This window comes from Sprattus sprattus (assembly GCF_963457725.1).
Source record: "Sprattus sprattus genome assembly, chromosome: 16".
Lineage (NCBI taxonomy): Eukaryota > Metazoa > Chordata > Actinopteri > Clupeiformes > Clupeidae > Sprattus > Sprattus sprattus.
Window position 1 is genome coordinate 7,300,028 of NC_137914.1, and position 135,000 is coordinate 7,435,027.

The window sequence follows — 135,000 nt, forward strand, 5'->3', positions numbered from 1 at the left end:
CCTCAGTCTCACATCATGGAACTTACACACTAGACAGCACTAGACAGCAGTACACTCAACACAAAAGACACAAAGAATTTAATAGGAGGCTCCCTGATCAAACTTCTAACACAACTTGGGTCAAATCAGTTCTTCTCAGTGATCTCAGTTGTATGTATTATGTTGATGAAGCATCTACTAGAGTGTAAAGTCGACCATGATGGACCCAGTGACAGGGGATACTAGTGTACTACACATACCGTCTTCTTACTGTCAGTGATGCGTTCACCATAACAGCAAACACAGATTTAAATATCTGCATTCACAGCAACACACTTCTTATAGCTCAGCATACATCTCTACACAGCATGCAATAAGGCAACTAACTAACAATGAAGCCTATGCTACCGTCTGAAGCACAATTGTTATCCAAAGGAGGAAAAAGAGAAAAGAAAGTTGTTCTACATAATGCTCACTCCAATAAAAACAGTATACCTTTCGTTTCCCTTTCGAATGACCCAAACCATATTTAAAAAAAATACATCAGTTTGTAAAAGATTTTTTTCATACACAGAATTGGTAGGTAGAAAGTGCAAGCCCACTGAATTCTGAACATGTTTGGCTGAAACACGGCTGATTAGGGCCCTTGCATTGTTCCAGCATCGGGTCTGAGGCTGGCGGACCCAGCAGGGAGTGCCTGCAGTGGGAGTGGAGGGTCTGGGAGCACAGCTGAGCCCGGGGGCCCCCGCCAGGGAGGGTGGAGGTGATGGTGGCACGTGTGGCTGCTGAGCAGGTGGTCCAGCGCCAAGAGAGTGGTGCAGAGAGGGACCCAGGTAGTGACCCCTGAAAGAGGGCCTGTGGGTCTGCCAGCTGAGCTTAGCAACGCCCCCCCCCCCCCCCGCCCGCCCGCACTCAGCATAGATGGGGCTGATGGGGGCCCCCTGAAGCCCCAAGAGGCAGTCAACGGGCAACGCATCCAAAGAACAACAAACAAGCAAGCAAACACCCAGAGAACACACTCAGCCTCAAGTTGTCCCATCCAGTGATTATGCTGATTGTGTTTAAAGTCTGTAGCTGAGCCACCTCTATTATTTCCTATTGGCCGTCAAGTCTGATGAGAAGCGAGAGTGGGGTCTTCACGGTAGACTGATGATGCTGTTGGGGTGGGGGACATGGAGCACTGAGCCAGAGGCCCTTCTTCATTGGAAGATGGCAGGTGTATGCCAGACTTGTAATTACTTCAGTGTCCCATCTGAGACTCTGAAGTACTAGTTAGCTGCAGAAATGTTTGAAGATGAAGAGTGTGTGTGTGTGTGTGTGTATGTGTGTGTGTGCCTGCGTACGTGCGAGCATCTCTTTGTCTTGCTGTCTGTGTTTGTGTGTGTGTGTGTGTGTGTGTGTGTGTGTGTGTGTGCCTGCGTGCATGCATCTCTTTGTCTTGCTGTCTGTGTTGTGTGTGTGTGTGTGTGTGTGTGTGTGTGTGTGTGTGTGTGTGGTGTGCATCTCTCTTGTCTGGCTGTCTGTGTGTGTGTGTGTGTTCCTTTTCGGCTTCCTTGAGCATTCTCAGCGGGATATTCTTAGCCACTCAACTATTCCCTTAATGTCACCCTCCTCTTTTCAGTCCTGTCTCTGCATAATGGAGGGGGCAGACAGGTGCCTCCCAGCTATAACTGCCCCCTCTCCCACCCCTCCAAAAAAGATGCCCTGGACCAGCTATACTTAGAGCACAAAGCATGCCACTGAAATGCCTCCGTGACAAAGTGCACACATTCTCCAAGCATTTCTCGAAAGCATGACGCTTCCTTTGGATTCCTCCTTCTCTAGGGATTTTTATCAGAATAAGAATCAGAAATCAGAAACTGATTTATTGTCACGTAGGTATGAGCCTACCTGAAATTTGTTCTGGTGCATAGGTGCATACAGTAAACATAAAAACACAAACATACACACACAATAAGTAAGTACTACTACATAACATAAAAACATAAAAACATCTAAACAAAATCCTGATCTCAGTGAACCTACGCAGGATAGAACTCTTCTTATATGCAAGTTCACTCAAATCAGTTTACCCCATACATCTTTCCTTTCAAACAGGAACATTATTACCCAAAAAATAATCTGCCAGTTTTAACACCAGTGCATTGCTACCAACAGGTCTGAAGTCCCCTTCCCCATTACTGCTGTCATTTCATGGATGCAAATTGTCCACTTTGAGATATCGTGTTAAAATCCCCACCCCCACGCGACCCCTTTTTAATTTCATCGTCTGCTTCTCAGCATCCTAAAGAGAGGGAAACAGACTGGCAAATATGTACTGATCTCGGTTGCCACAGCAACTGACTAGGAAATGCCCAATCCCTGAAGTACTCTCTCCTTCCACTGAGGCTTGCATGCAGACAATGTGCCCCGTGAAGTGTTGCCTGTCTGACAAAAGGATTCATTCCAAGCTGCGTGCCGTACACTGATGCACGCTGAGCAGTAAGTGCTCAAATTAGAAACAGTTCAGTAAACATAATTAGCAAGTTTTGATTTTAAATAAAATCAGGCAACAGGCTCCTTTTTCATTTGTGTTTTATAATCAGTCCCATTTACATTAGTCATTTAGCAGACGCTTTTATCCAAAGCGACTTACAAGGATGTACTGTATACTATTTTACACTGATGGCACACTGCACATCAGGAGCAATTAGGGGTTCAGTGTCTTGCTCAGGGACACTTTGACAGGGAATCGAAATAGCAACCTTCTGATTACTAACCAACGTCTCTACCTCTACCTGTACCACTGTCGCCCCGACCAGTACCACATATATAAGACCCACTCTAAAGTGACAATGACAGCCTGCTAATCAGACTCCTGTCCACTCACATGCCTAGACGTTGGCCTTGGATTAAACGTTGTGCTCTGTTTTCTGAGGCGTGTATTTGCATCATGCTAATGCTGTTGTTCGGACGAATTGGCTTCTGGTCGAGAGACAGCGACCAAATTATGCAGTCCACTCAACAAACAAAGAGAGGGAGAGACACAAAGCAAGAGAGTGAGAGAGCAATACATAGAGAGAGAGAGAGAGAGAGAGAGAGACAGAGAGAGAGAGAGAGAGAGAGAGAGAGAGAGCGAGGGAGAGAACATTCCATTAGCAGTAGTGCAAGGAGTAGCGCAAACTTCACGGAAGTCACGTCAACAAAAGTAAGTGAGTGAGGGGCCACATGGCTCAATTGGCTGGGTGACACGATGTTGGGGTCCCCTCTGTCTGGTCCATCTGTTGATCCTCATGTGCACAGGCGTGCTACGGAACTGATCATCCATATCCTGCCACGGGAACTACCACCCCAAACATACTTTGACACACAACCTGGAGGGATGGTGGGGGTGCAGGCTGAGGCATGCAGACACGCTCACCCATCCAGTTTGCCAAAGCCTAGTGTGTGTGTGTGTGTGTGTGTGTGTGTGTGTCTGTGTGTGAGTGTGGTTCAGGGTATGTGTGCGACTGTGCGTGTGTGTGTGTGTGTGTGTGTAAGGGTAAGTCTTGTTTTCTCACACATAACTCTCGTGAGCCAGCGGGCCGGCATGTGATTTGGGTCTTGTTTGCATGCCAACGCCAGCTGAGCTCACTTGAGCCTGACAGAAAACTCCAAACACAGACGACTCACCACTTTCCCTGCAGTGGTGGCCTAATGAAAAACAACTACCTTCTCCAAGCTTTCTCTTCCTCCTCCTCCTCTCTCTCTCTCTCTCTCTCTCTCATTCTCTCTGTCTGTCCGTCTGCAGAGTGTCTCTCAGAGCAGAGGGGAACAGGGGAAACAGCGGGAACAGCGCATGAGGAGTGGGGGGATTATAGGAGAGGAGTCTCTTTTGGCTCGCCATGCATTTGCCTCGCCTGACTGCACGCTGACCTCTCCAAAATCAACACACTTCCTTTCCGAGACGTCTAGAGCAGGCCCTTCCACACACTCACACACACACACACACACACACACACACACACACACACACCACACACACACACACATAGACGGCTAGATCAGGCCCTTCCACACACACACACACACACACACACACACATAGACGTCTAGAGAGCAGGCCCTTCCATCAGCCGTCTGCAGTGAATGCTGGCCCGTCCGCCATCTGCCCGGTCTGAACTTTTGCCCGTCTCATTTCAGCATGCCCTCTCCCCATCCTGCCTCCACTGATTTGCCCACACACACACACACACGCACGCGTGCATACACACACACACACACACACACACACACACACACACACACACACACACACACACACACACACACACACACACAGACATACACACACACACACACACACACACACATACACACACACACACACACACACACACACACACACACACACACACACACACACACAGAGACAGACACAAACACACTTCTCATGTCACTGACTCAAGAACTGTTCATAACACCCATCAGATTGGACAAGACCACCCAGCCTTAACCAGGCCAGATGCTTCACTTGAAAAACATACTTCTGTTTTACTTTTTGTCGTTGCTTAGCCTCACAGTCAGTTACAAGCTAAACACAAGTGAGGTTGAGAGTGCACTGTCTATATGAGAAGACTAGGTGTTGGAGAGATGTTTGAATCAATGCTTAATAAGGCTCACAAACTCTAACTGTCTGTGAAGTGATGTATTGACCTGGCCTCTCAGCCAACCGTTAGGAAAGTTCTTCTTTTTTTCCCAGCACAGAATGCTGCCCAAAGCAGATGGATGTCAACAGCTGCAAATGCCTCTGCTGGACTCCCCACTTTCAAATCAAAACAAGGCAGGCTAGCAGAACAGCAGTGTTACAAAAAACCCATTACATCTTTGGTAGTTGGATGAAAGAAGTCTTTAGTGATAGATCTTCCTTTTCTGCCAAAGCGGGGGAAAAAGGATTCATCCGTAGGAGTTGTTCCTTCTTAGTTATTGGAAAACCAGGATATAGGAGTTATCCTGGACTTCAATTCACTTAAAGATAACATACACACTCACAAAAACACACACACACACACACACACACACACACAAAAACACACACACACACACACACACACACACAAACACACAAACACACACACACACACACACACACACGCGCAAACTAATCTGACCACATGCAAAGTATCTGCTCTGCAGGTCCAGGAAGAGAAGAGAACAGAGGCATATTCTTCTCTTGTGACATTCAGACTAAGCCCAACTCTCCCGCAGCCTCCGAGAGCTCTTCTCCCACACCAGACAGGCCCAGACCTACTGGCAGGGCCACGCTAACATCACATCAACTCCTGAACTACAAACAAACATCACTGAGAGCAATAGCAGAAAGTAATCTCTCTCTTATATAAACTCACTGAATTAGTGGAAGTCAGAATTTTGCCCCTGGTTCTTAAGCCTGGGATCCCCTGAGAGGAAACACTGACACTAACGTTAGGTGACACGCTTGCCTGAAACATGCCAGAAAAACATTCTGCAAGCAGTATTCAATAGACAGAACTGAAACTATGGAAGTCGGTCACAATCGGGTAATCATGGACCGGGCTACTCCTACTCCCGTGACCTGATGGGGTGGCCATCACAGCTGACCCTGGAGGAGGGCTCTACCATGAGTCCTGATGGGGTGGCCATCACAGCTAATCCTGGAGGAGGGCTCTACCATGAGTCCTGATGGGGTGGCCATCACAGCTGATCCTGGAGGAGGGCTCTACCATGAGTCCTGATGGGGTGGCCATCACAGCTGATCCTGGAGGAGGGCTCTACCATGAGTCCTGATGGGGTGGCTGTTGTGTGTGCAAACACTACGCGAAACACGGGAGCCTCATAAGTTCAACTGTTTACTGAAACTTATTCCAACTGACACACCGACCGGAAACACATCATCCGATACATTAAAATACAGGCATGCTATCAAAATACGGGCATGCCGTAAACACTGTCATGGATACATAACATTTTCCCCCCTCTCCAGGGGAGATCCAACCCACATCCCTGAGTGAGATATAACACGAATATTATAGTATATAATAACAATAATATAATAATTATAGTAGATAATCAGAATACATTGTTAATGACTTCAGTCCGGCCCAAACATATTATGACAAGGCTATTTAAAAGGTAAAGTGCTTAAGAACACCAGACTAAAGTAACTCGAACAGTCTTGATGAGGTTAAAACCTGCAAGATAAAATGCAATCAATTCAATACATTCAAAGATAGTAATTCAATAAATTCAATACATTTAAACATAGTAATTCAATACATTCAATACATTTAAGCATAGTAATTCAATAAATTCAATACATTTAAACATAGTAATTCAATACATTCAATAAATTTAAGCATAGTAATTCAATACATTCAATACCTTTAAGCAAAGTAATTCAATACATTCGTACATAGTAATTCTATAAATCCAATACATTCAAACATAGTAATTCCTGAGGTAGCCCGGTTTGGCGCGGGCACGGACTGGTCGTGCTGCAGGATTGACTGGGCCTCCAGAGTACGGATCAGGATCTCGGCTGGCCTCCAGGTCTGCCGCGGTAGGTGTGGACACTTTGCGGAGGCGGCGTGCATGCCACCGCGTTCCATCTGAGAGGCGGAAGGTGGCAGGCCCCAGTTGCTCAGTCACCTGGAAAGGCGCTGACCAGAATGACAAGAGCTTATGGCCCCTTGTGGGCCTCCTGACCCTGACCCAGTCCAGAATGGTGAAAGCTGGGTGTTTGGCCCTGTGGGACCGGTCAAAGCGCTGTTTAGTTGCCTGCTGTCGTGCTGAGACTCGGTCACGTAGCTGATCGGTTGTTTCCCGCTGGGCCCCCTGTGATGTCAGGTGAGCAGGAACACGAAGGCGATCCAGGGGTAGTGATAGCTCCCGCCCCAACATCAGAAGTGCTGGCGAGCTGTCTGTTGTAGTGTGTTTAGCAGCTCGGTAGTGCAGTAGGGTCCGCAGGAGTGCTGCTGAGAATTGAAACCCCTCTGCTAGGTGAGCTCTGATTCCATTTTTCAGCGTCTGGTTCATGCGCTCCACACCCCCATTCGCCTGAGGGTTATAGAAGGCCGTGCGTATGTGTCTGATCCCCCGCTCACTCAGAAAAGTCGTGAACTCTGCAGAGATGAATTGCGGCCCGTTGTCTGTGGTGATTGTTGTGGGCATGCCCCAACGAGCAAAAAGCACCTCCAGAAAGTCAATGACTGCCTGTGTGGTGACTGACCCTGTAGAGACTGCCTCAGGCCACTTAGAGTACAGGTCATAGGCCACGATGAGGAACCGTTGGTGATGTGGGACGCCACGGAGCTCACCACAAATGTCCATTTGGATGTGCTCCCAAGGCCCAGCTGGCCACTGCAGTGGCTGAAGGGGAGGAGCTGGTGGGGGGCCGGTCTTTCCACTCACCAGGCAGGCTGTGCAGTCTCTCACCATAGCTTCCACATCGCTATCGATTCCTGGCCACCAGACCACTTCCCTGCAGCGCTGTTTCACTTTGACAATGCCCAGGTGGCCTTCATGGGCCATGGACAAGACACGTGGCTGTAAAGCGGAGGGTATGACTGTGCGATGGCCCCTTGCAACGCAGTGGTCGTTCCAGCAAAAGAGTTCATCTTTAAACCGGCGGAAAGGAGCTAGACTGTCTGGTAGGCCAGAGGCTGGAGGCCACCCGGAGTGGATGAAAGTGCGGAGCTGTGAGAGCACTGGGTCCTGTTCAGAGGCCTGTTGGAGATCTTGAAGTGACACTATTGCCTCGAGAGGGGAGTGGAGGAGCTGAATGAGGTCCAGGTCGCTGTTGTCTGGAGTCGGCTCCACAGCTGGAGGTGGGGTGGAGCGTGACAGTAAGTCCGCCACCACATTCTCTCTTCCTGGTGTGAACTGCAGTGTGAAATTGTACTGGTGAAGTCTCTCATACCAGCGGTGGATGCGCAGAGGCCTGTGCCCAGAACCAGATGTGGCCAGCAGGGCTGTAAGCGCTTGGTGGTCCGTACGTAATGTGAATGACCGGCCATACACGTACATATGCCACCGCTCACAGGCCCAGACACAGGCTAGGGCCTCTCTCTCCCCCACGGAGTACTTCTGCTCTGCTGAATTTAGAGCTCGGGAGGCAAAAGCAATCGGCCGCTCTGTGCCGTTGTGAAGCTGAGACAGCACAGCCCCCACGGCGTAGTTGGAGGCATCACAGGTGACCAGCGTCGGGCTGGGTGGGTCGAAGTGGGCGAGTACTGGTGGTGCGATGAGCTGGGCCTTCAGCTGCATGACCGCATCTTCGCAGGCAGGGGTCCATGCCCAATGGGCGTCTTTTTTAAGGAGCAGCCGTAGAGGGGCAGTGGTGGAAGAATACTGAGGAAGAAAACGCAAGTAATAGGCGGTCATGCCCAGGAAGGAGGCAATTTGGGCAGGGCTGGAGGGCATGGGCAGCCGTTGAATGGCCTCCACGTTAGAGTGCAGTGGGCTGAGGCCTTCTGGGGGCGAAACCCCACAAACTCCACCTCAGAGGCAGAGAAAATACACTTCTCCCCATTCAGTGTGAGGGCATGGGAAACCAGCGTGTCGAGTACCTGTGTGAGTCGTTGATCGTGGATGGCAGTCGTTGATCCGTGTACTACTATGTCGTCCAGGAATATCACCACCCCTGGGATGCCAGCGAAGATGGTGGACATTATTTTCTGGAAGCAGCTAGGGGCGGAGCAAAGACCAAACGGCACCCTGGTGTAGCGGAAAACGCCTGCGTGTGTGACGAAAGCGGTGAGATTACGGCTGTCTGGGTGAAGGGGTACCTGCAGGTAGCCTTGGCGGAGGTCAAGCTTTGAAAAAATCTTGGAGCCGTAAAATTGAGAGGTCAGTTCCTCTGCTGTGGGCAGCGGGTATTTGTCGGGCACCACGGCCTTGTTAACCGCCCTCAGGTCCACACACACACGCAAACCACCTGACTTCTTCTTCGCGATGACCAGGTTAGAGATCCAGGGCGAGGCGTTGACTGCCTCAATGATGCCTAAATCCAACAGCTTTGTCAGCTCTGCTGAGACGTCATCGCGTAGTGCCAGGGGAATGCGGCGGAGAGGCTGTATGACAGGGTGTATGTCTTTGCGAAGCAGAGGTTGATGGGTGAAAGCTGAGATGCAGCCTAAGCCAGAAAAGAGTGCTGGCCATCGCTGTTCCCATGGTGAGCTGACCTGGTGAATTGTTGCTCCACCGCTGTCCATGAACGTGAAGCCCAAGCTGGTGATGAGGTCCAGCCCCATGAGGTTAGCTCCATGGCGTGCCACTTGAAAAGTGAAGGTATCCAAGGATGTGTTGCCATGGCGCACCGGACAGCTGAGGGAGGCCACTAAGTCGATCTTAGAATTGCCATATCCATGGAGAACAGCCGAAGGCGTCTGCAGCGTGATGTGGGGCAGGAAGCGCTTGACTGTGGGCCAGTTGAGAAGGGATAAAGCCGCTCCAGTATCCAGCAGTAAAGGAACACAGACCCCATCTAGTTCCACTGTGCACGTCTTGAAGGATACACGTGCAGAGCTGACAGAGTGTATGGGTGTTGGGGCTGATGAGCTAGCCACAGCCTGTCGTGGGCCTGTCCGTGGGCCGAGCACGGACGGCGCAGAGCGACAGACTTTGGCGAAGTGGTTGTCTCTCCCGCAGGACTGGCAGACTTTTCCCCTGGCTGGGCATGTTGGGGCTCTGCTCATGTGGGAGGAGGATCCACAGTTGCCACAACTGCGACGTGGCTGGCTACGTGTGTGGGATGTGTAGTTAATCCCTGGGTCTGTGTCTGACGATGCAGGGCTAGGTGAGCGCTCAGAATCTTCGACATGTTGCGTCAATGCAGGCTGAGAGAAAGCGCGGGAAGCTAGTTGCGATGTCAGCTCGGTAGCTTTTTCTATTTGCAAGGCTATTTCCAGTGCTTTTTTAAGAGTCAAATCATCTGGTGACATTATCAACTTTTCCCGAATTTTGGGGTGGGCTGCGTGTTCTGCAAGCTGGTCCCTTATCATCTCCTGCTCCATTTCACCGAATTTACAGAAAACCGCTAAGCTGCGGAGGTCGGCTATATAATGCTGTACTGACTCACCCGCTTTTTGCCTGCGCTGCCGGAAGATTATTCGGCGGAGAATTACCGTCTGTGGAGCAGCAAAGTGTGCTTCAAGGAGTTTTGTAGCTTCTCTGTACTTTTTTGCCTGTCCCAGGGTTCTGAAAATGCGCTGTCCCTCAGTACCGAGGCAATGAACAAGGAGTGCTCTTCGTCGCGGGTCGCTAGCATCCTCCAGTCCGAGAGCTGCGAGGTATGTTTCAAACGACTCCAGCCAACGAATCCACGGTACCGGAGGCTCGCCTGGTAGTGTAAGGAAAGGTGTAGGTGGTGGGAGTGAAAACTCCATCCTCGTCGCCAATGTTGTGTGTGCAAACACTACGCGAAACACGGGAGCCTCATAAGTTCAACTGTTTACTGAAACTTATTCCAACTGACACACCGACCGGAAACACATCATCCGATACATTAAAATACAGGCATGCTATCAAAATACGGGCATGCCGTAAACACTGTCATGGATACATAACAGTGGCCATCACAGCTGACCCTGGAGGAGGGCTCTACCATGAGTCCTGAAGGGGTGGCCATCACAGCTGATCCTGGAGGAGGGCTCTACCATGAGTCCTGATGGGGTGGCAATCACAGCTAATCCTGGAGGAGGGCTCTACCATGAGTCCTGATGGGGTGGCCATCACAGCTGATCCTGGAGGAGGGCTCTACCATGAGTCCTGATGGGGTGGCAATCACAGCTAATCCTGGAGGAGGGCTCTACCATGAGTCCTGATGGGCTGGCCATCACAGCTGACCCTGGAGGAGGGCTCTACCATGAGTCCTGATGGGGTGGCCATCACAGCTAATCCTGGAGGAGGGCTCTACCATGAGTCCTGATGGGGTGGCCATCACAGCTAATCCTGGAGGAGGGCTCTATCTCCCCCTGAATACCAGAGAGGTGGGAATCCCAGGGTCAGATCCTGCTGACCTTCAGCATGCCTTCTGTCTGAAATGACCCCAACAGAGGCTTCAGTGTATATCCCTCCAACTTAAAGCTGATCTGACTGTTCTTAGTTGACACTAACACGTCCAGGTGGAGCCCTGATTGCCTAACCTTCTAACTCTTTGATTTAAATGTGTTGTTGAAGGCAGTATTAGTTTGAACATGTTGAACATGATGAACATGAAATCCTTATGGTTATCATTTGATTAAATGTTCTGAGAAAAAAAGGGGATCCTGTAGCTGTACTCTCTGTTATAAGAGAATGAAACGTTTCCTATACCTACTATGACAGCTGAATATACATACACAACAGATTCTCTGGAAATGTAAATGCAGAGTTCTACTTGCATGAAATTCAGAAGCAGATAATTACATAGTAGCGGAGTACAGGATAAGTACAGTATTACTACTGCCATTCAATGAGCAGAAATGCAAAGGGACTCCGATTAGTTACTAGTGATCAACACTGACATACACACTCCAAGGTCATGAATGATGCATGGGTCTATATAATGATGCCTATGCACCCATTAAACCCACATCATAAAGTGCTTCCAGAGCCACACACGCAGCTTGACTGGGTCATCCAGGCTTTAACCCCGGGAGGATGACCTGACCCCTGCGGAGTGAGCAGCTGGCCCTGCCCACCCTCATAGCTCGCAGAGGTCACGCGCCACACACACGAGGGGACTAAAAGAGACACGGTCAGTGGGATGCCACGGTCACCTTAAATGTCCCCTCACACACACCCAAACAAACATACATGGCCATGCGCACACACACACACACACACACACACACACACACACACACACACATACAGTACACGGCCATGCACACACACACACACACATGCACATACAGTACATGGCCATGAGCACACACACACACACACACACACACACACACACACACACACACACACACACACACACACATACAGTACACGGCCATCCGCACACACACACACACACACACACACGCACGCACAGACTGGGGGTGAAAGACTAAGCAGGTTAAAAGAACAGTCAAAATGCAACCAACCTCTAGACCGAACAGAATTCTACTTGATGGCCATGTGCTCATATTGATTGATTGATTAAAATGACATAAAATGCCTCCCCCGAAAAAAGCTTTTGGCCCTCAAGAACCTGCAGGTCTCTTATGCTTTATTCCACATAGAGACTCATTGTAGCCCACTATTTTGCCCTTCCACTTTGTTATTTTGACAACTCTGTGAGTATCTCTCAGTGTTACCATAGCCTGACGGCCAGCCCTTGGGAGGCAGGGTTGGATTGTTAGCACAACCTGCACGTTCTACTGTGGAAGCTAAACACAGGGGATTGGTAGCGGGAGGCAGCACTCGGGAGGCTTATCCCCGCATCCACTGGGATTTGGGCGCATGTGGTAGGAGACCGTCCGCGTTAATCCACGTGCAGAGTGGCGCGGAAGGGGCTGGGGGGGGGGCGGGCAGGGGGGTGGAACTCTTTCACAGTTCCTTTTTATTACATTTTTATTTCACTGGCTGCATGCGTTCCCTGACATTCATTTGACATCCTGACATTCATATGACGAGGACCTCAGACATATATCACTAAAAGTTCCTAAGCCATAACAATGTGTTATACTGTGGAGAAAGAGAAGTCTAATGCAGTTTCAACGCGAGATCATGGACTGGCCACCTGGCTATGCCATCAATCATGTCTCAACTGGATCTTGAACTGGACTGAGTTGGGATTTGTAGGATAAGCTAACGGACATTAATATGTGGTAACAGAGATGGCTAATGATTGACAATTCCAGGACATTTTATGTACATGATGCTTGTCAATGCTACGCTAAGAGTCATATCAATGGTCGCAGACTTCCTGTGTGCCTTGGTTTTGTTTGGCTGCTGAGGTTTCACAGAGCACAGCTCTACACAAACAAATCCAGGGAGCGACGCCAGCGTGTACCTAGATTACACAAGACCATATCTCAGTAAATAACAGCGCCAGTGGTGTTCACTGTAAATAATTGATGACTCTGAGACCATCCCATCTGGTAGAGGTCTGTGTGAGCTGCCATTTCTAATGCATAATAGCAAACGAATGGGATCAAAGTTAGCACAACACAATGGTCTGGCCGAAGACATGACTTAATTTCATATATAACCTAGAAAAGAAACAACCATTTATCAAAAAACCTACCTAGCCTTGCTCAGTTAGTGTTTCGGCCCCACGCTACCCAACAGATGCTCAATTAGTAAGCGTGCTGGCCTCATTAGCCCGAGCCAGTTCCAGTTAATACAGACGTGTGTGTTGTCTGACAGAAGATTAGCAAAGACGTGGCAGATGGCATTATCCCTGGGTTTGGTGTGTGAGCTTCAATAACTTTCCTTTACTCCACAACCTAAGACCTGGTAGTAACCTTATGTTTGGTACTACCATGATCCCGAGTGGAGACAAGCCAATTATGCCGTGAATTACAACTGTCTATAATAATAAAAACCTTACCAGCATTACCAGTATTAGTGTGTTATAAATAACAGAGGCTTATCGATGCATGGATTGAGCAGCTCCGCATGGTCAGTGTTGGCGTCGGATGGGCAGGAGGAAGGGGCTTTGATATGAGCGGCAATTATGGGATGTCTAGCTGGGCGTGTGCACCCAATATCCATTCTCACCCCCCAGTCGCTGGCGAGGGCCTCGCAATTAGGCCAAGGCCCCTGTGGGGAAAATGGCACTTCAGACAGCGCTCACAGCAGAGCAACAAAGGCTTGTCATGAGGGGGAGACGGACACGCGATTAACCCTTTATGGGCACACTTTTACAACAGCCCTTTGATGATCTGTGGCCTGCTCACTGACCTTCTGTTTCTCTTCCTGTCTGCCCATGGTTCTCACGCATTCTGCTTGTTAACAAGACAAAATATAATACTCATTACAGCTGTAATGTTTATTTATAGGCTTTTGTCGAAAGGTTATGACTTGGAACCAATTCAATTTTTTATCAATGTGGTTATGCTGTTATATAGACATAGATACAACTGTTTCTTCTAAACATTATAGCACATATAACCGATAGAGTTGAAACTGACACTACAACTGAGTACTGATAGCTTTTTATCTTGAAAATGTCCTTAAATAACAGGAGTTCAATCAGGAACTCCAAGAGAAGCTGTGAAAATAATGATGCTAACACTAGCATCCCCAGTCCCTCCAGGATCTTGTGAGGGTTGTTTGTGATTGTTGCTGCCCAAAGTGACTGAATTGTTGTGGCAATTCTAAAAAATATTGCTGTGAAATTGCAGTGATTTTGAGTGAAATAAAAGCTGGTTGTTTCTTTTAAACATTAAAGCACATATAGCCTATAGAGTTGCAATTGACACTACAAATGAGTACTGATAGCTTTTTATCTTGAAAATGTCCTTAAATAACAGGAGTTCACACTAGCATCCCCAGTCCCTCCAGGATCTTGTGAAGGTTTGTTGTGATTGTTGCTGCCCAAAGTGACTGAATTTGCTGTGGCAGTTCTAAAAAAATATTGCTGTGATTTGAGTGAAATAAAAGCTGGTTGTGAAGATCATAAAATCCTGGAGGGACTGGATTAGGTTTTTCCTGCTAAATCTGCCTTCAGACACAGATGAGTCAAAGAAGGGGGCCAGGGAGAGGTTAGGATATGAGAGGTCTTGGCTGCTCCGTCAGGTTTATGTTAGCGCAGGGTGGTCTGCCATGATTCAGACGTGCAAAAATGTCAATGAATATGCACCACGGGAGGTGGGAGTTCACAAAATACAAACACACACACACACACACACACACACACACACACACACACACACACACACACACACACACACACTCACTCACTCACTCACCCACCCACTCACTCACACACTCACTCACTCACTCACTCACTCACTCACTCACTCACTCACTCACTCACTCACTCACTCACTCACTCACTCACTTACTCACTCTCTCTCACACACACTCACTTACTCACTCACTATCTCTCTCTCTCTCTCACACACACACACACACACACACACACACACACACACACACACACACACACACACACACACACACACACACACACACACACACACACAATCTGGCAGACAGGGTAGAGAGATCAGGGCAGAAAAAAAGGTTGGCTGTAAGAATGGGCCCACACAATGTTGCATTGTTGGGTGTGAGACAAAGGGACTCAGAGATGAAGCTCAAGCCTGGTTCAGCAGTCCAGGGCAGGAAGAGAGAGGGAGATGGCAGGGAGGGGTGGGGGAGAGAGGGGGGGGGGCAAACCCCTGGTTGCACTCCACAGCCCACCAATATGACATTTCACTTATGGTGGAAAATATGAGCGAAAATAGCAAACCCAAATAAAAGAATTCACTGGTGTCCAGTTCACTGCTGGCCTGGCTGGGCTTTTGGAGAGAGAGAGCACATTTTTGTGGGCAGCACTTGCCGTGCAGAATGCATGACAAAGACATACCAGACGTATAATGTACAGCCTCCACTTCCTTTCCTGTCTATGCCCTTCAAGATGCAGCTGAACTGACACGAGTGAATAAAGCATGCCTCATTTATCGTGTGTATCCTGACAACGTAGAAGGCCGTGCCCTTTATAATTCAAACAACTCCAATTAATTTATGAGCAACTTTGTTAAATACTCAAACTCTGTAACAGACAACTAACAGGACACCGGATACTGTCTAAACAACTATGAATCATAGAAGGCAAAAAACTAAACAGTCAAGGAACAGACATTGAGCGATATAAGCGGGAGGTGATAGGTCATGTTCGTCTCTTTCCTTTTTCCACCGGGTGCTTCCTCTGTGTTGCCTTCACTGATGTTCTCCTGACATCACTGGCCACAGCTCATCCTCATGGCTGTCTCTCAACAGGCTAAACTCTGAGAATCCCAGCCCTGTGTCACAGTCCAGTGGGTACTCCAGCCCTACCTACCAGCTCAGTGCCAGCTCCAAGTTCAATAAGCCCAGGGACAGATTTGTTTGTAAGCGTAGGTCATATCTGAAAAGAGTGAAAAGCCTCGACTAAACACACACACGGCAAATGAACATGTGACACAAATGACACTACACCGAGGTGTCCCACAAGCTACTCAAACTACTCAAAACTACTCAAAACTGTCTACATTATTTGTCCTTCTAAGCCTGCATTGTTTTTCCCAGCCGGTATCTCTTGCCCCATGAATGAGGGTCTTTTCTTTCACCATTACCTTGGATAAAACTGTAGTAACCATTTGTTTAACTGCAACAAAACCTTTACCACTCAGAAACAATGTCTGCCATGATTTCTCTCTCTCTCTCAGTCTCTAGGGATGAGGGTAAGCCAGGGTAATAGCCAGCGCAGAGGGAAGGAAAGAGTCACGCCTCATTGACTCTAAATACAAACCGCAGACTCTCCTGAAGTGACAACAGAAGCAGCATGAGGGCAACCGAAAAAGATCCATAATTTACAAAAATGTCTCCAAAGAAGGTGAGGAGACCTGGCGCTATGCCCAGCAAGGAGACAATGACCTACTTTTTTTTGTCGACAGGTTGTAACCGCTTCTTCTCAAGAGTAAAAGAATGTTCTCTTAAAAGAAGAAGGGTATTTATGAATTTACATGGTTTGGATTTGGGCTGAGTGAACAAACGTTTCGGCACTAATCAAGGTGCACTTTTATCACTGTGTTGATCAGTGGTGTAGTGGTCCCTGGAGAAGTTGGTATACTCTTAGTTTTTTTTTAAGCAGCCGATACAGCACAGGATAAACGCCCTGTTTTGAGAAGTGGGTATACTCAATGCTGACTGAAAAATAAGTGAGTATACTCCGTATACCTGCGTATACCCTGGACTACACCACTGGTGCTGATCCCCTCACTCAGGCAAGCATTAGCCATGTTGAGAATGAAGAGGTCAACCTACTCAAGAGCAACCCACAGCCAACCACATTTCTACAACTGTGAGGCAGAAAAAAAGGATGCTCTGTCTTTGTATTAAGAAGTTGGCCCCCCCAACCCACACCTTCCTGACTGTTTGGCAAGTCTAGTCTCTTAGTCATATTTCAGCGGGCCAACAGTTGGGCTCTGAAACATTCCTGGCTGTTTGGCTGGTCCAATCTGTCCCAGGACACTGGAGAAAAGCCCATTGAGGAGGAGGTGGAGAAACAGCAAATCGGAACCAGATGCCTGGCCAGAACCTTACATGTGATTCAGCAGAACAGAGCAGAAGGACCAAACCATGTCGTTGAATGAAACATATTGGAAGACAAGACAAGAACCAAAGCCTGGGGTAGAGGTAGAGGTAGAGGTGGAGCTGAGACCAAGCCTGGAAACAGCTGACTCCCAAATCCTTCCTGTTTTCATAGATAAATAAGGGAAGAGGAATGAGTTCCAGTGGGGGACAAATCAACATGAAGAGTTCCATATGAGGTCGGCAGAGGCAGGCACATTCCAAGTGATCAGAGAGTGATCTGTTTGACTGGATGTGATTTGTGGACTTTGCACTGGCTGCACACTAAACAGCTAACTTGGCTCGGGCAGCCTCAGATTTAATGTCCCACTGTTAGAAGGCCTTTCTCGGGACTTCTTTCGAGCTTTGAAGTTGAAAAGAATTAGTTCTATCTGCCAACGGTGCTGTAAATCGGTGGGTGTGGGGTTTGTTGTCCAGTCCAGGAGGGAATCCCCCCCCCCCCCCTTTTCCTCAGTCCATGAATCCACTGGGCGATAAATGTAGAGAGAGGGACATCCAGACACTGGTGGGTGGGCCATGTTTATACACCTGGAAAATTCCCATCTCTCCCTCTCTCCCTTTCTCTCTCTTTCCTCCCTAATGGAGAAGCAGTATTCCAAGCGCTATGGTCATCATCAGCAAGGGAGACATTTCATTCCTTTCTGTTAGCCAGCTCAATCTGTTCCTCATAAACTCTCCTCCTCTCTAACCTAACCATGCATCCCCCCGCTTTCTCTGGCCCATCTGCAAATCACAAACCTTCCCAAGGCGCGACCTGACTCACGTACACCCACACGGCTCTCTGTTCAAATGATGCATCCAACGCCTCTTCTGGCGCTCATGTGCCGGCCATGTGACACCACCCTCTTCGGAGCTTGTTTTCCCAGTGACGGAGCAGTGAGAGGCTCAGATGGTGGCGCGCCCACTGCGAGAGCAACTCACCACCACACTCTCCGTGGGACTAATAAACCCCACGCACAGCAGGCCATCTCCAGCGATGTACAGTAACACCCGCTGACAAATGACTCATTCTGAGAGCCCACGGATGCTGGTCCCACAGACCCCCTGGAAGGCAAAGAGCTGGAGGGGGGAAGAAGGGGAGAGGCTGAGAGAGAGAGAGAGAGAGATGGAGAGAGGCCTGACTAAGCCTTGTGCTACTCCTCCACCGCACCAGTGGCAAACAGTCACTGGCACTGTCTCTTCTGATGGCCTAGAAAACATGGATGTGGCTATAAGACAGATGCACCCAGGCACCCCTGATTTGCTGACAGAAATGGGATGCTTATTATTAATTATTTTTTTCTATCTGTTTTATGTGTCTCTTGTCTCGTTGCTTGCTTCTTTTTGTTTGTTTGTTGTTTGTTTGTTTGTTTTTTGCTTGTTTGTGTATGTTGCTTTATGTGCGTGTCTAGTTTGTTGTTGATGTTGTTGTTGTGTTTTTTGTCTCATTGTTTCATGTGTACATTTGAATGTACAGACACGTGGTGATTCTAAAAAATAAAGTATATATAAAAAAAAAAAAAATGGGATGCTGTCCTTTTTCCAAGCATACTCCAGTCACAGCTGAGATGGAGAGAACACAATAGCTACTGGCAAATCTCTATAAAACGGAGGGAAAGGAATGTACGAGTGGAACCACCATATTTCCTACGGTGCAAGAATGACCATGACCATGAATAGAAAAATCAGGCAGCGTGCTATCTAAACCTTTCCATCCATTTTGATAAACCATCATCAATTCATATCCATTCTATGACAGGAGTCACAGGACTATGCCATACAACATAACGAGATAAAGAAAGAGGGAGATTGTCTATGCAAGAGATAAAAAAAAAGAAAATGATACAGAGAGGGATATAAAAGAGATCTGACTGCATTTAACTGACATTTTTCAAGCTTTTTTTGCTGCTCAAAATCCTTGTGTTTGGTTAAGTCCACCGAAGCACAAAGATGTCCATTTATGTGTTCTCTGAATGATGTGCTCATCAGACTGGCTTAAATGACTTGCCGCTTCCTCTGGCATCGTGTGGCAGGGCTGTTAGCTGTTAGCTGTTAGCTGCTCTGTTATAGGTCAGGCAAGCAACAGCATTGATGGTACTCAGACCATCATAATCCCGCTTGAGAGTCAATCTGGCTGACATGTCAGTTGTGCTTCGAAATCACTAATCGCTGCGGCCAGTGTTTGTGAGATTATGATGGGAAAGGCTACTGTGTTGCATAAACTGTGTCAAAGAGGTCAGTCTTTCCACAGGAAGAGGCAAGGATTGCTGAAGTTACCAGAAAAATACCCGCTTTCCTTCAGCTCTTCCTGAACTCCTGTGATCCGGAGGATGTGGCATGAGCTCACAGCCTTTGTTTACTGAAATGTTTCAGGGGAAAAAGGAAAAGTGTGTGTGTGTGTGTGTGTGTGTGTGTGTGTTTAGACATCTGAGGCATGGGCCATGAGGCTTATCACTGAATTTATTTCCACATAGCAGTAACTGCCACAGTACAGAAATACGATGTGTCCAGTCTATACTAAATAAACACCATTCCAGCAAGCCACTCAACAGCATGGAAACATAGTTTCTTCAGCCACCACATAAGCAATGAGCCGTGCGTTTGTTTATTGAAAATCTTCCATGGTTGAAATAGGTCTCTTACAGCAACCTCACCCATCGACCCTTTTGTCAATGAATGGTTTGTGGAACAGGATACTCCTGAGTGAGGAAAGTAGATTTTCTCCAATCGTCAGTGCAAGTAGGTTGATCTATCTAGAGTCAATATTGTATATTTAATGTCAAAACACAAAGGGTAACTAGGTTCAGATGCAGTTTGTCGGAGAGCTAAAAGAGACAGCTAGTTGTGACATCTTTTCACCTTATAACAGGCGGTGATATCAACGGCAACAATTTCAAAGACCTTCTTAGTGTTAATTCTCATGTTAATTTGTACTACGCGAAAAAAGAAACGCATACTTTATCAGTGTAAAAACCAGGAATCCTATAAAGCGCCGACTGGAAGTAATCTCATGTTCTCTCATTCTGAAAAAGAATCCAAAAAAGGTTCCAAGAAGAAACAATAGTACGGCACTGTTCTAAAATTAGATTCCCCAGTCCTCTATAAAATGTTTAGACATACACACACGCACACTCACACTAGTCATCTGCTGATGCTTGTGTTTACGCTGGCCATGTTCCCAGGCTTTTTTTTCATACAGCAGGATGTCCTATAGAAGTAGATTAGAAGTAGGCTGAGATGCAGGGGCCTATGCCTTTTGTGTCACACTGTGTGAAACGTCTTGCTATTCAGCCAGGCGGCCAGGCCTCACGTTGTGCCCCTCACACACACACAAAGGCAGCGATGACATCACTTCTGTCTGTAAGGAACATGCAGTAAGCAGTAGGAGTCCCCCGAATCTCCTCCACCCTTTTAGGATGACTTCACTCAGGAAGCACACATTCCTCAGAACGCCCCAACCTAGCACTGGTAGCAGACATCTTCTTTTTCAGCACCATATTTGACCAGACAAAAGATAATGCTGTTGCTTTTAACAACAGACTGAAAGTCTGAAAGCAAAAACAAAAAAATTCCGAATGGGACATTATCTGACCTTATTTTAATCCATGATCAGGCGGTCTGTAAAACCGAACAAGAAAAGTATCCATGGTGATTGCTTTTGAACCTGACTTCCATTAAACATGCACAACCCCCCCCCCCCCCCCCCCCCCCCTTAGAACACACCCATTTACGTATCGGGGGTTGCTTCCCTGCCTCTGTCTTGTTTTTTTCCAAACAGTCTCATAATTAACTTGAACTGATCCACCAACGGCTGCGCTAAACTACTAAGTCAGCTCCCTAAGTCCTGAAGCTGGCAGTGTTTCTCGTCTCAGTGCAGAGAGAGAGGACTTAGCATAGCATTACACTAATTCAATGAAACGACTTTCATTCACTTCATGTAGACTCAGGCCTAAAATAGTTTCACAACGTTGAATTATGTCTGACAACTATCCTAATTTTATCTTGAATATATAGGCTATTCAAAGGAGAGTAAAAGATGAACACTTTGGGCTGCCATATGAGGCTGCATTAGCTTGGAAGCAGGTCTTGGTGGGGAGTTAATTCCATCAGACTTTAAGAAAAAATAACTAGAATGGGGACATTCATTAACTAACTATCTATTATCTTTTATTCTGGTTCTGATTCATCAGAGTGGAATCACAGTAGTTAAGAAAACATTCCATAAAGAAATGTTACATATCAATATAGAATTGTATCCTGTCTTGGTAGAAATTACAAGAGGAACAGAGGAGGAGGAATACAGTATTATAATGATTATGCTATGATCTCATTTGATCGTCTATTTCAAGGATTGTAATAATGCTAATAATTACAATATTTTGCAATATACTGTGGTTTGCTCTCCAAAGCAAAACTTTTATTTCAAATAAAAGGGAGATTTACGGAGTTATTGACTTAACTGAGTTGACTAATTGTGGACTAAAATGGACTAATTGTAACAGGATAGAAACCCATTTAAAACACTGATGATTTAATAATAAAATATCAATACTTGGCATTTGACCAGCAGTAGACACTCCATCCCTATGAAGTAAAGGATGGCTTTTACACACACACACACACACACACACACACACACACACACACACACACACACACACACACACACACACACACACACACACACACACACACACACACACACACACACACACCACACAGCAGATAAACATACACCACACATCAGACACACACACACACACACACACACACACAAACAATCTCACATACACATACCTTTGCAGTCAGTGATTGGGTACGAAGTGAATGTGGGCTAATCACAGATTAGATGGCACATTCAAAGTGCTGACTTAATCCCCATCATTTTTTCATCACCTGGTGTTCTCAAGCCACGCACTCAAGATCCATGTCACCTTTCAGCAGATGAAGTAAACTGTTTCCCCTGAGCTCCAATGTCATCACTTCCTGAGTTGAGTTGCATGAATTCAAAACAAGATGGACTCCACTGGGAAGGAGAAGGGATCCGAAATTGTACAACACAGCTGTATGTATAAAACCCGTTCCGCATAATGTCAATTGGAGTGTTTTGAGACATAAATACATGTGTTGCATAGACTGCACATTATATTGCTCCTTACGGACCCACACCTAAGGAGATTTTATGACAGCCCTTTTTTTAATACATGTCAACAGGCATCGTAGCAAGGTCCTCAGTTATCTGCTCTCTGCCCAGTGGGTGTGATTGATAGCCCAATTATTGGGGCATGGGGGGAAGGGGTATATGACCCTATAGTAGTAAGCTTGGGATGAGGTTTGTGTACAGCAACAGAGGGGGTAATTGACACAGATTCTGGAAAGAGGTCAGTATGAAATAGAGCAGAAGCAACCAGACCTTGCTGCAGAAATCACTTCCAGCTCAAAGCTGCAGCTACGGCACATCTTCATGAGGAACCTTCCAAAAACACTAACACATTCTCCTCAAGCAGTTCCCTCAGCTAGCTCTTTCTAATAGATCAGTTAGCTAGTTAGTTAGTGTGAATAGGAGGATAATGCATTATCGTATATATATGTATCCACTAAAACTTAACAGCAAAAAAAAATTGGCGCCCAAAGAACTGACAGAACTTTGAATTCTGAAGTTGCCCTCCAGTGGTGCTGTTCTAAGCCACTGTCCTGCAGACCAAGAGCTTGATGCCAGAGTACGCCACAAAGGATTCCAGCCAGGCAGTTTATTGGTAGGTACTGTGAGGACATCTCTCAAGATAGCCGTGGATCTCGCAGAGAAACAATATTTTAACTCTCCTTCAGTGTCCTTCAGCGAGATAAATGAATAAGGGTCCAGTGGGTGAAAACCTTAAAATGGACTGTTCTCATTATACTCCATGGGCATAGAATTGGACAGTGACCCCTATAATTACTACGAGGACATGTCAACATAATTACTCAGTCAACCTCCAACAGGATCTGCTTTTAAAAGTAACTCTGACACCAGTGAGTCACAATGTAGGAATCCACATGGTAATTATGCCTGTTCCACAATGCCATGCCAGGTTTTCAAATTCAAAAGTTGGTGTCTACTTATAACGACATGATGCGTTAAGTTTAGGATTTCTAAGCAAATCAGCCACTGCAAAGAACTGCTGTGTCAGCTGATGCCAAATCAGTGATGAAGGAGAGACTTCTATTCAGGTCTTCCTACCGTGACCAACATAGCCACAAATAATCTGATCCGAGTCCACGCTGAGGTAAAGTGTTCATTCACAAGTTTGCAGCTTACAGAGGGCGACCATTTGACATTCCCTTCCCCACAGCTGGTCAGAAGCCCCTTGGTCTCAGGCCCAGCGGCGAGAGGGGAGAAGGCTGCTGCATCTGCCAGCTGTTGGGTGGGGGGTGGGGGGGTCGAGGGAGTTATGGAAGGATCCTTCGGTTCGCTCGAAGCCAAGGAGATATGATGAAAAGAGGCAGTATGATGGTGGGAGCTTGAGGCTAAATGAAACAATGATGGCATTATAAGCATGGCTGAGGACACTCTCAGGGATGTGAGTCAGACTTTAGGGGGTTGGGGGGGGCACCAACAGGCATGGAGTGGGGGTTCAACAATCCCACGGTATCGTTACTTCTCACACCCATCAACAGAAACATCATTTAGGACTAAAGGCTGAAACAATCATGGCATTCCAAAGTGGATATCTGAGCTGAATACGACTGCACCCCTTGATCTTCCCCTTGACAACCTACACCCAGAACTTTCCCTGAAGGGAATTACTTTTATTTACTCATAACATAAATAAATCACAAATATTATATCATGAAACATGGCTTGAAGGGTCTCTCTGAACATTATATTATGTATTAAATCATTGTTTGTTTTCTCCACCACTAGTGCCAGAGGAAACATGGGACTGGTGACACAGTGCGATAAAGAACAGTTTTTAGATTACCCTGCCCTTCCAAATTGACGTTAGTATCTCTTGAATCTTGACACACCCAAACAACTGACAACTGTTAATATGGTCCCCTAAATTGGAAATTGCTAGGATAGTTTATATCTAGTTTATAGCTAGATTAACGAGGTTCGTACCCCGTGGCATCCTGTAAAGTCCAATCAGGTGGGAAGTCATGGAAGACGAGTGGGAATGAAGATGTGTTCTCTATCCCATTTTGTTTTTACCTGATACCATAACGCGTCTCATAAGTGAAAAGGGGCTTTAGTGTGTTCTTTCAAATGGATGTTTCATCATTGTGTAGACTGTTTCACTTCCGCTGAACCTGGTAGGGATGCCAACATGTTTTAATTGACTAATTCCACCAAATCTGCCATGCAGTTATTTCCCTTCATAGCTGCCAAAGCAGCCAGCTTCCTTTATGGTGGACACTGTAAAACCAGGCTCAGAGAAATATTCCCTCTAATCATGAGATTGGCCTATGTGCTTTACACTCCACTCCATTGATGCCCTTTCAGAGAGACATAAATTGAACGGATACTAACCAACTCTTCTGAGATGAAATCACGTCTCTGAAATTGACAAGAATGTGTTTTTATGATCACAGTGTTGAGTCATGGCTGCAGCAGCCTTCAGTGCAGAGAGAAAATATTAGCTCAGGTGGCTAATCAATGCTTTGAGTGTCGGTATCTTTATGTGAAGTCATGAGCTCAGGTGATGTAGATTTAATGGTTAGCCCCTCTTTGGGGACATGCTAATGGCTACATTTTAAGACGCACAAAGAAGTGACACAGGTCTGTATTGAAACTAAGGTGTTAAACGAAAGTAACCGAAAACTGACAGTCCCTGTGTCTTCAGGAATGAATAGTAGTAGTGATTTTTGTTGAACTTGTTGAGCTGTTTTCTTCGTAACTTGGACATCTTAAGGAGTCTTTTATCACAGCTTGTTACTTGTCTGGGTATTCAGGGCAATCATACGAACAGCAAGCATTCAGCAGACCACATACTGAACGAGACATCATGAGGAATATTCTGAGGAACATCTAAGTTACTGCTGTAAACCACAAACTAACCAAAACACAAGGCTGTGTGTCTTAATGACTGATGATGTGAGGCATCAGGCGTTCTTTTTTAATGTAATCGCCTTTAAATCTGAACACTCCATAAATCTGAATGACTCCTGTGGCTTCCACAACCCAGAGAATGAGTTAAAAACAGCTATGAAGAAAACCTCGGAGGATCATGTAGGGATAAATCAAGTTATGCAATTTGACTAGTTGTTAAGGGGGTGAAGCAAGAAAGAGACAGGAGAGAAAGAGACAGACCAGCATGTGTGAGCAGCCAGACCGAACCCAACGTATTGCGTGTTGAAACACATGCAGGAAGTTAAGCACATTCAACGCGTTAGACACGAAAATTGGATTGATGAACCCCCAAGCTCCAACTCCAGGACTGTTCTTCCCAGCCACAACCAAAGATGTTATGTAACACCTCGGCTGTTTCGACCTGCACAAAAGAAGAACTTTTACACTGCCTTGAGTGAAAACGAACCACTCTCAGGCTGCGAGTAATTCCACATTTTTTTCAAAGAATTTCAAAGAGAAAATTAACAATAAAAAAAGCATTCCATGAAAACAGACTCAGCATCAAAACTGAACACATGATGAAACTACATGTAGTGGCTACATCTCTCTCCCATGACCTAAGCTAATCTGCTTTCCAGACCAGACTAGGCAGAGCAGACACACTGCAGATCTCATTTTCCTTCACAAGACAAGATGGCAATGACTGAGGGACAATCAGAAAGGAAAAAGAGACTGAGGAGGTTAATGGTCCAGAGAAGACTGGGGAATCCCACCTTTTTCCCTCCACATATAATCATGGGGAGAGTGCTTTCACAAAGGGCTTAAGCCTTCGCCTTGATTCACCAGCACAGATGGCAATCATTAAGGTGCTGCCGCCAAATCTGGAAGTCTTTGATTTGGAGCGGAGATCTTATCTGTCAGAGAATAGTGATTGTGTATGCACATACATACACTCTCATATAAAAGCTCATACAGTAGAACCACACACACACACAAACACACACACACACACACACAAACAGTCATGCGTAACTAGCGTGGACAGACATAGTTCAGATACACCTCTCCTCTCCTCGCAACAGAGATCGGAATGGGAGCTGATGCCGAGGAAGGGATGTGGGTGTAAAGGAATGCCTTCTCTGTTTATCTAACCTCTGCTGCTATGCGCACACCACAGCCAGAGAGCAGGCGGCTGTGTGTGGGACATGGAGCAGGCCTGCGCTCCCATGTTCTTCCTCGGCTGTCTGAAGTGCCTCAATGCTCGCTGTGCTTATTGTCAGGAGAGCCTTTTGCATAGGAAGGAGGTTGACTTTTCTTTTCCCCCCCAGTCATTTAAGTAACGCATTCACATCCAGTCACCGGCCAAGTAATAAAATAAGTCCGACGGAGAATGAAAGAATAACACATATGTTACTGTATTTATGTGCTGAGTCGAACTGGATGACTTCAAAGGAGGAATTTAGAGTTCCTTGAGTGGTAATGTATTACCTTGTGAGGTTGTTAACTATAGTATTCATGCCTTTTATATTTTACATTAGCATTAAAAAGGCACATACAAACACACACAAACACATACACACACACACACACACACACACACACACACACACACACACACACACACACACACACACACACACACACACACACACACATACACACACACACACACACACACACACATAGAAACACACACAAACACATACACACACACACACACACACACACATACACACACACACACACACACACACACACACACACACACACACACATAGAAACACACACAAACACATACACACACACACAGGGAGGAAGAGAAAAATAATAAAAGAGAGTGAGAGAGACTACTGTGATGACGAAACCTGCATTGTTCTAGTTCCTTTTCCAATGACACTTCTCTCACCCACACTAGGATGAGCATCCTGCTGTCCACTGTCACCCCTGACCATTTCGTACATCAGCATTTAACATTCTGACCCAGCATGACGTGGAAGGAAATGAGTCCTCAAAATTCTCAAAAAAGATGTGGAAAATCTTTACATTACAACATCCTCACAAATACAGTGTTTTTCAGTCCATAGTTCAAAAGCAGGTATAAGATTATAAGATAAAAGTGGAAGATGCACCTAGTCCCATTCAAATTAGTTATTTGGTTAACCCAACTGGTTATCTCACTGTACAGTACAAAAGTGAGGAGCCAGGCACCAAAAAACACCAAAGAGGCCAGAACCAGAGAACAACAAAGCATATCAGGTATGCAGAGTGCCAGGAACTGGTTGGAAGTTTTCCATCAGTACATTGAAGAGAAAGAGGAACAGAAGTATAAAGCTACAGGATGCCCCTTGTGAGCATGATAGAAGCCATCGTACACCTAAAGAGATTATAAAGCTGTTTATACCATTTCATTGCAGGCTGACATACATATTTTAACCATACAAAAAATAGGTTTGATAGCTTTAGCTGGATTTTCAGGTGTTATCCAGACCATAAATTGGAATGTTTACCAACAGTTGAACGAGAGGTCATCGTCATAAAACGCTTAATTGCTCCTTGATGTCAAGTGATGGGGGTTTCCTATCCCCTTTAACTGCTAGAAGCTGTTGGGTAAAATCCATGTGATGGTTGCCCATGTGTCCGAGGCAAGCAGCGTATAGGACTAATTGCTAAATGTCATGGTGCTATACGAATACTCATTACAAATTAATGTTACCATATATTATGGTTCAAGTGAACAAATCCGGGAGCATCCGTGACAAATATGGTTATTTTTGTATGATGTCATAGATACACATATGAAAAATGTAATATGAAAGTTCCCAGAAAATCGCCGTGCACTGTGTTGAACTAGTGTAGGCCTACTGTAGGATACATAAAAATGCTTACCTCCTCCCTAAATCCATTACAAATTAATGTTACAATATATTACGGTCTCAAGTGAACAAATCCGGGAGCATCACATATCGCATAAAACACTATGCTTGATTTACAGGGAATCAAACAAATCCAACGTGGAAACCAGCACTACACTAACCACATCTCTGCAACAAATGAATGGTAACGTGGGGTTAAAAAAGTGACCACAGAGTGCTGCTATACTTTCGTCCAGAATGTCAGATCAACAAAAAACAGTAGACCCGCTTGAACCACAAATCCACACGAACTGTCAGTAAATCTAGCAACATAATAACTATAATATGGCATGTCTGCTCTACAAGCTGCTACTGAAACGCATTACTTTCAGTGGAGGACTATCCAGTCATGCAGTATTCCCAGCAGCGTCTGTAATGACCGCTAAACACAACTGTCAAACACAATGCTAAATCATAATATTGTATGAAACTGCCATTCATAATGGGCAGACTTGTAAACATTTCAGTCATTTTCAAATAAATTCCATTGACACAGTGAATCCATGAGCTCAACAAGCGTAACTCCAAACCCTTCTCCATAGTTTAATACAAGCTAATTACCTGAATCTGGGTGAATCTTTGACACACTCTTCAAAATCCACCGTCATGTTGGGCTTTATTTGTCTTCACGTTCACTGTATGAATTTCATTGCCCAAAAGAGATGCCTGAAAAATGAATGTATTCCTGCGTGCAGTTCTACACCCGTAGTCCAGAGAGGCAGAGCTACTACTGTAGCGTAATGAGATCCTCAACACGAGAGGTCCGTTTGAAGCGCTCTGCTGCAGGCTGTTAGGGCTCGTTGTTAAAGTGTGATGCATTATCAGTAACGAACATGAGGTACGAGTTAAATTATTTAAATAGTGGATTGTTGTATTGTTTTCAAATGTGATGCTTGGCATAAAAACTGATACATACGATATAGTATGTTGTAATTGTAAGTAGGCTACATTAATTATATTTGCAGTGTTAGCTATAATATTAACTATTAACTATAGCCTACTAAAATGCATCTGATCCCATGATGTCAACACAGCCTGACTCTCGATCTTCGTCGTATCAGACTGTCGATTAGCCTAATAAATAATAAGCAAACACACCGTATTAACAACGTATCACTGTTTTAATGTAGGGTATATATTGTTTGGAGTTCAGACTTAAACCTTCTTGCATAGGAAAGGCATGCAAGCAATGTCCTTTCTGCAAGATTGTTGATAGTGCAAGATGCCACCCAGCCACAGATAATTAAAATAATACAGTTTCACTGTTTTAACATTTTCCCAACTTCAACCTTTTCATGCCTCAGGACCATAAACTGCACCAGTGTCCTGTACAAACAATTGAGATAGTCCCTAAAAGCATTTAAATCCAAGAGCAGTCATCCCTGTCAGTCTTTACTTGTCCAACGGCAGAAGCAGTCAATCATCACAGTGATTATCCAGCATGACATTTTCTTTGTATAAAAAAACTTCTTTCTATTATTTTTTAGTCAGTTCCATTTGGTTCACGGTAAATAAAGACTGAGGGGAAACGCAAACAAAGGAGTTGGGACATTTAATGTTCACCACTCCATCCATTTTGGCTTCTGCAGTGTGCCAAATACCAGTGGATAAAGTTATTAAATGAAAATCTATTTCAAAAGATTTATGTGATTGGCTTGTTGGTTTCGGAACATAGGGTGCAAAAATAGAACATCATAACAGATTAACTGACTGTGTCCTGTGGAATAGAGTTAATTCATTTCCCATACTGCCCATAACCATCCCCTTTTTCTAAATAAATGGTTTCATCATACGACTGTCCACCACTTGAAAGACTTTTGTGGAGCGAATGCTTAGAGAACAAAGAGGGGAAGCCATAAGTAAAGCCCAAGTGATGACTCCATATAAATCAGATTACCAAATTACATGTAAAGCCTGAATATAACCCCAAAATAACAACCTATGCCTCTACTCTCCCTTGCTGTGGAGCTGGTCATTAATATATCATCAGGAACCAAGTGACCATAGATCTCAAATGGAAAAAGGTGGCTTCTCTATACCAACCGAAGCCAAACCTTTCCCTGTGAAGTGAAATAGCAAGGTATGAGGTTGAGGATGAAACATATCTTCTTACAAACATTTTCCTTTGCTAGTGCCAAGAGTCATGCCCTGATAGGAGATTGGCTCAGTTGATGTTTTCTTACTTGCTCTCGGTTATCCTCAGATGACTTCTTGTCTTTGGCAGTCATTGTGTACAGCCCCCCCTTGTGTTACTATGCCTTTTTTTTATCAAACAAGTCAAATGTAAGAAAACTGGAGCTGAAGGGGAAAAAAAACACAGAACATTTCTTAAACAATAGATTAAAAACAGACTGCAAGAGGGCTTGACTATGTTTTTACTTTTGGCTGTAAAAAATCTGAGAGATGTCCTCAGAACAACAACTGACGAAGTCCCTTAAAAAATGCAGCATACATGGAGAAGCATCTCTCTCTTTTTATCTTTCTCTGCTAGAAACTTTGTACATGACTTGCAGATGTGCTGGACTACATTTACTCTGAACAAACCCACCGCCCAACTGCAGATGAGTCCCAGACATGCTAATGATTAGTGATGTCCACGAGAGAACCAATCAGACACTTGTTTTCAGATCTAACGAGATGAAAATTGATTGTTTATTAAATGTTGTTTATGATATATCTTTAAATCATGATTTCAACACAACACAAATTCTTTCCCCCTAAAATTCGTTATTAGATGAATAACTTATTAGATTGAATTGAAATGAGTATCCTCAAGTAAATTGTGAAATACTATTCCTTCTTACATCTCTTAGCTGAATAAAACAGTCCATCATAAGAGGGCACTGAATATACAGTATCTTTCATGTGAGAGATCCGCCTATTACTAAATCTTCGTAAAATCTCAGGAATGTGTGATGTCATGCGATACACAGCTATGAAATCTGAAAGTTCCCACCAAATCAGCTCGCACTGTGTTGAACTCCATGCAAGAGTCTGAGCAGTCATTGTTTAGGCACACACATTCTTTTTAGATCATGGCAGACAGCTCTGCCGCTGTCTGTCATGACTAATGCACCATTTCACTTCTTGTCTTCTCAGCCTAACCGCTGTCGGCAGAAGGAGCATTATTTGAATTTGCCAGCAGACAGTTAATTAGGATTTCATCCCTGCTTGCCCCATGTGTGATGATGTAGCTGCATTGTAAACATCTACGGCCGATGAACTGATGGAGCTAACACCTCTTAATTAGTGCCAGGAGTTAATAGCCATCAACATTTGCAAACTTGTTGAAAACAATTCAAGTGTGCAGTCGGCTTCATAGTTTCAATGAACAGAGCTGACTACTAAATGGCTACTAAACAAAAGCATTCCTAATCACCATACTATGCGTGAAAGTAGCCAGCACATGACCCCTGACCCCTTTTCAACAGTAGATCAGAGGATCAACACTGGTGTTCTTTCAGAGGCTTTCCTTATAGGCTCAAGACACTGACCACAGCATGTTGGCAGCTTAGTCCCTCAAGACACTGACCACTGCATGTTACCATGGCAGCTTTGGAATCCCACAGCATCTGGGCTCATGTCTGCTGGCTAAGTAACCTCTGTGCATGACGTTATCACACTCAAGCATTAATAATCACACATTAATTGCTCAGCTCCAATACAGAAACAGCTGCTTGAAGACTATCCGCTTTGGACGCTCAAGACGTATGCTCTAGTGTCTAAATCCTCGGCCCGAATCTCTCTCTAGCAGGCTCCTTCCCACTGGCAGTGTGACTGATAGCTTTCAGTAGCTATCTGTTACAACCAGAATCTTAACATGGATTAAAGTAATGACTGTGGGTGAACACAGATGAGACGAATATGTGTTTGTTTGACAAACAGTATTAAAAAGGTCTTTTACTGTTTTTCCAAACCACAATGGTTAATTGAACAGACTTTTGATAATCACCGTATAAGTGTGTACCTCTAGTGAAAGGCAGGGGGATTGGAGTGGTAAGAGGCAGGTAAAACTTGATTTGAACATGGGTGTTATTTATTTTCTGAAGCCAGTTTCAAAATTAGCCTGCATTCACTTGCATGCATTTCCTTCAGGACACCAGAAATAGATCCGATTATTAATTCACAGGAAGCGGAAAAGGCTTGGGGGGAGAAAGTGCTGTGTGTGTGTATGTGTGTGTGTGTGTGTGTGTGTGTGTGTGTGTGTGTGTGTCACTGTGGACTCGTACAGAACACTATTGTTCAGCACTCTCCCGCGCTGGACGGGGGTTAGCGACTTTGAATGGGGGATGATCTCACACCCTCAGATCCTGAGTTCAGAGGTCAGATCCTTGTGGCTTGTGGGGGGTAAAGAGCGGGAGGCGAGGTCTGTCTTGGTGAGGGAACCAGACATGCCAGTGTGCTGAGGCTGAAATATCAACCCGAGCGCACAAGCTCAATTCCCATTCATAGGGTTCCGTCTACCATTGTAGTAGGCCAACATATCAGCCACCGTCAACTCCACTTATTGAATGAAAGTAAATACGTCATGTAAGAGCTGTCAGGGTGATATGAATACTAGGGGTTCAATTCCAAATATTTAAAGGGGGAAATCACACTAAAAGCCCTTAAAAAAACATAACCCAGTGAGATGATGTTGATTGAAATTGGGAAGTAAACACAGGGATTATGTGGTTTAAGCCCAAAAACAATCACCCAAAACCTACTAAAAAAGATGACTTTTCATCATTTAACATATTGCGTGTCTTTTTAACCTTTACCCCCTGGTGGGTGGGTTTAAGCCCTACCTAAAATGAAAGTGACTGTACTCAAGTGTAGGATATTCTCCCTTCCTGAAACAGAACCTTTGAGTCTCTCTAGAAGGTTTGTGACTGATGTGTACACGACTCCATTTAACAACATGTACATACAGAATGCATGTGATAATTATATTTTGTCTAACTGCATCCAGCCCAAATGAATGCAAAACTCTTTGAGTGCATGTTACATAAATGTTCTCCACGGCACACAGGGATTGGACGAGATCGGCGCCTGTGCTTAGGCGAGAACCGACTGAGATTTCTCCTCCTCCCACCTCCTCCCATCAGCTCCGTCCCTGGCCCCCTTTCTTCCTTTGAAATCAAAGCCTCTGTTCCTCTCGCTCCAACTTCACAGTTTTTCAGAGGCTGTTGAGTCAGCAGCCGGAGCTGGAAATGATGACAGGTTGAGAGACTCTGAGGAGACGTCTCGCCTGTCAAGTGGAGAGGAGAAAGGAGAGAGGCATGTGATGTCAAATGAGACTCACTCTGATCAAATTTGTCTGTTTTAGAGAATAGAAAACAGGTGATAAAGATTGAAATTACTGGACTTACCTCAATGACCATTTATCTTTTGTCTGTAAGGTGATTTTCCAACTGAAAGGTCAGTTCAGGTCAAGAGCCACTGCTGAGAGCTGCTACCATTGCCACATATCAATCTCCTTTAAAGATAAATCATAACGAATGAAAATGGTAAAAGATAAGCTGACAAAAGTGTGGAAATTAAACTAGTGGGTATTTGGTGAGGGGGTATGTGTTAAGCTACACACGCAGTTTCTGTCAGAATATTATACTGAAGGTGTGTGTGGTGAATTGTGTATTTGTAAGTATGTGCACGTTCATGCATACAGTATGTCTACAGTATGTGTCTGTTGTGTTTGGGCAGAGGGGAGTAGGCTGGGCTGTCAGTTCACATTTTGGGCTGTGGTTCCCCTCAACTCAATCCACCCCCATGGCAGACACATGCCGAGCAGCAGCAACAATCATGGCATCGCAGGGAGGGATGTCGGTCTCGGGGAAGGTGACCTACTTTTGCTCTCCCTCTCCCACGCGGCTCTGGGTCTGCAGCGAGGAGGAGGAGGAGAGATGGAGAGGAGAGAGGAGAGAGAACCGCACTGCTGCACACACACACACACACTCCATGTAGCATTAGTCCATTTCCACTTCAGGTGCAATAAATGACATATAACCACTGGAGTGATGCAGACCTTTTTTAATGCCAACATTTTATAATGTATGCCTTTGTGGGGTATTTGTGTGTGTGTGTGTATGTGTGTGTGTGTGTGTGTGTGTGTGTGTGTGTGTGTGTGTGTGTGTGTGTGTGTGTGTGTGTGTGTGTGTGTGTGTGTGTGTGTGTGTGTGTGTGTGTGTGTGTGTGTGTGTGTGTGTGTAGAGACTGAGTGTTCCTTTTCCACATGTTGGTGCCCCTCTTTTCTATTATTTATCTTTGGTGAGGTTTTCTTGTACCATTTTCTTACAGCTCTGACTGGAGGGGGTGGTGTTCCCTGAAGCCTCGGCGAGCGTCACGTTGTACAAAAGCAGACGGCTCTCAGTGAGAGAGAGAGAAGATCACTGGAAACACACAAGATAACACTCTCACTTAATGAGTTTCGAGCAGTTATTTTCCGGTGGCTGTTGCAATTGGTGTTCAGTTCACTGATTACTGATACAGCTTTAGAACTGTGTGTTGAAATGAATTCGAGAAAAGTAGAATTCCTTGATCTTAGTTTAAGTTCCTGGTAACATTCTGCAGGAAAGACCTGCTAGGAGTCACAGGTAAGAGCCAGACTGTGTTCTCGGCTTTGGTGTCAGGTGGAATACTAAGTCCATTAAGTGCAAGTCCTGCAGGATTGTCAACATGCACTTTACTGAATGTCGTGCGAAGTATAAAAATTGCAGCCTGGCTAGCACAGGAAATTTAGAACAAAAGGCTTCAGTCTTGACTTCAGGAAGACTTTTTTTTTTCTCTCACTACCCTGGTGACCTTTATATTTGAATAAAATCGCATCCCTTATGAAGTGGAAGAGTGCCTTTGATCAGAGGGAAAAGTAAGGAGCCTGAATGTATTACTATTATCCGATAGTCCGATATCCTGTAAGGAGGGTAGAATTATGGGGTCAGACCCCAAATTTCACAGACACAGTGGATGTACTGTGAAATATACAAAAATATCAAGGCATGGCGGACTACCTAAAGGAGTCTAACAGGCCTCGGTCCCTCAAGTGTTAACCCCTTGGGGAAGCAGCCTTCATAAGAGCAGCACTTCACCCATAATTCTGTGTATGGAATCTACGAAAGGCGCTTACCAAACATGCTAATGGCACTATTGATTTATTCACTAGCTCTGTTAGCATTAACTATCAGATGTAGTAAATCTTTCAGTTAACGGCTTGGGGGAACAGCAGCTTGTCAGATGAGTCGGTGTTGACCATTTGGTCCAGACGGTTCATCCTGAGCAATTGCACCTTGCAAACTAGCACCTAGAAAATGACCAAGAACACAATAGCTTGAACACAAATTTGGATTAAACTGGTTCAGAGAAGTCTCGGTTAATGCATATATTACTCACAATGACAATGACTGCAGTAGATTTTCAGTGTTTCCAATACATAAAACAGTGTGAAACAACTTGATTATGAAAAAAGTGTTTCATTACTTTTGCCCCCGCTGACTGTTAAATGAACCAAGTGAGAATGAGCAAAAGCAAGTTCTGGGGGATACATGAAACCACTTCAGAGAGCATCCCGTCAAAGTTCACGCATCGCTCACACCCTTCCCATGCAGGGCACATTTGCCCCTACCCTTGGATTATATATGACACTGTCAAAACAGATCACTGCCGTGTTGGTGAAAAGTATGTTAGAGGAAATCTGATCTCCTCCCATGTTCTGTGACTGCTGCTGCTGCTGCTGCATCTCTCCAGGGCTGGTGTCAGGTGACATCTAGTCAGAAGCGGCCATCTCTCTGGACTCAGGGAGTGTGGAGGCTATCCGCAGTGCATTTACCACCAGCAGCTCCGTGGAAAAAAACACAAACAGCCGTTGACCTCTGTGATCACAGAGTGACACTCAGAGACACTCCTCTCAGCCTTTGAAGATGTAATTTGAAACAGACTGTAAATAAGTGATAGTTTTACTTTAAAAGCAAACATTTCAAGTCTACATGACAGATTGATGATTTTCACGGCCATCACGTCTGATGTGCAGACAGTCCATCTGACTGGGTTCAATTAGTCTGTCACACTTTTTCCACAGTTGAAAGCTGAATGCAGAAAAGCAGACCTTCACAATTATATACATCACATAAAATCTATGTCTATCTCTGTAAAACTTTCAGATTTTTTCTTCAAATGTTGTCATTGGAATTGTCTGCAATGTGTTTGCCTCCAGCAATGTGAAATCATCCCATTGGTTGTCACTTTGATTTAGAGACTCCTTTTCCCATCAGAAAAGTGAACGTTGTATGTCTGGGGGCCCGTTTGGAAGGGGGTAAACTGCACATTCAAAACTCTAACCGCCAACAGACACTGCTGTAGTATTTGAAAATCAAAGAAATGTTGGAATTTGTGCTTGGAATACAAAGCCTGGGATGACCCACGACAGATTATTTTGTGATTTACAGCCCCTCTGTTAGTAACCTTCAAAGAAGCAGAGAAAGCTGAAACAGAGTATTAACTCCCATTCAGCTCATGGTTAGAAAAAAAAGACTTGTAGTAATGAATGTTAACCGGGCAAAGCAGGCCAGCACACTCTGGGTGCTGTCGATAGTCATTAAACAGTATTGACCTTGGCACCATTGCATGGTAATCGTGTTAGTATAAGCCTAATCTGTTTAGGATTCAACTGAGCAACTTTAAAGAGACAAGAGATATGAGGGCTGTCATTCTGAGCTCACGCTGTAGAAACCAGCACGACCAACAGCACAAAAGCATACTGCAGCATCAAGGTCAACATCAGCTCGCTTAGAGAAAAATGAATGAAAAAATGAAAGTAACATTCTCTAAGTGTCTTTCCGGTGTTAGAATTCCTATTTCACAATGATTGAGACGCCGGAAAACAATACTCCCTCTTTGTAGCGCTACTGGAATGTGGGCATCTTGTCGTGGGAAAGAGTCCCAGCTGTGCTAGACCGTAGTCTCCCTCAGTGTCTCAGTGTTTGAGTAAAAAAGTGTAATGAGAATGCTATCGGTATTTACACACCGTCCTATAAAACACTCCTCAAAGAGTGAGAATACACATAATCCATACATAACCTGTATATCTGAATTACTATGACTTCTCTCTTATACACCAATGTCAGGGTCAACAATTGCAATCTCATTTATCTCTTAAAAATCACATCTGTGTTTACAATTGCATGCTGGCATTGTGTTTTATCTTCCTCTTCCACTCTCACAGTTCTTCTATCTTTGGGCTACTTCTGTTATTCTGACAGATAAATGGTTATTTAGCCATTTAACAGTGTTGCATGATCAGGACATAAAAGAGGTAAGAACTGTTACAGTGAGTAGACAGTAAGTACATTTGACTCTATGACTTTGGAAAACAAACAGAGAAGTAAAGGTTGTTGTGTATTTTGTGGACTTTCTCTTCCTGTTTCTCTGTATAAAGTTGAAAAGTAGTAGTCTTATTTAGTTGCTTTCCCTGTCCAAATAGCAGACAGACAGACAGACAGACAGCAATGAGTGATGTCTTAAAATGTTGTGCATTAGTTTTGCTTTCAGAGATCAGAATTTAAATCATAAAATTGTTCACAGCTATTCCTGCCTCCTCGCTCTGATAAAGTGAACAAACTGCTCAACGATATGAATGAGGTTCATTGCTCACCCTCCTGCTATATGCTTGTCATCACCTCCCATGCAGCTTTTTCTCGCTGTTTAATTTCCCCAACCTGAGAACAGGGTGCTGAGTAACAGTGTCAGTGTCGGTAGCCCAAACATTTGGAACTGAACCATTACTCAGATTCACAGAGACATGGATGTGTGGCCATCACAGAGAGCAGCGTTTCTCTCAGGAGAGCTGCAGCATCGCGTCTGGGAGACATAGGCACAGAGAGATGATAGAGCTGTGTTGCTAGGCAATGGCACAGCAGACAAGGGCCAGTGGACCACAGTGGTAGTCAGATGCTCAGGGAGGAGAGAGGTTTCAACATAGTCTGTCACATATTTTTTCATCAACCCTTCAGACCCCAGAGAATTTATTTCACCTCCAAAGATTTCCAGCAATCCACCCTGGATTGGATTCTACTACCAGGTGGTGAGGGGGGAGGAAAGACCATCTGCTCCCATTTATCGTATGGGTCAAATCCCTGACCAGAAATCAGCACAGCACTAACGTATGTCATATACCTCACATTGCTAGATTGGATTTGTGGGCAACAGCCATGCTCATACAGATAACACTCCAATTAGAGACCAGCCTTACCTAGTGGCATGTGGAATGACTGTACAAACCCCCCAATTCTCTAATGTTATTCTACTGCCTGATATAAAAACAAACCTCACACTGAATAGTGCTGGTGAACATTCACTGACATTACTGCACGGCCTGTGATGGATGACTGGCAGGACAAGGTCAATACACTCAAGCCAGAGGGAAAGGTGCGCTGGTAACGCATGCTTCCTGGCTCCCTGTAACGACACATTAGGAAGTAATGCTTCACTTCACTCCCAGGTTGTCATGTCAAATACCACATGGAGCCTCTCCTAAGCCTGCTTGCCGGCACTTTTGCCATAGGCCTGTTTTAATATTGTATATGCTTCCGCTACATCAACTTGGATAAATAAAGGGCAAATGGATTCAGTTCATTAAAAAGTCCCACTAAAAAAAATATTTTATTTGATATAACAGAGCATGAGAGGTATTCTATACTGTACACACCTTGAATTAACCACTTCAAAATATATGTTAGTGCTAATATAAAAATCTAAGTCCACTTTGCTTGTCAATTATTTATTCATTTATTTTAAGACACCTGACGCCCACACCAGTAGCAGCAGTGTGGCAGTGTTATGTTTTATAGCTTTCAAAGCTGATCTGTAATGATTGAAAGCAGCAATTGGTGAAGAAAAGGGTTTAGTTAAAGTAGGGGTTGAGCCATTCCGCAACATATACATGACTTTACCAAAATGAAAATGTAGAAGTTAGTTTGTAGAAACAGTGAGAAGTAAGGGACTTTCCAGCACAAAGGTCAGGAGGTTTTACCATTGCCATCTACAGTCAGTCAGTAAGAAACACATAGGCTCAGAAGGTCCTCTCTTTCTCTTTCTATTTACATATACACTTTATTGTGTATAATATAGCTTTTACTCTGGGACACCAGTGACTTCCAGGAAAGGCTGGATGGCAACCAAGGAAGAATGGTGACGCTGGAAAGACAGATGACCTCCAGGAAAGACTGGCGTGGGTGGGTGAGGCTAGCAACCTTACCCACAGCACTCGCAAGAGGGCACCGACCATTGCTACGACACAAATCAATGAGCAATACCCCCAGAGTCTCCCGAGAGGGGGGGAGGATGAGAGACTCAACAGGACGGATTCAACGGTAACGGCTACGGCAAGCACACGGACAACGAGACGGCTCACCCAGACCACACTAACAGGGGAAGTGTTAGAAGTGAAGTGCCATTGCGGGAAGATCTGCAAAAACGCAAGGGGACTTAAGATACATCAATCTAAGACCACCTGCGGGAAAGGGGAAAAACAGATGCAGCGCATGGTGGAGACACCCAGTGAGACGCAGGAGGACTCTTGTCAGGAAGCACCCCACAGCACAGGAGACCTCTCAGCATCTGCTCCACCCCTAAACCAGAGGGTCCCTCCTAACACTACCCCAGGCACCCAACCTACGAGAGAAAGAGTGAAGTGGCCCCCAGCTAACAACAACATTGCGTGGTACCAACTAGACCAGGACCTCGACAGAGTTCTAGAGGCCGCATTGGCAGGATCAGCTGAAAGGAAAATGGACAGCATGACTGCAATTGTTTACACCATGGCCAAAGAGCGCTTTGGCACTGAGGAGAAGAAAGGAAGCGGCAAGGCACCCAGAAAACAGACCAACAGAAGGGCAAGAGAGATTACGCAGTTGAGAGGAGAAATCAAGACTCTCAACAAGCAATACAAACAGGCTAGTTCCAAAGAGAAGGAGGGCATCAGAGACCTGACCACTGAACTTCGAGGGCAACTGCGCAGACTAAGAAGGGCTGAGAGGTCTCTGAGACTGAGAAAGGAGAAGGAGGTTAAGCGTGCTCAGTTCATCAAGGACCCCTACAGGTTCACAAAAACCTTGTTGGGGGAAGCAAGATCTGGGAGACTGACCAGCCCTAAAGAAGCTGTGGAAGAGTTCCTCAAAGAAAGCCACAGTGACACTCTTAGAGGCCAAGCTTTGGACGTACACCCAATGATTGGAAGGAGTGAAACTCCGGAGGAAGAGCTTGACACAAAAGAGCCAACATGGAGAGAAGTCCACGACATTGTACAGAAAGCCCGGTCATCATCTGCCCCAGGACCTAGCTCTATACCCTACAAGGTTTACAAGAGATGCCCAATGCTTCTGCGCAGGCTATGGAACCTGTTGCGGAGGCTATGGACAAAAGGCATAACTCCATCATCTTGGAAGAGAGCAGAAGGGTGCTTTGTACCAAAGGAAATGGACTCCTCTGAAATAGGCACATTCCGAACCATTTCTCTCCTGAGCGTGGAATGCAAAATATTCTTCTCAGTCCTGGCACGGAGGCTGACCATGTACATGATTAAGAATAAGTATGTCGACACCTCAATCCAAAAAGGAGGCATCCCAGGCTCCCCTGGATGTTTGGAGCACACAAGCATCCTCAGCCAGCTGATCCGTGAGGCCAAGGAGAGCAAAGGAGACCTAACAGTCGTCTGGCTCGACTTGGCCAACGCATATGGTTCAATACCTCACAACCTCATCAACACAGCAATGGAGCATTACCATATCCCCCAACACATCAGGGGAATGATCACCACCTACTTCAGTGGATTCAAATTACGGTTCCAGACCACCCAGTTTACAACACAGTGGCAGGACCTGGAAAAGGGGATCGTAACGGGCTGCACCATCTCCCCCATCTTGTTTGTTATGGGAATGAACCTTCTCATAACAGCGGCAGTGAAGGAATCCAGAGGGCCGATAATGGAGTCTGGCATTCGCCAACCTCCACTTAGAGGCTTTATGGATGACCTTACCATCACAACTGCAACCCATGTGCAAACAAGGTGGATCCTGAAGGCACTCGACGACGTGGCAACGTGGGCTCGAATGAAGTTCAAGCCAAAGAAGTCGAGAAGCTTGGTGATCAGGAATGGTAAGGTAACAAACAGGTTCCAACTTCAAATCCAGGGGGAACTCATACCACCGATTGAGGATAACCCAATAAAATGCCTGGGCAAGTGGTACGACTCATCACTCAAGGACAAAGCCAGTGTTTTAAGGACCGAGAAGCAGGCAGAAGAGTGGCTGCTGAAGATAGAGAGCTCAGGCCTACCAGGCAAGTTCAAGACCTGGCTGTTCCAGCATGGCCTGCTTCCAAGACTTCTGTGGCTCCTGACGATTTACGAGATTCCTATGACAGCGGTTGAAGGAATTGAGAGGAAAGTGAACAAACATCTCCGCAAGTGGCTTGGTATTCCACCAAGCTTCACGTCAGTAGGGCTGTACATCAGGTCAGGACAGCTACAGCTACCCCTATCATCGGTGGTCGAGGAGTTCAAGGTGGCAAAGTGCAGGATAGTGATGATGCTCAGAGATTCCACCGACAAGATGGTTAGAGGCGCAGGTGTCACCACAAGATCTGGGCGCAAATGGGCGGCAGCCACACAAGTGGAACAGGCAGAAAGCCGGCTGAAGTTGAAGGACATCATCGGGAACCCGTGCACTGGGCGGCAGGGACTAGGGTCCACCCATTTCCAACAATGGACGAAAGCCGACCCAAGGCAGAGGAGAGACATGGTCCAAGCCGAGGTCCGGCAGCTAGAGGAGGAGGGGAGATGGTCTAAGGCTGTGGAGCTTGGTGTTCAAGGAGCCTGGACGAAGTGGGAACTTCCAAAGCGCAAGATCACCTGGCCTGAACTCTGGAGACTGGAGCCTTTCCGAATCTCGTTCTTGCTCCGCTCAGTGTACGACACCCTTCCAACTCCAACAAACCTGTACAGGTGGGGAATGAGGGAGGACCCACAGTGCAGGTTATGTGGGGAGAGAGGAACAATGGCGCATATTCTGGCAGGATGTAAGACTGCTCTTAGCCAGGGGAGATACCGTTGGCGCCACGACAAGGTCCTCAGAGCACTGGCCGACATCTTGGAGCAGGAGAGACGGAAAAAGCACCAACCTCAGTCGAGACCAACACCATCCATCCAGTTCATCAGGGAGGGGGAGAAACCATCATCCTCCAAGAAGACCAAGAAGGGCCTACTGCAGACAGCACCATCATGGGAGATGAGGGTAGACCTGGGAAGGAAACTACACTTTCCCCAGGTCGTCCAAACTTCCCTGAGGCCTGACATGGTCATTTGGTCAGAAGTGGCCAAGAAGATCATCCTGATCGAACTAACCGTCCCGTGGGAAGAAGGATGCGGTGAAGCCTACGAGAGGAAAGCCACTAAGTACCAGGACCTGGTCCAACAATGCAGGGACAAGGGATGGCAGGCCTGGCTATTCCCAGTAGAGGTCGGATGCAGGGGCTTCCCGGCACAGTCTGTGTGGAACACGCTCACAGCGCTGGGAATAAAAGGAAGGGATAGGAAGACAGCTGCCCGTAGGTTGGGGGAAGCCGCAGAGAGAGCCTCTTGCTGGCTCTGGAATAGGAGGGAGGAGTTAAGCTGGGGACCAGGAGAAGGTGGGCAGTGACTGGCCATCACTGCCGACCCGCCAACTTGAGGGCGTTGTGGTTCAGGGTCGAAACGTCCAATGAAAGTTGGTCACCACCTGATGACATCTTCTCCTGGTCAAAAGCTACAGTCACTTCCTAAGTGACTTTAGGAGTTAGCACTTTATTGTGTATAATATAGCGGAGTAGCAGTAATTCACTTACAGTGTGTATTGAAAATGTGGGATAATTCTGTGTACATCAACAGAGAGGTTAAATCTCCTTAAGCGGAGGCATTTGGGATTGAGAGGGTCACTGGCAGTGCGTTCAATACATTCCCAAAAAGCTCAAATCTCTGCAACATTCAGATATTCTGCATTGAGCACATAAATGTTGGACAGTCTCCCAAAAAAACGACAGAAATGTACACTAGTGGCTGCTTCAGAGTTTCTAACGATAAACAAAGACGTGAATGCATGACAACAACAGAATTTAAGAGTTAACGTCAACAATTATGTATTTTTAAAGTATTATTTCCTTCAGTTTTTTTTTTTGTCTGGTCAATCGATGGGGGAAGCAGAAAGCGGTACCTCCTGCCCCTGTGTAGGTATTGACTGGTAAATGATTATCATGCTAATTCCCCTAGACTGTGTGACATACTTCCAGAAACATGTGAGCTGACTGCATGCAGCTTCACCAGCCACAGTCACAAGAGCTGGTTGGAATAAGAGGGGAATTACAGTATGCAACGACAAGGCTTTGGGTTCAAATGAAACAACTTTAAACTGTCATTGTTCGGGTCGTGTCCAGATCTCTGAAGAGATGAAAGCATACAGCGAAGCACAGATACCAGGGGTTATGGGAAATATTTGCTTAGTTTATACACCAATAAAACCCTTGTGAATGCCCAGCACCTAGAAATAATACAGAATACAAGTATAAAACAACATGACATAATACAATACATCGTGTTCTGTTTGACTTCTGATTGTCAGTTCCTGTAACTCAATATTAATTTGAAATGCTTAGCTTTTTGGAAGATTGGCCCTACTGTTTTAATCACTGTATTATTATTATTGTCTTGTATCACATTCGGACAGCGAGTTCTGTGCAGCATCAGGTTCACAGTAGCAGGAAGCATTACATGGCTACTATGTTTTGAGTGCCATCTAGTGTTACTACTTAATATGAGTCAGAATCAGAAGGGGCTTTTCTGTTCATTTCTCTGAACTTGCTATCTTTGCTATACTTTGTGATGCACACACACTGATACCTATGTAGACCTATTAAAAGGTATCCTTGTTGTCCTTGATACTCTCCATTACAGCAGGTCAAATGATAAACACCATGAATCAGAAAATGAAAATGACATAGGCTGTCTGAAAAAGTCATAATGAGGCACAAGACTTTGCCACGGGTTGCCATGAAAGCATTTCCACGAAATTACCCAATAGTTGTGTCATACTTGTGGCATACTTGGTGAAGAAGGGCTAACTTGAATGACGTTTCACCCAAGATAAAAAAAAAACTCCTACTTAAGTTGCAGCCACCTGAATATACAATGTGGGATATTTTTTTCATATGATATTCATTTTAATGAGAAACACATTTGGAGATTCATTGATTCATTGAAATAAATTTGATTGTTTTGATCTGACTAGTCTGACAATACTTGTGAAAGTGGTTTGCAGCAGCAACCCAACTACGCCTGGTGACGTTGCTTTCAGGTTGTTATGCACAGTTCCTCTGCTGCTACTCTTCTGGGTGGTCTGAGCTGAGAGGTTGAGGGTGAACAAGTTTGACATTGTTTTCAAACTACACTTTTCCACATTATGTCACTACTGTCTACAGGGAATGTTAAGCACTATGTTCACTTTTACTGGAAACAATAAACAGGATGACAAGTGACAGAAAAATATAAATATCACGACTCGTGATCTCACCCAATCACCCATCCCCCTCCACCCCCTCATCTACCATGGCTAACCACAGCACAGCACGACAATTTCCTACTCAGTGACAAACTCACTTGTAGAGAGGCAGGTGGATGGAAGGTTAGAGACGAAGTTAGGCTCTCCGGTTCTAAGGAAATATACTCAAGAAAACAACCCAGGGAGTAAGTAACTATATTTCTGTTCACCTTAGGTGTTAAAATGACTTGTATTTAACCTGTGGAATAAATGGGTGTATTATCTGACTGATGTTCATGTTTAAGTTCAAGTCTGCTTCCACTTCAAGTTGTGTTTTGTAGTTTCTTAAAGTGAAATTAAATGAATCAGTTCAAAGGATGACTGTGGCAGAGTATGTCTACACAGTATCTAAAGTCAATATCATCACAGTTTGAAAAACCATACTAAAAGAAATGTCGAAGGCTGTAGTATGTAACTTTTTAATGCTTGATATCTTCAAAGAACTCTTCAACCAATTGTCTCTGAGTGATAACCTAAACTATTATCAAGACACTGATCCATTCCTTTCTTCAGGCGTGAATCACCATGAAGAATGTAACGCCAGAAACGCAGCTCCTGTACACATCTGTACAGATGTACTCATCAACGATGATGAACCAGACACACAACTCGGACTGTAATTCCCAAGCGGACTTCCAGTTTTACCTCTTCCCTGTTGTCTACACCTTGGTGATGATCCTGGGCCTGCCAGGCAACCTGGGAGCTCTCTGGTTCTTCCTCTTCAAGAGGAAGCAGAAGAACGCCTCAGACGTCTACTTAATCAACCTGGCCGTGGCAGACACCGCGTTCCTGTGTACTCTGCCCTTCCGCATCCACTACCACTGGAAGCACAACGTTTGGAAGTTGGGGAAACTTGCTTGCGTTCTCAGTGGCATTGGCTTTTACGCAAACATCTACGCCAGCATTGTCTTCATGACCTGCATCTGCGTAGACCGCTACGTGGCTACTGTGTACCCGCTCACCTACCTGCGCCTGCGAAACACCCGTTGCACCATGGTTGTGAGTTCCATCGTCTGGCTTGTGTATGCCGTTGCTTTGCTGGTCTTCCTCTTAAGTGGCCATCCGGATAGCGAGGAGGACAAATGCTTTGAGAACTTCAGTCAGGAGGAGTGGGAGAATCGTCTGGGGCCCTACAGCGTACTCTGCTTGGTGTTTGGCTCTCTACTGCCCTCGGTGGTCATCCTGGTGTGCTACCCCCTGGTAGCGCGCCGCATCACCCACATTCGTTCAGGCACAGCAGGCAAAGCTCGCCGCATCATCTACACCATCCTGGCCATCACCTTGATATGCTTCTTGCCTTACCACACAGTGCACCTTCTGCATCTACTGCGCCGCATGCAACACATACAGAACTGCGCCTGGGCAGATGCCATCTATAAGGCCCGGCGCATCACCATGGCGCTGGTGAGCGTCAACAGTTGTCTGGACCCAGTGGTGTACTACTTCAGCACCAACAACTGCAAGTGGAGCATGCCCAGACTTAGATGGCTGCGGCCCAACAGGACGCGAGGCATCTACTACATATCAACCGATCTCTAGGCTGGAAACTTCCTCTTGGCATCCAGCCAGCCACCTCGATGTCTTTCTACTGCTAGGACAAGTTTAAAAGTCAGAAGGTAGTCAAGAACCTATAGTTAGGTGGTGTTGGATGACTCTGGACTCATGCCTGACTCGTGGTAGAGAAAGAGTGAATGGGTAATGGACTGAAGAATGGCTGTTTTCCAGCATTGGTTTCAGGAGCAGGATGTCTCTGTATAGTATTGTTCAGGTTTCCTTATTTACTTCTGACGTGTTCCAAATTACTCTGGGGCAGACTATGTACCCTATGGACTCAAAGGATAATGCTATACATCTCCATTAAGAGAGCCACATTAATGTTTGCTAAAATGGTCTATTTTGTAATTGAAGCATGTTATGTCTTATGACACCTGCTAAACCTAGAAATGTGGAACTGAAAATCTGTGCCATAATGACAATAACATTATCACATCAAGAATTGTCTATCCGTCTCAGACTGGCTTTGTACTCGTTGGCGAGAGCTAAACGTTACAAAGGGATGGAAGTCAGACGTCGAGCTGGCGTTGTTTCTCAAGGACTAGTCAGTAATAACTGAGAAATAATCTTGTGTTGCACTTGCTTGATGTTTGGCTGTGTTAGGAAATTTGTCGACTAGCTACTTTTTAATCATAAACATCCCTACCAATGTTATATATGAAAGAAGGTGAGATAGGCTGTAACCTTATTGGTGTCATCCCTGTCTCACAGAGATTTGTAGTTTTTCCAGATGCCCAAAGTCATCAATCTGTCCTGTCTCAAGCTAGCATCCAAATAAATGAATCTCACGTCAAAAAGTTTGATCAGTCTTCGTCAATCTCACGCCAACAAGACTTGGAGGTTTACAACTCTAAAAACCTAACTCAGCTAGCTTGTATATAAAGCATGTGGCGAACAACATTTTATTAGATTACACATACTCCACATTCAAATGCTTAGAAAACAATGTATGAAAAATGTTGCTTCTTTTTTTTGTTATTCTTTGGTTGTGTTAGTGTTCACCACCGATGTCAAAATAAATAAAACTACGCAGTCATATTTGTGTAAAATCTTGGGATATTACTCTACCTTGTGAGATTTCTCCTTTTTTGACTTCAGCTTGTCTACAAATGTACGTTTATATTTTTCATTCAGGGGTCTTGAAGAGAGATGTGTATTTACGACAGTGGTATAAAAGTGAACTACCCTCTACAACTTAAGGGGGGAGCCCAGTAGCAAAAAATACCAATTCTCGCATTATGAGCTTTAAGATTAGGTCAGTCATGAGAAGACTTCAGAAGACAGATCAATGTCAAAGGTCAGTCAGACCATAACCTGTTCACAGGTCACTCAGACCCTAACTGAGAGGTATCAGCCATCTGAAGTAGCTTTGCATTGTAAAAAATAACTCAGTATTTTCAGTATAAAAGTATTTAATCTGCTCATCCTACAAAAGTCTACAAACAGGGAAAAATAGTAAAGAAATGTGATCACAGTCCAGCAGGAAGTCCTTTCTTCAGCAGTGTTGACAAAAAACTGCCCAGTTCTTCATCCTAAATGTAATGATCAAATATTAGAACTATGAACAATCTTAAAACATAATTTTAATAATACAAAAAACAAACATACACAATAGATCTGTGTTGTTTGTCAAGTATACTCTTGTGTGAACTAATAATAGCTTGAGTAGAGGTGTAATCTGCTATTTACATCTTGTGCAAACTTTCCATTGTGGGCTGCCCCCTAAGAATAAGCCCTCATGTTTCCAAATGGGGCGAAGTGAGAGTGATGCTGTGCAGCACCTCTTGAGTTGTGGTTTTAGAAAACACACCGGGGTGGCAGCCGAGGGGTTTCATCTTTGTTATATGGTGCAAAGACTGCAGTGCTTACACTATGGCTGTAAAGGATGTTCCACTCATATGCAAACTTTCCGGCGCACAGTTACCACTGCTGAAGGCCAGGTGCTTCTACTATAAGCTCTTGTGTTTTAAACTGACGCTCGGCTGAAACATTGAGTATCTGAACATTTGTGATGAAGATGAAGTGGTTAAATAAAAGGCAAATGAGCATGAGTAGGAGCCCGTCTCTGTTCAGAATCAGAATCAGCTTTTGGCCAAGTTAGTTTGCACAAACCAGGAATTTGTCTTGGTGCAGTGGCACTCACTGTGTTTACACATATTACTCAAATATACAACACAACACAAAACAATACAACAGTGCAATGGTCAACAATTTTTCAGATATGAGAGGTCCTGCCTGGGAGTACCTGGTAGCTCCAGGAGAGCAGGATGACCTTAACGTTGGGCTCCTCAGCAGTGGAGGACACTTTGATAACAATGGACTCCACCATGACCGTGCCGTCCGGGAGGTGTTGGATAGCGTAGGCCTTCAGCACGCTGCAGAGGAGGAGGGAACCACACAATTTAATAAAGCTTTAAATGTGAGCTTAATGAAGCTCGCAGGATGAAACTCAGAGTTGGAAATGTTCACTGGACTGAGGTGGAATACTCTGCTAACTGTGGAGAAATGGGGTATTGATGTGGAGGATGATACTCTGCTAACAGTGGAGTCATGATGTGGAGGATGATACTCTGCTAACAGGGGAGTAATCGGGTAATGATGTGGTGGATGATACTCTGCTAACATTGGAGCCATGATGTGGAGGATGATACTCTGCTAACAGTGGAGTAATGGGGTAATGATGTGGAGGATGATACTCTGCTAACAGGGGAGTAATGGGGTTGATGTGGAGGATGATACTCTGCTAACAGTGGAGTCATAATGTGGAGGATGATACTATGCTAACAGTGGAGTAATGGGGTAATGATGTGGAGGATGTGGGACTCTGACCCCTGACCTTTTGAGGTGTGTGAAGATGCGGGTGAGGGTGTCTGCGTCGCTGTGTGGGTCCTGGAGCTGCACGCGGCAGGTGAACCGCAGCTGGTGCTCACTCAGTCCTAGCTCCTTCAGGGCCTGATCTGGAGACACCAGCCTCAAGCTCTACACACACACATAGACAAGCGCACACATGCACGCACACAAACACACACACACACACATAGACAAGCGCACACACGCGCGAGCACACAAACACACACGCACACACACACACACAAACACACACAGACACACAAACACACACACACACACACAGTAAGCTCCAAAGTTTCTGATTTAGTTAAGTTAAGGAGTTTCATTATTGTGTGTTATGGTGCATTTTAATCAAAGGATTAAAAAATAATCATGTCTTACATTGTCTTTCATGATAAGGGTCCCATGCAGGGTGCGAGGCTTTTTAGGATCTGGCAAGGGTCCTGAGATAAATCAAACAGGAAATCACAAGTGAAAAGGATTACTGACAGCCCAAAATGAGTCAAGTCACACATCTACTGGATACAAATTTCTCTACACTTTTAATATAGTGGTAATGCAGAACATTTTCTTTTTTTGACGATAGCTTTTTATGCTACATATTTACTGATCTTGCATTCATTCAAAACTATTTAATTCCAAGGGACTTTGCTACGGTCCAAGACTTGAGTTGAAATTAAATGACATTTTCCATGTTATGGATCAGTCATCTTACTTGCAGGAGCCACAGGCTTTTTTTTGTTAGCTTTGTTCATTTGTCACTCTTGCTCAACAGAACACCGTCCCTCTTTCAGACAGCATAAACTAGGCAGTGTGTCATACCTCCGACGGCCATCTCCCTCTTGAGCAAGTTGAGTGAGATGTCCACTGGGACACTGGGATTGGTCTCCACTGTTGTGGTCTCCCCATTGGCTGGCATGTAACAGCTGACGTCTGTGAATGACAGAGTCAGTGGAACCATGAAGCAATGGAAAGAATTGTGCAATAATTAAATAAAAATGGTGCATAAATCCATGAGGCAAAGTCAATACTTCAGTGATCTAGGCTATACACAAGTTATTTAAGAAGTACACTTTGTAAACCACCCAAAAAGTTATTTAAACAAAATATACACATATTCTAATACAAATCAGGATAACCTGAATGGGACCATCGATCGTGAACTCACTGAATTCTTGTTCAATCTTGTCTTTGAGGAACTCCATCTTCTTGGCCTCTCCGTGCACCAGCAGTATGTTGCGTGGCTCTGCCATACGGATCAGCTGCATGATGCCCTTAGCGTCTGCGTGAGCGCTGAAGGACATGTACTCCACCTGCAGTTTCACCTCCAGCTGGACAGCAGGGAGAGGAAGTCCTTACGAATATCATCTCAAAACAAAATCGCATCTGGGAATGCTCCGTGTCATATTTATGGAGCTGGACTTCATTGACAAAGAACAGCAAACTAAACCCAACAATGTTAAGCGAATGACAAACACAATATTGGTATGATGCAGAATGCTACCACTGCTTACCGTAGCTCTTCCCTCCAACTCCAGTTTTTTCTGGCCATTCAGGATCTTGTGACCAACAGTTCCTTGGACACAATAACCAGGCATGATGACCTAAATAGAGTTTTTAAAATTGTATTATATTTTCTCTGAGAGGAGTCTTAATTTATACAGAGATACAACACCCAATGGGCTCACCATATTCTTCTCACTGCCAGCCCACTTCTTAAAGATCTGTAGAGACTGACCAGCATGCAACATTCCTGGGGTAGCGAATACCACCTGGAAGTCAAAGATAATACGACACCGTTATATCCTATTTAAAGCTATGCAATGTGAGTTCATGCTTCATGATGCATACAATTGTTAGAGCAAAGGTTAAGTGGACTTTGTGTGCCTACCATCGGTCCAGGATTGTCAGCATAGCTACGATCGAAAGGCTTTATATGTTTGAATTCAAACATGTTCCGTTGCACAAAGGTTTTGCGGATCTTTTGATTGGTCCATGTGATGAAGAGTTTGTAGTAATGGTTTGCCTTCTCTGTTAGGCCAGTTGAAAAGTAGATTGGAGCCTTGAGGTTCATCCTCTCCCTGTAAACAGAAATATACTGTTTCAAAGAATCATCCTTTAGAGGCAATACAGTTTTTCTTGCTGTTCGAGAAGGGGGGGGGGGGGGGGGGGGTGTACAGAGAGGGAGAGAGAAAGAGGTCTATGTTAATACTTACCAAAATGTTTCCAAAAGAATACAGAGTTCCTGGGCTCTTCCGAGAGCAAACACTGGGATAAGGACCTGACAACACAGATACTCAATTAGGACAAAAGACTTTGGCATTTTAAAGAACAGATTACTATTGTTTCTTGCTTTCAGTAGCTTCTGTTTGTCACCTTTCCTCCCCTCTCAACAGCATCATGAACTTTCTTCAAGAAGTCCCTCTCTCTGCAACGCTTTGAGTCACGGATGGTGGTGGCATATGTGGATTCCGTAATCAAAATATCTGGACGACACTTGTCAATCCAGGCAGCCCTTCAGAAAAAGACACCGTCAGCATTAGGGGTTGGGAGAAAAACAGCAAATGGAAGTGTGTATTTTTTTATTCCAGCCATGAAATCAAAAATGATCCTTACCCCAAATGCCTGTCAGGAGTCATATTGTAATCACCCTGAAGTCAAAGAAATTACAAATATTTCGGTTAAAAACATAGGCACTGCTTCATTTCTTTCTGTAGACACTGCATAATTAGTCACATCAAATTTGATCTGTACCCACCGTATACACCACTGACTCAGCTCCAACTTTGATTTGGACCATGGCTGCCCCCAGCACATGGCCTGCATAGTAAGCCTTGATCTCTAGTTCATCATCCACCTTCGCAAATAAGAAGAGAATATTATGTTCAATGTATTGCATAAAGCATTCTCGACAACACAGTATCTCTCATACATCTCTCATACAAGACTAAAATAGTTTTATATTCACTTTTTTTTATGTTACTACAATTTATATAAGCAATAATTACTTAGAGACCATTAGACCATTGTGAACATTTTGATACGCAACACATTCCTAGTTTTTTCTAACACAACAACACCACAGACCAAAGTGGCAGTTACCTGGACTGTTTGATGAAGATTTATTGGAACAACTTTCTTCATGCAATCTTTAATCATCTGAGAGGTGAAGAAGTTGGTCTCTCCCCTCTTGTCCACTGTGATCTTCCTGAAGTCCTCCAGCAAGATGGGACATATGGCCTTGGTGGGGTGAGTCATGTAAATGGGACCATCAAAACCCACCATCTCACTCATGTATGGCAAAGCTCCACAGTGATCAAGGTGGAAGTGGCTATATGCATGGTTTGTGGGTATAGGGGACAGAAGAGTATGTGAGCAAGAAAAAAAAAAAAACATAGGCGGTTAAGTTGGTATCTTTGTTGAAGGTATTCAGTATACAGTCCTATTGTAAATCATGAAGATCCATTCAATTAATCCACTCCAGTCAGTAGGTAAATAAGTAAGCAAACCTAATGATGACACAGTCCAAGAACTCGGTCAAACGCCCATTTTGGGTTATGTAGGAAAAGTCTGGAAAACGTCTCTGTGGAAGTAAACATAACCTCTCAGTGACTGCACCGTTTAGAGAGACAACACTGTGAGAAAAAAAACTCCATACACCTCATGAACAAAAAATAAAAAAGTCACTCCTCAATGACTTACGTCATCGTTGTATCCCATGTGCATCCCACAATCGAGCATGATGTGTTTGCCCCCGATAGAGACAAGGATGCAACTACGACCAACATCCTGCCCAGCTCCTAGCAAAGAAAAGACAAGGCAGGTCAATTGTCTTGGGATATTCATGCATTCCTAGACAGATGGTATTTATGTATTTTTTAACAGCTTTCTTACCAAGAGGTGTTACTTTTATTTCTGGCATCCTGCTGTCTTCAGTATAGACAAGGGTACGCAAAAACCAGTTTGAGACTGCGTGCTTTCTACAGACTCAGACATACATGATTTTAGCTAGTTAGCTTACTGGCTAGGAAGGGAAAACCTCCCTCTATTAAATATGATAATGATTTTGGTTGACAAGCAACTAAAGCTTCTTCTTACAACTGAGCTGTTCTAATTTTCTGCTCGGGCCAGATAGCCTACAAAACATCAGAATTGCCAATAACAACAAAACTATCCCCACTGGCTCAACACCACACTGCCGCACTTTGAACGTACAGCGAGCGCAGAAGCATTGGGAAGAATTTCATTGGTTGAACATTTTACGAAGTCAAAGTTTCCAGCCAGTCGTGTCTTCTCCTTGAGAACATGTGATATAAAATTACAATTTCAATTGGTCAGTTCTAATACTGTGTAGTAATGGAACTAACTCTTCCGTATTAAGGGTTTCTATGCTATGATCTTGTGCAATCGGTTTGGGAGTGTACCATATCTATGTAGAAACAGACTAAAAACATTCAGAATTTTTGGGAGAAACTTGATCAATTGAGCAAGGACATTTATTTCAGTGTAAAGAGCTGTTATGTTTCTTGTTTCAAACCAACTATGATCTCATTGCCTCTTAAACAGATCTAGACATTCACTTATCGTTATATCCTGTCACATTTTCTCGAACATCAGTCGGCACATTTCTGAATCCCGAGGACATGGCAAATACTGTAGAGCAGAAGTTCAGTCTAAAGGAAGTACTGGACACTTTTAGTTTATGCCTCTCAGAAAAGAAGGAGGTATACATCGAACACTACGTGGAAGGATGGCGAGGTCTCGTGAGGTAGGTCACCTTAATGTCCAATCCATCGACTGTATAGCGCGTCACAGTAATTTGTTCAATCTCACTAGCTGATTAACATCTGTGGCTGATATTCAAGTTACCCATGTCAATGAATGCGTTGCAGTATTTGGTTTGCCAACCTACAGAGTAAGTCTATAACGTTACATATGTATCCTAGATAACTAAATCGGTATGATTTAAAGATGTCTAATCCTTATAGCCATTGAATTACAAGACTTGATAAGGCACCCTCAGAGTTGGGTTGAGTTGCTCAAAGAACAGTCATAGACAATTTCTGAACTTTCATTTCATTGTTGAGTCAGTCATTCTCTCTTTCACTTTTACTTGAAGGTTCATGAATAGTCTGGGAAGTGTCTTTTCCTTCATCTCCAAGGATGCTGTCAACAAAATTGAAATTCTTGCAAACCTCCTGAAAGGTGAAAATGGGACACACTACATCACCATCCAGTCCATGGTGAAATACGAGCTAGATAATGGACTGGTTGACCTCACTCTACGTGACAAACACCCAGAATCTGGCTGCCGAACCCTCCTAAGGCTGCACCGTGCTCTCCGCTGGCTTGAACTCTTTTTGGAACGTCTGAGGACCAGTAGTGAGGACAGTAAGACCTCAGTGATGTGTTCAGAAGCGTACAATGAGTCCCTGGCTCAGCATCATGGCTGGATCATTCGCAAGGCTTCTGGCATGGCATTCGGTTACCTCCCTGGACGGCCTACATTTTTTGAAGTGTTGAATGTTGGTACACAAGAAGAAGTGGTTGCCATGTTGGGGGAAGCCCTGCCCATCATTTCTGATGTGTACAACATTACAGAGAACGTTTATGCCCAGCATGAGCTTTTGCAATTGCCATAGAGAGAATTTATGAGATGTATTGGGTACAGTTTGTGAGGACAGTTCCTGTCTGCAGTAGACTCACTCTTATTTATCAGTCTGTCTGTATTCCCATCTTGTCTTGGTGAACATGGGGATTAACATGGGTATCCATTAATTATGATGAAGCTGGGCTTTTTAATATAAAGTAATATTGTCTGACTGCATGTAAATATTATATATAAAGGCAGTTGATGTATTTTAACACTAGATACTTTAAATTGTATGTCTGATAACTGTATGATTCAAAAAGGGACAATAATGATGACTTGAGTAAATGTTCTGTTGCACAAAGGTTTTGCGGATCGTTTGAGTGGTTCATGTGATGAAGAGTTTGTAGTAATGGTTTGCCTTCTCTGTTAGGCCAGTTGAAAAGTAGTTTGAGTTTGAGACTGCTTGCTCTCTACAGACATGATTTTAGCTAGTTAGCTTACTGGCTAGGAAGGGAAAACTTCCCTCTATTGAATATGATAATGTTTTTGGTAACAAGCAGCTGGAGCTACTTGTTAACAAAGCTGCTCTGATTATCCGCTGAGGTAGGATTGCATACAAAACATCAGAATTATTAATAACAATAAAACTATCCCTAATGACTTAACATCACACTGCGGCACTTACAGTGTGCGCAGAAGCATTAGGAAGACTTTCTTTGGTTAAACATTTTACGAACATGTGATATAGAAATACATTTTAATTGGTCAGTTCTAATTCTATGTCATAAGGTAGAACTAATCAAGAATGTTCAGAATTGATAGGTGAAAATTCCCTCAAGTTACCTCAGGACTCCGAGTTGCATATAAGTATATTGATTAGACAACTACAACAAGCTCGTTGGGCTCACCCACGTCCTGGCAGGTCAGAGAGAAGCACAGGCCCTCTCTTAGAGAGAGAGAGGGGGAGCCCGGGCTTACTCGCAGCCTGCAGCAGACGAGAGTGAAGCCATATTAAACACACCGCACAAAGTTGATATAGATAGAAGTTTAGCGTTCTCTGGTGCCAAAACTATTTGTAAGCAGGGATTGCCACGTGGTGGGTCTCTGACGTCTCAGGCTCCCTGTCTTGCAAGGATGGCAGTTCTGCACAAGGTCGGAAGAAGCATAGTTCGACTCTTCTCATCACCTCTGGTCTAAACATGCTCTTGCACATGTGCAGACTAAATGGCACCTAATATTCTAAGTTACACACACACAGAAGCCATGTTCCTGCTTACATAAGCACATGATTCATACAAGGAATAAATAAATACAAGGTTCTTGATTAATATATTCTTAAGTCATTAACAGTGTTTCGAAATTATCTCCATCAAGAATGTTTTTGGTCTGTTTCCTTAAAGAACTGGTGGAACCAGTTTACCTGGAGGTTGGGAGTATACCAACTTGTGTTCGAGAAAAGCTGACAACAGAATATCTGGTACCACTGGTTTGACTTGTGCCATTGGTTTTCAGTGTAAAGAGGTTTTTTTTAAGCAAACAATTATTTATTTGCCTCTTTGATATGAATTTGAAATTGACAGAATTTGATATTCACTTAATGTTATATCCCGTCAGCATGTCGTGTATCCCAAGGACATGGCAAATTCTGTAGAAGACCAGGCGTTCAGTCTAAAGGAGGCACTGGACACTAAGTTTATGCCTCTCAGAAAATAAGGAGGTATACATTGAACACTATTTGGAAGGATGTAGAGGTATCGTGAGGTAGGTGACCTTAGGTGAGCCTCTATATACAGTCATTGGTTCAATCTCACTAGCTGATTATCATCTGAAGTGGCTGGTGTTTGATATTCAAGTAACCCTTGTCAATGCAGCGTAGTATTACGTTTGCGAACCTACAAAATACGTGTATAACGTTACATTTTTTATCAGAGATGACTAAATCGATAAGATGTTTAATCCTTATAGCCACTGTAATACCTTGAAAAGGCACCCTCAAAGTTGCCACTGTGAATGAACAGTCATAGACCATTTCTGAACTTTCATTTCATTGTTGAGTCGGTCATTCTCTCTTTCACTTTTGTCTAAGGGTTCATGAATAGTCTGGGAAGTGTCCCTGTCTTTGACTTTGTCTCCAAGAATGCTGTCAACAAAATTGAAATGTTTTCAAACCTTCTCAATGGTGATACATGGGCATACATTAATTATTAAGATGGGCTTTTTAATATAAGTAAAATTGTCTGACTGCACGTAAACATTGAATATAAAGTCAGTTGGTGACTACAGACCAGTTATATTGAAGTTATATTATCCGGTCCCCTGACTCCATCAAACTGACCACCAGCAGCCTAGGCAATCTGTCTACTCTGGTGAAGCCCCAAGTCCTTGGTGTAATATTCGATTCTGCTTTTAAATTCGACAAACAGGTAAAATCAGTAGTCAAAGCCAGCTTCTACCAGCACCATTGTCAAAATCAAGTCTTTCCTGTCACCCAAAGATAATGAGAAGGTCATCCACGCCTTCATATCCTTCCGGCTAGACTACTGCAATTCCTTTTATACAGGAATTAGCCATCTGTCCCTGACCCGCCTACAGCTAGTACAAAACGCAGCTGCAAGGCTCCTGACCGGTACCCGGAAAAGAGACCATATTACCCCTAACCTTGCCTCTCTCCATTGGCTTCCAGTGCGGTTAAGGGTTGATTTTAAGGTGCTTCTGTTTGTTTCTAAAGCCCTGAATGGGCAGGCCCCTTCTTCTATCACAGACCTCTTAACCCCTTATTCCACTCAGCCCCCTCAGTCGTCAAATTTAGGGATCCTGGCAGTCCCCCAATCTAAGCAAAATCCAGGGGTGACAGCGCTTTTGCTGTTGCAGCCCCTAGACTGTGGAACAGCATCCCCTCTCTATAAGATCAGCCCCCTATAATGACACCTTCAAGTCCAGGCTCAAAACCTACTTTTATTCCTTAGCTTTTGGATATCATCATTTGTATATTGGCCTTCTGTTAGAGGTGTTCTTTTGATGTGTATATAGATGCTTAGTTGAGTGTGTTGCTCCTGTTTTTCTATTCTATTTTTTACTAAATTATTTGTATGAATTGTTTTGTGATCTTATTGTTTTGTTTCTATTTGTTTTGATATTTCATTTTATTGTGATTGACTTGTAAAGCACTTTGGTCAGCGTGAGCTGTTTTTAAATGTGCTATATAAATAAATATGACTTGACTTGACCAAATGTCTTTCTAGATTCTTTAAATTGTATGTCTGAACCTGTATGATTCAAAAAGGGACAATAATGTTTGAGGACTAGTAAATCTTTGTTAAAGCGTTTTAGCGTTGTTTTTTTTTTTTTTTTTTTTTTTTACAATAATGCTTCTTTGTTATGGGTGTGCATAATCACGGGTGAATTCAATGATTGTGAACTCTATGGTATTTAATAAGCCTCCAGTCTAAATAAATTGGTGAATTTCTTGATTTTGTTTTGTTTACTTGCCGCAAGGATGTGAAGGGGCCTTTCATAAAAATGTTTGTGTGCAGGTGCTTATTCTTATTCTGATCGAGTAACGTATTACATGTTCAATGTCTCCATTTTTATGATTCACTATCCATCAGGAAAGTTGTTTTGTGCTGACGTTCAGGAGAGGTTGTCATAGCAGCCCAAATGCGTTGGTAACTGAAGTGACGTTTAAGTTCTGCTAGCTCTTAAAATCTGAAGAAATAGAAAACAAAGGTATGGTCCCTTTGTTTAATTTATTGCTATACATTTTGTTTCATCTATTATATAACTTAATGTATTATTTTTTCTAAGACAAGCAAGCGGTCTAGCTAAATGGTTTCTGCATGTTTGCGTTACTGTATCTACCTGGCGATATCTGACTAGCAGGCGTTGCCAACAGCTAGCAAGGAAGTTTCTTTCTATTTAGTAAAGTGAACTGCTAGCAGCTGTCTGTGTATGGGACGTAGCTAGCGGAGATATTTATGAGATTACGTTATGTTCTTAGCTCTCTTACCTACATTGCCATTCATAGTAGCTCCAGTCTGTGAATAGTTTGTCTTTAATGTTACGACATTGCATTACTAGCTGGTGGTGTGTTGTCCAAGCATGATCAATAACGCTAGCTAGCTATCTAGCTGCCATTGTAAACAGACATACGACATTTACTGTATAGCAAGCGAAGCTAGTTTTGCTGCAAGTTTGCGTTTATTTCTTGCAGTGTTTAAATGCATCTCATTTGCACTGTAAATACAAAAGACCCGAGGTAAAATAAATCAGAATTCACACGAACAGCAATATTACAGTAGTCACCTTTTAATTTTAATAAAAACTAGTTTGATAACTGGACCGATTAACTGTCAGTGCAACAAGCACCCAATTGTTGAGCAGTCACTCATAATTTTAAAACCCACTTACTGGCAGATAGCAGTTGGCATAGCCTAGTACATTATTGTTAAACATATCTGTAGAGTAAATCAGTCGAACAAAGTTAAAGGCACCCTTTGCAACTTTCGAGGCTTAAAAATAAACATTCAATTTCTAGTCTTTTTTACACGTAGTAAGTTTCAATAACTCCATACCATTACATATCGACATTCAAGGAGCAAAAATGAGACGTCGTTGTGTGGTGAGAACTGATAGAAAATCGATAACAACAACAATCGCCGCCATTTTCTTTATTTATTGGTGCCCCCCCCCCCCCCCCCACAATAAATAAAGCAGGATTCCAGTCAATGGAAAAATGGCCTCTCCCCACCGGCGATTGTTGTTGTTTACGATTCCCTATCAGTTCTCACCACACAACGACGTCTCATCTTTGCTCCTTGAATGTCGATATGTAATGGTATGGAGTTATTGAAACTTACTACGTGTAAAAAAGACTAGAAATTGAATGTTTATTTTTCATTGAATGTTTATATAAAGTTGCACTGGGTGCCTTTAACTGTCATGCCATGCCAGTGAACTTTTGTTAAAGAATCAATCAGCTCTGAAATACATTTGTAACTCTAGAGATGATCATTTGAAAAGCCTACCATTTCTTTTTTCATGTCTTATCAGTCTGAACTGTTGTTCTCAACAGAACTTCATCGTATGCTTAGTGATTAAGGTTAACAAACCCAAAATGGCTTTTTCAGTTGTGCTGTAATCAGTCGTCCTCTACGTGGTTACTCTGTTTTTTTTTTAGCAGGAAACATGCATGTCTCAAGGCCAAAGTCCTCTAAAGGTCGCACCAGAAACAAACTGGCTCTTTCCCAAAATGCAGACTCCACAGGCTTCCATCCCTCACCTCTGACCCCGCGACCCCCCTTGCGTGATCGCTGTATGCGTCCACGGGGCTTCCTTGTCAAGCAGAGCAGCCTGAGGAGCACCAATGAGATCCCAGAGTTGGTGGAGGCCATATCAGCCCCGATGCTGACCTTTAACAAATACAGGGTCCTGCCCTCCATTGAGAAAAAGTCTGAACGGGAGCAGAGCCTAATGGGCATGGAGGAGAAGACCTCCAAGCTCAGTCTGTCGGACAACCTCCTGCTCCAGTCGCGGCTCCTTCAGCGCGAACAGCACCTCTCCTCCATCCAGACGTGTGCCATGTCCAAGAGCAACTCTGAGATGGGGGCCGTGTCTGAGGTCCTGTGTAGGCCAGTCTCCCCTTTAGCCTACCTCGAGTCACCTGAATACCCAACAGTGGAGATGCCCCTCCACAATCAGGGCAGCTTAGTGCTAGCCATCCGAACTCCGTGCGGGAGCAGGATCGAGCATCATTTCAACCCCGATAACACCCTGCAATCTGTCATTGCTGCTGCAGAGGCCAGACAAGGGAGACAGTACAGACACAGCCTAGTTGAAACTATGGACATGCCCCGTAGAACCTTCACAGATCTTAACATGACTCTAGCTCAGTGTGGCATTCTCAACAGGTCGGTGCTATGCATTTCACTTGAGGATTTGGGGGATAATTGATTATTTTATTTTTTGAAAACTTTCTGAAGCCATAGACATTATTTTTGTATTATGTTTTGAGAGAAATTGTACATTTAATATAAAATGATTTAATGAATGATATGGTTATATTACATGATGATCTGTGCCTACACTTAGTCTTTGGTTAGAACTAATCCTTAACTCTAGCTCAGTCATCTAAAATTCACCTGTTTTTGCTAAAGCACTTTGAGCCTTTTTTTAAACACATTATGGATCTATTATGTCATAATTAGAAATTACACCATTGTACACTTTCATTAGTTCATCATTAAACATGATGTATCGACCATTCAGTTTGTTAAGATTATTTCGTTTATGAAGAGGGAGGTAATTATTATTATTATTATTTTGACAAGGAGTATCACCATTTCGTTTTTTATTTAAACGATAATGGACATCTTAGACACAAAACTTTAGAGTTAAACCCTGTGTGTGAAGTCCTCAGACATTTCATTCCAACTACAATGGATGGGACTATGGAAAAGTCAAGATGAATAGCACATGTCAACATAGTGTAGGGATTACTAAAATACCAAAATGAAACAAATTAAGTTATGGTAAAAATGATGGTGATATTATTGATATTATTATTTTGACAAGGAGTATCACCATTTCGTTTTTTATTTAAACGATAATGGACATCTTAGACACAAAACTTTAGAGTTAAACCCTGTGTGTGAAGTCCTCAGACATTTCATTCCAACTACAATGGATGGGACTATGGAAAAGTCAAGATGAATAGCACATGTCAACATAGTGTAGGGATTACTAAAATACCAAAATGAAACAAATTAAGTTATGGTAAAAATGATGGTGATATTATTGATATTAACATTGAATTCAAACTCAATACACGGTTTGATAACAAAACAAATGCATTTTAAAGAGAGAAGCCTATAATGATGTGCTTTTAATCATTCTTTATTACAATAATGATAACAAAATTAGCATAACACCATAAATCCAGCCATGGAAGACATTTTAGGAGCTGTGATTTGATGGTTTAATTATTATAATGTATGTATTGCTACATTTTTGAGCATTGCAGTTCAATTGCATTTGCAGCATCTTCAAAACAGTGTATGCATTTTCAATCCAAACATAATATGCATATTAACTGCAGTACAAAAAGTCAAAATGGATTTTAAGGAGTTCTTTTTTCTCTTCAAAGATACAATTGTTTCTTCAAAAAGAAATCTCAGAAAATCTAATCTTTCCTAACAATTTAGGTACATCTGAATAATAACAATACTATTTTTACTTGGTAAAAGTGCCTGACTTCCTGTCTATGAACAGAATATGCTAGCCAATATTGCAAGGAACATAAATTCACAGTCCTAACAGAACTCAAAACACGTCAAACATTTGGTCATTGAACAAGACTGAACATAACGAAGTTATTGTTTCCCAGATTAGCCATGTAATCTTTTCTTCCCTCACCCCGCCAACCCCCCCGCCCCCCCCCCACCACCCAAACCCATATCCCGCTTCGAAATATGAGACCTGCATAACACTTTCCAAATTATGGTTCAAGAGTTCCTTGAAGTATTTCAATCATAAATTATGCCAGAAACAATGTTTACTGTTAGAAAAAAAAAACAATGTCACACTCTTAAAGGAATGTACATATTTTAGATACTGTGCCTCTAAGCCACACCATCATTAATCAGGCAAACAGCAAATAGATGATGAGGTTAGTATGGAATACTTCTATTTGAGTTTGACTTAATACCACTGGTCTGTTGAAGGTACTCACATTTGATTAAGCGTTGTGAGATTATTTCAACATCCTGAAAAAATAAACTTTAAATTAGGCACAGTTTCATTTTCACTCTGTCTGGTTAGAGTGCTTCAGGTTGTCCCACAGGATTACCATTTTACAAACAAGGTAACATACCCACAAAGTGCAAAACAATACAAATAACACTAAACACGTTATTCCAGCAATGTAAATGTTGCCTTCATCATAATGGCTACATATACCTGCTCCCCAGGAGTCTGCCAGACTAGTTTTTGTAAGCGCAGGATCAGCATCTGTAGTCTATAAAAAAACACTTTCAAAGCAAATTAAAACACGAGGAGGGGGGGGGGGGGGGGGGAAGCAGAGAACCAGAACTCTGACACCATTCCAAAACATCCCAAACTGAACTATTTGGCATTATATAGAAGATGACCTGCTCTTTAAAACAAATTCCTCATTCAAGACCTAGACCTAATTCGATTTTATGTAAACATATTTTGCCCCTTTGTCCAATGCAAAAATAAGATATAGCCCTAATATTACTGGAAGTCAAACAGCACAAGTCTGATGTGAGGTAACTGCATACATAGTGTTCAATAAATGCAAGACAGCAGTGTTGAGCTGCACCTCAGTTGCTGTCCTTAGTTGGCGATTTTCTCAATTTCATCAAGATCATCTGTGTTCAGTTTTTCAATCTTCTTATCTGTTGTAGAAAGACAGGTTAGAGGTAGTCTACATAAATATTTCCTTTACAAAAATGTAAATGCATAAGCACAGGGTTAGACATAGAATTCAATACGCACTGAAGTGATCTTGGATTGTTTTGAGAATGCTCATGCTGTGATCGCTGTCAACCATGTTGATTGCAAGGCCCCTCTTGCCAAATCGTCCTGTGCGTCCAATTCTGTGCAAATATGTCTCATTGTCTGGATTGTAATCTTTGTCCACAGGAAGGTCAAAGTTGATCACTACAGACACCTGTTCCACATCAATACCTGTCCATAAAAGAATGTTGTGAGATACACCGCCACACTACCGTCACCATACACACAATACAAACCAAATATTTACATTTTGGACAATTACAACATACCTTTGTCTACATGTTGGAAATCCTACTTTAAAAGTAACACCTATCTCAAAATAATAGACCAACGGTATAGGATTTAATAACTTGTGTCTGCCTTTTCAACTTGTGATTCTAAGAATAAATCTTCTGATGTGAAAAAAAGACCAGAAAGTATTCATGTTTATTCTGCTGCCTCGAAAAACCCACCTCTAGCACACACATTGGTTGTGACAAGGACTTTCTCCTTTCCTTGTCTAAAACGCTCGATGACTGCAGCCCTCTGTTCCACAGTCATCTCTCCGCTTAGGAGCGCCACCTGGTGGCCCTCTTTTGTCAGCTCCCCTGACAGCCAGCTCGCCGTCCTACGGGTCTAGGATATAAAACATAGAACAAGCCACAAGTTCACATTAAAATGGCTCTATGTCAACAAAAGACTTGACAATATGTCAAGGTGTAGACTGTTACAATACTTATTTGTAAGGCAAACAGGGAAAGAATAATCTCATCAGCTGCCGTAAAACTCCATAGAAGAAGAAGAAGAAGAAGAATCTCATAATACATACGGCGCAAAAGATCATGGCCTGTGCGATGGTGATGGCCCCGTAGATGTTGCAGAGGGCAGAGAACTTCTCCTCCTTATTGTTGCACACCACATAGTACTGCTTAATAGTGTCTAAGGTCTCCTCCTCACGCTTGAGCTTTATGATGTTGGGATCTGGGACGATCCTTTCTGCAAACTTCCAGACAGATTCCTCAAAGGTGGCAGAGAACAGCAGCATCTGGCAATCCTTTGGGAGCATTCTAGTGGTTGGAAGAGAAAAATGAATCATGTCACTGCCTCTGAACTACACAGATATTTCCAAAGCTGTAATATGACCATTTCTTCAATAATACAACTGTTTAGTATTAATTCCCTTCAAGTAATTTGTCTAAGTCTCATAATTTCAACCACTCACATCTTTGAACTAGTAGAGGCTTGCAGCAACATTTACTCATAGCTAAGAGCCCAACTTGGCTGAAATAGTAGAGCACTTATGTGGGTTGCAGTTAGGTTCAAAGAACCTCTTTATTGCATTTAAACACATTTCAATATTTACAAAAATAAGCCTTCCTGATGGTTTCTTTATTTACTTTCTTTAAAATAACAAGCAATTTTAAGCTATTTTTATCGGTGTGAAACATTTTAAGGTCTTCAAATTGCTAGGGCGACTCTAAAGAGACAATATTTAAGACCTGCAAGATATTTCAAACCCTTTCTCCCTCTCCCTGCTCTGCCAGCTCATAGCTCATCAACAGCAAATACAGAGAGTGTGCAACACTTACCTAAAAACTGCTGTTGAGGTAATGGATGTATTGCCTCACCTCTCTACTGGTGTTCTCCAGTGTTTGTGACATGAGATACTAGCTAATCCAACCACTGTCAATATCATTTGTATCAATCTTTATTAGCAAAGTCCATACCCTAGTATGTCATAATGGTGTGTAATGTGGGATGATCAGATCCATCAGATTGGCATATTGCACCTTACAATAAAGTTCAAAAGCTATAAATCGCCTACATCTTGGTTCTTTGTATTCCCGCAAAAGCATTCATCACAGCCACCCCCCTCATGGTGGCCAAACCCTAATAATGAGGACCTTCCCAATGAGCACTTTTTCAAACCACCTAGTCATTCATTTATCATTTATCCTGTTGTTCATTTCCATTTCTGATTTATGCATCTGTGCCCAACTTTGCATTTACAACCAGGGCACTGAACAAAATCCTCATGTTAACTAAGGGATAACTTCTGACGAGGTGACCCTTTTGTCCCCAAAAATATTGGACGAGGCAAGGCAAAGAACTCCAAGAAGCCAAGCGGCGTTTCCTCCGTATAAAGGGTTTTGTTTAAGACAGTTATCCCGCTTATACCATGGTTACCACATGTGTTTAGACATTCGTGTTTACCTCACAATGGAAACATTCAGTTCAGTTTAAAAAGAAGTCAACCTGTTTAGTTTGTAATACTACTTTCTTTAGTCATGGACAAGGATAATGTTGGATAGTTTGCTTTGTTGCAATTAATTCCATTGTTGGTAAGCCTGAATCCTTAAGCTTGCGGTTTCTGATTCTATGCCTGCTGGCTTTCTAGTTCTCCAGATAACTTGATATTTAACCACATAATTAATTGTGTTTGCACCACTTGGCAAATTGAGAGAAAACATTGTTTCTTTTGTTCATTCTGTAACCGTTATTTACTATGGGCATAACATTCACAATTCACCAAGTGTCCATAGCATTGATATAAAAAGGTGATTAAACCTTTTTATCGGATTAACTTCATAGGTGTCCTGTTATACAAAAATATCAGGAGACTTGCCAGCCTATCAGAAAAGAGTATTTTTTGCCGGGTTATAATAATAATAAAAAAAATTACCCTTTACAGACAGTGAACATAGTTTACCTCTGGATGCGGATGCTCTGGTCTTGGTGGCCTTGTGTTGCAATCATGACATCTGCTTCATCCAGGACAAATACTTTGATCTTCTTTGGGTCGATAAACTTGAGTTTTAGGCACCAGTCCAGCACAGTACCAGGGGTACCAATGACTATCTGATCCTCGAGCTTCTGCCCTCTTTCTACTGTGGAACGAGTTTCGCAGTACAGTGTAAAAGAACATCATCGGTGCAAAAGCAGACCCTTAATGGTCACACATTAATTTACAACTTGCCAAATAAAACGAATTACAAAGAAGTGACTTGCTTTCACACAGACTCACCTCTATTGCCTCGGATAGCATAAGCAAGTTTCACTTCAGGATAGAACTGTCCCATTTGTTCAATGACTTTGCCAGTCTGCAAGGCTAGTTCATACGTTGGTGAGATACAGAGACACTGAAAGTAGAGAAACATAAAAAGGTTTAAATAGTTATCTATATCAGAACTATATCAGAACTTAAAAGAATGCATCCATGGCTCCAAATGAATGGTAATAGCCCACTGACCTGAGTCCACTTCTTAGCCGGGTCAACATGGCTTAGCATGGCTAGTACAAAGGCTGCTGTTTTACCTGTACCAGACTGGGATTGGGCAATCAGGTTTTGAGGTCTGGAACCAGAGGGAATATACACACTAAAGGGAGAGCAATGAAGCAGCTATCGTGTCGGTATGTAACAGAGTATTATGATGTACACAGCATTCAGTAACGCAGCTCAAGCTCATTTTCAAAACAAGATTTGTGTGTTTACATACAATACGTCATCATGACAAAATGTATATTTATGTGCTTCCCACATCTACGTTCTTCACATCTTTTGATATGGTTACTCATCCTTTCACATAAAAGATTTTATAATTTCTGTGTGAACTCACGGTTCAGCAAGCATCATTGGCAAAGCATTCTCTTGAATTTTGGAAGGTCTGTTGAAGCCCATAGCATAAACCCCCTGAAGCAACTGAGGCTTTCTGCAATGAAGGACAAGAACATATTATGGAGGTTCCTCCTGTTTATATGGATTTGATTTATGTCAAATCTTTCTTACAGGGGTAATTGACAATCTATTCAGGTACTCACAGACGCAGCTCTTCAAATGATTTTACGGAGTACAAAGGAGAGTTGGGATCTCGTTGAAGAACTTCAACTTGGTTGGTGGTATTCACAAGATTGCTCCGAATTAGTTTATTCAGTAATGACTGAGCTGCCCTGTCCTCTGAAGGAAAATATTACAAAGTACACATTATTTTTCGAAAACACTATACTACTTGCATCCAACAGCAGAATGATAACAACTGGCACAGTTTGAAAATCGTAATACTTCCAAATCACCTTTATCCTCTTCATCAGCTTTGTCACCATCTTCCCCTGGTTTCGCTGTTCCTAAAACAGTGATGTCATGTAAGTATTGCAATGGGGGAGAAAATAACTGAATTTTCTAAAAGGTTTCTAAACCTAAAATTTGCCTTACCATTTACGGACTGTCGTTTCTCTTTAATCTGCAAGGATCCAATCTATGTTTAAAAACAAGACACCCCTTCACTTTAGTTATTTCGCCTCAACAACTTTTTCTAAACACATAAAGAAAGTGATTAAAACAGCCTTATACAGCTTCGAGGAAGGCAGTTTTTATATAAACCGACGAGAACTACGACTATTAGCTAGATGACAAACACAACGTGACAAATAAATCTAGCTTCGTCAGCATAAACGGTCATGTCGTTCAGAGTTGATGCTAAAAAGTCATCATACTTTATCCCCGCACCGGGTTGATGCCATAACTTTAGTCGACAAATAGATCCCTTAGGGCTGTTTAATTTTGCAAGCCAAGGTTAATTTGATGAGAACACGCATGCAAGTCAAAGACTTTTGCAAATGAGCAAGCACTGTGTCAACAGCATGCCACTACATGCGACCGGCTAACAACTTTTTCAAAACGTAGCTGGATACACTGGACACGCCGGTTAACCCGCCTTAAACAAGAATAGTATAAAGTAACTCACAAGCTAGCTATGATAGCTAGCTAAATGAGATGCCCACGATATTTCACTGTCATGCAACTCGACCATGACAGTCTGAAGTTCTATATCCCTTGGTTGACAGTTAACGTACTAGTAGTCCCTAGGTGAGCTAGGCATTCAGCTAGACATGCTAATAAAACGTAATATTAAGCTATGCTATCTAGCTAAAAACTTACAGTTTCAACGGCAGCCTCTTGTTCATCAACTGACAAGGCCCATGAATCAGTCGCCATTGTACCTAACTACTCTGCACCTAAACTAATTTACAAACTGTTTGCTGTATTCTGCAATCCTCCAGCACTGTTCCTGGGCGTGTTTCTCTACACTAGCCTCTCACTATATATGTCTATGCTCACTACCATGACCGACCAAAAGGGGCTAACAGCACAGGATTCCCAGTTAGACAGAGGCGTGTTTGAATACAGGTCGGATGGACCAATGGACACGAATAATTGTTCCACCTGCGTACAACATGACAAAATGACGAGTTACCACACAAACTTGTGTTTCTATGTCAGATGCTAACCTATTTCCGACATAAATGTTATGCATTGACTGGGTCTCTCTTCTATGTGTTACTCTTTTCCCTCTCAATGAACATTCATGTATCTCGACCACTAATTTAATATTTGTGGGGTTACACTTTGAGCAGTTTCCCTCAGAGATGAATCTAAATGGTAGAGGTAAGATAAAACTGACGGCAATGCAGACTGTCCTACCATAAAGATGTCATCACCTCAGGTCATTTCTTCTTCTTTGGAAACACCTGTGGATATGCATTCGCCATGGGAAAGCAGTGAAACGTGGCAGTATCAGGCTGAATTGGAAACGAACGTGTTATGAAACATATTTTAGCATGCAGCGGTAGTGTTAATGGTCAGTGTGTGTGACAGTCCATGCCGGGTTCGAATGGAAGAACGAGTGATATAATTCCAGGTGTAGTGATATGGAATGTCTTGTGGCTTTCCCTCCTGTGTTAATGTTAGAGTGTATTTCTGTTTGCTAATTGTCTATGTGTTACGATAATGCCCTAGTGTGATTTTCCTTGGGTTTTAGTGTCTTTATCCAACCCAAGTCAATCTGATGTGTCTGAAAATATAATCCTGCTGCAGATGATGTTCTGCAAGTATTGTACTAACCATATGATAATTTTTCTGTGTGTTAATTAAGAAGGTTAGTTATCAAGCCAATATCTAACCCCCTGCTTATGTACAATAACCTCATTGATATATCATGCTACTTCCATGGCATTATACATTCCAATGGATTAATTGCATGCTCGCATTTACAGGCCTTTGTATTTAATTCAAGAGGGGCTGTGCTCAGCTACCAGATGAAACAGACTGATGTTCTATGTCATGTATCCATGTGGCTTGTCTTGCGGCTGTCGCCAGCCAGTTCTGCACTGTTGTGTATCCTTCCACCCTTGCTATCCTAACTAAAATTCAGATGTGCCACATCAGCCAACCATAACTAAACATAACTCATCAAAACTAAACATGAGCAAAATTCCCATACAACTTGCTGGGCAGCCTCTCCCTATCCCTTTCCTTCTATATCATATTATGTCAATACTGATAATGATAAAGTGGCTATATTGCTGACTGTATTTTTTTTACTCAAATGTATCCCTTAATCTGTTTATCAAATTGATGTTTACTAACAACATTTTCTTTCTCTTATAGCGTGATCTGTGCTTGAAAATGCCGATGGCTGGGATAACATTGTTCCTAATCACCATCTCCATTAAGTACAACTACGTATATTGGCAGCTGAAGTCTACCCACTCACTTTGTCTTTTTCTTTCTTCTCCTCCTAGACTATCTTCGCTGTGAGATGCTGCCTTAGTCGCTCCAGCTGACCTACTTGCAAAACACCCTCGACCTACACCCACCCACCCCCACCACAATGTCGTGCACTTATTCTACCCAATACTCTGTCCTAGCCTCACCTGCAATGTATATAATTGCCACCATCAACATAGTTTTCTGTTCCTTTACCCTACTTGCCCTTGTAAGAGTAACCTAAGAGCACACTGTATACCTACTAAGCAGCACAATATTTGAATGATCTTTCCCCTCCTTATCCACTATCAATGTTGTATCTATGATGTATATACCATGTTATCTTTGTATATATGGTGTACATTTACCACAAGTATGCTAGCATGCTTATCCTAATACATGTATGAATTAATTATGAATAAATGTTTCTAATGGTCTCCCCTCCCCTTCTGCCACATGCACTTGCACGCTCTGTCCCATCGCTTCCTTGTTTCCAACAAGAAGAATGCCCTGTGTTCATTCCACTCTTGCAACAAAATGTGACTTAAACAATGTTAAGTCTGTAACTTTTCCCAGTTCCCTTTGCTCTGTACAATTTGTAATTGGAACTATATTGCATATTTAACACACTTTTATTTTATTTTACAGATAATGGAGTCCCCAGTTTTGTCATGTAGACTAGCACCTTGTGTCTTCCACGAACCTTCTTCTTGGTGCCTTCACTGACCAAATACATTTCAACTCGGTGATTCTGTCCCTATTCATTGTCTGCCTCTTTCTCTGTACACAAAGTGCATTTAGTGTGGAAAAGGACAAGGCCATGTCCAGCTAGCAATGTATTGCATCGAAAAAAAAAGGTGCGTAATTTCGTTTACCCTCCACTACACCCCTGCTCTTAAGTAAACAAACGTGATTCATCTAATGTCTCTTCAAGGATTTGATCTATGTTTGCAGAAAAAAACGTATATTGTCTGAGAGTATTTTTGGGGAAATGAATAGATGTGCCAAAATGTTAATTGATATCTCATTAGTGTTCAACCCATAGACTTGATCACATTCAAACTAATGAACCCCATGTGTGTTTTCGAACCAATTGACAAGCAGCCCTTTGAACCATCATATGGTTATTTCAATTGCAGGGCTCTCTAAAGCTTAGGGTGAATTTGTGTATTTTATGCTCAGCTGAGATGATTGTGACAGTGCAGGGGGAGGTGGTGACTATTTTGGCTGTATCCTATATCAATTTTGTAAAGTGAGAGTTAATAGTCTTAAGGTAGCTCATTCTAAGTGCTTCCATGACAACAACAAGCGTGTAAAGTTGGTGGAGTATTGCATTACAGTATACACCATAGAAAAATAAGCGAGGTGTATGAAATCAATCTGAAAATAGAACGAAAGTACTGAGGCAACAACCAAAACCTAGGACTAATGCAAGTTATAATAAACAGGAATGCCAAAGACACTAATGACAGATTAATGCTTATGATTGTGTGATGCAGCAAACAGTGATTCTAAGACAAATATCTGATAGTGGAGTGCTATGTGATATTCATACTGACAAGGTAATCATCACAGAGTGGTATGTGATACACATAATTACAAAGTAATTGGTAGGGCATCATCAAGCAGCATGTCACCATGGTAGCAGCACAACGCACAACAATATTTACGCGTCATTCTAGTTGGAGTTGTTTATGACAGTAAGCTGATTATTTGTAGCAAGATATTTAATTTTCATAGTCTGAGCCACAAAGAAAATTATTGCCGAATGGGAAACTCTCTTAAAATGTCTCAAGTTTGCCCTATAACATTTCACTAGAAGGACTTATTTCAATAATTTCAAATTATGTTTTGACAGTTACATCTCCCTGTGCTTTGATTGTTTTTAGAGCACTCTATGTAAGCATGTAATGTTAAATATAATGTTTTGCCCCAGAGAAGAAAAAGAAGCTGCAGCGGATAATCTAAAGAGAATGACAGACCTGCAGGGTAACCAAGTGGAGCTGAGAGAGAGAGAGAGAGAGAGAGAGAGAGAGGTAGAGAGAGAGAGAGAGAGAGAGAGGTAGAGAGAGAGAGAGAGAGATGCAAATGGAAATTTAATTTCAAAGCGGAAGCTTACATTTCAGCCAAGGCACCCCCTACCCCCCTTCCACAACAACCTGATGTCTCCTTAGAAGCAGAGAAAGCTCCATATTGATTGTCATGGTTACCTCCTGTTCGAACAGATGGATGAGGCTAAGACTGGCCATAAAATGTAGATACAGCCAAACAAAACAGTGGCATCAAGGGTTTTTACAATCGACCAGAGACTGAAAATTGATGTGACAACGTTGAGGAGAATAGGAACTGGACAGGGGCGAACACAGGTGGGTGTATGTTCAGACGCTTAAGCCAAGACATGCTGTATGTTGTCTCCTTCAATCAACACCTCCCCCTGCAAACTCTCTCCTGTTCCACACACGCAGTTGAATTTAATTTGGTCTGATCCCTTGGCTATCAAAAAAAGAGACATGAATGGGGTCTCGTCATTGATTGTAGGGAGGAGAGAGTGGGTGGTGCTGATGCTGGGTGTACAGAGGGGGGGGGGGGGAGGGAGAGAGGGAGGGGAGGATAAGGGAGGGGATACTAATCTGCCACACAGGACCAGCTCTCCCCCTGTCAGCAAAGCCCTTCAACTCCAGAGCCAGCTGAGAGTGAGAGCTACTTTTTATAACCACATGTTGCTGTGCTGCCTGAGTTAGTGCAGCTGCCGCCACCACAGCAGCCACTACTTCTCTCTGCCTCTGTCTGCCTCTGTCTCTCGCTCTGTCTCCCCCTCGCTCTCTTTTGTTTTGCTCCCTTGAGAGCAAGAGCCATTTAATTTAGTTTCTGACAGCTGACATTTCCTCTACGCCATTCACACGGACGTCACTGGGCAACATTAAGAATTGTCTGGAGTAAAAGAGTTAAAGGAGCAGCCCTATATTTCCACATGAAGCAATAGATGTGAGTGTAATTGCTACAAATGAAAGGTAAGAACGGGTATTTTCACATTTCTAAACAATGCTGTTATGTTAATCGTGAATATGGCTTTCAGTGATTGAATTGGTTTTAATTATTGATGTGGGTGTATAGTATGTCATAATCGAGATACCATTAAGTGCATATCTCTGATACTGTAGGATTTAACAGTTTAAAATCAGAATTTTAGCTGTTAACAGTTTTTCTTGTTTTCAGTCAAAACAGTAGTTACCCAAAAAAACACCATAGCAATTGCAATCGCATCTGGTAGAAAGCAGATTTGGTTGTCTGCAGGAGTCCAGACTATTCTGCACCAACAGGTGGTTGTCTCTCTCTCTCTCGACTTCAACTGATGTGCGCTGTATGAATGGTGCCAGGAGCAACGCTCATAGTGGATTTTTTTCTGGCATTCTCATTAAAGCTGTCTGCAGATGCTGCAGATGATTCACACCAGTGGCTCGTGAGGGGGGGTTGTGTGTGTGAGTGAGTGTGTGTGTGTGTGTGTTTGTGTGTGTGTGGGGGGGGGAAGGTTGTTGCGAGGGGCTCCCTGAGTCTGTCACTTGAATCACTCATTATCACGATCTGTGCCCCAGCCAAATTGGAAAAACACTGTCTGTCACACTGTGAAGCTGCTGGTTACCGTTAAAATGTCACTCGCTATGAGAAAATCGTTTTTTTTTTTTTGTCTCATTGAGTGTGAGGTGTTCCTGGTGAAGGTGAGAGTTGTGGGGAAGATATAATTGAATTGTTTACGATTTACTGATTATGGTCAAAAACCCTCAGGTTTCTCCAGGAGAAAATATGTTTTGAGAAATGAACAGAAAGAGATAAGGTGATGATCAGAAGTACTGATTCACTTTCTGATTCCTCCAATTTGACAGACAGTGTGCCATTTAGGTGGAGAGGCCATTTTTTGTTTTTATTTTATAGCCCATGGAAAAAAAAATAAGTTGTGCTTTTAGTTTATATTCTGATATTTGTTCTACCTTTCTTCATTATGTGTGTGTTTGAATGCATGTGTACATTTGTGTTTGTGTTTATTGAGTTTTGTGTGTTGACAGTGTGTGTGTGTCTGTGTGTATGTGTGTGTCTGTAATGTGGTTCCTCTCTGCCTTTTCTGCATGGCATATTTTGCTTAGGACACATGATGGCAGTGTAGACATTGACAGCAGGGCGAGCTTGCCTGACCTGTCCCTTTTCATTTGGCAGCATGGCAATCTACCAAAGCCCAACATCAATAAAGAGGAGGCAGTTGTCGTCCTGTCCCTGACCCATTGAGCTCTAGCAAGTTTGCATTAATGCCTTGCTGTAGAGTAGTGATAACATCAGCCACTTCCCACTCAGATACTAATACCTCTTCTTGTCCACAGGGAGTTATACGAACAGCCTCACGTAATCTAGATAGAGGTACGTCTGAGTGTGAATCTATCATGAAGGGAATCGAACAAGGGGACTGTTCACAGAGATTTTTTTTGCGGAAGATTTCCGTCAACAGCATCTTTCACTGATTTAGGAAGTCCTTGTGATGTATCTCTGCAGTTGTGGTGTTGGTTTCTTTAGATACCAAGAGTGGATATCCGAGTTGAGTTATGATGCAGGGTAAAAAGCTGCTTTCGATCCCAGGTTAGTGCTTCCATTGTCAGGAAACTGATGAGCATCATGAGAGTGTTCTTCAACATGCTATGATATTCTTCTTCTGGAGCACTGCAGCATACTTCTGGACAACATCTGCATAGCAGTGCAGCCACGTGTAACAAACAGTCTACATGGACCACTCCCCAGTGCTCCTTTGATCTGTCCATTTGCCTTTGATTGTGAAACTGGGGGTGCAATGAAGAAACAGGAGCTGCTTGCACCAGATATTCTGAATCATGACCTCTGGTACACACAGAGTTCTTTGAATCTGTCTCTGGAAAACAGATGGTCCTTTTGAAGTCCACTATGAACCTATCCTGACACCTTTCTTGTTTGCTTTGTACCATACAACTTTACATTCTTCTTTTGTCATCACTTACTGACAATGAAATCCATTGAAGCACCTGAAGGGATTGACTTTCAACGATGCTTCTGATTTCTCACTAATTTAAATAATTTAAAAAAAGCAATTTTAGGGCTTTCTCAGTTCAAGTCCATTTGCCCATTCTTGTATTTCCATGTGTGTGTTGCATGCCATTCATTTATATCCCTGTGTGTGTGTGTGTGTGTGTCTGTGTGTCTGTGTGTCTGTGTGTCTGTGTGTCTGTGTGTCTGTGTGTCTGTGTGTCTGTGTGTGTGTGTGTTTTGTGGAAATGTGTAAAGACGCCCAGGCTTAAAGGTCACAGCATGCCAGGACTAATCAACAAAGAGAAATGGAAGGCCCTGCCCCTCACTGTCTCCGACATCAGCTCCTGCGTCATGGGCTACACTCTGGCTCTGACAGCCTCCTTGACTTATGACAACATGGAGGACCACCCCATTGAGGGTGAGTGTCATCATCATATTCATATGCTTTGGATGTAGCATCTTTTAATGCAAGACAAGAGCCTATTTCCTACAATAGATGTCACTGTCATATCCTTATCCTGTAGAGATAGCCCATTCAACAGGCATTTGTTCTACAGATCTAAACAGTATCTCAAATGGCAGGAATCCCTCTCTCAGGTCTGTCAGCAGCCTTAACAATCAGCTACGGTGGCAGCTTCACAATGTCCTCTGACACCAGATATGAAAGCAATCATGATGACTGAGCCTGTTGTACTGATACGCTCCACCTCTGAGTATTCCCAGCCTTGGCTTAAGCTATTGTCAATCCTGAAGTAATACCAGTGTCTGACTGGTTTAAAACTACACCAAGAAAAGAAATGTGAAATTTGTACACTGTGCTACATATGCCGGTTTCTTTTGAGAAGAACAATGATAAGAGTCCAGATGGGCCTTGCCTTCAAATACGATTTTAGGGACATTAACATATTAGTCAGCTCTCCAAATTCCTGGCTGAGACAGGGCTTCTCATGGAAGGTTGTTCCAGCTGTTTGAAGTACAATGTAAATGTCCTCAGCAGAGTGTATTTTTTGGCTACATTTATCTTTCATAGAACCTAGTGGGAAATGGACTGAATCCCTGAAATAACCTGCCTTCCAAATAGGTTTTTTTCCACACTTCAAATACCTACAGATTTCATGGTCGTGGTTCCACAGTAAGGTTCCATTAATTGATATAAATGAAATGTAGGTGAGACTGTAGCTCAAGGCATTGCCTACAGCACATAATATCACTTTCTACTAATTTCTGATGTTATGGTTAACTAAATGATTTCCTGAATACAAATCATTTATGCTGATTTAACCAACATTTCAGCATTAGACATGGATCTTGGTGTACTGATTAAACATTTGTTTAATGTTATTTAATGGATTCACTAGTGTCAACTTATAAAATCTGAATGCAGTGTAACATGTTCCAAAAGATAATCAAATGTATATTAATTTCTCTGTGCATGTATTCTTTGTGATATTCTTTTAACTTTAACTATTGTCTATGCAGGAATCTTCATATATCCACTCGAGGAATGCTCGACGGTTGTTGGCTTTGAAGCAATGATCTCCTCTCAAATCATAACTGTACAGATCAAAGACAAGGCCAAGATCGATGACTGTTACTTAGATTGTTGTTCTTCAGCCAACGGGACTCTGCAGAGTGGAAGCGGTGAGGCTGTCTCTCTTTCTCTCTCTCTCTCTCTCTCTCTCTCTCTCTCTCTCCTGCCTCTCTCTCCTGTGATCCATCCATCAGACAAAACTTAATTTCTTAGGAGGAAGGGTTCATTTGTAGTGACACCATCCTTCCACAGGACATATTGTTATGGAGGAGGACCTGGAGAGAACTGTGCTGGTGGTGAACCTTGGGGTCATTCCGCCTCTGGAGACAGTGAGTGTTCTGGTCAGCACATCCTCTGAGCTGTCTACGCTGCCAAGCGGGGGCATCAGGATCATCTCTCCGCCCGTGTGCACCCCCAGGGTCGAGCGGTCAGTGAAAGAGGAACAAGCATTCTCCCCTGGCACAAGCAAAAGGTAATCGCAGTAGAGAATATTTGCACTGAGAAATGATTCATTGAATGCCTCTTGTAGAGAGAGACTTCGTCCTGCTACTCAGACCTATAGCCCGACATAAATTAAATATTGATGATAGCCTTACAACAGGGGAAATGGTTTATCTCTGATCACTGGGCTGGTTAATGCTCCCTGTGCAGGAAAGAAAGGCATCACTGTGCCCTGGGACCCCATGACCAGCTACCTGGGAGTGCTCTGCTGTGTCTGGCCTGGCTGCTGGAGGACGAGTCCATCAACTCCATCGACTACGACTTTAACTTCCAGCTGGAGATCAGAAGCCCTTACCTACTTGCAGGTCAGAGGAGATTTTAGAACTCACTGTCTTATTTGGAATGCGTGTAGAGTACAGTAGAGTATTTGGAATGTGTGTAGAGTACAGTAGAGTATTTGGAATGTGTGTAGAGTACAGTAGAGTATTTGGAATGCGTATAGAGTACAGTAGAGTATTTGGAATGCGTGTAGAGTACAGTAGAGTATTTGGAATGCGTGTAGAGTACAGTAGAGTATTTGGAATGCGTGTAGAGTACAGTAGAGTATTTGGAATGCGTGTAGAGTACAGTAGAGTATTTGGAATGTGTTGAGTACAGTAGAGTATTTGGAATGCGTGTAGAGTACAGTAGAGTATTTGGAATGCGTGTAGAGTACAGTAGAGTATTTGGAATAAATGTGGTTATGAATGTGGTTTTTCGAGAGATAATATAAGTGCAAATTTGTTTGCTGTATCATTTGAATGCAGTGTGTACATGTTTATGACATTTTAAACTCCATTCCTCCATTTCTACACATTGACAAAGACACTAGAAGGAAAGGACAACTGATGTGAAGGACTGTTTGTCCTGGAGTGATTGTTTACCTTGTCATATTGAGGCACTTGTATCCGTGTGAGTGGAATAACCCGTGTTGGTGCTATTGTTGGTGTTATTTTAAAATGCTTTACTGCTGTCTTTGTACAGGTGTGGAAAGCCCATCCCATGCCATCCGGGCAGACGCTGACCCATGCGCCCGTTCTGCCACCAACATAATGGTCACTCTGGCTGATAAGTACACTTACGACTGCCCTGTGGAAATACTCATCTATCCTAGTGGTGTGTATTACACACTTATACACAGTCAAAAAGATGCACATACACACACATCCCGCACACACACACACACACACACTTGGCTCTGAGGTTTCTGTATCATGAAAAACATTAGAGACAATCAACAGAGTTTTCTCAAGCCATACTAGTAGAGCCTTGACAGCTTTCATTTACTTCTGCAGAGTGTAGAAAGCTTATTAGATCAGTTGCTATTGAGGCTCCGTTTCCTGGCCATAGTGGCCACTGATGCATTCTACCTCCAGCTGTCTTCCTCTCAGCATGGGCTGATAAGATTTCTGAGTCCGTCTGCCCTCTCGCTCCTTTTCCAACGCAACCAACCCCTCCCCCACTCTCCCCATCTCTCCCTGTCTCTGTTTGTCTTGCACACTATTTCTGTGCCCCTACTTTCTGTTGTTCACAGTCTTTCTCTTTCCCCTTTCTTTATGTTTTTCTCTCCATCGCTCTCTCTCTTCAGCTCTCCATCTATCCCACTTTATCGCTCTTTCTCTTTACTCCCTTACAATGACCTTCGTGTGGACCAGCGGTTCAAAGATATTGAAATGAATCTTGGCATCTTCACTGTGCAGGCGGTGAAGAGCGCCTCATTACTAAAAAAAGACCTCCAGCAACAATGCATCTGAATTCAATTGGATGGAGAGACGTGGAGCGTGGAGGTCCTGGCCTCATCAGGGCTAACAGTGAGCACAGAAAGGGTGCCGGCGCTAGTGTGGTGGAATTGATTGACCGCTCTCAGCCATGGCTCTGCATTTGCGTGTGGTCATATTTCCCCTGGTGAGTGCCGAGGAGTGATTGCCGTGCGCAATGAGACGTTACTTTCACAGGTAAGGGGAGAGGGGGATGGAATGAGAGAAAAGATGGAGGAGAGAAAAGGAGGACAGAGGGAGGGAGAATGGTCGGCACTTGAATTTATCAGAGTGGGGAGAGAGTGAACAGTTTTGGGTTATCTCAGAGGGATAATGAAACACCTTTTCTTTCATTCACAGCACGAGTGAGTCGTTGGACTTAGATTCATGTCCTCACATTTTAAGACAGCTGAGGGCCAACTAATCTCTGTGGAGAGCACATGAACCCATCACAATGTCTTAGACAGATGAAATGAAGCAGGACTAAAGCACCCCCCCTGCCTGTCTGTCTGAAGCTCTGCATGTTGATGCCCCTGTCACCGTTGGTCAGGCAGTGTGACGCCGACACCACCCACAGTGAATTGTCTGAATTGTCATGCCTGTCCCCCCCCCCTGCGTCCTGTCTCCAGAGCCTCACCTGCCCCAAGTGCTCGTGGAGAACGGCGACATGACCTTGGAGGAGTACGACGAGTATCTACACAGCAAAAGCGACTTCATCAAGGGGACCAAGAAGGATGCAAGTGACGAGAAGAAAGTAGGCTGGCGCCTATGCATACAAAAAAACACACTCAGAAACGAATCTCCGCCTCCATATCATATCATACATACATAAGCCCACACACACATAAACACACACACACACACACACACATCCCCCCACACACACATAAACACACACATCCCCCCAAACACACATAAACACACACACACACAAACACACACACACACACACACATCCGCCCCCACACACATAAACATATAAATAGCCCTGGGATTTGATTTCTATGTGAGTAGAGGGATATTCTTAAGCATTCTTCAACTCATAGATATATGAAAGGTGCACAAGTATGTAAATTAATGAGCATCTACTTTAGGTTTTAGTTTTGACAAGATCTTTATGAAATTGATATTTGCTATGTATCTATGATTGCATTGTTTTTTTTTGGTTGGCTGAAATGAAATGTGTTGATTGATTATTTTATTTAAGCCTCGGAAAACACATTGAGGAAAAATACCCTCGTTTACAATGGTGCCGAGGGTAATGAAAAGTTAATACATTGAATACACTTGAATAGACCTACAGTATATACTCCTTGATGAAACTTGCTTTGGTGGTGCAGACTTGCTAATGCTTTTGGTATAGTATTCAATAAGAACCTGGAGGACCAGTGTGCCATATTTTTCCTTTTAAATATACCATGATAGATACAATGAGATTGGTAAGTGACCAACAAATCAACCAACACAGCGGGAAGGCACAGGACTCTCCGCCCCACAATAATTACCGATAAAAAGGGGTTTCTATGGCAACCACCACAGCACCTCAACCCACTGCTAGGTACTTCTATCTTCACTGCAGTTGAACATGGGTTAAGAGCCTTGCCTCAAGTTTACTGATTGACTTGGGAAAATGATTTGATACATCAAGTCTACTGGACAGAGAGTTCCTATAAGGGTGCTTTACAGTGCTGTTTATTACTGTAATCGTCAGGTCCCCTGAGATGTGGGAATGTTTATATGAATGTGAGAGTGAAATTTCGTATTTGGTAATGTATTCAGGTACATGTGATATACGGATGTGGAAATTCCCACTGGCAGATGTGTCGCCTATTTGACAAATGATCTACTTCTTGTTGTCGTAATATTTTATCTACAATTTTATATTTTACGTTGTTCTTAAAATGAGGTATAACAGAATGCTATGCTGTAATGTATTACTTTACGCATGTCTCGTTAGAAATGAGTGTCTGAAACCTGGGCTAAAACAGCACGTGTCAATACTTGCAACTAATGAAGTCTTCTGTATAGATGTGTAGAGAGGAAAAACTGTAATGGAAAGGGTAGCAACAGGAGATGTTTAGAGAGAAAGAATTTTGATGAAAAGGGAAGCAACAGGAGATGTTTAGAGAGAAAGAACTGTGATGAAAAGGTAGCAACAGGACACATTCAGCATGATGAGATCCTTTGCTTGGTTAAAGAGTCATCTAATACGAATTTTAAAATAACCAATTTAAAGTAAAAATCCATGTTATTCAAATGTTATTCAGAATGTTCATCATATGACTCCCTACAGGTGTTGATGTTATTCCACCCACGTACTGTATAACAGGAAGTTTTCCTGAGGACATATATCTCTGCCAGACACTGGCCTCATGATTCAAGGCCAGGCCTGTGGATTTTCGTGATCTGATACCCATAGTGGTTTTCGCTCAGCTCTCCTCACCACTCTGCCTCCCCCTCGTTTCTTTGGTAGGTTGAAATCCTACGTAAGAGGCTCCACAAGGACATCCTCCACAACCCGGTGGTCATGCTGAACTTCTGTCCCAACCTCAAGTCCATGACCTCTGACCCCATGAGCCCCCGGGGCGAGTTCATCTTCCTGATCGACCGCAGCGGGAGCATGAGCGGGGTGAACATCAGCCGTGTGAAAGTGAGTCACTGACACTTTTCAGTTTTGTTTTTTTCAGGTGAAAAGTAGTAATACTTTTCAGTATACTATTGTGTACTACTGTTTATTGTGTGTTTGTATACGTACATGAACTAATTGCTTCTTGCCAGAGCAAGTCATTGGGCCTCATTCTCGACAGCAGTTGGGAAGACTTTCCGAAGGATTTCAGAAGGAACTCCACTTCGGAAACATTTATGAAAACATTTGCATTCTCGTTATTTTTTTCTTCTGTGCTTTCTTCTGAACTTCAGACAACTTTCAGAACTCGAAATAGCAGTCGTAACTCTACCGGAATCTTCTCAAATGGGATTCCACGGGCCATCTTGTGGTTATTTGAGGAATCGCGTTGAGGAATGACATTTGAAAAAACTCCGTATTACAGTAAAAGGGTTAACGGTTGAATTTGTGAGAACCCGTCGGTGATTGCGTTCACGTCAGCTCTACAGACATCCTTGGATTAAAATAATTATTATAATAATAAATACGAGAATATTTGTATCATTAACAATTACGTTTCACATTTATAGTCGTAATTAAACGAGGTAGTGTTTATTGTTACACTAGGTCTATATGGCTCGTAGCTTGACTGTTCTCTCCCTTGTACGTCACTTTGGACAAAGGCCACGTCTGCTAAGAGACTGATTGTGAATGACATGAACACTGCAAATGTAAGTGAATAAATAAATAAACACTAAGCTCAATCTGTAAGAATTTAGGCATTAATTTATTGCAATTTATACTACTACTGGTGGCCAGTCTTCACCCCTATGGTTGCCATTTCGAACGGCAGGACGGACTACAATTTATACTCGTACTTGGGACCGGTCTTCACACCTATGGTGCCTATTTTTCGATTACAAAAAAAAAAAGTGACTACTTAAATGTGTTTTACGGACTTCGGACGTTCAACGTTATACAATATCTCCACCTTATTAATGAACACCTGTTACGAGGTGGATTCGGGAGATTGCGACAGCACACGTTTCTAAAATTGCGTCTCCTAATAAGGAGCTGGCAGGGCGTGTATGTATGCAAATCCACTTTCACGAGAACGCGCATCAATCTAAGAAGCTAATCGGAAGGAACCCAGCTGAGAAGACTTCGGCTGCTTATGAACACATTTTCAAGCGTGCGGGAATGCAGCGGAAGCGTTTCTCTTACGTTGTTTTTGCGAAGTCGTGTAAGAAACATTTCTGAAGAATTACAGAAAAAGGTCGAGAATGAGGCCCATTGTGTTCTGCAGAGATATGAAGGTTGAAACGAGCAGGGTCAGTTAGAACTGCTGCTGTGAGTGCACGTCTTTGAACCAGCACCCTGTGCGCTGATAAGGTCTATATACACTTAATCATTGTGGCATCTACTGCTGATACAAAAAGGACTTTAATAAACACATGTTTGCTGCTCTCCATATTTTAACAAATAATCCAAGCAGTCAAAGCCAGACATACAGAGGAGCAGACCCCGGTTGTATAATTACAGCCGTGTTCTCAAAAGCTCTATTTAGCGGGAGTGTAAACAGAGCCTGAATTCAGCAGCTGGTCTGGAGCCTCTGTGTGAATGCTAAGCACATGCTGATCGGTCTGCTTAGGAGCGTGTGACGCACCGTGCAGCACCGCACCGCACCGCACCGCGCTAGCCGATGACTCACGTCCTCTTCAGATGGAGGATGCTCTGCTCGTGACACCACAGCTCCTGGTTGCTGGGGTCCTGGGTCAGGCTAATGATAATATCAGTCTTCCGGCTCCCTGTCAGCCAAAGGACTTGAACCCTACAGAGTATGTCACACATCAAGATTGAGCTACACACAGGACCTTGAATTTTCTCAGGATCTGCACTTTCTACAGTCGGTCAAATCTGTTGAAATTTCTGTGGCTACAGACTGAAATACCAGCTTTCTGGTGGTTAATAACTGTTGTGTAGCAGGTCTTGGGATGTTGCAACCAATTTACATGATATACAGTATTTACTCTAATTTGACCCTTCTTTGCCATGATAACATAATGGATGGATTTCTACACGAGTCCCCTTTCATTCCCTGGTAGAGAGGTGGAAGAAGAATTTGGTTAGTACAGTCAATTCTGCACGAGCTCAATGAGAATTTACTCTCAAACACATGAGTAAAGGTCATACATGAATATCAGCACTCCAGCATGGATTTCAGTGAGAGCTTTTTTTTTTATAGTTGCTCTGACCTTTGGCGACTGACTGACTTTTTTCACCTCTGTTTCCTGCAGCCATCTCGTTACCTCTTCATCTCACACTTATCTTGTAATTGCATCCACTTTTTATTACCACTCATCACCCACACCCAGATTCACACACACACACACACACACGCACACACACACACACACACACACACACACACACACACACACACACACACACACACAACATTCTGAGCTTCCTCAGCAACATAAAACCTTTTCAATGTCCCCACAGGATGCCATGGTGGTGATTCTGAAAAGTCTTTTCCCAGCCTGCTTGTTCAATATCATCGGCTTCGGCTCCTCATTCAAAACACTCTTCACCACAAGCCAGCCCTACGATGAGGTAGGAGGCCAAAACAGACTTCAGGGCTGCCAGTCACATATGGACGCTTTTCTCACCATAGAGTTTTGATCATACAGTGTCTTGTGGTTTATCGAAGAAAACACATTGCGTAAGAATCAGTCGTAAGTATCAGTGCTTACAATGACTAAGGAAGACAAAATGGAAGTACCTATAATGAAGTACCATGAAATTCACGCTCTCGCACGAATGATTAGGTAGTGTACCCATTAGCAGAAACGAGGAATCCCTAATTGAAAGAAGCACTCTGATTTCAAACACTCCCCTCTTCAGCTATGCACAGATGGACTAAGTGTTTTATTATGGCGCACAGGACAACCTGGCCATGGCCTGTGAGCACATCAGGAAGATCCGAGCTGACATGGGCGGCACCAACCTCTTAGCGCCTCTCAGCTGGATCCTGCGGCAGTCTATGCACCAGGGCCACCCGCGGCTGCTCTTCCTCCTCACCGACGGGGCGGTCAGCAACACGGGCAGGGTCATCGACCTGGTCCGCCGCCATGCACGCTTCACCAGGTAAGGCCACCACTGGCACACTCATGCCTTCAAAGACACTATAGACCAGTGGTTCTTAACCTTATTGGAGATACTGAACCCTGCAAGCTTCATCAGTGCATTCGCCGAACCCTTCGTAATTTGAAAAATAAAATATGATTTCTTCAAAACTTAGGTATGTATAAAAACGGCCCGACATTGCTAGTGTGAACCGGGCTATACTTTGTGTGTCTTGACCCCTGCCGAACCCCTGAGAGTGACCCAACGAACCCCTGGGGTTCGATCGAACCCAGGTTAAGAACCACTGCTATAGACCCAATACAGGGCTACATCTCCGTCAGGCAGTCTGAAATGAATATACGTGGCTCTTAACATTGTGCTATGATGTATGGAACCTATGTGATTGTTCAGAATAATGGGGATACTGCAGCAAGGCAAACATGTGAGGACCTTCCAAAGTTAACCCTAAGTTGGCCCCTTTCCCATGGGTAGCATTTTGTTTTGAAAAGTGCTGGGAACATAGTTGATAGATATACATGATCCTACCTCTGTCACTGACCTTCTGTGTCGTCTGCCTGGGCTTTTACAATGAGTGTAACCCAAATTGCATAGGTTACTGGGATTGTGTAGGGCTTTAAAACTAAACTGTTTAAACATGCTAAAACAAGTGTTGTTTGTCTCTGTCAGTTAGTTGCCAGGGGTTACAGAACTCTGCAGTGAGAAAACATTCTTGCCTCAAACTGGCACATACGTTCTAGAAACAGCTGGTTTATCTAATCCAGGGGTTGTAGTATAAAGCCCAATTTATACTTATGTCTAACTGTAAGCATCCCCACCTCCAGTTTCCATGGGTGCAGGCTCAAGTCGTAGATACTTTGTCAATTTTATGTCCACGAATAACGCCCAAATATCAAGTCCTGCACACTTCACAGCTGAGAATAATTTCACATGTTAGCCTCAGACATCTACGAGCCTATCTATAAAATAACTCAAATGCTGCATCTGTCCAACAAACTTAGCTGTAGCTAGCTTGCTATCCACTATCACACAGTAATATTAATAAACATTATCCACATACAACACAGTTAAGTCCACTGTTATTTCAGTTATGAAGCATATGCTATGAACTAGATCAATAGAAGATGCCTGACCAGAGTTGCTGTCTTTGCTCAAAATCCGACTTTAACGCAGCACCACTTTCTTTTATTTAGACTTGAAATTACTATGGCAGCAACACAACAGCATTTTAAAAACCCACAAAGCCAGGAAGGCATAAGGTTCCTCACATACAATAGAAAACCATGCATTTTAGATGGACAGCTAACGGACAAATGCTAACCCATAGTACTGCATACCAACCTAATAAAGGTAGAGCCTCAGTGTATATGACCCTAGAGTCAGACCCTAGAGTCAGAAAGATTGTTCTAGATTAATTGCTTGTTTGCCTTCACCAAACACGTGAAGACAACCATCACAGTAGCACTGTGATTGCCTGCTGTTCCCTAACGTCCCGGATAAGCCTTCTGAGACAACAAGAGGCAGTGAGGCTGTAGCTGAGACAACAATAAGATATGAACCACTATGAGGTGCCTCAATAAATTGTAATATTGAATGATATTAAACAGTGTGAATCCACACTGTGGAAATTGCGTTATATTAAAAGAGAATGGTCGAAATCGGGTGCATTCCTATTCTAAAGGACTTATTACTGCTTGCTCTGAAACAAGGAATGCATGGTAATCTTGCCTTCACAGGTGCTACACTTTTGGAATTGGCCAGAGTGCCTGCAGGAGACTGGTGCAAGGACTGGCCACAGTATCCAAGGGGATTGCAGAGTTTTTTGCAGAGGGAGAGAGGCTGCAACCCAAGGTTCTCCTTTGCAGTGACATGTTTATTGTTCACTTCCACATTAACTTATTCTGAATGTCGCAGTAAGGCAATTACCAGGCGTTTGTAAATTGTAGCCTGCCAGGGAGAAATGGCAATTAGCGTTCAGTCTTCTTATTCATAAAACATTAACATTTTCAAAGTAATCCATCAATCAATAACAGAATAATGGATACATCTTTTTAAACAAGAGAATATTATGGTTGTGTACAAGTATACATATACACATGTACAAATATACATATACATATATACATACATCTACCCATATACGTACATATACATATAATATACATATACATATACATATACATACACATACACATACACATATACATATACCCATATACATATACACACACACACACACACCTATTATATTTATACGTGTATGTATGAATATATATATATATATATATATATTTATATGTGTGTGTGTGTGTGTGTGTGTAAATATAAACATAACAAATACAAATGTCCCATAGACCACGATTAATTGTTTCCTCCAATGGATCCTTTTGTCAGATGATCAAGATGCTGAAGAAATCCATGACTCCTGTGCTCAGTGACATTTCCATTGAGTGGCTGTTTCCTGAAACCAAGGAGGTGCTTCTCTCCCCCGTGGGCAACACCTACCTCTTTCCAGGAGACCGTCTGATTGGCTACTGCGCTGTCTGTGACACGACCCGTTACCATCCCAACCCCAAGTCTGTGAGTGCCCTCTGAGTGATTGAAGAGAACTCAAAGCAAGAGGGAACACTCTATCCTCACATGCATACTCAGTGACGGCAGTCTGCACATTAATAGCCAACTCTCATACTGCGCTCTTGGGGTACTTGATGTGATTAGAGCCTTTTAAATTGCATAGACATGAACGTTTTGAGTATAGATACTCTCTTAGAGACTTTAAGGAGGCTAGTGAACTAACATTTTTTATTCAAGACACATAATATCCAGACATTCGCTAATGCAGTGACTTTGTCACTGTGTTTGACACTTTTTGAAGCATGTTTTTATAAACTACTACAGGTATCATGTTCAAATTCATTTTCATCGTATATGGCCATGGTCACACATGTTGTTCTAAGTTGCCGCCCAGGCTATGCAGTTCTGTGGTCCGGGTTGGACCACCCTGTGAAAATGTAAAAAAAAAAAAAAAAAAACGTTCACAGCACAACATCGCCATCATCGCCAAAAAGGCATGAGCTAGCGTTCCAGCAAGCCTCATACAGCACCAGCTGTGTTGTTGTTGATGTTTGTAATGTTTCCGTAAGCCTTTTTCAGTTGTTAGATTGGTAGATTTTTTTCGACCAAAACTCCTCACTGCTGCTTTAAAGCCCCATTATGCAACAATTATGCTTCAGGATTAGGGTTAGGATAAGCAGTTTAACCTTAAAAAAAATTGGGGCGCTACAATGACTTTTAATATGGAAAATCGCGTCCGTGCCATTGGCATAGCAGGGTCCATAGGCATATAACTGCGTTCTGTAGTTTTGCCTGCCGCAGCCCACCGACCTGACTTGTTTACTTTCTGCCGATCTAGTAAGTAGCTTATTTGCCGTCTTGCTTAGTCTTGTGTTGCACTTGCTTGATGTTTGACTGTGTAAGGACAGTCGCTGAGTAACTAGTTTGTCATAATGTCAAAGTCAGCACATTTCAAGAGATTTTGTTAGTTTTAGCTGCTAGCATACCTTTAGTGAATAGCTATTGATACGTTGTGCTGCTTTGACTTACCTAAAATGGCTGATGACTCCTGTGACCTCCGCAGGATAAGCGCCGGCGCTACAGCATGATGCGCTCCAACGAGTCCACCAGCTCTGTGTTCTACCACTCCCAAGAGGAGGATCCAGCCAGGAGTGCCACAGATGGTGCAGTGTTACAGAGAGACACGCATGCCGGGGCTCTGCATGATGGTTACCAGGACACCATGTCTGAGAGCAGTCCACTTCCTACTGAGGAAGACTTCATGGGTAACACGCCACTGTCTTATTGAGAGATAAGCCTTTTACACAGTAATTCCACTGCTGTGAGTCAACCGTTTTTAATCTGCAATGATGCACCGTTAAAATGTGATATTTAAAAGCCAATGAGGAATGCAGACTCTGCATAATGAATGCTTGCAGTCATGGATGTTCTGGACATTCTGGATATTGTGTTCAACAGGAATGGACACTAACGGAGCACCACGAAGGCGGGCCTATAGCACCAACCAGATTACGAATTACAACCCTGCAAAGAGGGCGTACACTCCAAGCGATCCGACCTCAGTGGCGGAGAAGAACCCTTTGAGAAGAGCAAAAGTCCAGGAACTGATTAACCAAACCAGTCTTGACCATGGAGCTGAGTGGAAATTAAACTACCAGGTCAGTCAACCCAGTGACTACACTAGTGAATGCCAAAACCTATGATGGGTTAATGGTGGACTGTGGTACAACTCCCTTAGAGAGTATAGATAGATAGATGGATACTTTATTGATCCTGAGGGAAATTAAGGTCATCCAGTAGCTTACACTTACAAACAAACAACAAAAATCGCAATAAATACAAAAACAAAAACAATACACATAGGGAGAACATGTACACATGGGGGTGGGGTGTTTACATATAACATATACATATAACATTGTGCTTTACTTGTGACAAAGCTGCAAGTAGTGGAAAGTAGTGCAAAAGTGTTCATGTGCATGTGTGGATAGTGCAAAGAGTCCTGTGTGTGGGGATAGTGTATATGATATCGTCAAACAAAAATCAGTGGGGGGAAAAACCCCACATGACCACCCTGCTGAGCAGCGCAGCGGTCGGCACTCCCCCTGAGTGAACACAGCTTTTCCCACAAAAATATTGCGAAATTGCCGCATCAATGAAATCACAAACCCAAACACCCATTCCAATTTAGATTGCAATCTGATTTTATAGTGTATCGTGTTGTTTCTGTCTAACCGAATTATGAAACCAATTGTGTCCCTCTCCTTCTTGCTGTGTAAATCCTCATAAAGCTAATCCAAAATGAGACTTCCGAAAGGGGGGACCCTACTCAGATAAGATCGGGTTGCATGTGAGGCTCACCGTGATGAGATCTCTAAATGCAAGGACACGTTTGTCACGATTCAACTGGTCTCTGGTTCGTCAGAAAAAAAAATACATTAAAGCCTGTCAAAAGCTGCACAACCATGGGTATTGCCATGGCAGCAAAACAGACAATGGGGTGGCAGAAATAGGCAACGAGCCGTTTGATGTGCAATCCTTAATGACTGGTACAATCATTTCCTGCTTTGTGCAGATGTATGATTTAAAAACCCAGTGTGCATTGGCTATATAAAAGGGTAGCACATGCAAGTCTCTACCCTTGTCATGGTGTGGTCTCAGTCTTTATTAGCATCATTTTCCGAGGTACCCGTAGAGAAAAATGCTAAGTGCATATTTATAGATTTCTTTCATGTCTCACATAATGAGCCTTGTCACTGACATGTTAGGGAGTCTGAAGTGAATCTCCCACAAAGAGAAAAATCCAATAGCTGCAATCAAACAAGCATTTATCTCAATGCTCCTGCCCATGAGCCACTGAGATTGGGCTGAATTAGAGGCAAATGTCAAATAAATCAGCTTTAGAATTAAGGAAGCCAAGCTGGATAGAAGGAGTACCCTTTATCTCTGGATGTATGTGGTGAAGCTTTTAAGGCTTTAAAATACTAATTGTGCAATTATAGTTTTTGTCAACATCTGACATTATATAACCCAAAAGACATTTCACAAGGCCATCAACAAAATATAATTGTATGTGTGTCTGTGTGTGTCTGTGTGTGTCTGTGTTTTTGTGTGTGTGTGTGTGTGTGTGTGTGTGTGAGTGACCGCCGCGGCCAGCCCACGATTAGGGATGTGGACTTTGGAGATGGTGGAAAACTTGCAGGAGCAGTGGTTTACGTTTTAAATGCAAAAAGATTTATTTTCTTTCCCAATTAGGATTTTAGCAAAAGTAATAACAGCACAAAACAAAGTACTTCAAACAAAACAAAGATTCAATATCCAAAATGTAGCTCCACAGTATTACCTCTGTACACAGCTCCTCTCAGCAGGAAAGCTGTCCTTCTACCTTCACTCCCCGAATGGCACTGAGCTAGCCTCTTAAGAAGGCCTATCTATTGCCACTAATTGGCCTCATAGGGCTGACCCATGAATATGGGGAAACCAAGCCCATCTTGCTCACTCTTAACAATCCTTATTTAACACATGAAATGTCTATTAAATAACACATGTATGGTTATGCTTTGAATCACCACTTAACCCAACAGTAAATAACCCTATAATGCACAGTAATTACGAACGTGAAATGTGAACATGACAAACACCCCTGTGACCTAATGCCCCGCTCCCTCCACTGGTGACACAATGTAACAGTGACATTCCAACGCGAGCGCGCTTTCGCGATGGGACCAGTATGTGCGTGAGCGTGAGAACAAGGAAGTGTGAGTACATGTTAACCAGTTTATGAATTCTATTGCAATGCACATGATAGATGAATGAGATGGTGGGTAAAGAGTATGTATATCAGTGTAATTGAGCAACAGCAGGTGTATGCAAATATCATGTATGAATGTTGTATATCGCGACAGACCAAACAATTCACCCAACTTACGGTAAACACCCGACATCATTACAAACTTACCCAGTGGAACAAACAAACACAACAAACCCACCAAACACCCCCCAACACTCTCAACAATGTTCAGGGTTCACATACTATGTGATGATGCTATGTAATGGTGGCTGCGTGCGTGCGTGTGTGTCAATGAATGAAGTCACCGTCTCTTACTCCCGCCTGTCGCGGTATAAACCCGTACGGAATGTTTGTAACGGTGAGAAGGGAAATGTTTCAGCTTCTCACAGTGTGTGTGTGTGTGTGTGTGTGTGTGTGTGTGTGTGTGTGGTGTGTGTGTGTGTGTGTGTGTGTGTGTGTGTGTGATTGTATTTGTGTGTGTGTGTGTGTGTGTTTGTGTGTGTGCGTGTGTGTGTGTGTGTGTGTCAGGTGTAAATATAGTGTGTGTGAGTGTGTGTGGGTAAATATGCCGTCAAAACTTAACAATCATGTTCTTCCCCAGCCACAGCTGGCTAGTTTGTGTGCCACAGCCTCCAGGGGGCCCCCTGCTGGATGTGACCGCTCCTCATTACTGCAGCAGGAGCAGCAGGAGCAGCAGAAGGAGCAGCAGGAGGAGGTGGCGCTGTCGCCTGCAGAGCAGGTCCTGCCCCAGCCCTGTGCCAGAGCTCAGCCTGTGGGCCACTGCCCAGCCACTGCCCTGGAGAACGGATCCAGGTCTTCCTCTGAGAGCCCCTCAGTGGGAAGCACTGGAGGAGGAGGTCAGTCAGTCAGTCAGGCACAGCAGACAAATGACTGTCCAGCCCTGACAATTTCATACACTACTGTGATTATACTAAACTCATAGGTGTAAATGCCTGTGTTTTTCATTTCTTAATGCTCATTCAGATGGGTACGCGCATCAGCTGTGTGAGTTTGAGACTTCCCAGGACCCTCACGTGCAGCCGGTCAGCACGGCCAGCCTGGCCAGCCCTGGCAAGGGAGACTGCAAGGCGGTGGTGACCGGGTTGCTATGCGGGAAAGCCGTGAAGTGGGAAGTCATCTTTGACATTGAGCCATACCTGAAAGGTCGCGAACGGGAAGAGAAAGTTCATGAGGACCTCTGGAATGAGACGTTCCATCACCTGGCGGCCAACTCCATAATTCAGGACTTTGAGCAAATGGCGGAGAAGGAGTTTGAGATTGAACACGGTTAGGGAAATTATTATGGACTTTGTACAGGTTGCAAACACTATTCTCATTGTTTACCTTGCTAAGATTAAGATCCATTTCTTGCAACATTGTTTATCTTTTGTAGCATTACTGTAAAGTGGTGGTGATGGTGTTATTTGATCTCATAGGGTGTGGCCGCAGATACCAGCTGTATGCAATTCACACAAGCAAAGCCTGCAACATCCTGAGTAAATACACAGCATTTGTGCCCATAGACCTGGACACTAATGAATATTTACAGACCTCCATTGAGTACATGAATGCGGGTGAGTCAGACAATTGTGTTTGTGCTGCACAGCCAATCAGTATCAGTCTTTTGCAGAACATTACAAACACATCAAAGAGACAAGACCACACAAAGATAAAAAGTGACAACCTGTTGTTCCCCACTAATGGTGGTGATGCCTTGCGTAAGGTTTTCCAGCGGTTATGTGAACCTCATTATTTACTCACAGGGAACACAAATAACACGTGTGCGTCTCCACTGAATGTTTCCAGGAGAGGACTCCAAGAAAGGATCCCAGTCGAGCTCCCGATCTGGGAGCAGGAAAAAGCGGGGCTACTCCATTGGACTGGGACGCTCTCAGTCGGGCTGCATGTCAGAAGCTGAGGATGGCCTACTGCCTACAAGTAAGGACTACTTAAGTGTCTTTGAGGACCTAGAAAAGCGCTGTATCAAATGAAAGTATTATTGTTATTATTTAATAGATGTTGAGCATATGAAACCCAAAAGGTTGTCGTTTTGGTCTTTGGTGAGGTTGGCTAAGCATTAAGCTTTAGGGACACTTTTCTGTCCGTGTACTTCTGAGTCATAAAAGACCAGTGACAGTTATGGAGTTCCTGGCAACCTTAAAATGAAGGCTTTCTCAGACCAGTCGTTAAGTGGAAAGCACTCTCAAACTATTTCAGCATGGCATTTCTTCATACTCTTCTAGGGAGGGCACCAATAGTGCATCAGTGAGCTTTTCAAGATCCAAGATGCTGTTTGTACAGTTCAGTTTGTACGAACAAGACAACCAAATTGCCTTTTCCCAAAGTCCTATTTTGCCCTTTCCTTTATTTAATCTGGAAAGAAATCGTCAACATACCCAGTCCCATGTTTTTATCTTCCCAAATGCAGCATTCACAGGGGGGATTGTTAGAAATTAGTTGACAAACAGGCAATAGACATTCCACCCTTGTTCCCTGAATGGCTTTGTCAAAGGCTGTGAGTTCAGGCATTCTTTGGATGTAGTGTTTCTCAGCTAACTGTCAACAGCATCACTGAGTTCACAGACATTTTCCAAGTGTGCAGCTATTTGCTCTTCTGCATTTTATGACTGGGTGGGTTGAGAGAAGAATGTCATATTTAATGGCAGTTATAGAAATGTTGAGGCAGCAACCCTTTCAGATTACAATAACAGTGGCAGAGGGACATCATCAAAAAGACCACAGAAACAACACATGCTGGGCAGATGCAGGGCCGATACACTTCCACACATCTCATGACTGTGCATATTTAATAGATTATAGTGACTGTATAGTGAAGAGCAATATTTTGTTATGTTTATATATTAATATTGTGTTTAAACTTATTAAGTAAGTAGGGAGGTGGTATTGGCCTGTCTGGAAAGTGAAACTGTTGTCATCGACTGGTGTTTTTAGTGAGATTGAAGTCTTTATTTCTGTTTTATCTGTTTGTGTAGACCCTGACGACAGCAACTCCCCCTGCAGCACTCCATCGTCATCATCCGGATGGGAAACATACAAATTCACAGACGGTGACATATATTGCCCTAGAGGCAATTGTAATGTTATGGCGCTATACAAATAAAATTGAATTGAATTGAATTGAATTGAATTGAATTGAATTGAATTGAATTGAATTGAATTGAATTGAATTGAATATATTCTCCATCCATCTCCTCCATGTGCCACCTTTGTGACCTAGTGAATTGCTCCTATTGCTCTTGCATGTCTAAAAATAAACAATGCCACTGACTGAACAAATGGCGTTCACATGTGCAGACATAAACACTACAGGCTGCACACATGTGCATTGTCCTCTTCCAGCACTGATCTCTGAGCGTCTAGACCGCTGCGATGTTACGGGCTGAATAGGCTAAATGGGAGTGTAACCCGCTGGGCCTTGTCTCTCTTTCAGCCTCTCAGAGGAGTCCCTCGGTGACCTCGGAGCACTCTCAGAGATCCGTGGAGAGCCTCTTCTCAGCCAGGTGGGTGAGGGCGACAAACAATCAGGAGACACACACACACACACACACACACACACACACTCACACTCACACACACACACACACACACACACACACACACACACACACACACACACACACACACACACACACACACACACACACACACACACACTCACACTCACACTCACACTCACACTCACACTCACACACACACACACACACACACACACACACACACACACACACACACACACACACACACACACACACACACACACACACTCTCTCTCTCTCTCTTTCTTGCTGTCTTTCATTCTCTCTCTCCATCTTTCTCTCTCTCTTGCACAAACCCACACACATTCTTTCTCTGCATCTCTATTTCTGTCAAACGCACACACACACACACACACACACACACACACACACACACACACACACACACACACACACACACACACACACACACACACACACACACACAAATATACATACCGGTAAATACATACTAAAAAGATCATCAAAGTCCTAACAGCCACATATACTCAAACACACACATACTGTGCATACAAAGACATTCATACACACAATAATGTGTGTGTGCATTCTATACTGTAAAATCCTCAAAGCATTACCGTCTCAATGGTGTGTTTTTGTTTGTACACAGTACTAGCTGGAGAGCAGAGAATGGTGTCAAAAGAGCTATTGTTCTGGGTTGAGTTTTGTAAGGTCAGCCACTCCAGGAAATTCTGTGGAATTCCTCTGTCTTTTGCTACCGCAGCTCACACCTGCCTACCTATTGTGTCTCTGGCACCATTCATGTAGCTTGCGTTTAATGGCTGCTTAGAATCCCTTTCACGCCTTTTTCTATAGCTGCCCCCCTGAAAGCCTCCATAGGGTTCGCTTTTCTCCACGGTTGGCTGTGTGTGGATTCTATCGACCTGAGTGTCACACAATATCTCTAGCGGCTATTCATTGCACTGCCGCCCGGGTCTGCCCTGTATTGGATTTAAACTGAGGGCTGTTAGTCAAGATTACAAATGTCAGGGCTTTTCTTCGTACTCCCACGACTCAGAAGTGAAATTCTGAACCACCACATCCTGTTTAAATCATATGCTGTCTTTGGCTCTGTTCACGTGGCTTTGGTGTTATGGAACTGTATGTGTGATGTCTGTGTCCCCCCATAGGCTGAGTCTCACTCGAACAAGGCTCCTGACCAAGGCAGCCCGGGGTTTCATGAGTCGGAGTCAAAGCAAGACCAGTGACTCCGTGGGTGACAGTGACAATGACAACAAAGACTACATCCCTCTGGTGGGTTTAAAAAAAAAGAAAAAAACACAGAAACTCTGTTGAAGTTGTTTACCACACATCACAATTACATTTGAACATTTTTGTTTCACATTTACTTGAATGTTTATGTATGAACAAGATGCAAAGTTAGAATAGACTATTTGAACTGTCTGTATTTCAAACAATCAACTTTACGACCTGAGAAACACCATTTTGCAAGATACTTTGGTAAATGACCTTCTATTGAAACTAATTACATACGCTGATGATTATTTCTAACAAGGAAGCTTTGTGTTCTTTCATCTAATAGGTCTCCCGACATGCAGTAAAAAACGCCTCTGCTTGTATATTTCTGCAACTAAGGCCATTCTCTTTTCTATTCTTAGCCCTGGCCCCTGTATGAAGAAAAAACACGGATTAGCAATTGAAAAGAAAAACAAACTCAATGCTGAACTGCTGTACAGCAAATCCCCTCAGTTGTACTGATTAATTGACCTGCTATGTTTCATTATAGAGCTTGTGACGGCACAGTTGAAATTGTGTTGTCTACTAAATTGTAATGTCCAATTCTAGCTGTAGATGGTGACAGTAATGTTCCTGAAAATATTTGTGCATTTTCATACCATATTCACCATAAGCTACAGCCTTTTGTTAAACACAAAAGATAAAGATAAAGATCTCTTAATAAAGATCTCTTCCTTTGTAAATGTCCTGAAGCCATTGCCTTTTGGCCGACAGCTAACAATCGATTAATTGACTGCGGGGTCTGATTGCTTGCTCTATTGGACTTTATTGAAAAGTGAAAAGGCTACAGAAATCAATGCCACCAATCAGTAAGATAGTGGTCGATAACAGAGGATTTGGGTAATAAATAGCATTGCTTATACTCATGGCTTAGTGGACTCACAATCCAATTCCTGTCTTTATGCGTTTCCTGCATGCTCTGTGTGTTCATGGCAGGTGTCCTTGCAGTTAGCCTGCGGGGCCTTCGCGCTGGACAGTGCTCTGTGTGAGGCCACCGGTGTGCCCATGAACAAGCTGAAGTGGACATCACCCTTCAGCAGCCACCGCCACAGCCTGCCCCACCACTCCCACTCCAGCGGCCAGCGGGCTGAGAGCCAGGATGAGGGCAGCACCCAGCCCTCTCAGGACCCCGAGGCAAAGCCACACACGGAATTGAGCGTCAGCAGCCAAAGCCCCTTAGCCAGGAGCCCACACAGCCCCAGGGCGGACGCGGGGTCCCCCTTTCTCACCCACCCGTCGACCTCCTCCCCCCAGGAGCCTCCTCACTCCCCCGGCTACTCGCAGACGGACAGCGGCCACGGCTCAGAGTCGGAGCGAGCGGGGACCCCCGAGGCCAGGACCCAGCAGGGCACCCTGGAGCCTGAGGGCATGGTGTGGGCCACCGCAGTGGCCCTGGCCTGGCTGGAGCATAGCTCTGCCAGCTACTTCATTGAGTGGGAGCTGGTGGCGGGCAAGGCCAGCATGTGGCTCAGCAGCCAAACCATTCCAGAGGGTCGCGACCTAGCCACTATCAAGTCGGCGGCCAACCAGCTCTTCATCATCCTCCGGCACTGGGACGAGAACCTGCAGCTCAACATGCTGTGCTACAACCCCAACAGCATGTAGTGCCTGGAGGTGTGCCCGGGACACCTATGTGAAGCTAGCTGTGCTATGCCAACCCTGGAGCTGCTCTCATTGCATGTGATTGCAGTGGAGTGTGGAGGGAAACATGCTCTGTTATGCCAAGGTTCTTGTTTTTTTGAGGTATGATAAATGATGTCACATCCTGAAGCCCTGAAGTTCATTGTCTTTTGAGTTGCTGTTATACTTTATTGTAGTGGAAAAGTGCAATGAAGTGGAATGTCAGTAAATTGTGTATTGTGATTGTCATATAGAATTTAACACACTAATCAGCCAATGTCAACGCTGAGCAAAGACTTCTCACATGGACTCATCATTGCATCAAAAATAGCCATGTCTTCTGCAGGTAAGACTGATGTTTAAACCTGGAAGAGAATGTTTTCAGTTTGATTGTATTCACTTCACTTCACTATTCACGCCTGTACAAATGTATTTTGTGTTTACTCATACTTCTGTGAGAATAACTTGAAATGGTTTAAGCAGTGGCAAACAGATGTTTTGCTCTGACCTGTAATTTGTAAACCTGTGAAGTGCATCTATATTCAATTTAAATGTAGCAAACCTTATTTGAACGACTTAATTGCTGCTTAATTGTCACGCTTTACCTCTGTGAAACTTTGGTGCAAATGTAGTCTGTAATGTGCATTTGCCATCTTTAAAGCTCCCTCTAAATGCAGATCAACACAAAATGGAATGTGGCAGCTAAAACATTGACCAAATGCTTCTACACTGTAAAATTAATGATCATACAAAACTCCTATTTGATTTGGATGGTCATCTATTTGGAGATGTAATTACTTACCCAAGTTAACTGGAGGCCATTTTCATTTCCAATATAGAGTTTGCCCTGTGATATGCTGGCTGTGCTCTCAAACCATAAGTGCCTGTCATTCTGACATTGAAACATAAAGACTGAGTGGACTGTTGCAATGTATGGCATGTTCCACCTGAAGCAAAATGTCTGTGCTTTGTTTTGAAATCTGTTGGTTTGTGTAGTGTTTCCAAACTTTTTCAATTTGCTGGATGATGACATTGTTTATTTTCTAAGTTAGAAAACAATTTCAAAGGAGAACTTCAATCAAGAATATGAACGTGCATACATCCATAGATGTCACCGATGTGTACTAAACAATACTCTACATCATTCTCTCTTCCTGTTCGTATTTCGTAAAATATGTATTGATGTATTGAGTGTAAATGTGGAATGCTAAACCTAAATTCAGAGAATTCACATCTGTGTTTTAGTTTTATTTTCTTGCCGTCACTTGCATGTACTCAGTGTTACTCAGGTATTGCTTTTAAATCAGCCTGATTTTGGAGAAATGTAAGTGGTTGTCTAAGAGACAGGGCTGTTGGGTTTTGTTATGCTCTGCTGGACTGGGTTCTGTGGCAGTGCTATGGGAGATAGACATTAGCCCTTTTAACAACATGGCCGATTTTGTCTCTGTGGTGGCTATATCATTAGGCGTGGACACCATCTCATGGTGAAGGTGTTTTGAAATTGGCTGTTTATATTCTTGCTCTGTTACTTTCTGGACATGCACCGTTTAACAGCTTTCTGTTTCTTTGAGTCAGTACGCAGATGATTGTGCGATGACGATCTATGTAACTGCATGTATTAAAGTCCCAGTGCAGAATGTCTGATGTAACACCTGATTATTTTCAGTAGCTCACTTCTGGTGTTTAGTTTAGTTCAGTGTTCAATGAGATGTGGTCACTAGTATCCACATACAATGTTCAATATTTTACGATAATGTTATCCTTTTTAAACCCCTCATTTACTCTCTGGGATTGTGAAATGACATGGCTCTGATCTGTTATTTTAGTCACCCGGTGAAAGGTTCCCCAACACTAGCAGCTGAAAGGCAATACTTTTTGTAGCCAGTAGATGCTGCACCACACTTTCAAAATCAGAATGGGAAGGGCGGTGCCTGGTTTTTAGCTCAGTGTTTCTTATGACTGATATGAAACATACAGCTCCATAAAGCAAAACACATAGCATCATGTCCTGACTGATACATCTGAGAAGCATGCCCTATCAACGAAGGCCTGGCATCGACTGTAATAACTCTATTGCACCCTAGTGGTATCAAGAAAGGGAAGGTAGCCACAAGCTGCATGATCAAGCCTAATAAATAAAGAGTTAATACAGAGGGATGACGTTGAGAGGGCCAGAGCATGATGGTGCTATTAACTGGGGTAAACAGAAGAAGCACGTGTGCACACTCACACATACAGACTCCACACAAAGACCTCATTAGGCTGAAGAGAGGAATCAGTTATCGATATGTGGCACGCCGAATAGTAGTACACTATTACCTATGTCTTCTTTTCTGAAAACATACTAGCCTTAAATAGTATTACTTTCTGCTGCCTTATTTTAGATGAATTAGACCCCTTGATTCTCATGGAAATTCCCAAATTAACAAGTACATCAGCAGAAGAGCAAGACAAGCTCAGGTCACTGTAAATCAGAAATAGCACACTGTTAATACTGGATTCATGAGCCAGCCCGAGGAACCTCTGTGGCAGACTAACATATGCTTTTTTTTTACCATTTGCATGACAGACACACAGGTACACTTTATTTGGACCACCTTCAATACAACCGAAACGACTATTGCGAAAGGTATGAAATAACAAGACGCTGACGGCTAAAATGATCTGATATTCTCTTGCCGGTCAAAAGCCATCCACTGCGTACGTCTCCGTCTCCTAGAGGGAATGTGGATAAGACAGGCTTTTTTGTGCAACTTTGAACTCATTATCAGGTAACATCAAAGAAAACAAGGCAGAGGGTGGACAACTCTCAGCAACTGCAATAGTTTCTATGACAACACACTGCATTCTTAAGGAGACTCTTCCAGAAATCAAGCTACAGTTATGAGGCAAAAATGCTTCGAAACTGTGTCCTCAATATAGATAATAATAACACAGCATAAACACTCAGAGCTTGTGAGAGACTTATCTAAAAGGCAATGACTGTGTGGAAGACTTTCTCATTATCGGGGGAAAGCATTATCTTGTATTTTGAAAAGCCAAATAATCATCTGCATAATTCAGAACAAAGGGAATTAAAAAAAAAGCTGTAATAACAAAACAAAACAAAAAAACTGGTAGCCCTTTAATCGGCTTTTTCTGTTATGTAGGCCTACTGCAATGACAGTAAGGTTACACCTTATAGTATAGTGCTATTTGTTCATGGTTGTAAAATGATAATTAATGTAATGACGAATTATAGAGCATTGATAATTTGCATCTATGTGCAGGCCTACTAGGGTAATGGTTATGGTCACTCCCTTACCCTAATGATTAGGGTAAGGGAGTGTGGAAAAACACTGTGTTGTGCTGCTATACACTGATAATCCCTGTGTTACCTTGTGTTTAATGATAACATTTCAATATTAAATTGATGTAAAGTGTACAAAAAACTGTATATCACTGATATTCATTTAAAAATGCAGTAGGCTACTCTTGCACTTTCTTAAAGCACAGCTACCATCTGGAAGGATAGCTATGAACTCTAATTGGAGCTCAGTGTAGGAATTAAGTATTCAAGATGTATGTAGCATTATAATGTTTGCATGTCATCACATTTATGCATTCTTTTGAGAAATCAGTGAGCACTGAAAAAATTGAAACGTCAAAGTCCACGACAATCACCCAGGTGCAAGGTATATCCCTTATCCGTTGCATCAATTTCTCTGCTGAATAAACCAGCACTCCAATCAAAGCTCTCTCTTCATCAAATGCATATCAGTCGGATGGCTTTGTGTTATAACAAGCAGGGCTATGATCTGTGGCTGGAGGATGGAACATGACCCACGAGACGCTGGGCCGGGGACTAATGATGCCCACTGAGCTCACAGCTCACACCAGAGAGCCGCATGCCTCAGTGAACGCTACCCAGAGCATAGCACACGGGAGTCAGGAGGCTCAGTCCTGCTTTGCATAATTAAAAAATAGTTTGATTAAAGGACTGATCCGACAGAAAGCTGCGCATGCAGAACGATGGTCTGAATTAGTTCTCCCTCACACCTGGCATTTGCTACCGCTGAACCATATTTGAATTCAAGAATCTCCCGGGATTGGCTGAGAGTGAAGGTCACCATGGCAACAATACGGGGATGGCGATATGAAATTCTTTGCTGTAATTAAAGTTGAACCATGTCCAGCTGACTCTCTCAACGATAAAAAAAAAAAAAAAAAAAACAGCTCTTAATAGCATTTTAGCAAGGGTTTGTCCTGACATCCTGTGCACCCAGACAAATACCCACATGAAGCAAGAACCCGGGGAAATAAGCTGTATGCTTACATATTGTAGGGGGCAGGGCATCGCTCTCCTATGTTGTATGTGAGTTCACCCATAAATCCGAGTGTGTAGTAGATGTAATGTTTAATCCATGTGTAATGTAGCGCCTGTGTCCACCCTTACCCTGTAAACTGTGCCTGTGTATAAGATCCAAAGACTTTATAAAGAGTCATGTGGCAGTAATTGAAGTGAATATATGGCTAGAGTGTCAAATTGGAAACTTGACTGGTTTTGTTGCCAGCGTGGAAAATTATTTAAAACTTATGTTACTACATTGTGATTTGAAAGTTGACGGTTAATTGAGAGACGTGAGTCAGTTATGTTGAGAGCCTGATTAAACTAGCTAGCTGGTAGCTGGTGACTGTTCATACTGGGTTGTCAAAATATATAGTCTACTAGATGAACTGCATAGTGTGTAATAAGAGCATTGTACCAAGCGCACACAGCATGAAACAACTCACAGCCCAATAATCCTGGCATGTGACATAATGAATTCCTCTAGACAGGTGCCACACCACATCAACACATGATGCAATAAGCTATATTAATGTATTTGTATTGACAACAAATGGCACATCACAGGACAAAATAAAAATACACCTATATAGCCCATCATACAGGATTTTAGAGACTAACTACCACAGGCAGTAGCTTGCCTTGCCTTGCTTGCCACCGACCCAGCTTGACCTTTCACAACCAACCACTCACACAATCACACATTTCACAATACCACTAGGCAGGCTTGCCTAACGTATCATAGCGATATTTAAATCACATTACATAATTGATTTACTATTGTTAACATTTAAATAAGTATGTCTGTGGCCTGGTTCTGTTTTGTTCAGTTTTTATAAATGCATTTTCCTTAGATGGATATTCAGGTAGCCTATACTGTAACTTTGATGAAACTGAGTAGGCTATAAAATGATAATAAACCAAACGTATATATAGGAAAAAGGGTATTCCAAATGCGAAGATCCCTGATCACTACTAGAGCCCCTTAGAAACCCTTATAATCTGAATCTGAAAATCTTGCCGGGGGTCCTAATTGAAATTCTGAGTGGCACCACCTATATAAACATCAAAATGTGACAGTGCCCAAAACATTTGTAACTCTCTTCTCAATAACTGAATATTTGTACTGATAAGAGGTACATTTCAGAGAAAAAAAGCAGACTGGGTGGTCAATACCTTGGACACACAGCACCAGCTCCCACCTGGCTGGCATCCTTTTGCAGTTTGAACTGCCGGTTCAACTGCACACCGGCCAAGATAGGGGAGAGGAGAGATTCAAAGGGAGGGAGGGAGGGAGAGAGAGCTCCACACCAGCCACAACACTGTTCTCAAGCAGCTGGAAGGTGGCTGGCACATTTCTCAATCCAAAATATCATCATTCTGAAGGAGACTAACCCCTGGGGAGTAATAAAAGCTGCTTACTTGTCAGTAACCCTTGATAATGCCACATTTACACACAAAATATGGAGCACCAACCTGATCCACTCTGTCTTATATCTTCCATCAAAGGAAAAGAGTCAAGTTTTGTCACAGCATTTCATTTACAATAGTCAGTGCAGAGCCCGAAGGACCCATCAGGCTTGTTTACCAAAAGACAAGCCTAAGTTGTTTACCAAAAGACAAGCCTAAGTTGTTTACCAAAAGACAAGCCTTAGTTGACAATGACGATGGTGTTCTCCAGGTACTACCCTTTTCAAACCTGTTTGAAAAGCTGCATCTGAGACAAGAAAGAGAGTGTGAGAAAACAGGGACGGAAACTCAGAAATGGAACTGCTTAGTTCAGCACATTTGTCCTCAGACAAGTGTTACAGCAGGTGCCCGAAGTTGGTTTGGTGTCTGTAGACGTGCGCACAAGACTCTCTCGTCATAGGCACTGAACTCATGCTGGTCCTACACTGTCACCGGGACTCCAAGAGGTTAAACTAGGAGCAGAAACCATTAACGTAGTGACACAAACCTTTAGCTGGCTCTTTGATTCATAGGCTATCCTTTAAAAACAGTTAGAGCTGAACCCTGTACTCTCCTCCATCACCTCCCTAGAGGCTAACAGTAACCACACCAACCTATCCTCCCAGTCATAATGCACGCGTCTGGTGGAAATGCTCAGGTGCGCCATGGCTCTACGTTGAACAGCACTCTCGGTTTTGCTACGGTGTGACATTAAACATTAGAGAGGAGGAATATAGCTTAGAAGAGAGGCATATCTAGTACATTTCGTAGGCTACTAGTTTTCTGTCAGCAAGCTTTGTAGCAAGCTAGCTATTACTGTAAACAGTTAGTTATCTAGCTTCATAAGTTACCAACATGGAAAAAAGACATCAGGTTAAATATTAACGTTGTTGATTTTTCTTTTTATGACTAACAATACAACTTGAATAACAATGCATACAATACAGTAATACATTAGCATTTTATCTGTAATAAAGATAAGACACTCCTCGATCTCCTCTGTCTTCACCTCTGGACATGTGTTGTGGTATTGTGGCGTACTACCGTAATGTTGTAAAATGGAGCCTGCACGACTCGCATCTATTTTTGACTCACAGCGACAGGCAGCACCCAGTGCCCATGGCAGCGCCCAGTGCCTGTCGCTGGGCTGGATTATTTTGTCTTCAGTTGTGCCAATGCAAAGCAGAAACGGATAGGGATTGTTTCACACATTACACATACAGGACCTTTTCAGTTTTATAGAAACATTTACAAGCATTCCAAATATTTGCATTTTTTAATCAATCGATTTATCAACCACAAATGTACTTTCAAAACATTAAAGAGTCCAGAAGCATAAAATTAACATTTCTGGTTTAAGACAAACAACCTCAAAGAGTATTTTAATTGACAGTTGATTTAAACAAGAATGACAGTAACATTATTACTGCTCTTAGATTATTGTTGCTGAGTTTTTTGTTGCACAATGGCATACAGTATGTAGCACTTTGAGAGTAACCCTTTTAGAGGGGGGGGGGGGGGGGGGGGTGGAGTAAAAATGCCAAGGCATGTCAAACTACCACAGAAATGCCGGACAGGCCACAGACACCAGGGGGTTAACCACACAGGAAAAAGAACCGTTCAAAGTTTGCTCCTCCTAAACTATACCCCTGTTAAACTGTACCAAACTCTGACTAGGTTTGGCCACTGCCATTGTTAGCAGAGGCGCCTTCATAGAATCAGTCCTAACTAGCTTTGCTGAATTATCTGTATCAAATATGATCAAAGTGGCACTATTTTTTTTCTTGGGGGTTGCCCTAACCTTAACCTTGCCACAGGAGCCAACGGTAAGGTGCACTTTTTAAAGACCTTTTCTCTTTCAAACCTACTAAAATTGAAAACATTCACATTTTAAACCATGAAATGATCAGACACGAATGTATTTATAAAAACAAAAGAAGTAAGAAGCATAGAAGTAGCATTTCCTGTTTTATAATGGACTACCTTTGAATTAACAGTTTTTTAACCGTTTCCTTTCTTTAGCTTGGGGACGGCCATTTCCTTCTGAACAACCCTGAGACTTCGATGGATCATCTTTTTGGTGGTCATGAGGAGGAGAAGCCAATCCAGGTCAAACACATTTCAAATGCTATTTTATTAATAGTATGGTGCTACATAGAGGAGTTAACCTGTGGTATTTTAATTTGATGGAATCTTTTGTGTAAGTTAATTTTCCTCCTTGTATGCATGCAACACTAATCTAATGTAACATCGGCTGTACAGTGTAGGAAAATTATACTCAAGAATCCTTCTATACAATTTTGACCAATTAATGTAGGGTTTCTTAGCCATTATGACCTAGGAAAAGGTCCTTTACCATCAATCAAAACATAGTTGGCTGTAACAACAGTCTCAAGATAGCTTGATTTAAGACCCACCACCCCTTAGGGCCAAAACACCTAGTCTCACACTGTGTTGTGGAGTCAAAACAGACGGAATCAACTGCAAAATGAGAATGAAAGAAACAAAATCATTATTTGTTTCTTTGAGGAGTTGATACAAATTAATGTATTATACATGACATGCTTTGCACTTTTACAAAGGACTTTTCCCCCCCAAAAGATGAGTTTATAATATTTGTGAAAATATGTAAATATTGTGAAGAATTATGTACACAAGTCCTCACTGACTGAAGGGTGGGGCAGAGCAACCTACTCTTTCTTGTCCTGAAGAACATTGCAAAATACTGTACATTACATACATAATTATCTTGCTCATGTACAATTGCTCTCCTGTAATTGTGACAGCCGTGTCCAGTTGAAGACTGTGGCTTCTACAAAGCGCTGCTGTCTTATTTCATCAAACAGCTACCGGCTAATGGCTCATCACCAGAGGTAGGCCTATATTAAAAACACTGGAGATCCTAATGACTGGTGTTCCTAACAAATCTTTCCTAACAAGATTTTTGACATATTTGTTCATTGTCATTCTGTGTCTAATCTTTCCCCTTGCCATGACAGGCTCATTTTAGCAACGTCCTACATGCCGCCTGTTCAAATATCAATGTGACAGGACAAAACTGCACTCGGTTTGTGGAAACTTTCCATCTGAAGGTTAGAAATAATTTCCACTCTCACAACAGGAATCTACTATCATCATTCTACCAGTTTCAATCTTCATGTGGTTTTCAGTACAAATAATGAATGTTTAAATGAAAGTACTTCATTAAATATTACAACATGTTTTCTTTACAGAGGGTGGAACCTATGAAAAATTTGTATCTTTGAAACATTACATGAAGTGGGAATATTATTTTCCTGACGAAATTGGATATAACTGCTGTTCCATCTGTGCACGATTCTAAGGAAGTTTGTGAAAAAGATTTATTTTCTTAAATTAAAGTGTCATCGGTCTTATTGCTTGATTATTGTTGTAACGAGTATATCTGCACTGGCAGAGTAAATATTGAACACAGATTACATAGAGACTGTCAATCATGCCACATCTGAAGAATACATCCTGAACTAATACACTAAATCTAATCCAGACTATGAACTAAAAGAGCTAGAATAAGACAATTCAGTTGTAATTAGTATATTTGCACAGGCTGAGTAAATATTGAACACAGAGTACATAGAGACTGTCAATCAGGCCAACCCAGAAACATTCAAATGTCGAATGTCCTTTTGCTTAACACCCTTGACCACAAACTGAATACACAGACAACAAGTGTGATGTTGTTTATTGAAGATGATTTGAATATTGAAATAAAACAGATAACTCAACACAATGTAGACATTTGCAGAACATTAATGTATGTGATGAGCTCAATGTAGCGCTGACTCCAAAGTAGATAGAGTTGAGAGTACTTTATAGCTCATAACTGCACAGATCTGGGGACGCTGTGTTACTTGGCTAGAATACTCAATCTTCAAAGCTTGTATTGTCAGCAGATGAATCTGTGTTTAATGTCCCTTCCTAGATATTAATCATTGAGTCACAGACTTAAACTCTTAGAAATTCTTCACACTTCAAATGTATGAGGATTTCCCATAAAAGTGCTTTATTGTTCAGGTGTCAGTGAGTAAATAGACTGTGTCGGCTAACCTACCCTTCGGTCATCTGTACACTATCACATCATTTGTTTAAAATTAAGACATAGGCAGTTGGTTTCATTAAGGGTTTCAATGTCTAGAGGGACTAAAGAATGAAAAACAGGTAACTGAATCCAACGAGTTATAAAGAGATGTAATGGGCATTGTAGAGCTAGAACCAGACTAAACCTTCAACCTGTCATGAATCTACTCTCTCCTTGAAGTATTGCTGTTTGCTCGTTTCAAACTCATCATCATTAAGCATAGTGACGTCTAAGATGTAACACATTTGCATTATAACTGTGTACCCATTTGGTTTATCAATGCTCTATGGTGGTGCATTCACCATAGCCCACTATTTCCTGTAATCGAGTGACAGAATGTGGCATCTGCAAAGCCCCGCTGACTACTGTCAACAAACCGCTACCGGCTACCGGCTCAGAACCAGAGATTGGCCTATGTTAAAAACACTGGGGTTGCAACACAACTGGTGCTCCTGACTGACTTTCGCTAAGCCTTTTGTTGTCTCACTTCATTGTCTGCCTTTGTCTAATCTCCGCCCTCATCATGACGGGCTCATTCTAGAAATGTGCTACATGCTGCCTGTTCAAATATCAATGTTCCATCACATCAATGCACTCAGTTTGTGTGGACTTCCTATGCTACATTTTGTAATAGCTTCCACTCAAACAAAAAGATTCAAATTATGCCTGATCAAGCAATCAAGTAATTCATTAAATGACAAGAACTGTTTTCGACTCTATCAGTAGACAGTAGTTGACAGAAGTGGGACCACATCATAAAGACATTTATATAATTACTGGTTCCCCAATAGCACAGGGATATAGAATTGTGTGTCTTTCCCTTAACAGTATAGTGTCAGTGAACTTTTTGCTTGACCATTCAGTTAAAGTTTAACTTAAATCAGTATATTTTCACAGGCTGAGCAAATATTGAACGTATAAGGGGTGAAAGGGACCGGAGTCTTAGCCATTAATCACCCCACATCTCTGAAGCAAAACTGCCTCATTGTCATTTGGGGAGTAGACATCACAGGAAAACATGGTCTGTAGGCTACACAACTGAACTGGTTTGGGGAAGTTAGGGAATGTATTAACTTACCGGTAATAAACGCAAAATGAATGAAGTAATCAGGCACAACCTGAAGAAATGGTATTACCAGAGTATTCTGAACAGACATCCTGTGTATATCTGTCAGGATTCAGAGGAGAGGACGTAAGAGCACGACACGAAAGGTAAAGGTAACATAAAAATGCAGTTTACCTGGCGGACAGAGCACAGACCAAAACGAAATCAAGAACAGGGGCAAAAAATGAGGTACAAAGTTCAATAGGGGAACCACAAAACCAGATACAATCAGGACACAGTGAGAGATGACTTGACCAAGAACCAAGAAAACCACAGAGAATAAATGCACAGACCAATAACAGATCAACAAGAAGCATAATGGAAAACAGCTAAGCACACAAGAAATGGAGGAAAACTAGCAATGACATGGAAGTGACAACATGACAATATGCATATTTGCAATATGACATGTGAAGGCTGAGGGGTGGGGACAAGAACATGCGGAACAACAGTAGCACATGTCAAAACAGAAGCAGAAACATGTCATATTGCAAATATGCATATTGTCATATTGTCACTTCCCGTCATTGTTAGTTTCCCAGAAAAACCTTTCAGACCTCTGTACCCAAATGCTTTTTGGCTACAACCACATTCTGTACTTATTAACCACAGGGGGTATCGTCAGGGTTGCCTGATCCCCAATTTGTCATTACTTGGTGTTGTGGGTTGTTCTCCATGTACCCTGTGTTTACTGTTCTGCCATATGTGAAAGCTGAGGGGTGGACACAAGAACATGTGGAACAACAGTAGCACATGTCAAAACAGAACCAGACACATATGGCAGAACAGTAAACACAGGCTACATGGAGAACAACACACAACTCCAAGGAATGACAAATTGGGGATCAGGAATCCCTGACGATACCCCTGTGGTTAATAAGTACAGAATTTGGTTGTAGCCAAAAAGCATTTGGGTACAGAGGTCTGAAAGGTTTTCCTAAGCTGATGCGTATAAAAATGTGAACAGGATACACGTGACGTAGGAGCACGATATTAGGACATTTCCGCTCAGGTTTCACCCATTAGCTGAGACGAGTCTATAGAGTCCAACATTTCACAGCGTAAGTATCAGTAGGTTTAGGTGGTCGGTTCAGGTGGATGGAAATGAGCTCTAGTAGTGACTAATGACTGTTTACAGCAGAGATAGTGACACACTAACACTTTATCTCTGCATTTTACCCATCCGGGGTAGTGACACACAGTCAAGCACACGGTGAAGCACACTAACCCCGAGCAGTGAGCTGCTTTTGAGCGCCCGGGGAGCAGTGATTAGGGTTAGGTGCCTTGCTCAAGGGCACCTCAGCCGTGGATGTGGGCATGGGAGAGCAGTGCTCTACCACTTCCCCCACCCACATTTATCCTACTGGGCGAGATCGAACCGGCCACCCTCTAGCTACCAGCCCGAAACCCTAACCAGTAGGCCACGGCTGCCCCAGGTGAGGACATTTTTGGGAAAATTCTGTTTCCATAACTTCAAAAAGACACCTCATCATTTACCATTCACCAAGTGATGTTGAATCAGAGCAATGTCAAAGCCAAGTGGCTAGACTTTAGATTCATTTCAATGCTATGTCTATTCTCATTGCCACTAATCCAAACAAAAGAAAGTCCTACCGGAGGTCTCCAGACCACAAAACACGTTGTTTGCCTGGTATTAGAACTGGCATTTTGTACAACGACAAGAGAATTGGGCATTTATGGGTATTGAGATTCAGTTCAGCCTATGAATGGTGTATAAAATGATGACCATTGAGATGGCGACAAAGAGGAGGGCAGTAGAGGGGACACCAAATGAATAGGGACTTGTGAAAATTAGATTTTTATTGCCAGCTCCTAGCAAAGCCTGCAGAGGCAATCAGACACAAGCTGTTGTTGAGTGTGTGTAAAGAAAGACAGGGATTCCATTTCCTGATTGCTCTTTTTCAGGATCAAAAGTCTCCAGAACTAATAACCAGGCGGCCCTTTTGTAAGTATCTTTGGGTCTAGCGACCTATTGCTTGATAAATGATATACTATATTTTTACTACTAAATCATTCCATTTGAACAAATCAGTCCAGTCTCTTTGTCTACCCCTCACATATTAAGGTCACACTCTTTTTTGATCATAACAAATAATAAAGACTTACTCGGTTTCTTGGCATATTGACCAATGATTTTCCTAAACATAGACTAAACATTCGTCAACTACTATCTGACTTGATTTATAAGGAATCTTCATCATCAAATATTTGGTTTATCTAAAATATCAACCCTGCGTGTAAATCGCATACACATTTAATATGTAATAACATGCCAGGAAAGGATAGCTATACCTGTTGGAATGGGAGTGGGGTAAGCTGACTGTTGTTATTGCAGGGAGGTGATCATGAACGTCATCATGTGTAGGATGAACTATTTTAGCCCAAAAAGTCAGCTCAGTAATTGAATTGAATTGAATTGAATTGAATTGAATTGAATTGAATTGAATTGAATTGAATTGAATTGAATTGAATTGAATTGAAATTGGCAGTGTTGTTGCAATTAAATTTGGAGCGCTGCCCCTGTTGGTGCCATGAGGGACAACATGTCAGAAAAATGCAATAACACAAAAATAGCTAAGAACAAAAGAGATACGTAATTGACCACTTGGAACAATCAGTGATCCCGTTTGCCTTACATTTTGAAAAAGCTCAATGCATAATGGATTGAAATGAATGCACTTGGTCAGTTTGATCCTCATGTAATCTTCAAAAAAGGTTTGGACCACTATCGTCTTTTCTGCGACATTGAACACATTCCATACATTTTTATATACATAATAATAAATATTTTGAGTAGCCTAATGATGTCCTTCCCTACCTAGACAGCTACATAGCTCCAAACATGTAAGAACCGTGAGGGATCTTTGGGAATTCCTGGGTATCTTTGGGAATTCCTGGGTATCTTAAAGACATTACACATCAAAGGCACTTCAGCGGTACAAAATAATAGATGAATCATACACTTGAAAGACCCCCCATAATGAGTTATGTAGACCGCAGAATATTCTTCCTCAAAGCCATTTTACCCCTTCTGAACATCTGACTCATTACTCATGGTAGCAGATGACAGTGTTTTTACTCATGCCCTCTGGTAAATCCTGCACCCGTTCCCACTGTTTCCTGTCTTGTCTTGTTTTTGATGAAGTTTAATTTTGTTCTCTTCTGAATTGCCTGTAGCCCTGACAACCGGTAAGATTTGCTCCATGCAGCTGCTTGACAGCCTGTGGCTGCTTAAGGTTGCCACATATGAAGACTCCCATATGACAGGACAGACAGTCAATTAGACTTATACGTCACATGGATGGGTATTGGGTATTTATTTACTTTGTTTTGCTATGTTGTGTCTATGTCTTCCAGCTGGAATCAACAATGAAATCAAATATGAAATTTGAATAGCCAATGAGACAAGAGCACACGTCCTTACAAAGCCTATGCTGAACTACAAATAGTGAGATCACAGTGTTAACACAGGCTGCAACACAGAAGCAATTATAATCACATTGTCGCCCAATCATCCAGATGAATTAATAGCTTGTAAAGTGTTTAATTTCAGTGCCTCCCACAGACTGTGGCCAAGCAGGATCTGTGAGATAACTAGGACACAACTTCCTTTTATACATTGCTGAGGTTTCCATAGCAACAGTTGTTGAACTTTTGTTTGTGATAAATCTTTAATCCCGGAGAGAGAGAGAGAGAGAAAGAGAGAGAGAGATGAAAAACAATGAGCAGCAAGAACCATGCATTACAAATTGCTGAAACCACCCTACGTATTTCAGCAGCAGCTTTTCACAGTTCATTGTGAAATTGTGCTGCATTCAACATCTGTCTGGGTTAGAGAGGGGAATGGGGTGTTGATGGGCAACAGTTTAGTATTCATGGTAATCCAAGGCCAATCTGAGAGCAAACTAATGCAACAAAAGGCTCTTTATCTAAATATTTTTGTTGTATCTTTGAGGGTCCAAAGACTCCTCTCTCATGCAGCTCTTGAAAAGAACTGCAATTTTAAAAACAAACACTTGGTTTTTTTTTACACTCCTACCTGAAACACTTGAATAATTGAGGTCTTCCTTTGATGATGAGCCTATAGGAAGTGTGTGAAGAGGTTGGTCACGAGCATCCCAAGCACTGAACGCTATCCAAACTGACAAGAGGGAGCACATCTGTTTCCATGGCAGCCAACCCTACCAGCACTTTCATGTCTGTGAAGCCACAGGAACAAGCAACTAAATGGATCCATGCCAAGACTGGCTTGTATTTATGTCAGTGTGAATATTACTGCCATCCATGTGTGATACCATAGGTCCACAGGCGCTGATTACAAAGGATGTGTCCTGCATTGGATGCCATCATGAACTGAACAGACCAGCAGACGAGGCAGTTCTTTAGCTTTTGATCTCATCTTATTGTGAGGACACGTAGAATCCTCACATGAAAATGAGGTGTTATAATTACATGGCAGATATTGATCAGCAAACACATGAGTGATCAGCATACACAAGCATTGGTCAGCATACACAAATGACATAAATAAATATGAATTGCACGATTTCTACATACACGCATGAAGATAATATCACCCAGCAATAGAAAACCACACAAATCCGTTTGGAAAGTTTCTAACTCTAGCATCCATCTATTAAGGTCAGAATTTTAACATTGTACAATGCACAGTTTTAAATGTGATGACATTTACCCACTCTGGAGCTTGGTGACTCGTGTCCCTGTTGTGAAGGTCCACCATACATCACACCTTTTCAAAGTGTTCTCAGATCATATGGAAATGACCCTAGGGACCTGGAGACCACACAGATCCCACAACCAACGGCTACATTTCTTACCATTATAGCGTTTATTTCATTGCAGACTGTCAGGTAGTATGCAGCAATGCAGTCAAAAAGTAAAGTTGTCCTTAGAATCCCACCATATACTGTATTTACATTTACATCAAGTCATTGAGCAAACTCTTTTATCCAAAGTCACGTAGAAAGGAGGGAACAATCAAGCTACAAGCAATAGAGATCTAGTGTGACAATAAATACTACTTTACATAAGAAATAAAAAGTGCAGGAATGTAACGACTGTACGTGCGAGTTAAGTACTAATACCATACCTGTAAACCAGTGAGGTGAGAGGCATGACAATGCTATAACATCCTTCAGTCTCTTTCACATCACTGAGAGGATCGCTGAACTGCAAAACAATATGTCTACATGCTTGCAGTGTGTGTGTGTGGTGTGTGTGTGTGTGTGTGTGTGTGTGTGTGTGTGTGTGTGTGTGTGTGTGTGTGTGTGTGTGTGTGTGTGTGTGTGTGTGTGTGTGTGTGTGTGTGTGTGTGTGTGTGTGTGTGTGTGTGTGTGTGTGTGTGTGTGTGTGTGTGTGTGTGTGTGTGTGTGTGTGTGTGTGTGTGTGTGTGTGTGTGAGTGTGAGTGTGTGTGTGTGTGTGGGCGTGCGTATTTGTCTTTCTCTTCTCTTCTTTGTCAGCTTAATCCCCTAATGACACAAGAACAGGCAGATACAGTCAAAATCTTATTCTTTCAGAAATAACCATAATAATGTCACATACCGTATGTGTTACCAGTATGAATACTTAGAATACTTGCAGCCACATGCAGCCTGAGAATCCACGAAAGCTTACGTTGTAAGCATAAAACTTGTTGTCAGCAATAACACATTTGCTGTAGCCCCAGAAGTTATCAATATTCTCGGACACCACAGCAACATCACCATTCTGTAAAAACCTTACATTGAAACATTTTGCAGTAAGACCTTACATAATGGGCTGACATTTACAGATAAAATCCCGATCTATACTTCTACAGGCTCTCCACCCACTACAGATATTGGCATCACTACTGCAGCATTGCAGCAGAAAGAGGGGCGCTCAGCTGAAGCAGCTCAGTGAAGAGTTACACTTTTATTTCTGCACCTTTCTCCTTAGTTCCCTCCAGAATTGCACATAGCACAACCTCAAAGAAGAACACTGTAGACATGACGAAATACATACAAAGCTTGAGTCATAGCCGGTTCAGTTAGCTGGTTCACTGACAGTCGTGAATTTCGAAAGGCGTCAAAGCACATCTCTTGTTGTCCGTTTTGAGGATAGCGGGCCCCAGTGTCTGCTGATACTATTCTCAGCTTTTTGTCCCTCATTACAAAAGTCCACAGCCCATTCACCGAACACCGCATTCATTTTCAGCCACTCAGGGTTGTACGACATGGTGTACAAACAGATGTCTGAAGTTAGGTTGTGTGGAGAACAAGTGTGTAATTGAGTAGCTGAGCTGAGCTGTACTCTCCCAAGTGTCTGTCAGCGCTGCTTTTGAGTTCATAAGATGATTACAAGTGAGTGGAAAGCCATTAGATTGCTCTCACTTGATTACCCTCATCTGTAAGGCTCAACAAACTGTGACTCTGAAGGTGTCCTGCATTCTCTCACCATCCATCCCTTCCACTCAGCAGTGCACACTCATTTTAAGCGGTGAAGATTGAGAGTCTTTACTTATGGCTCCAATTGAGATCATAGTATTCTTTGGTGATGTAATTAGATTGTTACGTTTGGAAATATTTCAATGCTAGAGTGAATCAGTCAAACCTCTGTTAGGGTTGAGCAGGAGCACATAATGATTGGTACATGGTATATCAACGACCTCTTGATTGCTTCATGCATGAGCCACAAAACCAATTATAGTGCACACAAAGAAAAAGTTTACACATGAAAGAGTATGAAGTACACCCAGGCATTTATAATAAGCAATATAATAATGTACACAGGTTGTGCTTTGTCTAGGCTATATCACTACTACACCTCATGACTGTTCTAATGCAGTAAGAATGTTATCAGTGTCATAGCAACCAATCTGAGGGTATACCCTCATCATTCTTCAAAACAGCTAGATTTTCAAGTGCCTTTAAATCACCTTCTGAGAATTGTATTTTTTTTTAGCTATACATAGGAAAATATGCCAATTCCTCCTTGCTGTTGGTTGGGGACTTCCACAGAGGCCAAACCACTCACTGCCACATGCAAGTACTCATACCCAACAACCTAAGTATGATAACAACAAGGTGCACTGCAACCATCATAAAGATACTTAACAACACTTAACAACAACAAAGATGCCTCCATGAGCATGTCACTGGGGTTGTTAAGTGGAAACCTTCCTTCCTCAGTGTTCCGTTGAATTAAACACACAACACCGTCAGAAGTCTTAACCGTGGTGTCTGTCATCTCAGACCCACCCCCCCTCCATACTCTCAACGGGTTAGGACACATGTCCATACCAGGGAAAACAACAGATACACCTCAAGATACACAAGAAGATATATAACATCTTAATATTCTTCAAAGGGTACGAAAAATACTTTAAAACAGAGTTTTGACATTTTGAAAAGCCTTTATTGTTATTGTATTTGCATACAACCAAATTTGGTAGGCTACATATGCTCACGCCATCAGTGTGGAGCATATATCGTAAAGATGGGGTTACGCTGAGGGTCCCTTCTAAATGAGTAATCAGGAAAAACCTTAATAATGAAAGAACCAGAAGACCTTTGAAGTGAATGGAAGGGCTTTGAAGTAAGACATCACTCACAAAATAGTTTAGCCTAAAAACTGGTTCATAAGGTCAAATAACAAAATAGACGAGACCGTTACCCTCCGAGCTTGCTGTTAAAATAAGAAATATCTGCAATATATTTTAGCCAGCAGCTTTCACAATCTTGTCATTACATCAAAAGAAATGGGGATTTAAATCCATGCATGTTTTTATGTTTTAATGCCATATTTTTCCGTTGCAGATAGCCCTGTTAAGTGCAACATAAACAGTTTGTGAAGACATTGTTGAGGTCATTCAAGTACAAACAAATAAAATAAGAAGTACATCAGATTCAATGCCACAATGTTATCGGGCCTGCCTCATGCAAAAAGCTGATAAGTAAGTAAGTAAGAAAGTACCCTGAAAGAAGCAATAGCCAGGCTTATGGAACATCACAAAAAGCACAGGAAAACAAGTCTGCCGACGTAAGGAAGTATTTGGCACAGATGTGATCCTATCCTGTTCAGCAGAGTACTGTAGGCAATATATCACATTGAAAAGTGCTTGAACTATTAACAGTATCCAAACTGACTGTTTCAGAAATATCTCACTTTTATAAAAATACACATCTTACTTTTAAGAATGAGCAGGCAATGTATGTAGCCTATGTCATGACAAAATACACATCGTACATTCAGCAACATAAAAAATGATTAGTCTTAAAAAGGGAGTTCTCCTTCATTTGTCTCTCTATAAAAACAGATTTCCATTTCTTCAACACTGCCAAAAAATATACAAAAGGTAATAAATTGGATAATTCAAAGAGGAAATACACATAACAGCATTTTCCATTGTACACAAAATAACGGTCTTAGATTTATGGTTGATAAACAAAGTGCTTAGTTTCAGAAAGCAACAACAGAAGTTGAATGTGTGCTTATGAAGTGCAGGCATTTCCCCCCACGTGTCTGCTGTACACCATCATAACGGACCAGTAAGAATTTCATCATAACATCCGAAAATGAGAAAGGTGAAGTGTGACTTTCCGCTCCCTCTTTTCAAGTCTGCTCTGACATACTCTGCACCGTTTTGTTAGTGAAAGCAACCCACACTTCGGTTTCAAAGTGCTTTTGCCAAACGTGGGATGCTATATTTTCACTGCACTCCTCTATGGCTTTCGGATTTTATTCTCCCGCTGGTGCTTTTTCGGTTGTGTTATTCATCACTTCATCAATCTGGTCGTCTTCAATGACAACTGAAAGGGAAGACAGAATAATACAAGGTCAAGATTATAGATCTAGGAATGATCCTTGTGTCACAAGAAAGAAAAATAAATAATTGTTGAATCTGTTGAAACATCATTAAACCAAAAGTGCTGACACTGCTAATAATTAGGCTATGCCACAGGCCAACCTTAATTTAAGATAATTTACTTATTTTCAGGCAGCCTGAACACGTATACAACGGGTCCAGGGAAATATGACCAAAAAAACAAGCATCAATTGACGGTTAAAGGTGATCCTGTGGACACAATTTGACTACCTCGGATAGCAGCAACCCTTTTCTTAATCATTTAATTGTTATTATCAGGCGACTATTTTCTTCAGCGGTTCATCAAAGCGCACTTTAAGTCAGCCACCACTGATGTAAGACAGGAAAAATCCTCTCACCTCGTTTACTTCTTCCAATCTGTCCAAGTTTGGGGGGTCTTTTATTCTGCGACACACCAAATAAGTTATTGGTATTCTGCAAACGACAGGTAAGGGAGAGCTGATCCACATCTCCATCATCGCCATACTGAGTGATATTCTCCTCGTTGTAAGGTAACACTTCCGACATGGTGTTTTCAAACCAGTCACCAATGATCGATTAAAAATGGGAATTTGCTGAGGGGGGCGAGCCGCGTGCACGACCACTCTGATGTGACCGCGCGTCGAGGCAATCACGACCGATGGCAAAAATAAAATGCGTAACCCGGCGTAGGCCCGCTACATTTCGTCATGTGAAGTTTAGTTTTCAGAAAGAGTTGCATAATGAAAAGGTGCTGAGAATCCGATATTTTGAATGTAATACATACAACATAAGTAAAGCATAAATTCAGATGTAGAATATGCAAATATGCAAATTGCCTACAGAACTGATGCATATGGATAGCCTAGCTGAAAATATTTACGCATGATGCCTCACTCCTCTTTATGATGTATTTTTGGGGACAACCTGTCTGTTATGCTGTAACGTAGACTTGACTACATCCTTAAGTACGATAAACTTACCTGGTTTACATAGACTTTAAGTCATATTTCTCCATTCCATTAGTTTTAAGTATGATCCTTCTGGATATAACATATAATTACAGGCAGCTTGAATCTCATTCTATCGCGCATTACAGTACTTGGGCTGTCCGTCCGCCCTAATGAGTTGAAGGGGCCGACTTTTCACGTTATTTCAGTACGATTAAATCTCAATGGGGGTGCATGTGCATTAGCTTCAAATAACGTTAGGAACAGAAATGACCATGACATTCGTCTACAAATATCAGACCTCCTTAAATACCTATACAATCACCTCAAAATCTGCAGATCTTATTCTGCTTTATTGAATTATGGTGGACACTTCCCTCTGCTGGTCATTGTTAATCACTGCATTCACCACTAAAGACTTTGACAAAGAAAGGAAAGAGACTTAAATACGTTTTATTCTTGATATCAAAATTGTCATAGAAATACAATATTTACTGTGCTCAGTGAAATGAAGGCAGAGCTGGCTTAAAATATTCAGACGATGATCAATGATTACACCTTCAATTAAATGCAGTGAAAAGTCAGCATAAGGTGTAAGAAAATGTTACTGTCTTCACAACTGCTTCAGTAAAACTATGCCTGTAGCCTACTTTCAGCCACATAAAATGTTCTTCGTTCTTTGGAAACTGCTAAATGAAGCCCATTGTTGCTTGTTCCTTTTTTTTTTTTTAAAGGATAGAAGTAATTAAGCATTACCATTTGCCAAGGACATAGATCAACTTTAACCCAATTCTAACATTCATTTTTATATGAGACCTGATACCACAAAAATAAGACAGCAACGACATTTAATAGACAACCTTATTCTTTGATCTTTATACACAGAAAAGCTCAGCACACAAAACATGCTAGAGCAATTTAGTATGCACTCATGTGTCTTGACACTCTCAAATGAAAAATCCCTACTGTTACCACATCTGTTGGTTCTTTCAGCTGTTGTAGAGGGGAACCACCCTGTCAATGGAAGCCCTGCAGATGGGGCACTTCTTGGGTAGAGGCAAGGCCAGGTAACAGGGCTCGCAGGTGCAGACATGGCCACACTCCAGGAAGACACAGGTGCGTTGGGAGCTCAGACAGACACTGCAGGCGCCGGCGGGCACATCAGCCTCATCTATCTGCAGCTTGTGCAAGCGCTGCCGCTGCTCCTCCTTGAACTCCTCGAAGGCGCTGCGCTCCTGCCGACGCTTGCGCCGCAGCGTCCACTGCCGCCACAGAATGTAGAGCAGCGTAGTGCAGGTGGCCAGCCCGAACAGGCCCGCCAGCAGCCTCCAGAGCCGAGCCCTGCTCTCCTGCTTGCCCAGCAGCGTGGCGTAGTCCTGCCGACTCAGGAAGTAACGCAGGCCCTGCTTGGGCGGCTGCAGCTTGACCACGTTGTTGTCCAGCACCAGCTCGCCCACGCCGGTCACGCACTCGCCCAACCGCAGCATCTCCTCGGTCTCGCGGATGCCCTTGGGCCGCTCGCCGCTGATGAAGTGGCCGATCACGTTGCCCAGGGATTGCACGGTGGGGTGGAAGGTCTCATAGGTGGTCTGCAGGTCGAGCTCAGACGCCTCAAGTGGCCGCACTACGCGCACTGTCATAGTCACCGCGTCGTCGTGGGAACACAGGTTAAAGGGGACTGTGTTGGTGCGCTGATGGATGATCTTCTCGTTTTCATTCCTAAAAAAGGTGATATTTAGAAAATGTTCAGATAGTTATAGATGAGGAAATCAGAAGCCAGAGTTGGCTAAGCACTCTTCCAACATAGAGAACCATAAAAACAGCCAATTCTTCTATTTCTTACATTAGGGACATAATATACGCTACCCAACTCAACACTAAAATAGTGAAGTTATTACAACACAGTATAAAAAAGCTTAGTAACAAACTTTACCAAAGGTGAGTTGTACGATTCCACACCATCTTCTTCTCCCGAAGAGTGAGTCGCTCAATGACTCCAGAGCAGTTGTCAACAAACTGACTGCTGAGTGTCTCTTTCACAGACCTCACCACCCCTAAATACCAGAGAAACTGACAACATTACAGTTCAGGAAAAGCGCATACAAAATAACGCATGCTTATCTGCCTGTCAAGGTAGATGAGGATCTCACATGAGACTTGAATTTCTTATTTTTAATAGGTTGTCATTTGGGTGTCAATACATCTACCAGCAAATGATATGCAGCAGTTGCCTACCTTCTATGACAGCATATGGTACACATTTCCCTGGAGCCTCACTAAGGATGATTCTCAAATCTTGGTCTAGTGAAATTTTCTTGGCTTCCTGTGAATTTCATTTCAAGGTGAAGTTTAACGACTGGATGCATAAGGGCAATGATATTTGACACAGCAAGGTAAAAAATAAAACGTACTCACCTTCAGTCTATTCACTGTGCCTGCCTTCTGCCGATACACTGAGTACAGCACAGCTGTGACGGCTGAGCTGGTGGCCAGTAGAAGTATTTGAGTGGTGGAGGGCCTCCCACTGGACTCCATCCTTCATTTGTCTAGGCACACCTGCAAACCTGTGTGTTGTATCTAGAGATTACAAAGGATAACTGCTGAACGTTATTACTTGACTACTCAGTTGTAGTGCGTCATGTGCAACTAAACAAGTCAATGTATTACAAGTTCTTAATATGTGCACTTACCAAAGCCTGAAGAATAGTGAACATAGTTGTAAGCTAGCAACTGTCTTTTTACCGTTAAGTTATCCAAGTTAACATGCTGGTCGAGGGAATGGAACTGCTAATATGTAGATCAATAATAAAGTTGAATAGACAACTTTTCTGTATTGTTATTATGGGGCAAGATGGCCAAAACATTTGTTGGAGGAGGTAGCTGCTTCGTTAAGTTACCTTTAGCTGCCTGGTTTAACATCAGCAAACAACAGGTGTTTTATATATCCACTAATGACAGAATCGAGACAACTAGTTTACATTGCATAAGATGCTGTAATTTTACCAAAAAAAATGTAAGTAAACGTTAATGACATAGCTAGCAGTTAGCTAGCCAACCAGCATACAGAGCCGGTATGGACTTTGACTTTCAATAGTAAAAGCAGCTAGGTAGGTTAACATGCTAGCTTTATACTTCGTTGAAGCTCAGCATTAGAAGTGAGGTTGTTGTTAAGTATAAAAACAAGTTATCTTTCAAGGCGACATTGGAGCGACAAATGAGAAACACAATTACCTTCTTTGCTTATGTTGTGGGAGGTAGCAAGTGCGTTCGTCACAGCGACGTGTCGCTGACATAAACGCAACTATTTTTGGAATTTGGTCCCATGCAAATTTAAAGACTGACTAATATCAAAAAAACATCTACACATTTAAGTCCAATTTAGCCCGAACATATATCCCTTCTAAGCTAATGTTAACAAACCTTGTACTTCCGGTTAAGTGCCTTTGGCAAACAGCAGATGGCAGTGTTGTCACGCTATGTTCTGTAACGTTTGAGGTCCTGAGGCGTCTCTTCGTTAAATAGTTTAACGAGGAAAACATATCATCAAAAACTATCACATTAGTACATAAGATTTTGGAGTAATTTTCTGGGTCATTGAATTCACCACATTTCATCTGACAATTTGACATTGACATACACTTTATTAATTCAAGCAACATCAATTAAGCCTCAACTCATTTATTTATTTGCCTCCTATTTCTCCTTCTCTGCCTTTCTCTTTCACTTCCTCTCTCAGACGCACTTGCACACGCGCGCACACACACATACAAGGGTTATTCATGAGAAGCAGAAATTATCAAAAATTGATTTAGGTGATTTATAGAGGTAAACCAGAGGTTATGATGCAAACTTAAGAACAGCAGAATGTATCTGATGAATGCAAAATGGTGATATTGAGTGGAAAATGCTAATCTAATCTTGCACATTAATTCTCTGTCTTGTTAGGCCTATTTTGCTTACTTTACTTCATGCATACAGAATATGGATACAAATTCGTTATTTTTTCTTGTGGTTTAAAAACAATTAGGGCCTACCTGTTTTTATGGAGATTTTAACCTGCCATTCTCATAGGCCTTCTTCAGTGCAAGGGATTCGACTCCTGGTTTTTAACCAAAGCATTGGTCCCAGATGGTTTCACTGGATTTAATACGTTCCAAAAACTGTGTGCAAACAGAGGAATGCCCTACGGTTGTTTTCTCTCACGGTAGCATTAGATTAAAGCCTGAGAGTTTCTGTGAAGCCTTTCTGCCTAAGGGGCCCTAGTTCTCTGCAGCTGCTACCCCACTCTACATATGAGCTGTTCATAGGGACGGACACCAAGATGCCAGGTAATTTACTTAGCAGCTGTAACCGACCAAAGGGTTGGGAGGACACATAATCAATTTCACTCTCACATCACAACAATGGTAAACTCTGGGTGACCTCTTCTGTCTGTCATGACCAGCACCTACTCTCCATACAATCTAACTGTAATAACATTCACTGACAAGGGAGCCATTCCTCATCTGAATGTTCCAGAGAAGGTGAGAGGTTAAATGCTGTGTTAAGCATGCTAACAGCTCTACAGTCACTATCTTGTGATGGCATGGACACATATATCATGCCACCATGAACCCATTCAATTTCTGCAGAGATTTCACCCCATATAAAATCTCATTCTCTAATGTCTTAAGCAATGTCTACATGATAGGAAGGTGCCTGATAGGACATTCTGTTTGTAAGGAGTTATACAGTTTCAAGAGAAGGAACATCATCCCCACCCCCCACACCCTGGTTCCCCAACCTATTTTCTCCTTAACCCATCCGCTCATTAGTTAGGCAGGCCTATAACCTGTAAAGGTCCTGCCAACTGAAGTTGTTGCTCTGCTGCTGCTCTGCTTAGTGCATTTTAAAAATATTTTTTTACTGTATTTTTCACTGTATTAGTCACTGTTGAAAGGCGACCTTGGGTTTCTTGAAAGGCGCCTTATAAATAAAATGTATTATTATTATTTTCAATGCAGATAAAACACACAAATCAGATTCATATTTAATTTCCAATTTCGAAATTTATTTTTTGAAATCTCATCTTGGAACAAGGCTGTAAGTCAACATGTAGGACATGGTGTTTTGTTTGCACACAAAGCCTTGAGATTAATGAGGAACAGGTTTAAAAAAAAACAAAAAAACAAAAAAAACAGGAAAAGGCTATTTAAAAGTCCTCCCTAAAAGCATTAAAGGCATTTACCTGACTGAAAGTGATGGAGACTTCAAAGTGTTCTAACGACATCTAAGCAATGAGAACACCGTGTGACTGAGCCTCTGAGGAGTGGAGCAACTCAGTTCTGCGGAGCGCCTGACTCATGTGGTCTAGAACATGCCCCGGGCCTTCACGTCAGCAGTACTGACCTTGTTCGGAGGTAATGGACAAACATAAAAGGTACTTGGAAACAGCCGCCTTCAAGAAGGATTCATGTCTACTTTGCAAAGACCTGGCGACGTTTTTTTTTGTACCCCCAACACCCCCGTTCTGTTGACGGCAGCGCACTTACTTGTGATTAGATTACATGTACACCCTGGCCAGATGGAGAGACAGGTGTAGGGATAGGAGCACTGGGTAGCAGATGTGCTCATCTCAACTAGATGGAGCAAATCACTGGAGGCATGTGCAAGACAGCTGCAGATGCATCGCTTAATAAAACAGCAACTCTGATGACCCTTCATCGGTGCATAGACAACAGCTAGACATACACACACCTGTTTACAGTCCCCTGCACATCATGACAGAAATAAGAAGGACAAATGTCCACTAGGTGGGCTGAAATAGTATGTGCTAGAGGAGACGGGAGAGGAGAGTACGCTTGAGTGAACCAGAGAAAGTGTCCTAGATTCAGGAGAATGTATGAGATGGGATGCCATCGGGACATTTTTACGAGGGAAAAACATTAAACATCTCAAGTTAATACAAAACACACATTCTTTATAGTTGTAAAACAACAGTCTCTGTTGTAGTTAAAGGCACGATGGTTTGGTTCAAAATTCATATTTTTGCTTGGCCATGAGAACTGTTTCAGAAGCACATTCTTGGAGTGGATGTTAAAGATACAGGTTGTCCTTTCAGCTGCAATCAAGTCACATTTGAATTTCAGAGTGTTCCTTTGTTCATCCTCAGCACATAACACGTAAAATCATCACGGTGCACATTATCTCTTACTATTGCTTTTGACAGCACTGAGGTCACAGAAGTGCATCTATACCAGCGTCATGCCGTACTCTGACAACAAACTTTTTGAGGGAGAATGGACTTACACTGATGGCTCCATCAGTTATCCCATCTCCATCTAGTTTTTGTTATTTAAGATACTTAATGTACATTTATAAGAGGACATGCATGTTTGAAGTCAAATTTCTACAAATAAGTCTCATGACAGCTGTCCCTTGAGACATTCATGAAAAAATAACTATATATGTACCGTACAGAAATCCACTCTGAACATTAAATACTTCTTAAAGTCAGAAATGATTTAACTTGGATGAAGAGCATTACACCACAGATGTACGGCTCGTTCACAGACTGCCTTCACAAACTGTTTGGAAAAAGAACGCACTAAGGCTCTCAAAATCTCTGAAATTGCTAATGTTTCACTCCCCTCACAGTTTCATTGCAACTGAAACGGCAGTATTATTTAAGCAATATTATATCATATTATGATTGAAAATACTGACATTAATTCATAAACCAGGTTATGAATGTTTAAAGAATATGCCAATATGTCATGAAATTGGTCTATTGTTTGTGGGTAATTTACCTCAGAGGAAAGGAAAGGAATGGTATCACAATAAGCTTGTTTTGCTGTGCAATCCTGGTTCGGGTTGAATTATGATCTGCACTATAATTTTGTGTCAGATTATGGAAAAGGTTTTTGGATGGATAGAAAAAAATACCAGCCTTTTTACCTGAAATAGTTTGAAATAGTATGGATCCAGAAAAATATTACGACACATCCACTTAACCAGTTGACTGATTATGTATTCTTTATAAATAGTGGAGCATGTAACAGCTCCCATTTCGGATGAAAGAACCTAATGTCAACCTGTTATTTTGGAAAAGAAAAATATCTTGCCATTTCCTTGAGCCTATTTATTATTCACACAGAAAATGTGTGCAACCAATCAGAGAAACGTCCGTGGCACTTAAAGATATTAAAATGTAGCCTTTTATTGAGGGGCACACCATGAAGTTGGACCGCTGCCCTTGAGGAGGGCTGAACAAAAAGGCAGCAGATGAAAGATGGAGTCATTTGGCAAAGGGTTTCATTTTCCTCTCTCCAGGGACTTAAAGTGGCTTGGCACATCTACGTTCATCCTCTTACATAACGCACAGTGTTTCTAAATGTGTGCCATGCTAACGGGACACATTGAGGAGTAGATCGAACAGAGAAGAAATCACCAGAGCATGACTAATGGGGATTGTTTCTCATGCCCCCTAAATGATTAAGCAAATATTGTAAGGTTACACTTTTAGATGCGCCATTGTCTCAGATTAACATTGCTTAATGTGAAATTTTGTTTAACGTTAACATTAAGTAACCTCCTATACGTGTCTACATTGTCTGCACATAAGTACCTCACCCCAGTTCAGTCTGTCTTTTTTTCCCCTTAAATGTACATGGATGCACTCCTCCCCCGCAATCAATACTGGACCAGTCAACATCGTAAATCAGCAGCTGCTCACGAACCACATCAGCAGAGCGTCTGGGAAACGCTCTGAATCCATCCTCATCAGTGACGAAAGTGAGGAGGCCTGTCCATCTACCAAGCCTGTCCTGATTACAATATCAGCTGCATTGAAATTCTTAAATGTCACTGTCAGTTTTACTTAACAAGTATTTTCAGCATATTACTATTTTGCCCACCCTCGATGAAGAAAGATATCGTCAAAAATGTTTCTACAATTATTTAATCCAGAGCATGTAATGGTATTTCACCAAAGCAGGGGGTTATCTGAACATGAAGCAAAGGAAGGCACTCTCCCCTGTCATCTGGCAGTACTCATTATTTATGGTGAGCCTTGCATTGCCACTGCCCTCCTGTATGGCTATATATCAAGCATCTGGTAGACAGGCCTTTGCTGCCGAGCCTTGTGCATTGATTACAATGTCTTGGATAAGTCTAGCAAGATGAAAAGAGAACCAAATTCAATTAGCTCGCCCGGGTAAATGGGAAATATGGATGCAAATATATTGCAAGCTGATCAAAGAGCCAGTTTGCAGAATGTATTGTAAGTTATACAACAAAAGAAATCATTTCTTCCAAGCCTTCTTCAGATAAGAGTAATTGGATTGATTCAGAAGTGCTCCGCTATTCGGATCCTGCATGCAAAAGGAAAGCGCTGATAACACAGTACTAGACAAAAGGAGGGCAAACAGAACTTGTGGCTGCTCAGCAGCGCAACCCCACTGCTGAAAATGAGGCAGGCTATTCAGAAGAGGCAGTTATTGTCAGTTATTTGCCATCGACGGTCCGGGGAGGATATTTCTGTATTTCCTCTCCAGTGGCAGTCTGCTGGAAGAGTCTAATGAGAAGAAGAAAACAAACAGTCATTATAAAGCGTAATGGCTCTCTTCATCCCTCCACAGGGGCACACTGTTCATTATCTGGGAGGGTGTGTATCTTCCCACTTATCCAAGGAAACAAACCATGAAAATGCATAAAAGTTAGTGACATCTGTGTGTAACATCACCGTTACCACATACTCTCATCATTATTCAATAGAGATTATTATTCTACTTGTCATAACAATGACATGTATGTGAAAGTAGAATGATTTGGGGTACAACGATGATATTTGCTCAGGCCCCCCCCTGTTTTTTTAAAAACAAACAAATGGTGCAGTGAAGGTAGCAACAGCTCATTTATCACTCATTCAACAGGAACAAAATTGGCAGAGAACGGCACACACTATTATCGTGTTATATTTGCTCCTGTGAACACATCCTTAGTAACAATTTGCTCCTGAAGATAAGGCACTGGGAGAGCAAGAATCAGCACAAAGTCAGAAAATTAATGGGGACTAATACGAAATGCAAATGGGCACTAATTTGGTCTGGAGTCCCTCCTCATGTCATTCATCAGCTCTCCTCTCTGGCCATGACAGCCCTCCCTCCCATGATAAGTCCGTGTCACACAGGAGCATCCATCTCAGTAAAGGCCAGCCTGACGTGGATGACTTCAGCACTGCGAGGCCCATGTTAATCTCCTGTGGCACACAGGGAGCTGCGTCCAATTACAGCTCTGTGTTCTGTCATTAAGACTGCACTATCACAAATGGACTTGTGTTTTCCCATGACACTCAGCTGCTGGAGAGAGAGGGAGAGCGGTCACAAGAGGTCACAACACAACCTCAAAGGAGCCATATCCTCCCTTGTGCTGAGATACCCCTTGAAATGTAAAATGCAGCCTCATGTTAATGGACGCATACAACTGATTTAAACCTCCGGCTCTCTGAGGAGGCAACGTGGTTGAAAAGAGCACTCTCTTATCTATCCCAAAAAAAGCTCAAACATCAGTTATCGCTCTCGGTGATATGTTTGACATTTCGCTGCTTGGAGCCTCTGGTGTTTTTGGGTCACTAAGTGAAGTTACTGTAGTGAAGCTAAATCTAAGAATAGTCGAATAGCTGAAAAGTTGTGTTCGAGTGTGTCGTGAACATGAAAGGAGCCGGAGCGATGCACCACATTGTGAGAAGTGGACCGTGCAGAAAAACAACTATTTTCGGTTGCTCCATTCTAGGACGACCTGGTACAGCATGCTTGCAACTATGAGAATTTTGTATTTATAAGATTTTTTTTTAAATGACCCTGAGATGCAGGAAGTATTGATTTGATATACTTTACATCGTATTCTGACTTTGCCCCATCCCTATACATTTAGATCACCCTATAAAATATATATCACCCTTTAAACACGTATACTGTGCAGAAATGTTATGAGCTGTCCATAATTTTCCTCCTTGCCTCACCAGACACTGTAAGAATAAAAATGATGATCTGAGAGAAGTGAGGCATGGCCTCAGGTTTCCAAACACTTGCGCTTAAAAACATCATTACATAACAACCTGAGTCCACCTCATTTTAATATGGATAAACAGCTCATTTAGACGTGGATGTGCTCTCGTGGGGAACTAACATCATGTTCTCTATCTGTCATCATTACCCTGTTTCATTAATAGGGCGTTCAGGTGGCAACCCTAGACAAGAGCGAGCGTCTCTGTTTGAGCCAGCCCTTCATATGGAGACTTCATCTCGCTGTGACAAATGCACTCCCTGTCTGTGGCCTGGCCCCTATGAGGCAGATAGATGTTTTGCTCGGAGTGATTCATGGCTGTTGCTCCCCTTTGCTAGTCTCCTTCCCTTAAATGGCACACAGTCAGTCAGGTGCAAACAGGAGGCTAAAAACAGAGAGCTTCATTGTAAGGTTTGAACTCTGTGTTATTTTAGAAAATTCTGCATTTGATATGATAAGGTAGGAGAGAGAGCTTAAAATGGACTACGGTCTTTAGGAAGATTTTGAGTGGGGAAAAGTCTGACTGCTCCACCACGTTGTATTCTATATCAAATAGTAATTACTCAAGCTCTTTGGGGAGATTTTTGCTGGATTTGGCTGTCCTATAGCCCGAGGTGATGAGGGTAGTAAGCCTGCGTTGATCATTAACATTAAAATTCAGTAGTTGGAGCTCTGTGCTGTTCCATTTAAAGGTTATTCAACTTGCCTTTGAATTGCTGTCGGTTTCATTTCATTCAATGTAATCTATACTCCATCTTATGTGATCCCTGGAATCCCTTTTAAGAAATAGAATTCACATGAATGCTGGTATCAAGAAATAATCTTTCATCTTACCAGCAAAGGGCAATTCAGTGTCTTAAGTTGTTTCCCCATAGCAGAGCTTTAAAGTAAATTAAGTTAGTATAGTTGGAGCTGTACCTTTGACAATCTCAACCACATTTCTAAGTCCTTGATATGCTTTGACTCACTAGAGACTAAAGAGTGTGTTTCAAATGCAGAGAAACCACAGCAAAGCACTGGCAGATCACAGTTACACTGCAAACTGTCAAAACCTACCGTCAAATGTTCTGCTTTGGGAGTGAAAACTCATGGGCAGGGAGAAATGAAAGGGACTGAGGGATGAAAGAGTTAAGCAAAGGATGCTAAAACACCAGGCGGTGTTCCAAGCACTGCTCTGCTCTCAGTGATGCAGCCAGACGGTAGAGAGGGAGAGTGAGGGAGGGAGGGAATGAGAGCAGAGAGAGAGAGGAGGAGGAGGAGGAGGATGGGGAGAGGAAGGCGGAGCGAGCGGTGGTGGAACTGACTGGCTCAGGCTTACCGTTCTCTCAGTATCTCTCCAGTGCGTGGCAGAATTTCCTCTCTCTGCTCTGTCTCTCCTACTCTCCGATTCACACACACACACACACCTTCACTCTCTCTCATTCGCTTGCACAGGAAGAGGGGCTCCTCCATGCCTTCTCCACCGCTGGCTTCCTGAAGCCATGCTGCCCTGGAGAAGGAGCAAGTTTGTCCTGGTGAAGGATGAGGAGAAGAGCAAGCCCAAGAGCCTGGCCCCGGGGCTGACCTACCACTCGCTCCTGTCCTCGTTACTGCAGTCCTGCCCCGACCTGCGACCCGACTGCCCCTTCCACTGGCTGGGCAGCGTCTTTCAGAGCAAGCGGCAGAAGGTGGAGCTCAACCGCGAGGAGCCGGCGTACAATGTCCGCTATCTGGGCAGCACCGTCACCATCCTGGCCAAGGGCGAGAGCTGTGTGCGGGACGCCGTGGCCAAGATCTGGCAGCACAGCAACTACGGCGATCAGAGCCTGAAGCTGAAGCTGAGCGTGGGGCCCCATGGCATCCGCATGGGCACCGACGCCAGCGGGCGCAAGAAGCCCAGCCACCTCTTCTCCCTCAACCGGATCACCTACTGCTTGGCCGAAGCCCACCGGCCCAAGATCTTTGCCTGGATCTACCGGCACCAGGTGAAGAACAAGGCGGTGGTGCTGCGCTGCCACGCCGTACTGCTGGCCAAGGCGGAGAAGGCCCGGGCGGTGGCCTTCAGTCTGCTCCAGAACGCCTCGTCCTCCTTCAGCGAGTTCAAGCGTCTCAAGAGACAGAGCGACCTCCGCCACTGCCGCCAGCAACTGCTGGGCGAGGGCATGGTGCCCCTGGCGCCACGGCGACGGCTCCTCAACGGACAGTGCCACTACCAGCCAGCTGCCGACAAGCCCAGCAGTGCCACGCGGCTCTGCTCCATCACAGAGGAGGAGGAAGAGGAGGAAGAGGAAGACAATGAGCAGGAAGGAAAGAAGGGAGAGGAGGCGGAGGAAGAAGAAAAAGAAAGGAAAGATCGAGAGAAGGGGGAGAAAGAGAGGGTGAGAGGGGTGATGGACAGAGGGCCAGCACAGCTGTCTGAGATGGACGTGGAGAAAATGGTTTGCGGACTGGGCGAGTGCACAATCAGCTGCTCGGAGGACGGCCACATCACCATCAGCACACTCCTGTGACGGAACACGGAGGAGAGAGCAGACCGAATGACCTCGCTCTCGCTCTCTCTCTCGCTCCCACTCGTCTACAAGCGGCATGTTAAGAAAAAAACACATTCCCTGCCTCCTCGGATCTTCCCTGGTTCCTCAACTTCACTGTGTGATGGAATACAGAGGGTGAGGAATACCAAACTTAAGTGAAAGCGACCTGGCTGTTTTATTTCTGTCACCTGCTGTCTAAAGCAGAGGTTTCCGATGGAAAGAGGTTTGAATTGGACTTGACTATAGCACAATGACGGAGGATGAGGAAAGAGTCGGGTGTAAACTATGGAAAGAGAAGGCATCCTATCCTTAAGAGCCAAGCTAACACTGCACATTACATGAAGATGAAAAAAAAAACATTTGTTCCACTCAAGTATTTGTATTTTTGATGGTTGAGTGAGTATAAGATAAGCTCTAACTTTTGATAAACTGGTGACATTTTTGTCGAGGAGTATTTGTACAAAACAGAAAGATGTACATTTTATTTTCTGATGTATAACACAAGCCCTCTGTAATTTTCCACGGCTGACCTTTCTGTGTGCACTCTGGTCTTTCAAGAGGCATTTAATATGGTTTTACAGTTACTGTGAAATGTACTAATGAATTAGAACATAATTTAGGAAATGAGCCATTGAGTCGACATATTTATTGCCATCATTTCTTAAAGGGGAGCTCACCTCCCACGCACGGCAACATTACCACTGACGTTTATGAGATTTTTAATATCATAAATGTATTATATCTCTGTGATACATCCAAGATCTACACCATGGTTACTGTACAGTACAGGGGTGCACATTTTTTACTTCTGTCAGAAGGTTGAAAAGCTTTGCAGTGTTTTAACAATTTACCTGAAAATGGGAATACAAATCAGAGTATTTGATACATATATATAAACATATTTATCTAAAAAAGGCTGGGAGGTTACATTAGAAAAATATGTAAACTGTCCTCAGAGCCTGTATTTCAAGTCTTATTGTGACACCGAATGACATGGTTTCATTCTTTGGAAACGGTCAGTTAATAAACTGTGCTCACTTGCTTCTGGTTTCCTCATGAATATCAACAATCTCACATGTTTTCAAACTGGTCAAATTCTTGGCCACGAATGAAATTCAAACCAGCAAATTGTGGTGTTTTTATAGCTGATTTCATGCAAATAGAATGATCTGCATGAAGGCACCAGTGCCAAAGCAGATCAACACATTACATGAGGAGAATCTTGTGTAGACCAAGTAGAGAGACTGCTATTGGGTACTCAGCCTTTTTTTGCTGTAGCGAGGCAATTAATCGCCTGATGGGATTGTTGAGGAAATGAACATAACATACATGCCTAGAAAACAGCCAGAGCTTTCTCCGTAATGAGATATCAACAAGAAAAGCTCTCAAAGGTTCAGTGGGCCAGTTCCGGTAAAGCCCATTATCAGACCCTGTGTTATATAAGGGCCAATTCATAGCAATTGTGCTATTATAGTTTAATGCATGCTATCTGAAGTGTTGCGTAAGTTTTTTCTGAACATTCTCTGCTTGTGGATTTTTTCAAGGGAGTGCTAGCTGTCAGTATTCCAGGGAACACAGACAGTTCGATACACTGAGCTTTGAATTATTTAGATGGATTGCACAGCAGGGAGTTCAGAGAAATCCGTGGCAGTCGATCCGTTTCACAAATAATTGTCTAGTTTAAACAATGATCACACAACATTTTTAAGAGACAGTGTGGAAGTTTGCGATGGTAACCCCCCGTCTACCATAGAGGACAAAGATAATATCAATTTGGGGAAGGATGAGAGAGCACAGAGGATGCAGGTGTTGTTTATTGATGGAACACTGTTTCCTTTTAACTGAGAAACCATTTCACTGCTACAGGACAACCACAGACACGTTTTTAACAATAACACCTTCAGATTTCATAAAAGGACATTTAGAATCAAGCAGCAAGAAAATAGCAAACAAATGTTTATCAGCTATTAAGAAATCTAATTAGCATACATCCAATTAGCATAAATCAAATTAGCACTACAAACACAAAAAACTGTTTGTCAGCTTAGATCCAGATGGGGTTGATACAGGAAGGTAAGCACGGTTGCTAGCCCCCTACTCCCAGGCTTTGCATTTGATATCAGTCACTGTTATCAATGCCTGCGCTGCGATATCTGAATTTTCCATTGAGGACATTGTGAAATGTTCTAACCCCCTTCACACCATCTGTCTTAGACACACAGACACACACACAGACACACACACACCCACACACACAGACACACACACACACACACACACACACACACACACACACACACACACACACACACACACACACACACACACACACACACACACACACAGACACAATCACACAGAGAGATAGGGAAAAGAGAGAGAGAGAGAGAGAAAGAGAGGGTGAGTGACACTGCAGGGGTGTACCTGTCACCTGTTTTCAGATGAACAAAGTAATGCGTCAGCAGCGATGCCACCGTGATGCTGCTGGACTCAGACGAGCGGAGCTTTTAGAGCCAGCGTTAATCAGCCCTGATGCTGCCAGAGAGGGGGAACAAGGTGTGCTGGGCCAGGACACTATGGATCAATAAACCATCCTTCAGGAAGGAGGTGTGGGTGTGTGTGTTTGGTGCTGAGAGGGGGGTGGGGACCGGGGACGGTGGAGTTGTACTACACCTGTATGTGTGAACTTGTAGTGAATGTGACATACATAATTCACCTGTGTTATAGTGTGGTTCTACACACCGTTGTCAGACCTACATATGAATGTATAATGCATACTGTATGACTGACTGTTACGGGATCGTTGTCCCTTTAAATATCCATTGTTGATTATGACGTTGCCTGTTTAGTCACGGTTCAACGCCATCTTGTTTATCGGATTTATGCTTGTAAAATTAAACGAGTCACAGACTTGTGTACTCAACGTGAGAAGTTGTCTCTGTCGTATTAATGCAATTTCCACAAACTCATGATTCAGTGTGATTGTGTGTTTGTGTGTGTGTGTGTTTGTGTGTGTCTGTGTGTGTGTGTGTGTGTGTGTGTGTGTGTGTGTGTGTGTGTGTGTGTGTGTGTGTGTGTGTGTGTGTGCACTTTGTATTCACAGGAAGACTTCAGCCTTGTTGCTGGGTTTAGCCTTATTGCCACTAAACACACCGTGTGCTGAGAATCCATCTCCAGGCCTAATACATTGGTAATGACCGCAGGGTTTCGTTGTTTGTTGGAGAAAAACAGCATTCTGTTCCACTCAAAAACACTTAAATTACAACAATAACCTTAATCTACACATGAGAGATCCAGACATAATGGCAGAGCCACCAAAGAAGAAAAAAAGATCACCGTCAGAAAATGCATCATCATCAGAAAAATAAACTAAACGTCATGCGTGGGATCCATTTGGCAAATTGTATCCCTGAAAAACAGAAGACGCACCTGGCAAATGTGTCTAATAAAAAAAACCTCCGATCATTGGTTATGCAACACCATCATAAATAAAGCAGAGAGCCTGCCGTGCCTAAACCCATAAAGTAATGAATTCCGCGGTAAAAAGCCTGTGATGAGCACAACAGAGCGAGTGTTCTGCAGGAGCCGGGTGTCCTCAGAGACTCCAGCGCACTGATATGGCTGACAAAGAAAGAACAAGCCCTCTTCGCTGAATATTATATCGCTGCTCAAGAAATCAAAACTGCTCCCATCCCGGCAGCAGGCTGGGGGTTGTGCTGCTGTTATGAAAGAGTGTGACCCTTTGACAATGGACTCTTCTCGTCCCGTTATGGTCGGTGGGTCATCCAGCAGTAAACCTGTGAGGCCTCCACCCCCTGAGAGCCAGTGAGGCCTCCATGAATTATTAATTCAGCAAGAAGCTATCTTCTCTGGAGGAAACCTCCTGCATGCAAGGAATGAGCTGCCATGCTTCTTCTTCTTCTGATCTGAGACTGACACAAATGAGCCTGGCTTCCCTTTTACAAAAAACAATCATGACAACTTTTTATGTAGTAAGTGTCCTTATTACAGCATACTTATTCAATTCAATTCAATTTTATTTGTATAGCGCCATAACAATACAATTGCCTCTAGGCGCTTAACAGAGCCCAGAGCCTAAACCTTCTAACTTATGTAAGTAATGAGTAATAATGTATACTTCTCAAGTAAGTAAGTACATATTATTGCTTATCGCTACAACCCAGGCGCTCCAAGTGCACCTTTACTTGTACCCTACCATGTGCCAGTGTAAAAAAAATACCTTATTTGATATAATGTGACTTAGTTCTTTAAAGGCACCCAGTGCAACTTTCGAGGCTTGAGACTCAGAAAAAATAAACATTCAATTTCTAGTCTTTTTTACACGTAGTAACTTTCAATAACTCCATACCATTACATATCGACATTCAAGGAGCAAAGATGAGACGTCGTTGTGTGGTGAGAACTGATAGAAAATCGTAAACAACAACAA

The 135,000-nt window shown here is 42.9% G+C and overlaps 10 protein-coding genes across 12 annotated transcripts in view; 5 read left to right on the forward strand and 5 right to left on the reverse strand.

Moving 5' to 3' along the window:
* Positions 1–5,702, reverse strand: part of acap3a (ArfGAP with coiled-coil, ankyrin repeat and PH domains 3a) — a gene marked incomplete at both ends in the record, with an annotated part of 43,632 nt that extends 37,930 nt beyond the window's left edge. Inside the window, 2 exons of the mRNA XM_080854490.1 lie at positions 663–764; positions 5,648–5,702. Of these exons, the coding sequence (XP_080710616.1) occupies positions 663–764; positions 5,648–5,702 (157 nt within the window). The remainder of the gene's footprint in view (positions 1–662; positions 765–5,647) is intronic.
* Positions 5,703–45,311: 39,609 nt separating this feature from the next.
* On the forward strand, positions 45,312–46,325 carry LOC308377018 (lysophosphatidic acid receptor 6; the record flags this gene model as incomplete). Its single annotated transcript, XM_080853552.1, has 1 exon — positions 45,312–46,325. The coding sequence occupies one exon, from the start codon at positions 45,312–45,314 to the stop codon at positions 46,323–46,325; it is 1,014 nt and encodes a 337-aa protein (XP_080709678.1).
* Positions 46,326–47,735: 1,410 nt separating this feature from the next.
* Positions 47,736–53,383, reverse strand: ints11 (integrator complex subunit 11). The gene is made up of 17 exons (XM_080854348.1): positions 53,085–53,383; positions 52,893–52,990; positions 52,700–52,773; positions 52,293–52,521; positions 51,949–52,047; positions 51,807–51,841; positions 51,567–51,705; positions 51,407–51,471; positions 51,082–51,271; positions 50,879–50,962; positions 50,705–50,794; positions 50,359–50,521; positions 50,013–50,123; positions 49,572–49,633; positions 49,177–49,319; positions 48,586–48,715; positions 47,736–47,872 (listed from the first exon to the last, which is right to left on the reverse strand). Exons 1-17 carry the CDS (start codon positions 53,110–53,112, stop codon positions 47,810–47,812), a joined length of 1,803 nt encoding a protein of 600 aa, XP_080710474.1. The 5' UTR covers positions 53,113–53,383; the 3' UTR covers positions 47,736–47,809.
* A 321-nt stretch (positions 53,384–53,704) lies between these two features.
* cptp (ceramide-1-phosphate transfer protein) lies at positions 53,705–54,832 on the forward strand (the record flags this gene model as incomplete). Its single annotated transcript, XM_080854652.1, has 2 exons — positions 53,705–53,958; positions 54,310–54,832. The coding sequence occupies exons 1-2, from the start codon at positions 53,834–53,836 to the stop codon at positions 54,830–54,832; spliced, it is 648 nt and encodes a 215-aa protein (XP_080710778.1). The 5' UTR covers positions 53,705–53,833.
* Positions 54,833–59,967: 5,135 nt separating this feature from the next.
* Positions 59,968–60,732, forward strand: ubxn10 (UBX domain protein 10; the record flags this gene model as incomplete). Its single annotated transcript, XM_080854571.1, has 1 exon — positions 59,968–60,732. One exon carries the CDS (start codon positions 59,968–59,970, stop codon positions 60,730–60,732), a length of 765 nt encoding a protein of 254 aa, XP_080710697.1.
* Positions 60,733–63,135: 2,403 nt separating this feature from the next.
* ddx19a (DEAD-box helicase 19a) lies at positions 63,136–68,290 on the reverse strand (the record flags this gene model as incomplete). Its single annotated transcript, XM_080853443.1, has 12 exons — positions 63,136–63,197; positions 63,298–63,489; positions 63,771–63,933; positions 64,127–64,364; positions 66,008–66,185; positions 66,323–66,437; positions 66,548–66,674; positions 66,915–67,007; positions 67,117–67,252; positions 67,369–67,419; positions 67,508–67,550; positions 68,234–68,290. The coding sequence occupies 12 exons, from the start codon at positions 68,288–68,290 to the stop codon at positions 63,136–63,138; spliced, it is 1,455 nt and encodes a 484-aa protein (XP_080709569.1).
* A 6,873-nt stretch (positions 68,291–75,163) lies between these two features.
* On the forward strand, positions 75,164–97,187 carry vwa5b1 (von Willebrand factor A domain containing 5B1; the record flags this gene model as incomplete). The annotated part of the gene is made up of 21 exons (XM_080854491.1): positions 75,164–75,302; positions 76,364–76,525; positions 76,668–76,887; positions 77,067–77,221; positions 77,880–78,011; positions 79,282–79,406; positions 81,126–81,302; positions 83,763–83,873; positions 84,205–84,407; positions 86,141–86,255; positions 86,799–86,984; positions 88,042–88,243; positions 88,437–88,636; positions 91,370–91,421; positions 91,753–92,055; positions 92,205–92,342; positions 92,575–92,706; positions 93,762–93,836; positions 94,220–94,289; positions 95,456–95,579; positions 96,519–97,187. 21 exons carry the CDS (start codon positions 75,164–75,166, stop codon positions 97,185–97,187), a joined length of 3,690 nt encoding a protein of 1,229 aa, XP_080710617.1.
* Positions 97,188–116,940: 19,753 nt separating this feature from the next.
* camk2n1b (calcium/calmodulin-dependent protein kinase II inhibitor 1b) lies at positions 116,941–117,595 on the reverse strand (the record flags this gene model as incomplete). Its single annotated transcript, XM_080854043.1, has 2 exons — positions 116,941–117,011; positions 117,427–117,595. 2 exons carry the CDS (start codon positions 117,593–117,595, stop codon positions 116,941–116,943), a joined length of 240 nt encoding a protein of 79 aa, XP_080710169.1.
* An 838-nt stretch (positions 117,596–118,433) lies between these two features.
* Positions 118,434–121,361, reverse strand: mul1 (mitochondrial E3 ubiquitin protein ligase 1). Of its 3 annotated transcripts, none has more exons than XM_080854423.1 (5): positions 121,228–121,361; positions 120,412–120,593; positions 120,232–120,319; positions 119,930–120,050; positions 118,434–119,715 (listed from the first exon to the last, which is right to left on the reverse strand). In XM_080854423.1, the coding sequence occupies exons 2-5, from the start codon at positions 120,529–120,531 to the stop codon at positions 118,986–118,988; spliced, it is 1,059 nt and encodes a 352-aa protein (XP_080710549.1). In that variant the 5' UTR covers positions 120,532–120,593; positions 121,228–121,361; the 3' UTR covers positions 118,434–118,985. The 3 variants fall into 3 exon arrangements, with proteins under 3 accessions (XP_080710549.1, XP_080710550.1, XP_080710551.1); XM_080854424.1 differs by having other exon boundaries at positions 120,412–120,573; positions 121,228–121,352; XM_080854425.1 differs by having other exon boundaries at positions 120,412–120,560; positions 121,228–121,339.
* An 8,160-nt stretch (positions 121,362–129,521) lies between these two features.
* fam43b (family with sequence similarity 43 member B) lies at positions 129,522–130,529 on the forward strand (the record flags this gene model as incomplete). The annotated part of the gene is made up of 1 exon (XM_080854546.1): positions 129,522–130,529. One exon carries the CDS (start codon positions 129,522–129,524, stop codon positions 130,527–130,529), a length of 1,008 nt encoding a protein of 335 aa, XP_080710672.1.
* Between the last annotated feature and the right edge of the window lie 4,471 nt (positions 130,530–135,000).

What these genes read in the sequence shown, in the direction of transcription:
- ints11 (XM_080854348.1), bottom strand. Translation starts at nt 53,112, where the DNA reads ATGCCAGAAATAAAAGTAACACCTCTTG. An exon ending in CTGAGTCAGTGGTGTATACG is followed by an intron (nt 51,842 to 51,948) that starts GTGGGTACAGAT and finishes CTTTGACTTCAG; the next exon opens with GGTGATTACAATATGACTCC. An exon ending in ACTCCTGACAGGCATTTGGG is followed by an intron (nt 51,706 to 51,806) that starts GTAAGGATCATT and finishes CTTTTTCTGAAG; the next exon opens with GGCTGCCTGGATTGACAAGT.
- mul1 (XM_080854423.1), bottom strand. Translation starts at nt 120,531, where the DNA reads ATGGAGTCCAGTGGGAGGCCCTCCACCACTCAAATACTTCTACTGGCC. An exon ending in GCACAGTGAATAGACTGAAG is followed by an intron (nt 120,320 to 120,411) that starts GTGAGTACGTTT and finishes TGAAATTCACAG; the next exon opens with GAAGCCAAGAAAATTTCACT. An exon ending in AATCGTACAACTCACCTTTG is followed by an intron (nt 119,716 to 119,929) that starts GTAAAGTTTGTT and finishes CACCTTTTTTAG; the next exon opens with GAATGAAAACGAGAAGATCA.